The sequence below is a fragment of the Phocoena phocoena genome, chromosome 5 (genome assembly GCF_963924675.1).
Source record: "Phocoena phocoena chromosome 5, mPhoPho1.1, whole genome shotgun sequence".
In the NCBI taxonomy this organism is placed as follows: Eukaryota; Metazoa; Chordata; class Mammalia; order Artiodactyla; family Phocoenidae; genus Phocoena; species Phocoena phocoena.
In genome coordinates, this window is record NC_089223.1 from 87882239 (window position 1) to 88026417 (window position 144179).

A 144179-nucleotide genomic window follows, 5' to 3' on the forward strand; every position below is an offset into this window, starting at 1 on the left:
TTTACATTATTACTGAGAAGAATGGTATTTAAATAGAGCTCAAAACACACTTATTAAGCACCTATTATGGTTTGTTGCATAGTAATAGATAACCAGCATTCTGCTCTTCAGGAACCTCAAGCTTCAGGGCATTGTGAAGCAGCCAGGGCATGGGAATTAGAAGTTCTGGACTCTGGCCACAGCTCTGTCCCTAACAAGCTCTGTGACCTTGGGCACAGTGTTTTATCACTCTGGGCCTCTACTTCTTCTCTTGTATAGTAAGGGGTCCAGCTATCTAAGATTCCTTGTCTTTGTAACACTTTATGGTGCTGTAATCTTTCTTCGATGATATTGACAGTACCTTCACTACCCTTTTGTACAGAGTTCCACCCAAATGTAAAATTAGGCTTAATTTCGTGGAGTCATAGACCTTCAAGGTCATCTGGCCTGATCTGCTCATTGTACAGTTAAGTCACAGAGAGATGAAGATACCCCAGCTCCCAGGGTCACTGCTCCCACCCACCGCTCCCTTTTGAAAGTATTTTTTGTCCAATTAAAACTTTCCTTGACCTTGGAAAGGGGTCACTGCTTCTTCTTTTTCAAATGTTCTGAGACTTGATGAGTAAACTCACCAACTCATGATTTCTGTGTCTTTGTCACCTTTGATCTTGCCCTCTCCCAGCTTACGAAATGGACCTGGTTTTTCTTTTTTGTGTTTTTTATTTTTTCAAGTATTTTTTAAACTTTTTTTATTATGGTAAAATATATATAACATAAAGTTTGCCATTTTAACCATTATAAGCATACCAAATGGACCTGGTTTCATGGTTCATTCCCAGTCCCTGAAGATGCTGACTATATGCCGTATCATAGTTGAAGGGTCCAATTCTGGAATATTTCTCCATGTTCTGCAGTGTTCAGCTGCTTGGGGAACTCAGCTACTAGACTAGGAGTCTCGAGGCTGGAGTGGGTCTTAGCCTCGTTGCCAACCCCACTGACTAGCTCAGCATTTAGGACAAGCTCAAGAAATGTTTGTCGAGTGAATAAACAACCCTGCATGTTAAAGGAGACCCTCCTCAGACTCACTTGTATCACCTTAAGATTACTTTTCCTGTCTCGTGGGAACAAACAGTGTTAATAAACGGCAATCATTGTGTCACATGTGGGCATGTAAGGGGCATATATGTGCCTCTCTCCCCAGAGGTAAACTGCTCAGTGAAACAGCAGGGGCATGATAAGCTCGTAAATGCCCTTGTTGACAGTCTCTCTTTAGACATCATGTTTACTTGCCATGTTGTGTTCCTGTTAGAGAACAAAGAGAAATTTGCCCTTTGGTGACTGAATGAGGTCAAAGCATTATAAACAGTGTCACCAAGGGCTGACAGTTTCTACCCCGTGGATGTAATACAAGTGAGCAGATCACTGCCATCCTTGGAAACATTTGCTCAAATACACCCACAAACCATGGCTGTGGGCTGTAGGCAAACGCCTCTGTCTGCCCCCAGACCAGCTGAGCACGGCAGTTCGGGACCTCACAACTGTTTGGATATTGAAAGGAATCCCTACTTTGGTGGAAAGCGAGAACCAGTGCCAGTAAACTTTATCTCTAACGGGAATGAAGGGGCACTAAAACCATTTGGTCTGGCTTTGTATCTTGGTCTCTTGAATTTCTTGTCTCATTGCAACTGCAAGTTGCAGAGTCTGGCTCAGAGAAGCTATTCCTAAGCTGCGAAAAGTTCTCTTGGCTGTCAGGGTCACGGCCAAGCCAGAGAGGCTGCTACCAACTGGGAGAGGCACATCATTAGACAAATGCCATGACCTGGTATGAGGGGGAAAGATAGAAATCAACATCCAGTGTTCTGAAGGACAGCCTAATGGACAATAAATATTTGACCAGCTCCATCCATTTGTATGGAATGCCACCTTTTCACCCTCTCTAGCAAATTGTTTTCTTTCTTTCTTTTTTTTCTTTTTTTAACCCCAGCCCCCTGATTCTTCCACAGTACAGGAGGAAAAACACTTGTGTCACTTCGCTAGCGAGCTCTGTGCACACAGTAGGTCCTAGATAATGTTAATTCTCTTCTTTGTTTTCCTCTCCTTTCATTGAAATAAGCGTGCTCATCTCTACTGGGTAAAAATTCTTCCCCCCAACCTAAGACAAAAATCAGATAAGAAGACAGTGTAGGTGATACTATTTTAGACAGTCATTAGCCCTTTTTTTTTTTTTTTTTAACTAAGCCTTGCAGAGCGACAGGGTCAGTGCCTCTCTTGGCCTGTAGGAGAGGCCAGTGGACCCCAAGTCAGACGTTTCTATTTTCAGCTCCCCAAGTCCAGAGAGTGGTAACCTCCGCCTGGGTGAAGGCCGAGCTGTTAACCCGCCAGCAGCAGGGCCTGCAGCCGCTCTCTGCATTTCCATTTCCATAAATTTACATCAAATTTGTGCTGAATCATAGCCCCCCATGTAGAAGAAATGAAACACATTATCAATAAGTACAACAAATTTGAATAATCTGAGAGCAGACTCACTTTCCCTGTCTCTTTTCCATTTAACTGCTTCCTTGGGCTACAGCTCACTCCACTCCCCCCATGGGCCAGGGTTGGATTTACCCCCATCCACTGCTGTGTCCAATGCTTTCCACTATTCTCTTGTGGGTTGTTTTTTTTTAATACATATATACATTCTTTTTTATATTCTTTTCCATTATGGCTCATCCCAGGACATTGAATATAGTTCCCTGTGCTATACAGCAGGACCTTGTTGTCTATCCATTCTATATGCAATAGTTTGCATCTACTAACCCCAAACTCCAGTCCATCCCTCCGCCACCCCCCTTGGCAACCACAAATCTGTTCTCTGCATCTGTGAGTCTCTTTCTGCCTGGTAGGTAGGTTCATCTGTGCCATATTTCAGATTCCACATAAAAGTGATATCATATGGTATTTGTCTTTCTCTTTCTGACTGACTTCACTTAGTATGATCATCTCTAATTGATTTCTCTAGTTGATTTCTTGGCCTCTTATCCAGAGCGCAAGCCCTGCATCTACCTCTGTCTCTCCTTTTCTTCCTTTTCTTCTCCAGCTCAGGGCCCTTTCCTCCTGACATCTTCCTCCCCCTTATCGGGACCCTTCCACAGGTAGAGAAAAAAGCTGCCCGTCTGCCTCCGCCGGTCCCCAGCCTCCTGCCCTCAACGCTCCAGTCAATCACGCTTCGCCCCTTCTGGGGATGGCAATTGTGGGTCCACAGGCCATCATCAGCCCCACTCAGTCATTTTGAGCACCTCAGAAGAGATTCAGCGGGGAGTGGAACTTCCTTCCACCTGCTGCTGCCCGGCTGATTGGCAGCTAGCTGGGCTGGGGGGCAGGGTGGAGAGGAGTAGCATGCAACTGATTGTTTGCTGCTGGGCAGGGAGGGCTTGGTGGCAGCACAGAGATGGGCCAGGAGTTCAGGGGGCTAAGAGACAGAGAATGCTCTGAGTCAGGAACCCAGCCAGAATCCCCTGTCTGTCTGGTGTCTGGCTACGGGCCCTGGTAGGGAAATGATGGATGAGGCCCTTTGCAGAGTATCCCCAGGTAGGGGAAAAGAAAGGAAGGGAAGAGGCTTATCTTTTACAGAATTGAGGCCAGTGGCCCAGAGGACCTTGGGTCTCAGGGCTCTGCAGGAGGCCTGACTGCAGTGCACACTGGGACCTGCAGTTCCCTGCCCTGGGTTAAAGTCACGAACAAAGGAAGCCATTTAGCAACCGGGTCATAGGGACTCCTGGCAGGACCTGTCAAAATGGCCCTCCCTTGACAAGAGAAAGAATTGAGGATCTTGGCTCATATAGAGCTAATTAATATATACATTAAACATACACACACACACACACCACTATAAACCACAGTCATTAAGAATCATTTTCTTCCCAGGCTCATCAGACTGGGTTTCCTAATTCAGGCAGGAGAAAAGTGACTGGAGAAATGAATGGCCATAAATATTGCCCCAATTGTACATTTCAGAGAAAAGCTGAGCCAAAAATCTCTACTGGAGATTTGCTCAGTTTCCTTTAATGAGAATGCTGACATTCTGGCTTGGGCGGCCAGAATTTGAACTGAAAATGCCGTCTGGAGAAGTTGTATCAAAAGCTTTAGGGCTTTCCCGTGTGTCTGAGGCTGCTGAAACTTAGCCAAAGTTATCTTGCAAGTCGATAGAGAACCCGTAAGGAGAGGCTACGTTTCTAACAATAACTTCAAGCCATCCTTTCTTTCCCAGTCTCTCCAGAGATATATTTTGTTTTGTTTTCATCAGTATCTGCTAGTTCAATTTCTTAGATTAAGCTGTTTTGGAGTTTCCATATCTAAAACCCTCCCAAACTTTTGAAAGTTTAAAGCATCGCTCAAAAGCACCTAAGCACTTTCTTCTAACTACACGCGCAAATAAATAAATAAATATTGATAGAATTGGCCCTGGGGCTCTGAATATATATATAAGAAAAATTGGGTCCCTAGAGATTTGTCAGAGAGTTGAGGGGATGTGAAAATAGAGGATGAAAACGATGTTTCAACAGTTAGTGCCAGGGTAGCAAATTTAAGACCAGGGCCCCTGGTTTGAAACTGGTCCCATGCAAATGGACTGTGGGATGGAACATTTAATGTACTGCTTTTATCAGAGGTGAGGACAGTTGATGAGCAGTTTTATTTTTTCCTTTGAAAAATGTAAACCACAATAGTATTAGCTTCATTTCTGTCAGCCTGGGCTGCTGTTGATGAGGTGTCTAGAGGCCTTCTGGTATAGGTGCCTGAAAGCTTAAACTGCGTTTAATTATTATTATTACTCAATGTCAGGCTACATAAATGAAAAGAGATCAAAAAGAATCGCTCACAGCTACATTGCCGTGGTTTGTGATTTCATCACATCTCACAAGCTAAGCAGGTTCGACCTGGCACTTGGGGCATGAAACCTCTAAGGGAAACCCAGGCAACTGGAGATGCCGTTTCAACTGAGTTGAAAGTTTCTCCACACGCTGGGAAGTGTAGAGGCTTGCCACTCTTTGATTTTCCTCCCCAGTTTTATTTTTAAACACCTTAATAACTGGCTGACTTACTTCAGAGAAGGAAAGCAAGTAGGTGCAAAAAGTCGCACAGAGAGTTGTCGTAAAGGTACATGATCCCTCTCGTGAAGATCCCTTGGCTCCCAACAGCTTGCTGATTGTCCTGCTGCCTGAAATACCAGTGAAGGCTCCAAAGCCACAGCAGTACTGAAAGCCTCAGCTAAACATAGTAACTAGAAGGGGCGGGCTGCTTTCTCACCTGAATGCCAGCCGAGAGCAAGGCGCAGACCTCGAGGCAGTGGAAGGCAGATGGACCAAGTTATGCCCACTCTTCCTAAAGTCTATCTCATTGACAGGTTGGAATGAAACCAGATGGTTTGCCAGAGGGCAATATATTGGCAGACAGTACCTTTCTTCTTAGCATGAGACATCGATCAGGCTGTTAGGAACAAGTGTTTGGTGCTGAGTTAACCCTAGACATTCAACTCAGGGATGACCTTATTTCCACCCTCTTGGATTACAAAGAATGGATTAGGTGGCCCAGCTGGTCAGAATACCAGAAGCATTAGCTGTATTCTAGCCCCTTCTTTTTCTCTTGTTCCCTAGAGCACTTGTTTGCAAAACTTGAATGGTAAGGCTTGCAAATCCTCTAGGACGGGGACCGTGGTCTGCAATGCTATTGAATGTGTTCAGGATGAGTACAGGATTTGTACACAACAGGCACTGAATAAAAGTGCTACCTACTAGACTGGCTCCTTCCTGTAGCCCCTGGTCTGCCAGAATCTGCTGTAGAATCTTCTTTAGATGAGGACCCAACAGGTCATGATGCCAGGGCTTCCAGAGAGAGTTCAGGCCATCCAGGCTCCTCATTAGTGATGTCACCACTTATATCAGTTATCTATTGTTATATAGTAAACCACCCCAAAACTTAGGGGCTTGAAACGACAACAGTTTATTTAGCACGTGCTCTGTAGGTCAGCAAATTGGGCAAGGCTCAGCTGGGTAGTTCTTCTGCTGACCTCAGCTGGACTAATGCAGGCATCTGTGGCCGCTGGGGGTCAGTGGCCTCACTCACACGTGGCAGTTGGCTGGTTGTTGGCCATGAGTCCTTCATCATCCAGCAAGCTCTTCTGGGCTTGTTTCTATGGTGGTGATCAGAGGTTCCTAAGAGCGTAAGCAAGAATAAGCCCTACTGCACAGGTATTTTACAAGCCTCTTTGTGTAGCACACTTGCAAACATCACGTTAGCCAGAGCAAGTCACGTGGCTGAGCCTAGAGTCAAAGACAGTGGGTGCGACATGGGAATTATGGACACCATTTTGCAAACAGCCAATAAAACAAAGCCAACAATAGAATGCAATATTTCCAACTCCCAGGGGTAATACTTCATTTTCAGGTTTCCAAGAGGCTGGGAAGTGTCTCTGGGAGCTAGGAGTCCTAGTTGAGTCTCTGTTTCTCCACCTTTTCTGATAAATGGAGGTAACCTCCATCCTGCAGGATCGATTCAGGATCAACAGGGACTAAAACAAATAGATGTTGGTTGCAATGTGTCCACAACTAAAATGGGTTCACAACTTCTCAACCTACATGCTCATCTCTACAGGCAGCGCTTCTACAAGTATGGAAAGCTCACTACTGGTAGTGGGTTCAGGACAGGATTTTAGGTGGGTGGGGAAAACCACCTTGAATAATATTGACTCATGGGTGAAGATTCCCCTGTCCTCTGTAATGTAATTCCCTTTTAGCCCTTCCTCTTAGGAGAAAGTCTCAGTTTGATGCTAATATGTCTTCAACACCTCTCTTGACCCATGTTAGCATCACACTCAGAGCTTTCGGTCCTATTTAGAATTCATGATCGTTTTATTTTCAATGTTTTTATTTATGACAGCTGATAATTTAAGAAATAGAAATAAACATCAGTAGCTTAAAAAACCATGTTAAATATGTAAGAACATGTGGTTCATTCATCCATAGGTTCAACAAATATTTGTAGGGCACCTACTGTGTGCCAGGCCCTGTACCCAACATTCATCCGAGAGGGAAGCAACGCTCTGCCCAGGTGGGGCTTACATTCTAATGGTGAGAGCCGTGATAGTGGTCAGGGAATGGCTGGACTTGGGGATTTACTTCTGGTGGGGGATGCCGAGCCGCCTCCCGCCGGGAGAGCAGTAATCCTGCGGTCAGGACCTCGGCCGCCACGAGCGCGGGGTCCGGGGGCTGCGCGGGGCCCGGGGGCTTCGTGGCGCGGTCCTAGGCCGGCTCGGCGGCGGCTGCGGCCCGGCACCGACCGCGGCTCCTCCTCCCCTTCCTCCCGCGGAGGCTGACGTTGAGTCAACAGCGCGGGCAGCCGCAGGAGGCGGCGGCGCGGCGGCTCGGAGGCGCCGGGCCCTCTCGGGGCCGCGCGGGGCCCGGGTGGAGGAGGCGACGGCGGCGGCGCGGCGGGAGGAGGCCGCAGAGGAGGAGGGTGGCGTCCATGAGGCCGGCCCGTGCCTGGAGGAGGAGGCCATGAACGGCGACCGGACCGAGAGCGACTGGCAGGGGCTGGTGAGCGAGGTGAGGCCGAGGCGCCGGCCGGGCGGGATGGGCCGGGCCGAGCGGTCCCCAGCCCCGAGCCCGCGCCCCCCGGGTGGCCGAGCCGGGCGGGGACTCGCGGGGGACGCGCACCCCGCGGCCTCGGGGGGCTGCTTTCACGCGCCTCTCCAGGTGCGCCGTTCCTCCCGCCCTTTGCGGTCTGCCCGGGCGCCACTTTATTCCAGGCCAGCTGGTGCCAGCCTTTGGGGAGGGGCCTTCCCTCCGGGGAGGGGCCTTCCCTCCGGGCAGGGCTGGGCACTGGATTGGCGAGAGGAGCGCGGGGATCCGGGAGTGGGAGCCAAGCCCCACCTGCCTTCTCGGTTGCCGCTGTTTTGGAGCCAAGCGATTGGACGCCCAGTGCTGAAGCGGAAAGGTGGTGCCAGGGGGAAATCCGGGTTCTGGGGCCACGGCCGGGCCAGGTGGAATCACCTGCAGCGGAGCTTTGTGGGGGAGGGGAGTTCCATAGGGTCCTCCGTAGCCTTCGTTCGTTCGGTCATTCAGTTAAGTCAACACGTTTACCGTGGGCCTTCTGTGTGTAAGGTGGCGCGCCGTTTATCAAAGGAGTGAAACACTGGTGCAGAAGTCATTCGATTTGTGGAAGCAGAGAATACCGTGCCTTCCCCCCCACCCCCGCCCCCCGGCCCAGCGATTTTGTCAGAAACACCCCTGGGGTCGGCTTTTGGACTCCTATGCCATTCTCTCTTCAGCCCACCCTAAGAATGGTTTGGCCTGGGAGGGGCTGCCTGACTTCTCCAGGTGAGAGAGAGTGCTGGTGTCTCTCTCTCACAGGTAAATTGTTCGTCCTGACTTACCACCATTTGTGATGGCGTTAGCCACTTACCCAGCTGTGCCAACCACGCCCCGGAAATTCTCCATTCTCTCCCTCCTGAGAACCATCCCCGTCCCCAAGGCCAGCTTGGGCCTCCGTTTTCTTACTTCTATATGCACAATGCAGGGTGTAATGGTTTGCTGGCTTCCTTCCCACGTTGGGTGCTGGAAGGGAAACGTTGTACCGTCTTTCTCCTTTCACCATTTCCTGGGCCTCCAGGTCAGTCTGATAACAGTACTTAATGTCCAGTGTATGCAAAGCGTTGTACTTCTGAAGAGGAATGGACTGTCATAGCTTCTCCCCAAGTTCAGTTTGTTCCCTCTTGATCTGTATGTAATAACTGGACAGTGTTATGATATGTTGTCATGCAGCCTGTCCCCATCTCCTCTGTCAGGCTTTATGTTAAGGGACAGATCCTCTGGGGATCTTTTCTCTTGGCTCGTCAAGAATTATACCCAGCGGTCAAGGAGGCTGGAGGTGGTTCTACATGGAAGTCCAGTGCTGGGCTCTGAAATAGCAGAATGTTCACTACTCCAGCAAATTCTTGTCGAATGCCTATCAGGAGTCAGGTACATTGCTCGGTATTTGGGATACAATGGCCAAGATGACAGATGACCCCTTCTGCCCTCAAAGAACTCCTGAAGCATATGGTATAGTGTGGAAGGAGAGTCACACCATAAACACTAAGAGAATCCTAAAGGGTGGACTGGGAAGGATGGGAAACCAAAGAAGGAAGTTTTTATTGGCATGGCTGTCCCTGGACTGAGGGTGCCTCTGTCTTGCCCTGACCACACAGTATTGCAGTCTGTTGGTCTCCCCACTAGGCTGTGTATTTTATTTGGCTTTGTCCCAGGTGCCTACACCTACACGCTGAGCTTCATACACAGCAGGTGCTCAAAAAATGCTTGTAGAATAAGTCAAGATCCGGATATGGGTCTTTCCGTAGTTGTCCTGCCTATCCCAGCTCTGTGTCTCCAGAGTAACGCTGTCTTGCCTTCAGACATTCATTAAAGCTTAGGACGCAGAGGGCACACAGCTCGGGGCTGTGGGATGTGAAAATGAATGCAAGGCGCTTCCCACCTTCATAAGCGCTAACGGCCATTCCTCAAGTCCATCCTTCATATTTAACATTTACACAGCCTCATACTCACAATGGTATAAGGTAGGAATTATTTCTTATTTTACAGATAAGGAAACTGTGGCCCAAACATGCTAAGGAACTTGCTCAGAGCCTCACATCTGGAGGGGGCAGAACTTGAACCCTGGTGCCTGACTCCAGAGCTTGGGATCATTAGGCCACACTTTGTATCTTAATCACCAGTTCATCTGTGTGTATCTTCCCCTAGACAGTAGATTCTCAAAGGAGGGGTCTATGTCTTATTCATCTTTGAATCCTCAGCAACTGGATCATTGTTGCTCAGAGGACGATTTACAGATCATGAGTCATTTTGGGAGCAAAGAGTAAAAAGAGTCACTTGGCATTTGGGGGAAAAAATACAAGTTTCTGGGTCTCTCCCCAAATCCACAGTAGTGCACTGAATTGTGTTCTTCCCCCCATGGATACATCTAAGTCCTAACGTCCCAGTAGCTATAATAAGCCCTTATTTGGAAACAGGGTCTTTGCAGATATAATCAAGCTAAGGAACTCAAAATGAGATCATCCTGGATTTAGGATGGGCCCTAAATCTAATGATTAGTGTTCTTATGAGAAAGTAGAGATAGATTTGAGACACAGAGATACAAGGGAGAAGCCTATGGGGAAGCAGAGACACACAGAGAGGAAGTCCATGTGAAGAGGCAGAAACTGGAGATGGGCAGCGACAGCCAAGGGATGCCAAGGGCTGCCAGCAGCCACCAGAAGCTGGGAGAGGCTGGGAATAGATTCTCCCTCAGAGCCTCCGGAAGGAACCAATCCTGCTGACACCTTGATTTTGGACTTCTGGCCTCCATGACTGTGAGAGAATACATTTCTGTGTTACAAGCCGCCCAGTTTGTAGTGATTTGCTGTGGCAACCACAGGAAACGAATTCCCTTACTTCATGAAAGTGCCTGGGGGTGTAGCCCCAAATCTGCTTTTGTTGCAAAGGGAGCTCACCAGGGGATTCCGCCGCACACTCAAGTTCAGTTGCCTGGGCTTCCGTGGGCGTGGAGAAATCGTGTTGGCCCTAGGCAAGTAGGATTCAAGGAAGAGAATGGTCCGTGGCTAGTGGCGTTTGAAAGTGACTTTGGAAGCCAGTGGAAGGAACTGGGGAAGGCATCACCACACATGTGACCTGGGTCAAATGGGCTCCAGTCTGTTTCTACAGAAGTCCCCGGTTCTACCTCCCACCCTGGGTCCACACTCCATGGCCCTTCCTGCCCAGAGCCCTGTGCTCTCTTTCAATCAGTTTGCTTCCTCGGCTTGCCTCTAGGAAGCAGTTTTCATTTAAATGATCCTATAGAGATCAGTTTTATTTTCACATTTTTAGCATAACAAGCTGAAATGACAGCCTTCTCTCAGGTCGTGAAGTAAACACGGCCATGCGTGTAAAAGGAGTGTGGCTTCTGTTCTATTCTGGAAATTAAATGTCTGGGAAGGGGGAAGCATTCTTCTCATCACCACCTGAGGTGATCTTTCAAATCAGGGGGAAATCTTGAAATGCAGTCGTGCAGACAATCCATAACTTTATTTCTAAGATAAAAATCCTGGTCATCTCTCAGCCTACTGCCCTGTGATAAACCATGACTAATACAGTTTCACTATTTGAATTTTGGTGAATTAATTAGATAGCAATCAGTCCTGTATTCCGTGAGCATGCTGTATGCAGTGAGTGACTAGGAGGCAGATATAGAAGATGGTTAAGCCTGGGCCTCTGCCCGAAGTAGAGCCGCTGACATTTGGGGAGGGAAGCTGAACAGGCTTGCAGTCTGAGCCTGTGGATAAGGGCGCAGCTTTGGGTCTTGTTTGTTGACTGAGAACTGAGAGTAAGTCTTGGCTGTACTTCTTTCTCGGTGCAAAACCCAACCCAAGCAGGTTCAGCTCAAAGGGAATTTATCAGCTGATATTGTGGGTTGAATTGTGTCCCCGAAAAGATATATTCAAGTCCTAAGGTCCTCCCCCCAATACCTGTGAATATGACCCTATTTGGAAACAGAACCTTGCAGATGTTCTCAAGATGAGGTCATCTGAGTGGGTTCCTAATCCAATGACCAGTGTCCTTATAAGAAGAGGGAAATTTGGCTGCAGAGGTGCACAAAGGGAAGACGATGTGAAGACACAGAGGAAGGAAGGCCGGGTGATGACAGAGGCAGAGATTGGAGTTATGCTACCACAAGCCAAGGAAAGCCAAAGATTGCTGGCAGCCACCAGAAGCTAGGAGGAGGCAAGGAAGGGTCTTCCCCTAGAGTCTTATTAGGGCTCCTGGCCCTATCGACACTTTGATTTTGAGCCTCTGACCTCCAGGACTATCAGAAATTAATTTCTATTGTTTCAAGCCACCCAGTTTATGCAGTTTGTTACAGCAGCCTCCAGCAAACTAACACAGCTGCCGTGACTAATCGTTCCAAGATAGGGGTGGCGTGGGGCACAGCTGGATTCAGTGCTCAAACAGATGCTTTCTCTCCATCTTAGGCTCTGCTTGGGGCCTGACTTCAGTCTCAGCCTCCCACCCTCTCAAGCTCAAGTCCAGAGGGGAAGACAGGAGACCCCATAGAACCCCAGGAATCACTCCCTTTGCATCCACTTAGATCCCTCACCTGCCCTGGAAGAAGTTACTCAGGAGCACAGTGACCTGTCTCAGGCCTGCAGTTGTGCACGGGGCCCTGCCCAGGCCACATGGACTGAGAGTGGGTCAGGGGGGTGAGAACAATTGCCAGGAGAAGGGGAACGGGTGTTGAGAGAATCACCGTGCCACGCAGCTCCTCCGAGCCTCATTTTTCTCATCTTTAAACAGGATCGTAAAGCACCTGCTCGTAGGTGTTCTAATTGTGAGGATCCAGTGAAATCATGCTCGTTCGTGTTTTGCTGTCTTCCTGGCAAGCAGTAAATGTTCAGCAAACATTAGTACAACGAGGGTGGAGCTCAGGGCACAAACTCAGGTGTTCACAAACTGAAAACTTTATTTTGCTATAACACCTTGATTTTGATTACAAACTCCCATTGTAAGGCGGGCGGCGGGGGTGGGGAACGTAATCTGGATTGGAATCACACCTCTGCCTGAACTTGTATTTGAGTTCTAGGGGCGGTAAGTAGTACTCAGCCACTGGCAGGGGTGATGGGGTAGGGGGCGCACAACTGGTCTGGGCTATTTTTGTTTAGCCACCCTCTCCTCGTTTCAGTCTAGCATCTGGTCATTGGTCACTGTCAGTCACTGTTGTGTCTGCCCTCGTTCCCCTCTTCTGGCCCTTTGGTGTCTGTACCAGACCCATGCTACTTTGGGTGAATGAAGAACAAGGTGATCTACTGCTACTTCACTACTCTGGGCATGGGGGGCTTTGCTCCCTTGCCCAAGGTGGGGGAATTCAGCCGTGTTCTGCTGTCTCTGAATCACTCCTGAGCTGAGGGAAACTTTGAGAAACCGTGGTGCAATTTTCCACATAGACACACCACACCACACCAGGCTGGGTCCAGGGAATTGGGGATTAGTTTTTACTTCCTAAGAAAGAAGGGTATATTTTTTAGGGTAAAGTCTAAGCCACTTAACAAAGATACCTACTCCCAAAATATAGTGGTTTCAGTGAGGTAGATATTTAAGTCTCTTTCGTGTCATGGTGTGGTGGTCCAGGCTGGGAGAGCAGCCCTGCTCCATGAGTCATTTAAGAACCCAGGTTTCTCCCATCTTGTTTCTCTACTGTTTCTTAGGGCATGGTCCTCAACTGTATAGTTAAAGCTAGGTTGTTGCAGTGTTTTGTCCCAGCCCATGGAAAGGGGAAAGAGAGAAAGGGGAAGTCCAGGGCAAAAGGCTTTTCTTTAATTAGGGATGACTAGAGAGCTATATGCATCACTTCTCGCATCCCATTTGTCTGAGTGCAGTCACATGGCCACATGTAGCTGCAAGGGAGGCTAGGAAATGTCATCTTAAGCTGGGTATGCCCAACTTAAATTTGGGAGGGTTCTATTAAAAAGTTAGAAAGGTATACAGGACAGGAAAAACACAAACTTATAAAAGGAAAAAAAGGATAAATTGGACTTTATCAAAATAAAAAAATGTCTGCTCTTTGAAAGACTCTGTTAAAAAAAATGAAAAGACAAGCCACAGATGAGAAATTTTGTGCAGAACACATATCTTATATCCAGAACATACAAAGAACTCTCATAACACAATAGTAAGAAAACAATCTAATTTTAAAAATGGGCAAAAGAGTTAAATAGACACTGCACTAAAGAAGAGATTCAGGTGGTAAATAAGCACATGAGCAGATACACAGCATCGTCAGCCATCAGGAAAATGTAAGTTAAAGCCGCAATAAGATGCCACAATGCATCTGTTAGAATGGAAAAACAGACACAGAAAGAAAAAATGGGAAAACCAAGTGCTGATAAGGATGCAGAGTGACTGGAAGTCTCCTACGTTGCTAGAGGAATAAAAAATGGTACAACCACTTTTGAAAACAGTTTTACAAGTTCTCATAAAGTCAAACCTACACTAAACCCAACAGCCCAGCAATCCTACTCATAGGTGTTGACCCAAGAGAAATGAACACACGTGTCCACACAAAATCCTGTATGTGAATGTTTATAGTAGTTTTATTTATAATTGCTGAAAACTGGAAACACAACAGTGTCCACTAACTGGCACGTGGATAAGTTGCTACATCCACATCATAGAATCCTGCTTAGCATTAACATGGAACAGACTACTGATGCATGCAGAAACATGTCAAGTGAAAGAAGGCAGAGACTCAAATGCACCGACTGTAAGATTCCACTTATATGAAATTCTTGAAAAGGCACAACGGAAAGGACAGAAAAACCAATCAGTGGTTGCCAGAGCCTGGAGTGAGTGAACAGATTGACTGCAGGGGAATACGAGGGAGCTTTTTAGAGTGATGGACATAGTCTATGCCTTGATTGAGTTGATGGCTACATGATTGTATAAGTTTGTTAAAATCCATAGATCTGTACACCTCAAAAGGGTGATTTTTTTTCTCTACGTAAATTATACCTCAGTAAACTTAAGTCTTTAAAAAGGGGCGGAATGGATATTGAAGACAGTCATCGCTATAGAGAGCTTTACTCTTTACCTCTCTGATTCCCCAACTCATCAGGTTTCCGTCAAAACTAGACACGGCCCCTACATCTCAGTCCCACTGTCCTTACTCCACTCTCCTGACACCAGGCTGATAAGTGTTCATTCTTAGACATTCAATGATAACCAGGCTCTCTTTCCTTGCACTCTGTCTGCCTTTTCCTCAAATTTGGAGATCTTTTCTAGTCTTTTGGAGAGTCATAGGGGAGGGAGTTATGGGAAGACTCTTCTTTGCTCTGGTATCTTCTGGTGAAGGACAAGGCCTTCAAAACTGAAAAGCCAGTCACTTTGCTACTAGTGTTCTGCTGAGTACTCTCTTCCTTGGAGAAGGCAAAATGTCTGGCTTTTAAAAGGGAGAGAGGGGCTTCCCTGGTGGAGCAGTGGTTAAGAATCCACCCGCCAATGCAGGGGACACAGGTTCGAGCCCTGGTCCGGGAAGATCCCACATGCCATGGAGCAACTAAGCCTGTGTACCACAACTACTGAGCCTGTGCTCTAGAGCCCACGAGCCACAACTGCCGAGTCTGCATGCCACAACTACTGAAGCCCGTGTGCCTAGAGCCTGTGCTCTGCAACAAGAGAAGCCACTGCAATGAGAAGTCTGCACACCGCAATGAAGGGTAGCCCCCGCTCTCTGCAACTAGAGAAAGCCTGCGCGCAGCAACGAAGGCCCAATGCAGCCAAAAATAAAATAAATAAATTTATTTTAAAAATAAATAAATAAAAAATAAAAGGGAGAGGGATATGTGGAGAGTAACAGGGTAGGAGTTATAGGAATTTGAGGCAAGGTAAATAGAGTACCATTTAATATTTCAAAGCATTATTACATTCATAATATTAAATGAAAAAACAGTGCAAAATAATGAACAATATATCTTAGATACATATATAGGCAGTTGGTGAAGCTGAAGAAGTGGGGAAAAGCTTCTTAGAAGAAGTAGAACTGGGTCCCTCCGCTTTGGCTGAAGAGAGCATGGTGGTGGTGACAGGAAGCAGGCCTAAGCACTGGACTGGTGGTTGGCCTTTGAGGAAATGCTCCAGATAAAGCCTGAAACTAGTGGGTTGAGGTATAGCAGAAATGGAGGTTGGATAGCCAGGGTAGACCAGATGGTGAACAACTTCAAAAGCAAGACAGAAGGGTGTACTCTAATGTAGCTGGTAATAGCCTCTGAAAGTTTTTTTAGCTAGAGTGTAAGTTGATGAAAATACTTGGGAAAGATTCATTTCCACTGAACTCAGTAATCACCGAGCCTTTGTCATTCACAAGGCACTGTGCCAGGCAGCGGGAATATAAAGACAAATTTGGTAGCTCTCCCAGGAGTCAGGGAAAGACAAGTGAAGATGAGCTACCAGTAATCTAGTCTCTTCTCTGTCACCATCAATATTCCCAATTGCACCTAGGTCATACCACTTATCGTATGGTTCTTTGATAAACCCTTGACTTGTCTCTCTCTCTACCGGGCCCAAAAGATCTTGAACTCTTTGAGGGTAGGGACCATATGTTATTAATTTGTGACCTTAACACTTCACACCGTACCTTGCCCTTTGTAGGTACTCAGTGAGTGTAGAATATGTGAATGCTTGAATATTTGAATAAATGAAGTGATAAGGAGTTATGGCATCAGTGGAGAGAGAGAAAAAGGGATGGCTGTGAGATAGATTTTAAAGGAAGACCCATACAGGATTTCATAGCCAATTGGATCGGGAAGATGCAATAGCATGAGTCCAAGATGACCCTCAAAGTGTGGCTGGAGAGTGGTGGTGATGGGTCTGACAGAGGGTTGGGGGTGACTGAGTCTGGTGAGAAGAGGACAAGTTCTGATTAGAGCTCCGCATTGTTCAGAGTTTCCTAGGAGTGCTTGAACTCTTGCGAGGCAAGCTTAGTGCTTCCTGGGAACATTTTTGATGAGCAGCTATCCTCATAGTGGCAGGCTAATTTTAGAGTAAGTTTATTAAAATTAGCATGTGGGGGAAAGTGAGCACAACTGCTATTTTTAAGTAATGGGATTCATGTTCTCTCCTGTGCAGGGAAATTCGCATATGTGCTTCTAAAATTGACAATTGCTACTCTTATCATGTTAAAAAAAATTAATTTAGTGACTTTCACATTGAATAAAATACATTGGCTGAAGATAAGAAGAGGACTTTGGCTAGTCCCTGAATGAAAATGACCAGAGTGAGCAACGTTTCTTACCCACTGCCTGGTTTTCCACCAATAAAACCATAGCGGGGCTTTGGGTGCCTCCTGGCAGAGGACTTTGCTTAGTTGAGAGTCTGCATCTCTTTCTGGTCCTTCAGGTAAAAGGGCACTGGTGGTAGGGGACACCTGGTCCCCAAGGAACACAAACCTTTGGCAGATTTTTTATTTTGAAGTCTTCTCATTTTCATTTCACTTCTTCTAGGCTACTCTGTTTCCATTACCTTATGGCATTTTTATTGTAATGAACATCTTACGTTTGTTCAAAATATCATATCTTCTTCAAGCCAATATACCTTCTATACGACTAGCCTATTAAACTACCTTAAAAAAGATACTTCACCAGGACCTCTTACTCAGAAGCCTTCAGTGGCTCCCCATTACTGGGTATTCAAGGCCTGCCCCAAGCTGGCCTATCTTTCTAGCCTTACGCCTCGTTTTCCCTCATAAATTGGTTGTTCCAGCCAAACTGATCTGTTCCGCATTCTGGCTTCTACTTTATTATCCTGACCTCATCTGGGTGGGCCTTCCACTTCTTCCCTGACCACAGCCTTTACCAGTCCTTCAAGATGGAATAGACACCAACATCCTTCATAAAATCATCCATGACCACCCAAGCTTGAAGTGAGCTCTTCATCCTGTTGCCTTATGTAGTGTAGCTTACAAACCACTCATGTAGAATTTACATGCTCCCTGAGGAAGGAAAGGACCTTCTCTGTGTGTGGATCTTAACTCCTACACAAATTAGTGAGCTCCTAAGAGGAGGGACCATGACCACCTGTGTTGGGGTAGGAGACAGGAGTTCTAGAATGATGAGGCTTTGTGCTATGACTCAAGAGGTGCAGGACCTGAGTGAGGATACTGAGAGAACATGCCCCAAATGACCTAGTTCTGGCCCATTTGCAGGGCCTCAACTTTGATTTCACATTCTCATTTATGGGAAGAGAATCTTGGACTTGCCTGCCCACCTATAGTTTAATAGTGACAGACACACAGGTGGGGGGTCGGTGATGTCAGGATGGATCCATGCCTGTGATAGGTTGGTCGGTTGGCATGAAAGAAGAATGAAACACAGCCCGGAGGTATTTCAGTGGGACAGGTGGATAGCAAAGAAGAAGGTCAACTATGTTGTGTTGTGTCGTGTTGCACACAACTATGTTGTGTGCATAGCCTTGTGCTTTGCAAGGAAGTTCATTTGGATTGGGGGATTGAGGAAGGTTCTTGATGACGGTAGCACTTGGGCCAGGAAGGTTAGGCAGGATTTCTGCAAGTGGAAATGTAAAGGAAAGTTCTGGGCAGAAGGAATGGAGATAGCAAAAGTACAGAGATGGCAAAATACAGGGCTTGTTTGGGAAATCCCAGATGTGTTTCTCTGATTGGAGACACACAGTGGGGCATAAGCTGATGACTGTTAGGCTGACCTTGAATGCCCGGTTAGCTGTCTAGACAGTGCTGGGGTCCTGAGTGGCCTTCATTCTAGAGGCAAACTCAAAGGGCATGACTGTACGCTTTGAACAGGGAGAAGTTGCCTGGGGATGAGGGCTGAGCAGGACCCAGGAGGCCCCCTGTACCTGCACCTGTCCCTCTGTGCCCTTGTCCTCATCCACTCTCAACCCACCTGAGCCTGCCTTCCACCCCATGTTTACTCCTGAAAATGCTCTTGCCAAGGCCACCCAAGACCAGCCTCCTACTTGCCACATACAGCGGTCTTTCTTCAGTCCTCTACCTACTTGACACCTGGCTGTGCAGCCTCTCACGCTCCACTGTTCTCCCCCTACACACTGGGCTTTGCATCCCTCCGCAGGGCTACTGGATGTGTCCCCCAGGCACCTCGCACTCGGCATGCCCTGAACTGAATTTACCCTCCCTCTGCCTTCAGCCCTTCCCATCTCTCTTCCCTTCTTCTATCCCATATCGATGAATGACATCACTGTGGAATCTGCCTTGATTCTTCTTCCCAACTTACCCCACACCCATCTAATTATCTACAAAGACCCATATTTTCTGCTTTGGTACAAGTCCTTAATAAGGGCTCTGTGTCACCTTTCCTACTATCCCACCATGGCCTAGGTTCTCATCCACTCTTCCCAGAATATCTGCATAAAGACCCTCTAAGATCTTCTTTATTCCCTGCAGTTACTTGAGTTGTCATTCCAAGCGCTGAAATGATTTACCACTCCTTTGCCTAAAGCCCCCGATGGCTTTCCAGGGCCCGCAGAGTGAAAGCCATTCCTCAGGTGGCCTCCAAGGGCCTGCTCTCTCCTCATCTTCAGTAACTCCTCTGTATCCCTTATGCTACCGCCTCCCTCACGCTCTATAGAATTCCTGTTACCAGATCATTCCATACCCCGAGACATCTCTGAGCCTTTGCTTATGTCCAAAGGTGATCTCCTACTCACACTTTACAGCCCAGCTCAAATGTCATAGCCTCCACTTGGGTTTCCTACCTCTTGTGGGTCTCAAGAGATTGGGAAGTGGATGGTATATTTCAGTTGGGAAGCCAGTGTGGGGCTTTGTGAGCAGGTATGGCAACTGGGGTTCCTGAGGATGAGGGACCTTCAGAGGGCTGGGTGGTCACCAATGTCTAGCACAGTGCCTGGCACATGATCCTTGGCAGGCACTTGTGGAAGAAAGGAAGGGAAGGAGGGGAGGAATGAAGAGAAGGAAACAAGGAAGGAAAAATGGTTCACCTTGTCATTTTCCACATTCTCTTTGAAGCCAGCCCTACTCACCTGCCAGTGTGCCCCACTTCCAACGTCTCCCCGGGCTGACCATGGCTGTGAAGGAGTATGAGTGTCCACACGGCCTGGCAGATGCCTGGTATCCTGGGCAGCTTCCGGGTGTCCCGGGCAGCAGTGGCTTATGTAAGTCATCAAGCTCCACCACAACATAGCTACACGGTCTTGGGCAAATCACCTTACTTGTCCAGACCTCAGTTTCTCTGGACTTTGTACAATGAAGATAACAATACCTGCCTTGTGTCTCTCATCTAAGATGAGGATAAAGTGAGATGATGTACCTGAAAGTGTGTTTTAAAGTCCCCCACCCTCTACAGCCGAGGGGGTGGTCCTGTCCTTGCCTGGGCTTTAGGAAGAGGCTTCCCAGGGCTTCAGGGATGGTTCAGCCGAGGGAGGTGATGTGTCAGCTGCCGCTGTCAACGTGATGCCATTGAAAATTCATATTGATGAAGTGCAGATTGACGTACCTGCTTGCTCTGCCATCTGTAGACCCCACGACCAAGGAGATATTGGAGGTGGCAGCGATGGGACTCCCTTTTATTTAAGCCAGTTCCAATTTGCTTTTTAATTTGCTCCAGACCGGTGAATGCTGTCAGGGTCAATCTGTAACCTTTTCTGCTTTCCCAACGGTCTCCAGCTTTGCCAGACCTTCTAATGTGTTTGCAGACTGCTCGATCAATTCCTGGGCAACTTCCATCCCATGGCCTCTTCTGCGCTCACCTTATTCACCTTGTGACTTTGCACCCTTCTCACTCTCCCTCAGTCCAGTCTCCTGCTGACCACTTTACCTTCCTCCTTTGTTGGGGTTTTGAATAAGCCTCTTATTCAGCCGATTTCGGTGCCTGAGACCCAGCACTTGCTCACAAAGAACCAGCAGTCAGCTCCCCACCCTGGATTCTTGCAGGTGCCTCCTCATCAACCTCCCAGTCTCCTGCATCTCTTTCTGCTTTTCCTTCCAGTCCATCCCTGCCTGGTCAAGGGTCTGGAAGCAGGACCGTGATCCTGACCTTCCTCGCTCAAAGCCCTCCACGGCCCTATTGGCTCTGCCTTTGGCTCGGACTCCACTGTCATTTAAGGCCTTTCTTACTTTCATCCAAACCAAACATTCCAGCCTTATTTTGCGTTTCTCCTTTTCACATGTCCCGTATTCCTGGCAAACAGAACCACTCTGGGGGTCTTTGCTGGAAGCCTGTGTTTCCATGCACCTGGCCTTTGCTCAGGCTGTGCCCTCTGCCAGCAACTCTTGTTCTCTCACTTCTCCCCACTCTTCTTTCAAGGTTTCGTCATGACCACCTTGACCCCCAACGGAAAGGTCTCTCGCCTTCTGCAATCCCAAGCGTCTAGACACACCTCTGTGACCAGCGTCTCCCGGGTTGCCTCACATTGGAATTATTTATGTACGTCTTGCCTCCAGCCTGGAGTTACTCAACGCAGAATGGGTAGATTCATTTTTTTAATTGCCCACTGTGCCCAGAACAATGTGATGCATGTAATGAGCAAACGTAAAAGAGATGACAACCCCACTGGATTCTCAGCTAATACTTGAATTGAAAAGCTGCTGAATTAAAACAAGGACATCTTTTTTATTTTTTTATTTTTTTTTGTCAGAACAATATTCTTATCTCTTTTTCTCCCCCAAGTCCCCTTATCTCCATTTGATCTTACAGGCCTTCTGACTCTCAAAATATAGATTGTGATCTTTTAAAGGTAGTTAAGTCAAATCTCCTTTTAATAAGCTCTAAGGGATTTATGAATTTATTAGAAGTCAACCTCACTCTTGGAATGGAGTGAACTTTGCTTAGTTTCCCACTCTCCCTCCCACCTTCCCTTCTTTTCCTTCCTTTCTTCCAAACTGGAATTTTATTCTATCAGGTATATTGCTTGAAAAGAGTCAGGCAGAAGCTGCAGGTGGGAAATCATTTGGTTATAAAGAGCTACTTTCTGTATTGGACTGACCTGTACTATAGTGTGTCTGAACAGATGCCAGCCTTTAACTCTGTTCTGGACTAGAATTTAAGTTTGCTCCAAGGTTATTTGCCACCCACAGTTGACTCTCATGCAAAGAAATTGTGTGATTATTTTTTTTTTTTTGGTCCCTATGGCCATCTTCTCATCATGAGCCATAACAAATAAAAATAATTCCTTACACTTGCCTTCCCCCCACTGATATTTAAGAGGATTAACTATGTCCCAGGCACTTTGCTAAAAGTTGGGGTACAAAATGCAACACGATGTTGTCACCCTCCTCTGTATTCCTTAATCAGTGTCTTATAACTACTTTACCAGTTAGCATGAGCAGGGGGTAGTGTCTTTATAGATGAAGAGATGGAAATTCAGGGTGTTTATGAAATATTCAGAAATTCAGAGTCCTTTTTTATGGTCACTCAAAAAGAAGCAAGTGTGTGGAGCTAGGCTTTTAAACCTGAAGGTTAGAAGGTTTTCCCTCTGGGAGCCTTGGGTTCAGACCCTCTGTACACTCACGTCAGCTGACCTAGCTCTAAACCTAAAAACCTGAGCTGAAAAAGAGGCTTTTTGGGTCTGGTTCCAGACTCCTGCCATGACTTCAATTTCAGTTGGAAGTTGAGCAAAAGTGGTGTCAGGAGACCTGCAGTCGTAACCACATCCCGAAGGACGGGCAGGACACCACCTCTGTGCTGTGGGTGGAAGGCAGGTGTGCCAGGTGACCCAGCCCTGTCCAAGCACTGGCTCCGTGGAAGTGAGGGACTCCAGCCTTCCACCCCTGCCTGTTCACCCCCATCACAGAGTGTCCTCATCGCAGCAGCGAGTCCCTGCCCTTGATGGCCTGAATCTGTGAACGAGGAAAGGTTGGGGAAGGAAACTGAGTGGCTGAAGGTATTATTGATGCCTAGAGATGATAAAACCTTGAGTCGTGGTGGATGTAACTTTAAATATCCAAGTAATCTGAGTTCACTGCACCCCTCCACGCAAGATTTGGAAAATATAGATATGTGATATGGGGGCTCACCATTTGTCAGGGATCCAGGCACCTTCTGTCTCTCTACTCTATCACTCCATTCCAAGAGTGAGTACTGCCTATATTTTCTTCTAGAAGTGTTGTGGTTTCAGGTCTTATACTTAAGTCTTTAATCCATTTTGAATTTATTTTGCATATGGTGAGAGGAAGTAGTCCAGTTTGATTCTTTTCCATGTAGTTGTCCAGTTTCCCCAACACCATTTATTGAACAGGCTGTCTTTTCTCCATTGTAAATTCTTGCCTCCTTTATTATAGATTAACTGCCCATATAAGTGTGGGTTCATTTCTGGGCTGTCTGTTCTGTTCCATTGACCTATGTGTCTGTTTTTGTGCCAGTACCATATAGTTTTGATGATGTAGCTTTGTACTATAGTTTGAAATCACCTTTGTTCTTTCTCAAGATTGTTTTGGCTATTCAGGGTCTTTTGTGTTTCCATACAAATTTTAGAATTAGCCTAGTTCTGTGAAAAATGCCATTAGTATTTTGGTAGGGCTTACATTGAATCTGTAGATTGCTTTGGGTAGTATAGTCATTTTAACAGTGTTAATTCTTCCAATCCATGAACATAGTCTATCTTTCCATCCATTTGTGTTGTCTTCAATTTCTTTCATCAGTGTCTTACAGGTTTCCAAGTACAGGTTTTTTTACCTCCTTATTTAGATTTATTCCCAGCTATTTTATTAGTTTTGATGAGATTGCAAATGGGATTGTTTTATTAATGTCCTTCTGAAATTTCCTCAATATCAGTTGTTTGGCATATCAGTATATTATTTAGGATTAATTTTAATGTAATAGAAATAACAGTGGTTTAAATAAGATAGAATTATCTGTAGTTCTCACTCACATTGTTGAAGGTCAGAGGGAACAAAAAGTGCCCACTGAATTGAGAAGGCATCTGGAGACCAAAAAAAAAGAAATGAGGCAAACAGCTCCATACAGTCAATGGATCCGTTTATTATAGGGTAATTTACTCACAGGGTGGGATGGGTTAGGGGACAATGATCTGGAAGCATTCACAGTTGCACCTGCACTGCGTAGGGGCCATGGGGACAATTTTATAGTTAAAGGGGTATTGGGTTAGGTGCTGGGAAACAGGACATGCATTTCTAAGTCAAGACTCATGAATGAGTAACTAGTCTCGTGGGCGCAAGGAATACGTCAGTGAAGGTTTTCATCATTGTGTGGGGACTAACAGAGCATAGAGGCCACCTGGTCCTAATGATTATTAAACAATATCTATTAACTATCAATACAAAGCCCTTGATGACAAAGAAGTGACTTACTGCACAGTACAGTCCTGGGTAGGGTCAGCAAAAGGACAGGAGAAACTTTAAGGGCCCAAGATTGCCTCAGTTATGCTAACAGCCATACACACACATGTACAATAAATTTGGAGGTGGACAGTTTGGGCTGATATGGCAGCTCACTGTTTTGTCAGGGATCCAGGCACCTTCCATTTCTCTGCTCTACTGCTCCATTCCAAGAGTGAGGTTTTCTATCTTGTGGACCATATATTTCAGGATGAGGAAGACATGCAAGAGTGTACCTCTCGCCTTAAGGCAGCAGTCCCCAACGTTTTTGGCACCAGGGACTGGTTTCGTGGAAGACAGTTTTTCCACGGACAGGGTTGGGGGGAGGATGGGTAGCAGCAGATGAAGCTTCGCTTGCTCGCCCACCACTCACCTCCTGCTCTGCAGTCCGGTTCCTAACAGGTGCGGACCGGTACAGGGGTTGGGGACCCCTCCCTTAAGGAAACTTCCCAGAAGTCCCAAAGGACACTTCTGCTTCCATCTTACTGACCAGCACTTTATATGTATATGGGGGATCATAGTAGTACCTACCTTGTAGGGTCTCATGGTGAGGACGAATGAGCTAATGTGTGTAAAGTGCCTGGTACACTGTCACTGATAGAGGAGGGTCTGCCCTCTGTGTTTGACTGACGCTTGCATGGTCATATCTGGGTCTCAGGCTCAGGGTCTTCCTCAGCATATCCGCTGTCCTCCATATACTTTTAGGTCTCTCTGCCTCTGAAATGTCGTCGCCTTTTGGAGCGGTCAGCCCGATCATATATTTAGCAATTTGTTGCTGCTGTCTGTGGTGATGCTGTGATTATCACTGAATTTTCTTTAGTGAAAGAGAATGCCCAAACTTGGACATTACCTGCATCAGTGATGTCTGTGCGTCCTTCTCCAAGGAATATTTTGAGTGTCAGGTCTTAATTCTGTACTAGGAGGAGAGTAATCACCTTATTGTCATTTAAATGCTATCCTGAGGAACGGTGATGACAGAGGTAGTGGTGTTGGTGGACCAACTGACTGTCAAGGAAAGCAAGTCCAATTATACCCAATACTGCCTCGTGGTCCGTTGGTGATTTGTAGCTAGTGAGGATTTTGCCATCTTCCCTGAAAGCCAGAATTAGCTCAGGTCGCCCACGGGAGCCCTTCACTAACATAATCAACTCATTTGCACAGTTTTCAGCCAGAGAAACAGACCTGGACAGAGTCCCCGCCTTAAGAAGCATTTACAATGTAGTCTGGTCTCTGAAATCTCTGGTGATTCGAATCACCAGGATTGCACACCCATCCGTGTTCCAGAATGAAGCTCCACCTCACTTTTTGCTGTGGGGCTGAGTTCTGAGCTGACAGTTCTTGTGGAGGAAAATTTCTCACTAATCAGTACTGCCTGGAGTTGGTGGAAAGGAAGTAAGAACGACAAAGATGAAGTTACTTTGAAGGAGCAAGTTAACGGCTTTCAGAAAAATGTGAGCAAGGTGTAGAGAGGGGGAAAAACAGCTCCGAGACACATGCTTCAGCTGGGGACACCTTCATCCTGTAGGCGGAAATTTGGGCCCAAGTGGCCCTTTAGCAATGACCCCGTGGTTCTCATCCAGAAAAAAACTGCTGGGGGAGCTTAATGAACACGACTGGTTGAAATCTTGGCAGATGGTGGTAAGAGCTCTATTTACTTGGATAATTAAAATGGTGATGGATTTGCATGGCTGATTTCAAGATCTCTAGTTTGCAGATGACTGCCTTCTGGGGCAGAAGGGGATGGAACACCTCCTTGCTTTAGAGCATCTGCACCTGACTCAAGTATCAGAGAGAAGGGAGACAGGGAATAGTCCCACAGAATGCACCGTCTTGAGCTGACTCTTCATCTTGAGTACTCTGGCCCTCTTATGGAACTATTCATCCCAGCAGGGAGATAATATTTTTCAGAGAGGCAAGGTCTGCTGACAAACTTAGGAATGGAGATTGTTTTCTTTCTTTGAATAGGGCAGACACAGTTCTCTTGATTCTTTTGATACTGTGATAATAAGATAGATGCCTTTAGACTTTATTGAGTGCTTTTTTTTTTTTTTTAACATGCATTGCCTTATAAAATCCTTAGACTCTTCTGTGAGAGAGGCAGTGCACTGCAACAGAAAGGACATGGGGCAGACTTGTGTTCAAATCCCACCTTTGTCGCTTACAGGCTGCACGCCTTTTTTTTTAACCTCTTAGAGCCTCAGATTCTGTATGTGTAGAAGGGGGTAATGACATCTACCTTTTCGAGTTGTGATAAGGATTAATGATTTATATATGTGAAATGATGAATCATCTTTGGGCACTGAGTAGCTTCCATAAATGATGGTGGTTATTGATATCGTCATTTATAGAAGAGGAAACTGAAGCACAGAGTGGGTGCAGGGCTTCTCATGGCCCGGTGGTAGGTGATGGCAGTGAAACCCACATTTCAGTTCTAAGTCCCACGTGCCACGTTGCTTCTATTAGTGGCTCCTTTGTCTCTGTATCTCCCGAATTCCCTCTTGTTAAAGGATGGTCCAGGAATCAATTCAGGTTCTGCAAATGCCACCACATAGTCCTCTCAGCACCTCATCTATAAAGTGAAGACATGGCCACGGGTCCCTCTGCTCCTGGTGTTTCGGGGCAGAGCTGAGAGATTAAGAGCTGATAGATATACAAGGCGGCGCCTTATTGGGGAATGTTAGGGTATTTTATGATTTCTTTTTTGAGACGAGGGGAAGTAGAGCCACAGCATTTTTACAGCTTTGAAAGGCAGTTTGACCGAAATGTTGTCCATGCCTTGCTGGCTTTTTGCTGCCACCCAGCCCACAGGGGGAGCCCTCTGCAACTGAATCGAATTATTATCATATAATGACGTAACCAGCGAATCTATCATTACATTCCATATGTGACTGTTATATGTTATAATGGGTCATTGCATATGTGGGGGTTGGTGACGTGGGCTGTCACCTTCATGCAGCATATCCCAGGCTCTTGGCAACCTGGATGGAAAAGGGAGAGCCTCAGATGCACAGGTAGTTTTTGTGCTCCATCCTGAACACCCAGTCTCTGAAATGAACCAGAGTCGCACGCTCCACCCTCAGCATCTCTGCCCAAGGCAAGGTCGGATCAGCTTAGCGCAGGGGAGGCGCAGGGGAGAGAGCAAATTCACTCCAGGCAAGGGATGATTTTTAAAAACATATGCTCTCTTCAGCAAATTGGAAGGGGTTTCCTAGCCCACATACGGCCAACTATAAGGAAACCCAATCTTCTTCCCTTGCTTTTTTCTCATCTTTATCAGCCTGAAAAGAATAAGAATACACTCTTTGGAGAGTGAGAAGATGGGCAGAGGGAGGAAAGGAGAAATAACAGGAGTGAAAGGATTGAAATAGATATTCAGGCAAACCTTCTTACTCAAAACTGCAGTTAACCAAGACTGTCAGTGAATTTCACATACCCCCCAGCTACAGTGGTTCACATTATAAACTCTTCCAATTACCTGAAATCTCACTTAACTTAAATTTCAGCACATCCCCTGGGGCATTCAAATAATCAAAGTTTGCCTGTCGAAAGTAATACCAGAGAGGGGAAACTGCCATGGTGACTCCCAGAAAGGTAAATCTTAAAAAAAAAAAAAGTCTTCTTAGAGAAGAGCATTAGAATCATTAGGTTACAGACTTGATGTTGCTGAAATGCCATCTAAACCTCACAGAGCGAATGCAGATTTAGAAGAAGGCTGTGGGACACGCAGGGAGCCGTACAGTTGGAGACAGGAGATAGGCATGGACAGGAAAGACTCACACGAAGGCACCAGCGGGTTAGCGGTGCGTGGCTGGGATCACCGCAGCTGAGGACTTCAGCCAAGTGGACATCAGCGTATGGTGGGCCCCAAATGGCATGGCCCCTGTAGATGCCCAAACTTGGTCCGGTGGAGTTATAAGTATACACACCTGTATCTGCAGGTCACAGCCCTATAGTCTATCTAGAGCAGTGATTCTGCAAGACTTCAAACAATAAAGGTGGTGAATGGAGTATATGCCCAGATGATGTAGGGAAGTGCTCATTTGAAGTGATAAAAATGACGTTAAATACAAACACCATTTTGATAATTCTATAGGAGCTATCCTGTGTATGGAGCTATCTCCATACACCTCGAGTTTATATAAAACTGGACGTTTTTCCCCCAAACGTGGTGCTAAAATGGAATTTAGAGATTTAAGCTTAACAAAAATTGATGGCTATCTTGCTAAAAATATATATTATAAATATCTATAAATAAATTTATAGATAATATGTATATAAATATTTTTCAGCTTCATGGAAACTGAAATTCATTTATTTCTCAGATATTGTGTGGGTATTCACTCTGGGTCAGGAGCTGTGCTTGGCTCTGGAGATGCAAAGGTGAATGAGTTGGACTCTGGCTGCAAAGAGACCTCAGTCTGTGGGGAGGCAGGTGGGTGGGCAGGTGACAGTGATGCAGTGTGATACTCTAATCAAGGTGTACCCAGAATGCCATGTGGCCGCCAGCTCTTACTCTGCCTGGGGATGGCAGAGGGCTTCCCAGTCAGGCACTTGTGAGCTGGGTCCAGGAGCTGACAAGAAAAGAGAGAGGTTAGGGAGAGCGAGTTGGGGGTAGCAGTAAGTGGGCCTTGATAGAAACATAGTGGGCGGGAAAAGTCAGGGAACTGGATTTCAGCCAGACATTGAAGGGCTCTTGTCTGCCACCCTCCTTAATGGAGATATTTTTAAAGAAGAGTGGCAGGACCCAGTTATGGTTTTCAAAGGGACTGGTACCTGGACTAGACAGGTAGGCAGATAAATGATGGTCCCAGCTAGCGATCACTGAGCAGCACAGGGTATGGGTTCCAGGAATGGAGGGAGTAGCTTTTTGAGGTTGGAGAAGGTCTGTTGATTGTTGAATACTGTTTACCTAGAGCTACTTAGTGGATGGGGGAGGAGGTATCCCTGAATGGGGGAGAGAGGGTAGGGTAGGAAGAGGAAAGTAATAGTAGAAAGCAGAGGGGGACCAGGGGAGGAAAGAGTGAGTATGCTGTTGAGAAGTTTCTGAATTATTCCTGAACATGAACCCTTCAGCCACGTGTGTTTATCGTCACGCTAGAAGCCTTTCTGGATTAGCAAGCCATGTTCTCACAGCAGTTAATGAGAGCTAGCCTGATCCCATCAGTAAAAGCCACCAAGGACCATGAGTCATTGTTTGACAGAGAGGGTCACTTGGCGGAGAGGTCCCCTCCCTGACGCCCAGGCTACCTTCATCTCTCTCAGCCGTTATCTGGTTGTAAAGCCATCCAAATAGTAATGTAGTATGTCAGATAGTCCTTTAATTATTATGATCTTCCTTGTAGCGATTATGACTTGCTTTATTGCAGATAACAGTAAATGGGTAGATAAAAGCCACTCAGTGGTGAAAACAGTGGGTTTGGGTTCTTGAGAAGCACGGGGCTACCTTCAGGTGTTTGCACGTGGGCATGAATTAACATCGACAAATGAGCTATAAGCTCTGCTTTAAAAATATCATTGAAATGCAATTCAAAAGAGATCTGGTTTTGAGAGGATAATGAAAACATTTCATGATATCTAGTATACATGCCAAAACCTGGGCATTATTTTACCAAGTTTATTCCATTCATGTTTCACTGATTACCCATTGTACTTGGTGGTGTGTTCTTTTTTTTCCTTTCTCCAATTGGTAGGTTTATATACCCCACTGGAGCCATGTAAACTTCACCACTGTATATGCGTTTCTGTGTATGATGAGTAGAGGCTCAGAGGTTAGTTCAACTAAAACTTGCTTTTAAATGCGCACCAATTTTTTTTTTTTTTTTTTTTTTGCTCGCCACGAGGCCTGTAGGATCTTAGTTCCCTGACCAGGAATTGAACCCGGGCCCTCGGCTGTCAGAATGCCGAGTCCTAACCACTGGGCCACCAGGGACCTCCCTGAATGCCCACCATTTCTTTTCCAGCCTCTATTCATGAAGCACTGGAAGGGGAACCTTAGCAAGCTTGAGAAATAAGCTCAGGAGGATGGATCTACCTAGGTGTATGGTCAGGCCATTCAAGATGGCTGTTCTCTTGCTCTCTGTGCATCCCCTGCCCAACCAGTGCCTGCTTTACCTACACCCACCTCCTAGGACTGACCTTCCTACACACTTGCCCCAGGTCCCAGCCAGTGATTGTTCTTATCAAAGGAGTGGTGAGGGATGTGCTTCTTTGCTGGTTTCCCTGGTAACCGATGAGCCAACCAGACATCAGTTCCCCCTGTAACTGGCAATCTCCCCCTTCCCCCTCGGAGCGAAGCCTGCCGCCAAGTCCTGCCTGCCAGCTGCTGCGCACAGGGTGTCGCTCCAGGACCTTGCTTCAGATGTGTGAGCTCCTGCATCCATTAAACCACTGATGTCTCTGTTGCTGACTCCGGGTTCTTTCTTTGGTCTGATGGGCCTGCGGGGAGCAGCCCAACACTAGGTTATCGTGGTGAACATTTGCTGTTTTCTCACTTCCCAGCATTCATTTGTCTTTCTCAACAGCACCCCAATTTGGATGGTATTACCACCGGGTATAATCTGGAGGGACAGGTTGGAGGGATACAGTCTGGGTGTCCTGTCCCCCAGGCAAAGGATGGCACGTGATCAGCATTAGGCCAGTTGGAGAAACACTTGAGCAGAGAGACAAGGAATCTGAAACATAACGGAGTTCATCTCTACCCCATTCAGTAGCCTCTAACCCAAGCTTTCTTGCACTGAGACCTGGTGGTTCCTGGTCCTGCCTCCAGAGTCACCTCAGTGCCTACCTGTTTCTAGGTCTACTTCTCTGTCTTCCTGCCAATTCTGTGAGTTCCAGTATCCTTCCAACATGTTCCTATGAGAGAGTGTGAGTTACTGTTGCCTACAACCGAAGGATCCTAACAGATATATGCAGAGAACAGTCTGCTCGGCTACTTATTACCTTCATGATGAAGGATAAATTGACCTCTTTGAGAGCTTCAGTGTCCTCAGCTCAAAATGGGGCTAATCAAACAACCTATCTCACAGGGTTAAATAGGATGTTTCTAATAGAGCATTTGGCACAATTTGGAAAATAGTAATGTTCACTAAATAGTGGCTGCCCCACTTACTCTTATAATCGAATAAAGGTCGTCTTCTCATTATTATTACTCCTAACAGTGTCTAGCACATAGAAGACATTCAAAAAGATACTAATTTGCTTTCTCCCTCCCCTCTCCTGAAAACAAACCCTCCTTTTCCGGCGGAGAGAAGAGTGCAAGTATCCCTGGTCTGTACACTACACATGAACTTGACAAGCTGAATTATACCTTAACTGTAGAGCAAAAATGGAGGCCTAAGGAGAACCCAGTGTGTATCCCTCGGTCCCACCCGAGTGACCAAAAAGTGCTGCATTTGCCTGTTCAGCTCAGCCCTTTGGAGTGCGGTTGGCCACCCACTCGCCCACTGATGTGATTCTGATACCAGCGGCTGAGGCTGAGGCCGAGGCTAAACCCATGAGTGCATCTGGTTGCCTGGGTAGCACCCTGCCTATCAATATTGCATTAGACAAGGTGACACAGCAGGCCCCGCATTAAGAAACTGCAAAGCCAGTGCGTTCTTTGTAGGCCTGAGAGTTTGGATCAAAACGCAGGATCCAGAGTTGTGTCTACACAGGGGACCCTGAACCTCAAATCCTTTCCCTCCCCTTGTGAGCTTGGCAACCAATTCTACCCAAGCTGTATAGTCCAAGATAATTTACACCACATGATGTCAGGATGAAACTGTCTTCCTAAAAGGATTCTTAGTGTCACTCCCTTATTCAGAAACCCTCGGGGCTCCTGCTTGCTGACAGAATAAAATCTGTACTGCTCAGCAACACTTCCAGGCCCTTTCTGACCCGGCCACCATCTATCTCTCCTTCTAGCTTTATCTCACACAGCTTTTATTCCCACCCCTCCACCGAAGCCAGCCCAGCGCGTTGCTCGTTGCTTGCTGTTCTGACAATATGTCTTCCTACTTCTCACCTTTGTGCTTTGCTGTGGCTCTTTCCCTGCCAGCGGTATTGTTTTCTCATCACCACTACCTGTCACAACTCCGTCTATCCCCAAACAAAACACGTCCTTCTACCTATTCTTCGGAATCCATTTCAAATGTTCACATCTTGCTCCGACTCTTTGAGTACCTTCTTTGCCAAGCTATGATCACTTGCCTCGTGATAGAAATAGTAGTAATAACAATGAATGCGGATACAGCACTTACTATTTTAAATGTCTCACATATGCAAATTCTTTTAATTCTCACATCTGCCCTGTGAAGATACTATAATTATACCCATTTAATAAATGGGGAAACTGAGGCATGGAGAGGCTAAGTGATTGATGGCTAGTGAGTGGCAAAGCCAAGATTTGAACTCAGGCATTCCATCTCTTTCTGCCATGCTCCCAACCATTACTCTAAACTCCTTTTCTCTGTGTTCTGGGAGCTTTGTTTTCATCTCTTTATAGAACTTAACATGCTACAGTTAGTAAGTATTCATGAGTGATCATTTGGCCACTTACTATCATCTATTATTATCTTTTTTATTGTAATAATTATTATGACTATAAAAAAGTACCAGGTACCATTGTAAGTTTATAGACATTTATTTCTCCCCAGCCAGGAATGTGTACCTCAACTTGGTAATGTGAAAATTGTGCTGAACTTGGAATGAGAAGAATCTTCAGTTTATGTTTAACTCTGGGGCCTACTAGCCAGCCTTGGATAAGTCAGTTCACCGTTCTGAGTCCCAGTTTCCTCATCTGTAGAATGAGGGGCCTGACTTAGATCATTCCTGAGGTCTTCACTAGCTGTGAGTTTGAGCATCTGTAAAATGGGTACCATACCACGTGTGTCACAGGTATGTTGAAGATGTAGTAAGATTGAATTTTCTCATTCACCAGCTATGCACTATGTGCTGTTTTCAGCACTGGGGATCTGGGGTGAGACAGCACAATTCTTGCTGCCATGGAGCGGGACATGTTGAAAGTAAATCAATAATTAGTTATGTAACTCAAGGTCAAGTAATAAGTGCTGTGAAGGAAGGTAACACAGTATAAGGGGATTGAGAGTCTGCGTGGCGGCAGAGCTTCCTGAGAAGGAGACATTACAACAGAGATTCGAACGAATCCAGGGAGGAAGCCACACAATCTAAGCAGAGGGCAGTGCAAAGGTCCTGAGGTTGGAATTGGCTTGATGTGGTCAAAGCTAGCAAGGAGGCTAGTGAGGGTGGAGAGCAGTGAGCAAGGGGGAGTGGAAGGACTTTGGATTTTGCTTTAAAGGTGATGGGAGGCCATGGGGGATTTTGAGCTACCACATGTTGCCATCATTTGAAAAGCATCTTTCTCGTCACTACTTGGAAAATAGACTGTAGGTGGGTAGAAGCAGGAGGTAGAAATAGGAGGCTAAGACCACTGTCCAGTCAGGAGATAATGGTGGCTTGAAGGAGGGTGACAGTGGTAGAAGTGGGTGAGAAGTATTCGAATTCAATATGTCTTATGAAGGTAGTGCCCACAGGATTTGCTGATGAATTAAATGAGGGCTGGCAAAGAAAGAGAAGAGGCAAGGATGCTTCCAAGGTTTTCATGGAAAACCAAATATGGTTTGTACCACTTATTTACCAAGAGGGAAGTTTCGGGGCAGGGCAGGTCCGAGGGAATATCAAGGGTTCAGTTTAAGATGCCTCTGAGATGTTCAGATAGAGTTACACATTGGATAGCAGAGCAAGAGGTACAGATGAGAGGTCTGAGCTGTGATATCAGTTTGGGTGAAATCAGCACAGAGATGAGAGTGAAAGTCATTGGACCGTATGAGATCACCTTGTTGCAGGGCTGGGCAGGGGTAGAATTCGAGTTAGCCGAGAGGGCTAGGGCCTGAGTCACAACTTAGACAATTATGAGTTCAAGTGCTCTTTGAAAAATGAAGTGTCTCATGCCTGTGATGCAGCTGATGAAGACCCCAGTGTGGTGAACTGCCCATCAGCCGACACTCGGCTAGCCAGAGCGCTTGGGACATGGAGTTGGCTGACCACTGAGCAGGACTCTAGGTGGCCTGTATCTCCTCAGCCGCTCCCCATGGAGTATGATTGAAAAGGCCCCAGGAGGGCTGCCTGTCTTCCAAACAGGGTCTCAAAATACTATGAATTAAAATGCATTGCTTTCAGTTACACAATTATCTCCTAGAGTGTCTTGTTAAAAATATAGTTTGACCCAAGAGAGGTAATTTGTGGAATTGCTAATAATTTAATTGGTACCAATATAGAATACTAAAAACAGCCTGGAATTTGTAGTTAAGAGCCCTAGTTTGAGCTGACAGTTGTTAGCTTTTTGACTCTGGGAAAGACAATCTCAGCTATCTTGTCTGTAAAATGGGAAAAGCAGTTTTTGTCACACTTGTCATACAGTGTTGGCTATCGAACGAGAGAGTCTTTGGGAAAATGTTTTGTAAGTTTTAACTGCTGTAAAAATAATGCCTTTAATTTTGAGAACATTTCCAAAGCCAAATTTTAGCATAGTACGTTGAATTTCAAGCTCATGGTAATCTCAGTAAGGTGGACAGAGCAGGTATTAATTAATCAGAATTGTGCTTCAATCCCAAAGAACTGGTTAATTATTTCTATTACATAATAGCTTTTATTCGGGTGCCTTTTATACCTACTCATCTCTCAAAACTCATTTCAAGCATCATCTCCTCTGTGTAGCTTTTCTTTCCTGCCCAATACCTACCCCCCAGCCCCCATCTTGCCTCTCTTAATGCCTTTTACTAACTATTTGTTGAATGAATGAATGAATAAATGTGCAAAGTGGCTTATTATAGAAGAGTCATTTCCAAACTTTTAAAATGGCAGTCCACCATAAATGTGTGAAAACATACATATATGTATGTTTATTCCTATACACGTATGCAAAAAGAAAAGTTTCAGGAAGCAATGCTTACCTTTACTGCATGGGATTCACGCTATTTTCTGTTCTTTATTTTTTAAAGAAAATGAGGGTTGCAACTGAATTGATTTCACTACCCAGACTAATGTATCGTGACCCACAGTTTGGAAGACACTATTATGGAAGATGCTGGCAGCTGGGAACCTTGTTCTTTGCAATTGGGCAAGTCACTTGGGTTATCTGGGAGGTTTTTTTTCCACTCCAGCATTCATGCTAATTCTCAAGAATAAAGGCATTGTGAGGTGATGGGAATAGGCACGTAAGCACTGTGGCAGCTTGAACATTTACTGCATATAGCACACTTTTGGTTTTTCCTGGCCTACATGAGGAAGTCAAAATCTAATAAATTCTTAGGTTTTGGACAATTGCTGCTTGAGAGAGATTTGATTTTAGTCACCAGTATGTCTTTGAGACTATACAGAGATTCGCAAGGGTGACTTTCAAATAATAGGCAGGTTCCATATTTGAAATCCTTGGGCCCCAGATATGTTTTAGAGGCAGGAGTTTTGGTGTCTGAAAAGAAATGTAATAAGTGTACTGTATATCGTGTATCAACCCCAGTAGAGTTCTGGGCAGCAGCTGGAAATCAAACACATTGATTTGTCTTCAGCAAATGTATGAATATTCACAATCAGTGGCATAAAGACAGTAAAAACCCTCACATAGGCTGAGGTCACTAATAGGATGCGAACACATTTTCAGTTTTCAAAACTTTGGGGGTTTCAGAAAAACCCATAAGGAATTGTGGAAGTTATATTTTGTTATCCAAGTATCATGTTTTTCCATTTCAAAATCCCCAGGACATTTATCCCTTTAGGAGACCAAATGCTTGGCTCAGTGCCTAACACATAGAAGGCACCCAGAAAATATTTGTTGAATGAATGATTGAGAGCAACTACAGCTTATAGAAAATTGTTAGGACCAAGCCACTTTTGAGAAAACAGCCTCTAGTTTTATCCCATGTCATTTAAGTGGATGGAAACCTTGTTGCCTCTACTTGGCTCCCTCAGGAGGAGCAGAGGGGAGAGATGCTCGTGGATTCTTTGTTTATTTTTTCCTTCTTTCTTCAGGCCTTGCATCTAGTTTTAGAAGGGGGTGGGTCAAGAGATTCTAGGTATAAAAAGTAGCCAAATTAAAAATTCCCTTTTCTTAGCTTCCCTATGCTGAAAATACCAGCTAGATGTAGTAACCAATTCCATGAATACTCTGGTTGTCTTTTCACTGAGTGCTTGGTTTGTCAGGAATTGGGGTTCCACAGGCTTGGCTGTACAAAAACCTGGGCTCGAATTCTAGCTCTGCCAAACCCTTGGCATATTACGTAAACTCCTTCAGTCTCACTTTCTCATTTAGAAAATGTACATGATAATAACACAGTAACCCCATTATGGTTTTGTGAGGATTAAAGGAGATTATACGTGGAAAGCATTTGCCATACAACTTTCATTTTTGTTATTAATCGTAATAATAATAGTGATAATGTTATTCCTCTTCACCATTGTGGTAACTCAATAGAAGCACAGAGCAGGGGCAGATATGATCTCTTTCAGCCTTCCTACCCTTACACTTTGCTATGGACTGTATTAGTCAGGATGGGCTAAGTTATGCTCTGATAACAAACACCCCCAAAATCTTTGTACCTTAAAAGTACAAAAGTTTATTTCTGGATCACACAAATTTCTCTGTGGACCCAAATGACTCTTCAGGGCAGTTGTCTGCTGTGCCGTTTCCATGATCCAGGTTCTGCAGGTAGTTCATACCTTGACTCTTGGGAGCTTCTACCCTGGAAGTGACTCATGTTCCTTCTAGTCCCTCTCTATTGGATAAAGCAAGATACATGGCTCTGCCTTACTCCAAAGCAATGGGGAAGAATAGTCCTTCCGAGCGCCTGCAAGGAAAGGAGAACTAGAAATACTGGAGAGGGGCACTAATGTCGACCACTCAGACATTTAGCCTTTTCTCACTCTATTGTAAATTGGTATTGCAAATACAGCTTCAGCCCCAGCACCCTTTCCAACCAGGTGGCTGCCCTGAAGCCGCAGTTGTCTGGAGATTCTGGAACTGCCACTGCTGCTGGTGATATGTGGAAATCATTGAGCTGGCTCTGCCCTAGACAAGGCAGAGGAAGCAACTTCTAGGTGCTTGAAGTGAGTCATACCTCCTGGCCTGGAGCCCCTCCCCGCAGTGTTCTCCCCAGCACCCCAGTGATATTGGATGGGATGTTAAAATCATGGGTTCCTCAAGTTGGGGGGCACTCTGGGAACCCCACTCATTTTCCAAGTGTGGAAACTGAGGCCCAGGCAGTGTGACTTTGTTTTGTTCCTTGCGTTCTGTGGCTTTCCCAGGGTCCCAACGGTTCATGATTAGCCCATTGGTAGACTTATATCTGGACAAAGGCCTCCGGACTCTGCCTGATGATTTTCTGCTGTCCACCCCCTCCATCGTCTACACTTACTCATCCTCCTTTAGAAGCGGAAACGTCCCAAGCGCAGTGACTTGGCTTGTCTCACTTTCTGTTCTGCTTCCCGTCCCTTCTAAGGCTGAGGCTGAGTCCATGCATTTGCTGGTTGTCCAGAGCTACCAACGGAAAAGGATCTTCAACACCTTTTTCTCTCTTTCCAGGCTTTTGCTTGTTTGTTTCCAATTGGAGGGATAGAAAATGGGACAATTTAGCAGTTGCCACCACAGGGACTAAACTGTCACCATTTTAGAATAATAACAAGAAATTCTATCCCATTGTCTGGTAACACTCCCACTGCCCCCCCCATACACATCCCAGAGTTTCTATTGATATTTTAATGAGACTCTGCATGTTTAGACTCTTTGGCCAGATGGTAAAATGTAGTCTGTGCTTGTACTTGTTCAGACCCCTCTGTGCTGTAAAAGGTGGCTCTGACAACCCTGGAATGGCTCTGAGACGGAGCCTTGCCCTGAGCTCCTGAGCTGCCGCTGGCCTATCAGTCCCTCCAGACTATTTTAATTGTTTCTAACTTTTGAGACACCATGAAACTGGAGGCCTCCAGGGCTTGGGTTTTCAAAGTATAGATGGAGTAAGAATCACCTGTGCCATGTGCTAACTGCAGATTTCTGAGCCAGCCACCAGAGGTTCATGATTCAGGCAGTATGGGCGTGAGCTGAGGGTGAGTAGTCTGAGCTGGGACCCAGGAATCTGCATTTTCACGAGCATCCCAGGGTGATGTAGAGCAGGGCTCCTTGTGGATGCTGCCACGCGAGGGTGGCAGGACTACAGGGGAGGTGTCCCATCTTCAGCCAGAGCAGCGCCCCTTTGAGCTGTTTATAAATGAGGCTTCAGTCTAAGGTTTGTTCTGCTGATCAAAATAAATGACGTAGAATAACATTTTTGAAATTCACTGTTCTAGACCACACTAAGCAAAAGAAAGAACAGTCGTCCAGCAGTGGCTTTCTAAAGACCGTCCTTTTCTTGTATGGCTTCATCTTCTATACAGAATCAGTTTCTTACCCTTTGATGGAGCTTATAATTGTCCTGTTTTCGTGCCCTAAGGAGACCTGAAGAGCAGTGATGCCACTCCTCAAATCCCAGGTCACTGGGTCTTAGCAGAGGACTCTGTGCTTGTTCATCTGCCAGGTGCCTTAGACCCAGAGGGAATGGAGGCCTATCACTGCCCTTTAAGCAGCTTGCAAGGCCCTGTTTGGACCATGCCTTGAGAGAGAAACGGCTTCTCTATTGGACCGTAAGAGATTGCAGTTCAAGGTCAGGGAACCTGAATTCTACTTTGCCCATAAGTGGTGACCCTTACCTGGTCCCCTTCAGTAGACTGGATGTGACTCTAATCTTGCCTGCTGTACTGTACAATGCCTCCACACTATTGCGATTTTCTTCCCCAAAGTTGGAAGACACGGAATATTTTTGAGGCCTTAGATTTGGATCTGATACATTGAAGGGACAAAGGTGACTGTTTTTGTGCCACCAATGCCAATAGCACTGCCAACTGAGGCCGCTGATCACAGGCAAAGAACTGAAGGCACAAGGGCAGCTCTGTTAAACTGTGTGTAAATGGTATTTTTTCCTGTGAAATCTCAATACCTCCCTTAGGACATTGCAGTTCAGGTTTTTGGGCTACTCTTCTCTGATATTTACTCGTTGGGGATTTTACTCTTGAGAAATCGCTGTGGCAACAGAACCGTTTGCCTCCACGAAGACGATGTCAAAGTGTTAAAATCCAGGATGTTTTAAGGCAGGATTCCAGCCTCATTACTGCCAGGAATAAGATTCATCCAAGGTGGAAGTGTCCTCTCTTAGAACTCAAATCCGTCTCAGAATGGCTTTTCTCTCCCCTTTGTTTTTGAAGCTAAGCAATTACTTTTTTTTTTTCTTTAAGGAAAAAAAATGTGCTAATGCACAAAACTCTCTTTTTCCCCTTTCATTTGTTTGAAATTGAACTTAACGAAGTCAGTTCCAAGCAAGCAGTATATATGAGTAATGCTTTTTGTCCATGAAAGAGCATTGACTCAAATGGTATGGGAGTACTGATCCTGTCTCTGCTTTGTGTGAGCATCCGTAATGACAAAGTGCTCGTGTCAGAGTGTATAATGAAACTATAAATTGTTTTCATGAATGCTCTGAATTTGGTCTTTTACGGGGCAAATTCAAAAGGTATTTAAGTTCCACATTTCCCATATGTGAATAACACCAGATGGTACTATAGATCCAATAAAAGGACAGAATCCCAGTCGGGCTCACACTGGTCCGGGTGGTGGGTGATTGTCAGGTGAGGGTCGGTCACAGTGTGGGGAGTGGGGAAATGGAGGAACGAAGATATCCCACAACTCTGAGGAAGAATTCCAGCAAGATACACCCAACTTTGGGGGGATAATTCAAAGTGTGACTAAAATACTTAGCTCATAAAATTGGTCTCTGGGTGGTGGGTGTCTGCATTGGAATCATAGGAGAAGGTGCACACCTCTGACCGAATTTATTGAACAAAAATTCTCAGGTGAGAAAATGTCTGCTGGGTTGCATGGGCAGGTACAATCTATTGCAGTAATTTATGGTTCAATTAAATTATCTTTCATTACATTTTTGGTACTTTTTTTTTATTATAGAAGCCATATAGGTGTGTTCTATAACATTTAGAAAACACAGAAAAGTATAAAGGATAAAAAAAATGCAAATAATTTTGCTCCCAAGAGATAATTCTTAGTAATATATACAATTTTTATTAAATCTTTCCGTGTTATATCATTTGGTAAAATTTTAATAGAACTTTACATCATCTTACCTGGATATCGAAATCCTTTTTTAAATAAAATTTTGGGTCCAACTATCTATTTATTTAGCTATCTGGGTAATTGTCAAAAAGGATTCTGCTTTTTAACTTATTTATCAATTATTTTTCCGGTCTCAGTTGGCCAAAGTTCACGAATGTCCAAGGTTTTGGTTCTGTCACGAGGGGACTATGTCGGGTGCAGTAGCAGCCTTTAGGCTCACATGTCATTGACTGACAAATGATTCTGGGTATACAATCTCTTAAAACAAAAAAGGCAACAAAACCAACTCTGCAGGGTGTGTGAACCCCAGCGCAGGTGAGAGGAGGGAGGCCTGTTGATGGTTCTGAGCAGTCGCCTGCATGTGTTTGTTCTGCAGTACCTGGTGTGTAAAAGAAAGCTGGAGAGTAAGAAGGAAGCCCTGCTGATCCTTTCCAAGGAGCTGGACACATGCCAGCAGGAAAGGGACCAGTACAAACTCATGGCCAATCAGCTCCGAGAGCGCCACCAGTCCCTAAAGAAGAAGTACCGTGAGCTGATTGTACGTATTACGTCACGAAGAGTTCCAAAGTGGAAAAATTAAGACGTGAAAGTCATCACCCTACTTATTCCACGATCCAGTCCCACTTGCTAGTTGATAAGTACATGCTTCCGGATGCTTGCTCTGGCGCCCATGATCTTCCACGCATATCTGAATGTGTCTGTGTGTGCCTATTTACTTAAAACTGTATGGAGGTGTTTTTTTTTTTAAAGAGGATTTGTGTTATAAATCTGCACTAATACAGAAGCCACTAGCTGCATGTGGTTATTTAAATTTCATTTTGAATTAATTAGAATTAAATAAAATTGAACACGGTCTCACTTATCACATCTCATGCCCTCAATCGCCATGGGGGGCTGGTGGCTACCGTATGGGACTGTGTTGATATAGAACATTTCCATGGTGGCTGCTATATTGGACAGTTAGCTGTAGGACATGTCCCTCATTGCAGAGAGTTCTGTTGGACAGCTTTATATAAATGTTGTTCTAAAACTTGCTCTTTTCACTCAGCACTTTATTTTGGACATCTCTCTAGGCCATATATACAGATTTAACTCACTTTTTAAAACAGTGCATAGTAATATTTCCATAATTTTTAAACCTTTCCCTTTCCTGGGCAATTAGATTTTCTCTAGTTTTCATATGGCAGGATTTTTAAGGATGCAAATGTTACTGAAATGGAGGATACCAACTGCATAGCGCTATTTTGCATTCTCACTTAGTTTTTTCTCACTGATGCCATCTCTTTTTTAAGTGCTGACACTATTGCTTACGTTTAACCGTCTGTGCTGGGGTCATTGAACTGTCCTGGAACACAGAAGTACAGTAGAGAGATTCCTGAGGTTAAAATAATGTTGACTTGTATGTGGACAGCATCAGATAGAGAAGTACTATTTCCTGAGCATTTATCGTTCACCTGACATATTTATGTATTCCCAGATGGCACACGAGGGAGAGAAATTGAATCCTTTTAAGACAAAAAGTCTGATAGGACTAGAAGTTCTCAGTTAATTTTCTTTTATTTTGAGCATATCCTATCCCCACCCCCCAAATTGTTCTGCCCATAGAGAAAACTCAAGTATGTGTGTGCATTGTATGTGTCCATTACTATTCCTCTGGATCTATTTAAAAGAGGAGCTCAACTCAAACCAAATGAAATACTATTTCTGTTTAGGCTCTGCTCAAAAGTAATTTTGATAAATCCAGTTTATTTATTTGGCTCACATAGGTTTAGAAAGTATACAGATTGGTCCTAATTGGAAGTGATTCCTTAGAGGTTTTCCCAAAATGACTCTGGTTCAGTTTATAGTTTAAAATTTTTAAAGTATATTTGAGTTTGGTTCAGCACATTGTTGGTTGCAGGGGGCGGGAGAGGGGAGGGTCTTAATTTAGTTCATAGTTCGGTTCAATTTCTTGAATCTACACGCATCTAATTTTAAAAAAATAAAATGTAACACTGGTTTCTTTGTAGGATGGAGATCCATCACTTCCCCCTGAAAAGAGGAAACAGGTAAGACTTATTCCTGATCTTTGACAACTCTCAGAATGTTCGTATTGATGCCTTTCAACAACTGGGGGATTAGGGAATCCCAAAATGTATAGAGAAATCTTCTAACTTCCCAGAATCATTTTGTATTACTGGGGGGAGTGGGTGCTAGAGAAATACTGCCTACAGAGAGGGCCTACGGACTGGGCGAAGGAAACGCAGTGAAGTCTAACAGGGTGGAAGAGGGCACACCAGTTGACTGTGCTCCCTTTCTTGTTGGGGCTCCTTTTAGAAAACCACAAGTTGAGAGCACACTGCTAGAGGACTTTAGCTTACTGTTCTGTGGATGGATGCCGTTCTCCTATTCAGCTCCTGCCGCTTCAGACTTTTAAAAGCCATCTCACTAAAACTCATAAGCCATTTATGTTCTTTTCTCCTAAATGGTAACCAACATCGTTTATTGAGTATCCATTTTCCCCACAGATTTTGGAGGCCCACTTTTAGCAATGGACAAATCCGTGTGTGTGTGTGTGTGTGTGTGTGTCTGTGTCTGTGTGTCTTTCTGGACTTTCTGTTCTGTTCCACTGAGCTTCCTGTATTGTGCTGTTTGTACCACATTATTCTGTTTTTTGTTTATAATACTTGTAATAATACCTGTTTGGGCTATTCTCCTTCCCTTTGCTCTTTCTTTTCAGATGTTTCTTGTTTCTTTTTTTAGATATAACTGACAAATATTTTATCAAGTCCTCCTCTGATTCCCCCCCCGCCAAACCCATCCCTATTGGTATTTTGACTGGGGTTTTGTTAAATGTATAGATCAATATAGGGACAGTTAATACTTTTATAGCATTATGTCCAGGAATATCGTACATCAAATTTTTTAATCCAGTTGCATGCATATATATAGATATATTGCGTTTTAACACTTTCCTCAACTTTACAATTGTTCTGTACTGACATACCCTGACTTACAGTCTTTTATGGACTTGAGGGGAGCCTGGATGATGGTGATGTTAGTGCTGTGTGTACCATGTTATGGGAAATGCTCTGCATCAGAACAGGACTTCAAAACTGGTGGCTGAAAATAAGGACGCAGGAATTGTTTGCTGTCTTCATAGCTGTAAAGGCTAAGACAACATCCTGTTTTTGTTCATCGATCATATACCTGGCACAGCATATAAACTCCTTGGATTCATTACCTTGTGATTTTTGACGCTGAATAAACAGTAGACGCGCTGCACACATATGCGCGCACACACACACACACACACACACACACACACACACACACACGACGTTCACCCTTAAATAACAACTCAGTCCTATGGCTATCCTTTCAGTCATTCAGTTCTGCTCACCTCCCGCACTCCTTTCCTATTTTATTTGATTATTTTGTAATGCTCCAGGTTTGATTTAAAGTCAAAATTTTCTATGGAGCTAATTGATGTTGTTTTTTTTTTTTTTCCTGAACAAAATGACACGGAAAGTTAGCATAAATGTTTAAAAATTGGGATCCTTAGTGTGGAATTGCTAATGTTTTTGTTTCTGTGTTTTTGGTGGCTACGAGCCGTCATCTTTGCTGCGATTTTAGAGTTTGTTAGTATTCATGAAGGAGTTTTACAGTGTAAGTGGATTCACGTTCCGTGACTTTATAATAAAAAATTTACATTGACTGAAGAGAATCTGATGAATTCCAGTAAGTCTGTCAAGCTGCATTCTTACAGCTCTAAAAAACAAACAAACAAAACAAGTTCGATGTCCTAAGCGCTGGCTTTGTAGCTTTTAATATGGCATTTGGTTTCTGTCCCTTTAGGATTTAGTGTGGTGGTGTACGCTCGCTCTGCATTCTTCCTGCCCGGGATGGATGACATAGGACGGGCTGGGGTGCAAGTGACAGAAATTCTAAACTGCTGAATCAATAAAGGAATTGATGCCCTTGCATAACCACAAGTTGAGAAGCAGTGGAGGTCTCAGATGCTGTACTGTCATCACGTACTCATTCTCTCCTCTCTACCACACTTGGCAAAGAAAAATACAGGATACCCAGGTGAATCTGAATTTCAGATAGACAATGAATACTTTTTTAGTATAAGAGTATGTACCATGCAATATTCGCGACATACTTATGCTAAAACATTATTGATTATTTATCTGAAATTCACATTGAGCTGGGCATCCTATATTTTATCTGACCACTCTACCGTTATGCCGATTTTAACGTCAGCTTCCTCTTGAACTTAACATCAGCTTTCCTCGAAGCAGGAAAGGCAGGAAACCCAGCCATGGAATGTGAGTCCTTCCCTCCAGTTTCATTGGGCCATTGTAGGACGTACTCCCATTCCTGGTCTACTAACATGCACTGGCAGGATACTATACATTAATTGGCTTAGATTAATCACCTGGGATAGAAGGGCTTCGGGAGCCAGCAATGCCACCCGCCAAACTAATTGTGTGGCCTTGGGAAGATTCCTTTGGGTGTCTGAGACTCAGCTTTCACATCTACGAAGTGGGAATAAATATGGTACCCACCACATAGCGTGGCTGTGAGCAACAAATGAGATAACGTACGCAAGCAGAGCCCTTAGCACAGTGCCTGGCACCGGGTGAGCGTCAATAAATATTTACCATCTTCTCTTCCTTATCATCCCTTTCTTTTTTAATCAATCATATATTAATGTGCTGTTGTCAGGACCCTTTTGGCTACCCTTGGCAGCTTGAAATAGCTTGGGCCAAAGAAGAAGTTCCTGGCTCATAGGACCTCAAAAGGGTTGGATAAGCAGAAATGCAGCCAGGCCTCAGGACCAGCTACCACCTGGACTCAGGTGCCCCCAGCTCTCTCCTCTGCCCTCAGCATTCTCTGTGTCAGCTGTCATTTCTTTTTCTGGACCTGCTTTCTCTGTAGAATAGGAAACGTGGCTGCTGGTCACATGAGGGCTACAGACCCCACGTCTTTGACCTGTAGGAAAAAGCTGCTCCCTGAATCGCAGGGGAGAGCTCGCCTAGGCCAGGCTCAGGCCAGGGGTCCATTCGAGTCAGCTGGGCATGGCCAGGCATCCTGTAGATACAAGGCTGCTTCTACTGTTGTCATGTTGACGGGGTGCTGGGTAGACCATGTGTTAACCATCTGCTGTACATGCCTTCTTGAGAGAGTCTTGGAATGATAGATAATAACGATGGCAGCCAGTGTTTCTGAGTGCTCACTCTTGCAGTCTGTCAGACCCTGTGCCCAGCATTGCACTGTGGATGATCCCATTTAATTCCCCCACAACCATGGGAGTCGGCGGTTATTATTATGATTGCCATCAGACAAATGAGGAAATTTAGGCCTATGATGGTCAAGTAAATTACCCAAGGGAAATTACGTAAGTAATTGGTGGAGCCAGAGTTCAAAGTCGTGCGGTCCACTCAGAGCTCATGCTTAGAACTCGCCTTGTAGCTCGGGCAACCAGACCTTCCATTTACTCAGGATCGTTGCCATTTTTACCTCTTGTCCTGGCATAATCTGTATTAGTGCTCCCTGTACTATCCAAAATGTCTTGGTTTGGATGATAAATAATATAGTCACCTTAATTCTAGTAGGGATGCTATGAGCAGACAATCAACAAAATGATTAAGATATATAGGATGTTAAATGGTAAGCAGTGCAATGGAGAGAAAAATATAGCCCAAAGCCAGGGAGGGGATTCTGGCTTAGCAATGGAAGAAGCGTCTCGATTAACAGTGGAGGAAAATAGTTCCAGTATTTGGAAAAATAATCTTACCTGTTTAAAATATATGTTTTCAGATTTTATTTACATATAGTTAGTTTATTTCTGAAAGCATGGGGTTGGTTTTTGGATGAGTGAGGGGGAGTGTTAAGATGTCCTCTTCATTAGCTCAGCGTGGGGAAGAAAATGCACCATTGAATTTGCAGGCACTGGTTACAATGAAACTTTCCATTTAGCCTGAAGCAGACAGCTTTGGCATCCGTGTATCCAGTACCGGAAAGGAGAGGCACAGTTACCTTCTTAACTATTTCATCGGCAGGAACAGGGGTAGAAGCTTGCACCCTGACCTGGTGTCTCCTGTCTTATATCACATGTTTATCCCAAAGGCAAAACAGTAGGTGAAGTATTTACCCCTCCAGCTGCAAAACAGATGTACCTTGTGTAAGCGGAAGGCACTGGAACGAGAACCAGCTGCTGGGGTAACAGATGGGACCTGGGGGTCAAAAGATCCACATATTGGAAAAGGAAAAGGTGCCACATTGAGCATCTTGTTGCCCATCAGCCTTGAAACCGTGGCTTCCTGTTCTTGACCTGAAGGAGGAATTTCTATGGACTCCTCCCCTGTTCATTTCTCAGCTCAGGAGAGATAACAATCATCACTCTGTTATGGACTGAATGTTTACATCCCCCCAAATTCATATGTTGAAACTCTGGTCCTCAATGTGATGGTATTAGGAGGTGGGGCCTCTGGGAGGGAGTTAGGATTAGATGAGGTCATGAGGGTGGAGTCCTCACGAGGGGGTTCAGTGTCCTTATAAGAGTCACAAGAGAACTTGCTTTCTCTGCTCTGCTCTCTGCTGTGTGAGGACAAAACAAGAAATCTGCAGCCTGAAAGAGGGCCCTTCCCAGAACCTAACTGTGCTGGCACCCTGATCTCAGATTTGCAGCCTCTAGAACTATGAGAAATAAATTTCTGTTGTTTATAAGCCACCCAGTCTATGGTGTTTTGTTGTAGCAGCCCAAGCTGACTGTAAATGTATTGAGGGTTCTTCTCAAATATAAGTAGAAACAATACCCCATCCTCAGTCTTGGCAGTGCTTTGTGCTTTTCCGAGACCATGTATGCGTGTGTGTATGCACGTATATATCTATGTATGTGTGTCATCTCCCAGCTGTCTTCTGCGGCCACACTGCAAGTTAGGTCTTGCATAAAATCTCAAGGCAGCGTCATGGATGGCAGTAGATAAAAGCTTGGGTTCTGGCATCCAGTTTTGTGGATTCAAATATAACACTTCCACTTGCTGGCTGGGTGATCCAGGGCAAGCTGTGTTACCTTTCTGAGACTCAATTTCCTCCTCTCCAAAATAAACAAAAGCATGAGATATATTCATAAAGTTTTTATTAAGAATCGGTGTGATAATGCTTGTAATGCCCATTGCCTTCTACTTAGTGAGCGCTCAATGGGTGTTGGCTATTTTTTATTTTTCCTGTGACTTGTCCAAGGTCACACAGCAGGTTAATAGAGCAGGCCTAAAAATCCAAATCTGCTCACTTGTAGTTCAGTGTTTTAGTTCAGGGTTTTGTTCCATATTTAACTCTTAGGCTGTTTGAATGGGGAAGAAGCATAATCAACATTTAATCCACCCATTTTGGAAGTTCAAAGGTGAAGTGCTTTATCCGAAGCCCTCTGCTTAGGAGGGGTTGAGAAGCAGAAACTGAGCTAGGAGTCTTTACCCGTTAGGCCAGTGTTCTTTCCTGTGGCGGCCAATGTCTGGCCATAATGTCTTCCTGCTTTTTTGTCTCCTCCTTACAGGACAGCCAGAACTCTCATAGTTGTAGTTCTAGAAATATGGTTGTCGATCGAGGCTCTCTTTTAGAATTTAGAATCCTTTTTAAAACAACTCAATTTCCAATGGCAAATCATCCGTTGAAGAAGCTGTGAAGATAATCGTGACAACAGTGATTTCACTAATAGCTTCTCGTGGGATGTTGAAATGAAAACTTCTTCTTGATACCCCAGGCAGGACTGTACACGGAGCACCTCTCTGCACTGCAGTGGGAGATCCACCGAAAGATCTCAAACGACCCTTTAAGTATTTTTCTTTTGCAAAACAAGCAGTTCCTCCAAAGGAGATAAAGGGGAATTTAAATTATCCTGGGTGAATCTTCTTATAAGTTGGGATTCTTTGGGGTCACAGCAACACATTTTTCCCCATGCAAACTCCTCCTTGAATAAACAATCAAACACATCTCTGTCTTTCCCTGTTTTGATTTCAAGCCGAGGTACCACGGGAGGTATTCCTCCCGGTCCAGGAGGGAGCCTTGGCTTTCTTCCCTTAAAAAGCGATGGCTTATTTAGACGGTGACATGCACCAGGATGACAACCCTGGAGAAATCAGAGCACAGAGTGGCCCTTTGTGGGATGGGAGGGAGCCTTTTACTTCAATAGAAAAGTCTTCTTGGTCAATCTTATTTTAGTCCCCCGTGACCACAAATCAGAGCGACTTTGTATATGCATCTCAGTTTGATGCTCAGAACCTAAAACTTCCTTCAAAGATCTCAAGTGCTTTGGGATGTTTCTTTTTATACCACTTCGAACAGTACAACTTCACTGTTAACACCAGGGAAGCTGGGAAGAAATCCAGGGTTCAGCCTGCGGGAGTCCTCCCAAATCATAATAACAGTAATTTCATTCTGAGCATTCACACCTCCTGCTCAGAAGCCCTTCGGATCCTTGCAGTGATTTTTGTCAGGAAGGTGAGAGCATCCCCCAACTTAAACATGGAGGAATTTAGGCTCAGTGAGTCTAAAGAACTTGGGAACTATTAAGGGAGCCACTAAGTGGCAGATGTGGAGCCATAATGGCCAAGATTAAGCAAACATTTATTTAAATAGCAACCTTCTAAACCTACCGAAGAGCATTTGCCTGTGGGCCTGGAAATGCCTGCATTGGCAACTGTGTGCTTGGAGACTGTGGGGTGAGAGTAGGCTGCTGAGGGCTCCTTGCACAGCCAAAAACTGTGTGTGGAATGAGTTCTTGGGTGGTTGTTTCTTGTAAATAAGAAAGCCGTCACTGTAGCAGAGGTCATCGCTTGGGCAGTTGCTATGGTGCTTGCTCAGCAAAGCAAGTTTCACTCTATTACTATTAACACAGAAGTCGCCGTAGACCAAAGCAGCGGAGTAGAAATTGCGATTAAATTTGCTATCAATCACACCGCTCAAGTACACTCCACGTTTTATCAAACATTTTTTTTTTCACATATTCTTGCTTAATCGAGTACTTTACCCTATTGAAGGTGTGAGTTTAAAGGATTCAGGGGTCAACGCCATGTCATTGAGGAGCATTTTCTAAATCTGGTCTCTTTTTCTCTCTCACACTCTTCTTTTTTTTTTTTTTTTTCAAAACAAAACAAAACAAAACAAACAAGCAAAAACCTCTCCTTGAGGAAGTGCCTAGGCCAGGGTTTTACCTGTCTCTCTCATTTTTTTCCCCTCCCATTTTTGCATTGAGTTTTAATATGTCAGCAAGTTGAGAAGGAAGTTATAGGATTTTCCGGTATACATCATTTTTACATTATGATGGAGAATGACTTTTCCATGGCTAGATTACTGAAGTGGTGTATATCTAATAAATTACAAAGATTTCAGGGTGACTTGAGGGATAGTAACTGGAATGTTGCCCCTTTCCCCTCCTGGTGTCTGGGCTGAATTATTTAAGGACTTAGGAGAAAACACATGGCCTTCCCGTTTTACTGCCCTTCCCAATGTCTGGCTAGTGCAAGGTTGGAAGGTTAATCTTAAACTTTTCATCACTTTTCTTTCATTTTATTTTTATCTGTTGGAGAGGAAAAGCTTTTCCTCTACCCTCTTAGGTTCGGTGCATGGAGGCCTGCAAATTTAACTGACAAAAGACAGATTAACAGGAGAAAAAAGCAAACAATTTCATGAATATTTTACATGCACAGGAGTTCAGAGAGAAGGAGTGAAATTCAAAGAAGTGTTAAGACTTGGGGGCTTATATAGCATTTTCATAAAAGAGAGGGGGTTTGGGCCTTAAGGGATGATAAATTGTGGGAAAGTGACTAGGAGATATATGGGAAACTGATGGAAGATAGGGTTTTATTTTAGTTAGGTTTGTTTATGCAGACTCATCATGGTACCAACGCTCTGTGTCCAGTGATTAGAGTTGCTATTCTCTTCCTGGTACGGAGGGGATGGGACAACTCACAAAGGGAAATGTACGCCCTTATTTTTCGGCTGAAAAGGGGAGGGAAGAATATTCTCTGTATCTTCTGATTCTCAGTTGCCTTCAGATCAAAATAATCCTCATGGCAAAGGAGCATATTTTGGGGTGGCATATTCTGATCTTATCATACCCAACTTTTCATTTCTTACATCAGGGAGGAAAATGGTATATAGTGGCTCCTTTTCTCCCCATCTAAAAGATTTAGGGCTGTTTCTTACAACTGGTATCCTGAACTCCCCCTTCCTTGTAAACCAGTCTTCGTTACTTGATCATTGAAAACAGAGTTCCTTCACAGAGACTGTCATTGCCAAATGTGATGTACCATTAAAAAAAATCTCCTCCCGCTTCTCATAAGTTTCAAAAATGTATTGCATCTATAGTATAAATTTGGATGTATTTTGTGACATTCGTTCATAAGGGAATTCAAATACAGTGGTAGAGGCGAGATCTAGAGTTTAGGATGCAGCAGGACCTGAAGAAAGGGAGATCCCCTTGTCCCCGTTACTAATCTGCCTCAGTGAGAATTTCCACAAAAAGGCAGAGAGGTTGGGGCAAGATGCACACAGTTGTCTCAACTCCCAGATCTCTGCCTTTGCAACAACTGTCAGGACGTGTAGTCTTCATCTGTGTGCAGAGAGAATTTCCCCGAGCCTCAAAGTCCCCACGCCAGGGGCTGGCCTTGGCGGCATACTTCTGCAGACATCCGTTGTAATTGGGGGTTGACTTGATTCTTGACAAAGGAACGTGTGTTGGAATGGACAGCTGTAATGTCCTTTTGGCCTTGAGCCTCCCAGCTATGTTTTCATCAAATCTGTCTTCTCTCCCTTCCCCATCACAGTTTTAATAGATAAACTCCGAGCTAGAAAGAGTGACTTAAGTATATAGATTCTACAATATACTCCAGGATATTCAACATCCCACTATTATCTGAGAGAAGATGTCAACCTTTTAATGTCAGCCCTGGCTATATCTGAATATTTAAAAGAGGCTTCTTTTGAAACCTTTTCATGTTTTGCTATTTATGCTACCCACCCTGCCCCAGAGATTTAGAGGAAATAATCTCTAGGTTTTGTTTTCCTTCCCTGTGAAATCCTTTCGAGTGTTAGACGGTCTGCCACTTTTTCCCTGACATTTTCTTTACATAGTGCTGCTATTCTAAACTGATGGTCACAGAGTCCTTCTCAATAACACAGAGACAAAACGGTCTACATAGCTGATAAATTATAAGCAGGCGCCGTGTGTTAGCTTGATGGATGGTTATAGTGAATGTGTGTGAGTCATGGGGGTTTTTTTTTGGTCAAAAGAATTATGTGAATTTTTCTCCTCTATTTTGAGTGCTTTGAAATGTACCACTTTTCTTCCTTTTCTTTTCTTTCTTTCTTTCTTTTTTTTTTTTTTTGTTCTTTAAGGTGTATGTCAAGGAACTAGGCACCGTATCAGAATAGTCATTTTCTAGTTTTCAAAGTTATTGTTTGGGAGTTGAGGAGGTGGAAGGACTGAATAGAAAAGAATTGTGTGTTGACAAGTAAGCCAGCCTGTGAAATGTGAAAGAAAATTACAGTCACCTGCTTTAAAAGGGGGGTCTCCCTCCCCCTCCCCTCCCCCAGGGGGTCAATTTGAAATCTGGGGTAGAGTTACAGTGAATCCCCTTGGAGGCGCTGTGATTCTAATTAACCATTGCTTTGCAGCTACTGTAGAAATTCTTGAGTTTATCTGGGTAGATTTCTTTTCGGCCAGGCTGCAGAGTAAATAATGTTTGACAGTCACATCACTGGGTCTCTGACTCGCTGTCTCCTAAAGTAGTGCTGTCCTTTGCTTCATGTGTCACTGGGACCTTTGATATATAACACGTGGGTGCCTGCTTTGCTGTAACATCCAAATACCAGGGAGTATCGCTGGGCTCAGTGCTATTCAGAGTGGGACCTGAGGACCCGTGCCAGGCTGCAAGCTGCCCTTTCTGGTCCCTACGACAAGATGAGTGCAGAAATTGAGAGGAAGGGCTCAGAAACTTTTATAGCAATCTGACAGTATGTATGATTTTACGTCAGGTGAATCTAACAAACACTTAGGGCCTTGATGTCTTCTTAAATTTGTTTTCCTAGGAATTGATTTGTATTGTATTTTGCACAAGTAATGATCTGTGACAGATCGGAGGTCAAGGTCTTTCACCACTGATAGTTTGAGTTGTACGGGTTTAGCTCCTGTGGTTACATTGGTGAGCAAATGTCAGGGTCTTCCCACCCACCTGAGGGGCTCGAGCCATCGTTGATTCAAAAAGGGAAGGTTAGGGACGTTTCAGATTTTTTTGTTGTTGTTGTTGTTAAAGTTTTCACTCTTGCTCTTACAAACATTTCTTTCTGAACATCTCTTCCACCGTTTAAGAAAAGCAGCCTCCTGTGAAGGTGAAGTTTGCTGTGTCTCCTGCAGATGGGGTGCTGAGATGCAATGTGCAGGTGGCAGCAGGCTCGCGGAGGCCACTTTTAGCCGCATGCCAGCACCTGCCCTGGGTGGCTTCTCCCGTCCCACCTCTGAGCCAGTCCCTCCAGCCTGGGGGTTCTGTCCCTCCACCTGGGGGAGGGATTATGCTGGCTGAGCTAATGTCTGGGAAGTGTTCTGGAGTTCCCGGAAGGAAAAGGAGAGGCCACCCACTTGTCATACCTTGCGCTAAGGCAGGAGAGCTGCAGGACAGAGGGGAGGGACCAGGAAAAGAAAATTGGGAATTGAATCACCTCTCCACTTCACTGCTGCCCCTGGGGTCTGCCTGCTCTAGTGGCCTTGAACTGCTTTCCAAAGTGGGCATCTTGTGATGTGAGGGACAGAAGGAGAGAGGGAAGCCGCTTGCCTTTGCACCTACCTGGAACTTTCTCCGGGATATCCACAAGGCTCACGCTCACTCTCTCTCGTTTCTCAAGTCTTGGTTTAAGACTTGAAGTGTGGCCTTCGGTGTGACGCCTTCCGTGGCCTTTCCCCAGCACACACTGTTTCCTTTACCTGCTGTATTTGTTTCCGTAGTACTTATCACCCAGCTCCTCAGTCATTATTCATTTCGTTGTAATGTAATGTAATTAATGTAATATCATCTATTAAAATGTAAGTTTACAAGGGCAAGAGGCTTTGTCTGTATGGCTCACTGCTGTATCTCCAGAATCGAAAACAGTGCCTGACACATAGTAGGCACTCCATAAATATTTGTTGTGTAAATGAACGGATGAATAAGTGAAGGGGCAGGATGACAAGGGAGCCAGCTGTGTCCAAGGAGCCATTCGGCCAGATCCATCCGACTGTCCACTGAGTGATCGAATTGGAGCCACTGCAAGGGCAGAGTCAAGGGGAGGTGACCAGCATTTAACCAGTGCCTGCTGTATACCAAGGAGTGTGGTAGGCATCCTAGGTTCATTATTCAATGTAAGTATCAAATTACTACATGAAGTATGTATGGTTAGCTCCATTTTACAGGTGGGGAAACTCAAGAGGTTAATAATCTTACCCAAGGTCACCCAGCCCAGTAAGTGGCAGAACTGGGATCCAACTTAGTCTATCTGATTCCAAAAAGAAATTTGAACATTTCCAAAAGAAGTCAGTGGATCACAGTGCCTCTTGTCTTTTTGCTTTTCTGTCTGTAGAATGGGGATTAATTTTCCTCATCCTTCACCAGATTTTTATCTGATGAGAATGGAAATCTGGGACAGTTGAAACACAACTACTACAAGATATGACTTGAAGTGTGGCTTTGCAAATATGGGGCTGAGAATTAGATCACATTACTGAGTAATGTTCACAAATAAGTGAGTGGAAATCAGAGCTAGATTAAATCCAGCCAGTGGGGATGAGGGGGGTTTCTATGCAATGCTGCGTGCCAGGCACTGGTTTCAGTAGTTTATTATTCCAGATATTTCCCTAGGCTGAGACCACAGCCTCCAGACTCAGCATATTATCTTTCACTTAGATATATTTATGGAGCATCCACTAGGTGCTTGGGGTAGACCAGTAGAGAGAACAAAGTTCCCTGCCCTTCATGGAACTTCTGTCTTAGTAGGGAGAGAGAGATAGGAAATAAACAGTAAGTAATAAACATATGTAAACATATGGCAATAAACTGTAAAGTAAATTACATGGTATATTAAGAGACGGTAAGTGCTATGGAAATAAAAAGTAGTGTAGGGGAAAGGGCTTGGGCGTTCAGTGGGGAGGTGGCCAGACTGCAGATTAGATCAAGTGGTCCAGGTGGGCCCCGTTGAAACGGTGCCGTTTGAACGAAGACCTGAAAAAGGCAAGGGAGTGAACAAGAGGTACCCTGGAGGGAGAGCAGTCCAGTCCAGAGAAAAGGCAGAGAGAGCAGTGCTGAGATGGGTTCCTGCCTGGTATATGTGGGGAACAACCAGGAGGTGAGCTTCGGGGGAGCTGAATGGGGGGCTACCCTGACGGTGGAGACACTGGATATCCCGATGGATGGAATATGGGAGATAAGACAAAGTGAGGAGTCCAGGATAAGCCAAGGTTTAATCTTTATATTCTTTCACTTTATTCCCTTTTGATTACCTAACATAACTCAGTATTCCCGAAAGTATTAGCATCAAAGTCTTTGGAGATTTAGCCACTATAGTTGTACTCGTCTGCAATGTCTCTGGATTTGGGTTTCTTCAGCTATCACATGGAGGGAATCTAAAAGATAACTTTCAAATCCCTTGTGTGACTGTTTCTGAAAGATTCCTTTTTAGGAGTCATATTCCGATCGCTGGCTAGCTTCCCTCCCTCCTTCCTTCCTCCATTTATTCATCGTGGGTCTTTAAAACATTTGCTGGGACAAGAGCACTTCTTGGAGCAATGTACGTGGAGGCTGAGAAGGGAGAAAACGAGAATCTCTGCCTTTCAATAGCTCATTTCTTCTTGCTGAGGTTAGATAAGAGTGCAATAAGCAAGGTGAGAATCAGAGCAAATTAGCAAAATTCAAATAGTATAGAAGAAGCCGCTGTGGAGGTAAAGTGGAATAGTAAGTTAAAGGCTTGAGTGGAAAAAGCACGTAGATAGTTTGGGAGCATATGCAAGTTCAGGTTCAGGGAACCTGAGAAGGGTGGGAGCATGGTAAAGGGTGCTTGCGTGCTCCCGGGAAAGGGGCCGAGATGTGTCGATGAAGCTGGACTGAGAGGGGGAGGGGGTGTGGTGGAGAACTGCACACGGGGGCCAGAGGGATCTGCTCTGAGCAGGAGGAAATCTGAAGGAAGGGCTGACATCATGAAGATGGACTGGAAGGCACTCACCCTGGCTGTTTGGTACTCTAGGAACTAGAACAGGGGAATAAGGAGGTGAGAAAAACAGCCCAGGAGACTGTTGAATTACCTCTGGATCCTGATGTCTGAAATCGTGATACCTCACTGGTCTCTCCTCTGGCTGACAATTTTGATCAAAATTCTGGGCATTAAGGTGGCAAAGAAAAGTTCATTAAACACGATCTATTTGAAGAAAAAAAAAACTATCCAAACAAGGAAATGAAATTAACCAAACAAGGAAATGAAATTTTTCCTATATTGTGGATCCAAAGTTAGAATTGAACTAAGACTACTTGCAAGAGGTTTTGTGAGGAGCTCTTAAATTAAAAAAAAAAAATACCAACGCCTCCATCACTTGTCTGTGAGCCATTCTGGAAACAAAGAACATCCCCAAATTGAGGTTCACGGCCAACTTTATTTCTCTCCATGCAGTTGTAGTGGTGTGATTTGCACACTTGCTGCCTTCATACATGTGTTTATTCTAATGGTTCAGCTGGACTTGGATGATGGCTGCAGTAAGCCTAAGAAAGCCCCCCATTTCTCCACTCCTCCGTTTCTGATTATATTTCATAAAGCTAATCTTATTTTGGAAATCTACCTTTTATTTTTATTTATTTATTTTTAACATCTTTATTGGAGTATACTTGCTTTACAATGTTGTGTTAGTTTCTGCTGTATAACAGAGTGAATCAGCTATACGTATACATATATCCCCATATACCCTCCCTCTTGCATCTCCCTCCCTCCCACCCTCCCTATCCCACCCCTCTAGGTGGTCACAGAGCACCAAGCTGATCTCCCTGTGCTATGCAGCTGCTTCCCACTAGCTATCTATTTTACATTTGGTAGCACATATATGTCAATGCCACTCTCTCACTTTGTCCCAGCTTACTCTTCCCCCTCCCCGTGTCCTCAAGTCCATTCTCTATGTCTATGTCATTATTCCTGTCCTGCCCCTAGGTTCTTCAGAACCCTTTTGTTTTGTTTTAGATTCCACACATATGTGTTAGCATACGTTTTTCTCTTTCAGACTTACTTTACTCTGTATGACAGACTCTAGGTCCATCCACCTCACTACAAATAACTCAATTCTTTTTATGGCTGAGTAATATTCCATTGTATATATGTGCCACATCTTCTTTATCCATTCATCTGTTGATGGACACTTAGGTTGCTTCCATGTCCTGGCTATTGTAAATAGAGCTGCAATGAACATTGTGGTACATGACTCTTTTTGAATTATGGTTTTCTCAGGGTATATGCCCAGTAGTGGGATTGCTGGGTCATATGGTAGTTCTATTTGTAGTTTTTTAAGGAACCTCCATACTGTTCTCCATAGTGGTTGTATCAATTTAGATTCCCACCAGCAGTGCAAGAGGGTTCCCTTTTCTCCACACCCTCTCCAGCATTTATTGTTTTTTTGTTTTTTTTTTTTTACATCTTTACTGGAGTATAATTGCTTTACAATGGTGTGTTAGTTTCTGCTTTATAACAAAGTGAATCAGCTATACATATACATATGTTCCCATATCTCTTCCCTCTTGCGTCTCCCTCCCTCCCACCCTCCCTATCCCACCCCTGCAGGCGGTCACAAAGCACCGAGCTGATCTCCCTGTGCTATGTGGCTGCTTCCCACTAGCTATCTACCTTACGTTTGGTAGTGTATATATGTCCATGCCACTCTCTTGCTTTGTCACAACTTACCCTTCCCCCCCCCCATATCCTCAAGTCCATCCTCTAGTAGTTCTGTGTCTTTATTCCTGTCTTACCCCAGGTTCTTCATGACATTTTTTTTCTTAAATTCCATATATATGTGTTAGCATACGGTATTTGTCTTTCTCTTTCTGACTTACTTCACTCTGTATGACAGACTCTAGGTCTATCCACCTCATTACAAATAGCTCAATTTCATTTCTTTTTATGGCTGAGTAATATTCCATTGTATATATTGCCACATCTTCTTTATCCATTCATCCGATGATGGACACTTAGATTGTTTCCATCTCCGGGCTATTGTAAATAGAGCTGCAATGAACATTTTGGTACATGACTCTTTTTGAATTATGGTTTTCTCAGGGTATATGCCCCAGTAGTGGGATTGTTGGGTCATATGGTAGTTCTATTTGTAGTTTTTTAAGGAACCTCCATACTGTTCTCCATAGTGGCTGTACCAATTCACATTCCCACCAGCAATGCAAGGGTGTTTCCTTTTCTCCACACCCTCTCCAGCATTTATTGTTTGTAGAGTTTTTGATGATGGCCATTCTGACTGGTGTAGTTTTGATTTACGTTTCTCTAATGATTAGTGATGGTGAGCATCCTTTCATGTGTTTGTTGGCCATCTGTATATCTTCTTTTGAGAAATGTCAATTTAGGTCTTCTGCCCATTTTTGGATTGGGTTTTTTGTTTTATTGATATTGAGCTGCATGAGCTGCTTGTCAATTTTGGAGATTAATCCTTTGTCAGTTTGCAGGCTAATCTTGCACAACTATTGAGAGATTCTCAGGACCGAAATAAACGTCTGGGAGAAGAAATTAAAGAACTTCAGCAAAGGCTTGGAGAAGTCCAGGGCGACAATAAGGTACCGTGAATATTTAAAGGCAAAAACCTCTCCTGAGTAATTTTGTGCCAGAGGTTTATGTATGGTGCATCAGAAGAATGTAATGCATTTGCGGAAAAATTTGTTATAGATTTTTACATTTGCAATGAAAATTCATAGTTTAGCGTTTCTTATCTTTATTACCTTCCCCTCGCGTGTGTGCATGCACACGCGTCTGTGTGTGTTTCTGGGTTGCTCTAAAATATTGTCACAACCCATTGTAGAAGTTTCATTATGTTCAGCTTGGTGCTGAATAACATTGTGGTTGAGGGCAAAATAAAACCCAAATGCTATACTTTCTCCTTTCTATACAAATAATGGATTTGTGGCTCATATGATTTGGAATTATTCACATCCAGTTTTGAATTTTAAGTAGTCATCCTACTAATTATGTTCACATAACCAATTTATTTTATTGCTAAATTTGGCAATTTGTATGGAACATTGCTCAAAATCCACTGCCTGGTATTAATCAAACTCCCCTGTTGGCAACGTTAATTATAAAATATGAACTCATAAACTCCAAACTAAATGTGAGCACTGTCTCTCCCAGCTGAAGCTGTGAACAAAAGTACGATTGAGAAAAGGAAGAAAAACTACCGAAGTTTAATTCCATTGCCCCCAAATAATTGCCCATTTTGCCAATAGATTCAATTTCAGCTTCTTGCCAGAGCCAGCTTTCCCAACAGGGATGGCCTTTGGAGTTTCACTCAAGCAAACTACATGGCGGGGAGGAGGTGCTTTCTTGGGCAATGTCTTTTGAACGGTACCAAATTCCCTGACAAATGATGGGGATGTTTGTTGTTCCTGGGAGTCACTGGTTATTGGAAGGCGCCATTTTGAAAGATGCTCATTCTTTAAAAAAAAAAAAAATGTATGGAAGTGTCTGGATTATCTCGAGAACTCTTCCATGACAAAGAGCAGAGAGGATTGTGTGCTTACTGCTGGCTTAAGGGGCTCAATCTAAGGGCGTACTGGTGGGACTTCCCTGGTGGTCCAGCAGTTGAAACTCCACACTTCCACTGCAGGGGACATGGGTTCAATCCCTGGTGGGGAAACTAGGATCCCGCATGCCACGAGGTGTGGTCAGAAAGTAAAAAAAAATAATAATAAGGGCATACTGGGAAGTCTTCTTTACATAACCTCTTGTCCACTAGTCTGCCTTTAAAAAATTTTTTTTAAACCTCTTGGATTTAACATACTATATTTGAAAAATATTTCATGACTATTCTCTGTCATGAAATAGGGAGTGGGCAAGAATGCTAAGAAGGGTGCTAATTAACCCTGGACAAGCTAATCGGGCCTCTCAAAAGGATTTAAGCTCTGTAACCTAGGTATTGGGTCAATAATTAAAGGCCAGGCCTTCTTAGGTGTTATCAAATGATAGCACCAGGGCAAGGTTTTCTAGAGAGTAAAATCAAGTATGTGCAATCATTTCCTTTAAACCCATAAAAATACTGCAGGAATTTCGGAGAAGTTATAAATCCAGAAAGTACTGAAACATTTTGAGATGTGATTTTTGGAGTCATGATTCTTCTTGACTGATTTTTTTTCTTCTTCTTCTTTTCTTTTCGTTTTTATTTTCTGAGGTACCCGCCCCCCCCCCCCACCTCCAACTGTCCTAGACATACCTCTGCCTCATCTTTTGGTCACTTTTAATTGTATCGCCTTGTAGGCCTGAGATATTTTAGGAATTGACATTTGCAACTGATATTTCAAGGAAAGAAAAGGAGGGTATGTGTGCACGCGTGTGTGTGTGAGCGTAACACTAAGCGCAGGTCTGGGGCTGCTTTTGCATTGGCACCATCTGAGCTTCATGATTTGCTTGCATTCTGGGTCTTTATTCCAGTAGCTGGACACATTTATCAAACTTGGTTTTCTCACTCAAGGTTTAGAATTTAGTGACTCATATTCATGGCCTGTGAAGTAATTTTCCTGCCGGCAGATGCAGGCAAGATGTTAAAACGTTCAGTAGACCCTGTATCTCAGTCTCCAGTCCTCTCCTCCTCAAAAAAGACCAACTGCAGTGAGCCCCAGAGACTCTGTTTATTCTCATTTGCATCTAAAGTTATAGGGCTGGTTTATTTTCATCCCCCTGTGAGTCACGGTCATCCTCCCCCCACCTACCCCCAGTCATCAACATTAAGGCCGGATGACTCATTCAGTAATGACACCAGCCATCCTGAGAAACACAGAGGCCTCTCTTGAAGGGTGGCCGTGACTGTGTGGCGGAGAATGGGTTAACCCTTCCTTTGCTCTTTTATTCATCGCGTCACAGCTCCAACCTTTCCATCGCCTTTGGAATCTAGTCCCGCCTCCTTACCATGGTGTGCTTGGCCCTCCATTATCTGGTCCCTCCTGATTTTTCCAGCCACATCTGTTGCCATTAGTCGCCTCACACTTCATTCCTGCAGGACTAATTTCGGCCCCTCAGCTGAGCCATACTGCAGTTGTGCCTCAGGGCCTTTTGCACCTGCTGCCTGCTCTCTGGAACACTCTTCCCCTTACTTCTGTAAACTCCCGCTCACCTTTCAGGTCCTAGGTCAAATGTAGCCTTCTCCGACTCTCAGGGGCAGGTCCTGCACACACCCACAGTGCCCTGCTCTTTTCCCTCTGCTTGTACTTGTTTGGCACCCGTCCCCCAAAGGTAAACTCTTTGCAGGCCAAATTCCTGTATCCCTAGGAATTTGCATCTTAGTTCGCGATGCACGGACATTATTTAATAGATCTTTATTGAAGGAATGGAATAGGATAAATGAATGAATGAGTGAATGAATAAAGGGAATGCAAAAAGGTCCAATAAAGAGGAAGCGGAAAAGAAAAAGGAAGAGCACAAGAAAATAGCCGACTGACTGCCCCTGTGGTTGTCATCACTAACTCTCCTTGTGGGGTAAGGAGTAGTTTAGAAACCTGGAGAAAGGAGTTAGAAAAGCAAACTATTCCATCCAAGAAAAAGCAGAAGAAAGCCAAACCTAAGGTGTGAGACCTTAGGAAGCCCCTGGAAAGGTCAGGGGGTCTGATGCCGAGCCTTAGTGGATGTGGGGTAAGGGTCCTGCTCCTAGGCTGGCGCAAGCCTGTTAAATTCAATAATAGTTAATAATGGATGTTGTGGGATTCCTGACTCCTCCCATTCCAAGCAGAAGGGCTTGTGGCATCACTTTATGAGCAACTATTGAAGTGGAAGTTTTTTATCTCCAAGTTGTCATTTTAACTGATGACCCTTAGCCATATTTTGGGAAGCCCAGATTCTAGATGTTAAGAACATTTAAGAAACAAGGTGATAGGAAATTACTTGCCTTGGCTATTTTAAGGTAGACTAATTTTTCCATTTGTTCAGCTAGAGCCTTGTAACCCTACGTGCCATAAAGCATTTTCAAACAGCCTCTTGAAAGATTTGTTACCACCCTGTCTTACAAGCAGCTTAGCACTCACACAGGGTTGGAGGTGGAGGGTGGGATTCCATGATCAACAAACCTATTATCTCTCTGGGAAGCACCCCAAGAATTTCTTGAGGCTTCTGGACAGACACAAAGGCCCAGTTCAAACCAGAGGAGGGGTGGGAAAGGGGAAGCCTAGTAGACACCCTCCCCTTCCTTGCTAATAATAGCTCTGAAAGGTTAAGTGGGGAAGGGAGAACTCACACCTCCACAAATCACCCTGGGGAAAGCTTTTCATGAGGGTGGATTGCCCAGGGTTCTTTGTGTGGCAGTCTGTGCGGAATAAGGACCAATTACGTGGAAAACCCAGGCAATGCCAGGGCCCCAAGTGTGGAGAGCAACCCACCCAGAGAATTATAGCTCCCCTTCTTGCTCCAGAGGTATGCCTGCTTCCTCTTCTGGGCATTAAGAAAAGAGTGGATTTAGGGAAAGGGGACCAGGGGGAAAAGGAGGCCTCTGAGAACTTAAGGATCAGTAAGAGGCAATCCACAAAACTAGCAGAGCACACTTGAATCACAGATATCCAGAGGTGAGCTGGTGAACCAGCTCTTCTGAAGAGGAAGCCTGGCTGGTAGCACTTTACCAATTTCCGTGGTGTAAATACTGATGCCATGGCATTTAAACATCAGGCTAGCAAAGTGAAGTTACTGAACTGGGAGTTAGAAAGCTTGGGACTCCAGAAAGAGCTAGCTCCAGCCTCCCACTGCCAAGTGGTATGATCTAGAATAGTCCAAGAGGTCCATCTTTAGAAACTGCTAGACCCAGGTTTATATTCTAACTCTGCCAGTTATTATCCGTGTGGCCTTGAGCAAGTCAGTTGTCTCTCTAGACCCCAGTTTCCTCATCTGTAAAATGGGAGTAATGATACCTCACATAGAATTGCTGTCAGGTTTCATCATTATTCATCAATACATAATTGGGGACTCACTGTGTGCTGGTTAATGTTCTAGGAGCTGTGACTACATCAGGAATAAGAAAGACAAGGTGCCTGTTCTCACAGAGCTTACAGTCTAGTTGGGGAGACAGAGAATAAGAAAATAAAATACTTATGTAAGATCATCAGACAGTGGTTAGTGCTGGGAAGAAAAGAAAGCAGGAGATTAATGGTTGGGAGTGTGTGTGTGCATGCAATATTATGTTTATAAAGGGTGTAGCATAGTAAGCATCCAGTAAGCACTCCGTAAAGGGTAAACATTGCTGGTATCTTTAGCTCAACCTGGGCCCAGATTGGCTTAGTGTCCTCTTGTATCAGAGTTCCACCAGGAATCTCAAGGTCTTCCTTTCTGTTGATCAACTGTTTCCAGTGAACCCCGGGGGTATGTGCCTCCCAACAGAGACAGAGATTGGGGGTAAGAAGCCTGGCATCTGGCATCTGGATCCCCAAAACTCAGCCCTCCTTATCACCACCCGACTTTATTATTTATCACCACCCCAAACATGATTGTTTTGGTGTCACGCTCCCAGAAGCTTCCTTGCATTTTGTGTACCCTTGTGGAATAAGCACCTAATAGAACAGGCCGGGAGCAGCATCTCATGTTCCTGCTGGGTTTCCTTGTCTGCTTGCTTTTATTTTTCCTTCATTTTACAGACTATGGCACTTTAAGTGCAGAAGAACAGTAATGCAATGCGAAGTACTCAAAAGCAAGGAACTTCAGGTGGACAGTGTCAGGCAGTCACATTTCCTGGGCCCCTGCTGGCCAATTTAAATGTAACTGTTTGCAGTGGTGCATAAACATGGGGTTTTGCCCTTAATAATGAGCTTTATGTTACACCAGCTGAAGGTCTTTAAGTACCTCTGTTTTATGTGGTGTTGGCCCCATAAAATGATAGACCCCTTCTGTGAACGTACCTCTATTGATGTGGGACTTCTGGAAGGATTCAGCAAGCAAACCAATTAAGTCAAAGCCACCAGCTAATTCAGGCAGACCAATGAGCATGCAGGTGACTAATTGAAGTATACTCTGTTAAAAAAAAAAGTGTTCAGCTTGGATGTTTGTAACAGTCCAGGATGAGGGATCAGAGAGCTCTTTGTAAACATTTCCTCTTTATGCTTCAGAGGAGCACGGAGGTGTCCTAGCTTGTGGGAAACCCACATGAAGAGGGCACTCTAATGAAAAGCTCTCACCTTGGGGCATTATAGAAATTAATTACAAAGAATTAAAGTGAGTGATAAGGGCCCTTCACCTGCTCCAGCCCCATCATATCTTATTCTAACTGGGATCTTGATGGTGAAACACAGGCAACGCTCAGTTCAGCAAGCAGCCAGACTAGTGCACCATTTCCTCATGTTTTATTGTCAGATGAATTAGACAAATGAATTTGGTCTCAGACACCATATTTGAGCTTGTTCTGGCTTATATGAGCACACAGTCCGGGTAGACCAAGCGACCAAAACTGTGGTTTTGGACATTCGTCCCCTAGACCATGCACTATAATTACACTTTGTAGAGAACTGATTCTGAAAGATATCTCTGCCTAAGACTTATTTTATAGTACACCATACCCAAATTGCACTAAGATGAAAACAAATTGAAGCACCTTTAAACTGCTTGGTGCGGGCTTCCCTGGTGGCACAGTGGTTGAGAGTCCGCCTGCCGATGCAGGGGACACGGGTTCGTGCCCCGGTCCGGGAAGATCCCACACGCCGTGGAGTGGCTGGGCCCGTGAGCCATGGCCGCTGAGCCTGTGCATCCGGAGCCTGTGCTCCGCAACAGGAGAGGCCACAACAGTGAGAGGCCCGCGTACCGCAAAAAAAACAAAAAACAAAAAACAAAAAAAACTGCTCGGTGCAACTCTGTACACTTGATCTTAGCCAAAAGGCCGAGAAGCGATTGGTGCAACTCTCTAAAGATTGTCGCTCTGGGAGCAATGTGTTCTGAACTATCTGAAGGTGATTCAGGGGCTTCCTAGCTGTGTAACCTTGGGCCAGGTGCTTGACTTCTCTGTGTCTTCGGTTCTCATCTGTACAATGGAGATAACTTGCCTATGGAGGGTAGTTCAGTTCAATTCATTTCAATACATCTTTACTGAAGACTCAACTCTATGGTCTGGGAATAGGGTAGTAAACAAAAACCAATGAGTTCCTGCCTTCATGGAGCTTCTATTCTAGTGGGGACAGATGGGCAGTAAGCAAATGAACAAATTAATATATGACATTACACAGATCCTGAGAGGCACAGGCTTTCAATTTGAACATCTCCGATGTGGTTATTGGTATCATGTAGTGATGATTGGTATTGTTCAGTCTTTTTGGTCAGCATAGTGGTGGGTCTTAGAGTTGATAGAGTCTTATATTTGATGAAATACGGTATAATATGTCAGAAGGTGCTAAGTGCTCAACAAGTCACTGCAGGCTGGGGGGCTGTACAGTGCAGCCTGGCTGCCGGGCATAGGGGAGGGGGCCAACTGCTTACACTGGGTGGTCGGAAGGCATTTCTGTTGACACACCCTTTGCTCAGAGGCCTGAAGGAAGTGAGGTGGGAGGTGGTCAGATAACCGGGGCATGAGGTGCAGAGACTCTGAGTGAGCGAGCTTGGGTGACACAGGCACGACATAGGGGGCCAGCGTGCCTCCTGTGAGGATTAAATACAGGAAGTTATACAGAGCACTTAATGCAGAACACCCTCCACGGGGGGAGCGCCAGGCAGTGAGTGCTATCGTCGGTGTGGAGAGAGGCCGCAGAGCATCCACTCCAGAACCCTCGCCTGCCTGGGGTCAGCTCCCGGCCCTGCCATTTCTAAGGTCTGTGACGTGGGCAACTTACTCCAGCTCTCTGTGTCTCTGCTTCTCTTCTGACAACGGGGATTGTAACAGAGTGTCTGTTGGACTTACTGGGGCAACGTGCGTAAGCACCTAGGACAGGGCTTGTGTTAAGGGTGAGGGGACACTGCAGCCTCCTGATCTGAGCATGGGCCCTAGGCAAGGAGCCCTGGTTTCAGAACCCTGCAGCAGCCCCTATGAGCTTCTCCCCTATGAGGAGGACGGGGCAGTGTCTGCCTCCCGGGGTTGGGAAGCAGCACATGAGAGACTTCCTGTATTTAAGATGTATCTAAGGACTCCCTGCGGTTAGCCAGACACTGCTATGGGTGCCGGCTATTTCAGTGCGTATGAACAGCCAGGTTCCTGCAGTGGAGCTGACAGGGGGAGGGACAAGCAGATGAACCAGGTGATTTCTAGCAGTATGATGAAGGCAGTGGGGCCCTTGAAGGTGAACGGCTTCAGGGACAGTGTCCAGGGAAGACCTCTCAGAGGAGGTGACATTTGATCTGTGACCTGAAAGAGACAAAAGAAGTGGGTTCTGGATAGACCTGTGGGCAGGCTGCTCAAGGGCAGAGCAAGTGCAAAGGCCCAGAGGCAGGCAGGAGCAGGTTGTGCTTGAGGCACTGAAGGAGAGCCAGTGTGGCCAGCAAACAAGGGAGGTGGTTGGAGGTTGGGTTGGGAGGTGGGCAGGGGCAGCTCATGCATCAGCAGCTCTCATAAGGGCTTTGCAATTTATTCCAAAGTTATTCCATTGCAGTGAAAAGCCACTGGAGGTATCGTGTGTAAGGAAAGCATATAGCATGTTGTTTGGCCCAAGTTGGGTGCTCGTTAACTGGGAATATTGACACACGTTAATGAGCGTGTGCGTGATAATCTCCAGAGCCTGGGAGGAAGAATATGAAAACTGCTGGGTTTCTTTTTTAAGTGACAAATTCTTTTGTTTAAAGCTAGAACTAGATTTGCCATATAGGTTTAGGAATTTGAACTTTGGTATACACAAGAGAGTTGCCTACTTGGAGCCTTTTAAAGCTCTCCTGTCTAATTTTATCAAGGGTATTTCAAAAGGCCAGGGGGCAGTTGGAGAGGATGTGGAGAAAACCAACAGGAAAAGTAAAGAAAAGATAGGCAGGACCTTGTCTGTTAAGTCGCCCAGCACAACACTGGCAGATGAATGTTTGATAAATGGCTTTTGGTGTTGACCTCTCCCTAGGCGTGCTATTTGCAGCAGTACACAAGGACCGGGGGTGAGGAAGGGCTAACATCCATTCCTATTAATTCTTGCATCTCATCTTCCTAGTAACTCTGACAGATAGAGAGTCACTGTATAAGAATTATAACCATACCAGCTATAACTGGGGATTGTACTTTTAAAGCTCTTCAGAGAGTGATTATTGCATTGTATCTTCACATTGCAAGGATGGAAACCCCGAGAGCTGGAGTTGTGCAGTGCACAGGCTGGGCAGCCGTACATAGCTGTTCTGTCTACAAGATAGCTTTTATTCTTACTGTAGACTGAATGTGCCCCCACCCCAAATTCATATGTTGAAACCTGATCCAAAATGTGATGGTATTAGGAGGTGGGGGCTTTGGGAAGTGATTAGGTCATGACAGCAGAGCTCTCATGAATGGGATTAGTGCCCTCATAAAAGAGACCCCAGTGAGCAATTTTTCCCCCCCCTGCCATGTGAGGACACAGTGAGAAGATAGCTGACTATGAACCGGGAAGTGGGCCCTCACTGGACCACGAACCTACCAGTGTCTTAATCTTGGGCATCCTAGACTCCAACTGTGAGAAGTAAATGTTTGTTGTTTATAAGCTACTCAGTCTATGGTATTCTGTTATAGCAACCTAAACAAACTAAGACAGGAGTTGGTACTAAGACGTGGGGTGCTGCTATAACAAATACCTAAAATGTGGAAGCAGCTTTGGAACTGGGTAGTGGGTAGAGGCTGGAAGAGTTTTGAGGTTCCTGCTTGAAAAATCCTGTTGTCCTTCACAGCATTGCTGTGAATGGACCATTAAGGGCAATTCTGGTGAGGACTCAGAAAAAAAAAAAAAAAGAGAGAGCTGTGGAGAAATACTTAAGTCATCCTGAACAGAATGTTGGTAGAAATATGGACAGTAAAGGCCATTCTGATGAGGCCTCAGATGGAAATGAGGAACACGTTATTGGATGCTGGGGAAAAGGCCATCCTTGTTATAAAGTGGCAACAATCTGGCTGAACTGTGATTGAGTTCTATTGTTTTATGGAAGGTAGAACTTGTGAGCAATGAAACTGGATATTTAGCTGAGGAAATTTCTAAACAATGTGTTGAAGGAGCAGGCTGGTTTCTCCTGACTGCTTATAAAATGTGAGACGAGACAGATGATTTGAAGATGGAATTATTCAGCAAAAAGGAACCAGAATTTAAAGATTTGGAAAATTCTCAGCCTGTCCATATTGCAAAAAATGAGAACGCTAAGGGTGTTGGCCAAACAACCATTTGGTAAAGAGATGAGTATGGATTAGAGGCCGGGCGCTATTTTTCAGGGCAAGAGAAGAATGACCCGGAAGCTAATTTAGAGCCCAGCAAGGCTGCCACTCCCGCCACAGGCCTAGAGTACATGGCTCTGGGGGACAGATTGCCTTCACCTGGGTTAGAATGGAGGGGGCCTCCCGGAGCCCCAGGGCTGAGACCGCAGCCCAGTAGAGCTGCAGGGCACCAGAGCAGAGCCACTGCAGGGCTGTCCTGCCAAGCCTTGGCGGTGATGTTGCCAGTGGGCCTGGAAGGCAGAGCATCGAGCCAGAGGATTAGTCCTAAGCCTTAACATTTAACGTTGTTTGATCTGTTAGGTTTTGGACTTACTTGAGACCTGTCACCCCTTCCTTCTTTCCTGTTTCTGCCTATTTGGAATGGGAATGTCGCTCCTGTGTGTGTGTCCCACCTTTGTATTTTGGAAGCACAGAACTTGCTAGGTTTCACAATTTCACAGGTGGAGAGGAGTTTGCCCCAGGATGCATCTCACCTCGAGTCTCACCCATACCTGATTTAGATGATATTTAGATGAGGTTTTGGACTTTAGACTTAAGAGTTGATGCTGGAACCAGTTAATTCTTTGGGGGTTATTGGGATAGAGTAAATGTATTTCACATGTAAGAAGAACATGAATTTGGGGGCAATCAAGGGTGGAATGCTATGGACTGTGTCACCTCCCAAAAATTCATATGTTGAAACCTCCTCCCCAGTGTGATGGTATTTGGAGGTGGGAGCCTTTGGGAGATGATTAGATCATGAAGGTGGAGCTCTCATGAATGGGATTAGTGCCCTTATAAAAGGGACCCTAGAGAGCTCTCTCACCCCTTCCTCCATGTGGGGACACAGAAAAAAGACAGCCATCTATGAACTAGGAAGCAGGCTCTCACCAGACACCCAACCTGCTAGCACCTTGATCTTAGACTTCCCAGCGTCTAGAACTATGAGAAATAAATGTTTGTTGTTTATAAGCTATGCAGTCGATGGTAGTCTGTTATAGCAGCCTGAATAGACTAAGGCAATCTCCACTTTCGAAAACACTAAAGTCACTTGGGGCTCAGTGAGGCTAGATGACAGCCAAAGACATGTGACTAGGACCCGCAGATACAGGATCTGAACACAGATTACACCTGGAGAATAATAGCTGCTCCTGCTGCCAGCTGTCTTCCTCCCACTGTCTGTTGGAGAAAATGGATTCAGGCAAATGGAAACAAGAGGAGGGAGAGACTGTTGAGGGCTATGAGGGATGAAGCCCAAGAAGAGATCAAGGAAGAAGCGAGTCATTCCGACTGGGGGGCCTTGGCGGGACCACAGTGTGAGCAGGGCTTTGGCAGAGGAGTTGGACTCCATCGGCAGGGTGGGGGGAGAGCGCCCAAGAGCCTTTTGTCACATCGTTTTGCAGCCCTGTCCCTCAGCCACATCCCAGCTGCAGCTGCACCTCATCCATAAGCGGACGATTCACACCCATAATTCATTCATAAATGTTTATTTCCATCTAAATCAGCAAATGGATGCATCTCCTGGTGGCCGTGTGCGTGCCTCTCAGGGCACTGATCCACTTCAAGCATTGGCACAGGGAGGCTAGCCGTGCAGTTTTGATGGCCCCATTGTAGGAAATCAAGCACTCCAAGCAGTTGCTTCATAGAGCTTCCAAGGTGGGAAATCAGCCTCACTGCCTGCAGTCTACAGATAAGGTTGGCTCAGCAGCTCGGCTTCCTCCAGCTTAGAAGAAAGATCGACTTCCCCAGTGGGCATATGTGTGGGGAAACTCACGTGGAGGAGGACACCAATGATCACAGCGATAATCGTAATAGCAGCTGACATCGATCAAGCACTTTGTATGTTCCAGGGGCTGTGCTAAGTATGGTAGAGAAATCTCATCTTCTCTTACTTGGGACTAGGTTCTAAAGTCAGCGGGTAAGAGGCAAAACCTTGTGTCTAGCAGAAATTCACCTTGATGGTCTCTTAAATTGTCCATGAAGTTCAGGGCAGGTGGCCATGTGTCTCCTGAATAGGAGTCTTATGTATAAATATGAACAATATGATTTTGTCTAAATGTATTATCAGTCCCTCTCCCACCTTGCTCTCAGTCTGGGACATTGAAAGCAGGGGTGGGTAGAGCCACCAATTTAAAACATTTTTATTTCTCTCCCATCCCCTCTTCTCCATCTCTCTCTTCCTCCACTTGTTTCTCCCTGTCATCTTTTTGCCAAACACATACATTTGAATTCTCCTAAATTAAATGCTCATTTAATACAACGTCACTCTCTTACTTTGTGTTTAATGTTGGGTAGGGGAAATTGCCCCCTCTACTCCTCTTGATTTCTCTGTTTGTTGGTGTGTTTTTTTTGGAGTCCCACACGACATGCAGGATCTTAGTTCCCCAACCAGGGATTGAACCCTGAAGTGGAAGAGCAGAGTCCTAACCACTGGACCAATAGGGAATCCCCTGCTTCTTGACTTCTTGTGGCTGGACATGAGACAGATGAACAGGAGAAAAAGAAACACATTTTAATTCATGCTGGTCCCATAGACATGGGACCTAAGAAGTGCCCAAAGCAGATAACTTTTATACTTTTTAGACAAAGAAATAATAAATTTGGGAGGAGTTGACAGGACAAAGAAACTTAGGTTCGGGGTGCCCAATTAGTGAAGAATCTAAACCGAGTTTGGGCTTGAGGTAGTAAATTAAAGCAGTAACAGGGTTTGTTTATACTGGTTTCTCACCCAAATCCCCATCTCTGGCGATAAGGGCATCCTTCTACCTCCAGATGCAGGAGGGCACCCTTCACATGAGAGATTTTTTTTTTTTCCTGCTTTCGGGGTGACAGAAAGGAGGGTCAGAGTGTCCCTCGTGTGTTGGGCATTTCTTAAGTAACTTTAATTCAAAATAATAAATATGCCATTGAGGCACATTTGGGGGCAGCCTACTCTGGGCCCCAACAGTTACAGCAGCCTTGGCCAGTAAAAAGCTGTACTGTTACTGTTGTATTCTTACAGTGAAGGATACTAAGACTCAGAGAAGTTCAGGCGTATACCTGAGATTGCACAGCTCTCAAACTTGGCCCCAGAACACCCCCCCGCCCCCTGGCAGATGGACTCCAGAGCCCATCAGCTGTCAGCTGGGAAGGCAAGAGAACTCTCCCTGGGGCTGCCATCCCTATTGCGATGGCCTCCTTGGGCCCCTTCAGCTGATTGAACTTGAGTGTCAGACCCAACCAGTGATCCAGCTTTTACCAACTTGGGCCTCACTTTTAAAAATAAGTGTTTCATCTAGTCCAGCCCTGAGATTTAATAGCCGATATTGTACGCACATTGAACACCAAATGATTGTTAACATGTTTATTGAAGCTTAACAGGCATCCAGTATATAAAAGATGACTCTCTTATATGGCTGTCAGACCTCAATAAACATGTTTAATAATTAATTGGCATTAAGCAAACATAATTGTGTGATTCTAAATTAAGTGTTCGGCGAAGCGTACTGTGAATGGAAAACCTCAGTGGTGTTTTATTACTTAAAGTTCAGGCTGTCAGTCTGGCTTTTCACATACGAGGAAAAGCGCCCCGCTTTCAAAGCCGTGTTGCAGACCTCCTGTTGCCTCATGCCAAAAGTGGCACAGGCCTTCTTGTTCCTAGACCCTTTCATCTGAGAAATGTTTCTTACTTGGTTAGCTGTTTGTCTTTCTGTGTATTCACCTGGGGTTCTGAAAGTCCTGAGCCAAGACTGTGATGTGAAAGATGTTTTCACATATCGGCTTTCAGGTAAATTAACCAGTTCTGACATAAACTCCGTTCCTCTCACAGTACAGCCGATTCTTGACATTTGCTATAGTTACATTCTCTAAAATCACTGCAAACACTGAATTAGGGAATATTGAACCATTGTTCCTAGGGGAAATAGGAGATTAGGTTCCTCTGAGCCTCTGGTCACAATATTTTTGTCACCTGATCAATACAGAACTGTTTTATATGTGTTTCTCTTTAAAGTCACCTTATTTAATTTATACTGTTGATTCTTTAACATTGAACTCACAGCCAACAGCACTGTAACTCGTGCCTGAAGGAAGCTCATCTAACACACGCGTTTTCTCTGTAAGGCGCATCATGGCCTCTCGTGCTCAGGAACACGAGACAATACTCCAGCACCGCACAGGAGGGCCATTCTAAATGGCAAAACACCAACAGAAAGCACAAAAATGTGAAAAAAAGTGGCACGAAAGAAACCATGAAAAGGACACTTGTTTACAGTATGAGCTAAAACAAGAAAGCAGAACATTGCCTTGTTCCACTTTAGCTGGGAACGTTCCTGTGGGATGCTTCCCAGTTTTTGCAACTCTGTGTTTATCTGCACATGTCCCCTCATGATGCAAAAGCACCATGAATGCTGATTTCGAGACTACAAATAAATTTGCATTAGGCAAGTATACAAATTCAGAATCCTTGAGCTCTGGAATGGGGATTCCATTAAGCATGGCCATCTGTGTACCTAAGTGCCGTATGTCCCCTGCTAGGCCTTTGTACAAGCTGTTCCACCTGCTTGGAACATTGTGTGCTCATCCTAATGATGCATTTGCTCATAGTAGATGCACAATAAATCTACGTCCAGTTCATCCAACTAGTTTTCAAATAAGGACCCCAAATATATGTCATTTGCAGGAATAAAGACACAGACCTACTAGAGAATGGACTTGAGGATATGGGGAGGGGGAAGGGAAAGCTGTGACAAAGCGAGAGAGAGGCATGGACATATATACACTACCAAACGAAAAGGTAGATAGCTAGTGGGAAGCAGCCACATAGCACAGGGAGATCAGCTCGGTGCTTTGTGACCGCCTGGAGGGGTGGGATAGGCAGGGTGGGAGGGAGGGAGACACAAGAGGGAAGAGACATGGGAACACATGTATATGTATAACTGATTCACTTTGTTATAAAACAGAAACTAACACACCATTGTAAAGCAATTATACTCCAATAAAGATGTAAAATATATATATATATGTCATTTGAAAATGCTCTTTACTTTTCAGTAGTCATCATTTCCTGCACAGTTCATTGCTGTTATTTATTATTCCTATATAGTTAATATTCTACCTTGGCTTTTAACTTTCTCACCTGCCCCTAAATCCTTAGGGACTTGAAAAATAAAGCCATTCTCTCTATTGGCAACAAATCCCTTAGGATCCACGCAGGAACGAGGGAGAGCATACCCCAGCAGGGATTCCTGGATGGGTTGGATCTGTGTGGCAGCAAAAAACTGTCCCCAGGATTTCATCCATATATGAAGCCCATCTTCACACACCCTACAGGGAGGTGGAGGAATCAGTCTTGCGACCTCTTTTGAAGAAGCATCAGGAAGCAGTGCTGTAAAGTCAAAAAAGCACTTTTTAATGGCCACCTGCTTGGCACTGAAGGGCATGTAGGGGATGCTCTGGGACCACTGGACCTTCCTGGAGTCTCTAACATAGTTTCCATCATGGCCCTACTGGAAAGTTTGGAGCTACACATGGAGCTCAGCCCCAGAGACTGGGAAAGCCAAGGGTTCTGCAGGGATGCTTTGGAAAATTACATTTTAGGACTAGAATTTAGTTCCTAGGGATTTTAAAAAATTTTAAAAGTACGTTATGAAAGTCATGTCTACTTATTTTCAAAGTTAGAAAACGAAGAACAGATAGCATACACAGTCTTGCATCACCTAAACTTACACATTTAAGGGTTTTAGTGTATTTGGTAATTTTTTTCTTTTGTATGTGGGTTCTTAGTATAATTTCAATCATACTGCATATTTTGTTTTCGGCTGTGCCGCACGTCATGTGGGATCTTAGTTCCCTGACCAGTGATCAAACCCATGCCCCCTGCACCCCCTGTATTGGAAACTCGGAGTCTTAACCACTGGACTGCCAGGAAAGTGCCTTAATTTAAACATTTTTTTAAAATATTTATTTATTTATTTTCTGGTCGCACTGTGTGGCTTGTGGGATCTTAGTTCCCTGACCAGGGATTGAACCCAGGCCCCCAGCTGTGGAAGCATGGAGTCTTAACCACTGGACTGGCAGAGAAGTCCCCAAACTGCGTGTTCAAGTTAGTTTTCTGCTTTTTTTCCCACTTAGTGTGGCAGCAGCCGCATGTCCATGGTACTACATAGTTCACATCAACCTCATTTTAAACGGCTGGAAACTTGCTGTTTGATTGATTGATCAAACAATCAATCAGTTGATTGATTGCATTATCATTTGCTAGCCATTCCACTATTGTTGGACATTGTTTCTATTGTTTTTTTACTCTTTCTATAAATAACAGCACAGTCTACTTTTTTCTTTTTTCCTAAAGCTAGTCCATGTCTGGGATTATTCTTAGCCCAGATTATCAGAAGTAGAGTTACTGGATCATTGGATAGAGACTTTTTTTTTTTTTTTTTGCTTTTTAAAACTTTATTTCAACATAACTATGGGTACAGAAGTACACTCATATGGGTTAATAGAATGCAATTTAACTTATACTACACAATTTGGACCAAAAACCTGGTACATGGTTTGCTTCAAAAAAAAAAAATGGGATTTGCAATCTGGTTTATTTTTCATCTATTACAAATGTATATATATATATATATATATATATATATATATATATATATATATATATAAAGATCCTCCATCAAATGCTGCTACAGCAAACAGCAAGAACCTAGAGAAATTAACGTTTGGTTTGTCTCTGAAAAGTAACAGGTATTGCACTATAAAACTACAAAACTGGAGCAACAAAAACATTGTAATGTTTCAGTGCCAGTTCACAGAGTTCAGTAACTAATGGCTGTTGATGAGGGTGAGGAGAGCCTATGTATACATGTGAAAATATAAAAGGTATCCGATCTAGTTAATATTGCATGTAGATCCCGAATCTCCTCAAACCAAGATTCAGATAATTTCTTAAATCTGAATTAACACTATCAGTCCAGTTCATCTGCTGAGGTCAGAAAGGAAACTCTGCACAGTAGCTGTTTTCCTGAGTTGTGCAAAAAAAGAAAATTAAGTTTCTTCCCCAGCGTTTAAGTCCGGAACTACAGCAAAGTATTTCATCCATTGTCAACATTCATGGGGTGAGAGGCGATGAGGTTACTTAGGCTTAAATCTGAATTAGCACTGAGATGCAAGAGTCAGATAGGGACATTTTTAAGGCTCTTGATAGCATAGCCTAATTGTTAAGAATGTGGGAGCATGCCCATCTTAGCAGATACTTTACAACATTGTGTTATCATTTTTTAATCTTTGCTAAATTTAAAAGAGACACAGAGTTTTTTTCCCTCACTATGGCAGGGCTAAACAGGCTATCCCCCTTCAGATGCCCAGGCCTGTGTTCCCGTTAGCCTTATAGGTGTATGTGTGCACACATGTGTCTGTACATACAATATGGATTTAAAAATTTTTTTAAATTAATATTGGCAAGAAATTTCTTTGTCTTGTGCCTTTCTCCAGTATTTCTTGGAAAATCTTAACTTCCAACACTTTCTGCCTAGTATGCTTGGGGTTTCGTTTGGATCTATTCATTTTAACTCTCTCTCCCTCTCTCTCTTCTTTTTCTACCAATGGAAAATGCAGCTCTTGAGAATGACAATTGCCAAACAGAGGCTGGGAGACGAAGAAATCGGCGTGCGGCACTTTGCAGCCCATGAACGTGAAGATTTGGTTCAGCAGCTGGAGAGAGCAAGGGAACAGGTTATCGCCAACATCTGTTATGAGTGGGGGATATGTTTGCACAGCTGAGCGTGACACAGAGAAGAGTAGACTGTGCCCCAGTTTCTCAGAGACTGTGGGGTTCTTGGAACGCGATTAGAGGAGGAAGGAAGATGCAGTTTGAATGCATTTACTGCTAGGTTCCCAAGCAGCCTTTTGCATTTCTGTCTTCCAGCAGGTCTGCTCTCTTACTTTGGGTGCCATTGTTCTGAACACAACAAGAAACCTCCCCCGTAACCAGGATAGACAGGGAGAGAACAAACATGACAGACTGGCCTTAATTTGCAAGTTTCCACTGAAATGCTGAGTGGATGCTTTTTAGGCAAAATCTCAACGGGTATCGAGCCCTAGTTAGGGAACAGCTTAGAGAGCCTAGACTTCGTTTTTCTCCTCTCACTAATTGGTTTTGAAGAGCAGAACATGATTTCTGGGCCTAGAGTGGTTTGAAAAAGTATGTATTTGTAAGACACTGGCTGTTGTTCCCAATATCTCGATTTGCCCTCTCCGAGCCCCTGGCTTTAGGGCAGGCTGCAGTTGGTAAGTGATCAGTTCTGTGTTTCCAAGCTGCTGCAATCCATCTCATCTTGGATATAGTAAGTATCTGGCCAGAAGTTGTTCCTTGCTTTTAGCTTTTATCATATTCCGATGTGTGGCACTTACGGTTTTATAGCAGACACTGGTATTAATAAGCTCTCTAAAAGTCAGTCAGCCAAGTGGAAGGCTCGTCTCTAACCATAAAGCTGATGCCTGCAGAATACCTTGAGTAAGGGCACTTCTTTGGTTTCAGATTGAGTCTCTGGAGCATGACCTGCAGGCCTCTATGGACGAGCTTCAGGATGTTAAAGAAGAGCGGTCTTCCTACCAGGACAAAGTCGAGAGGCTCAACCAGGAGCTAAATCACATCCTGAGCGGCCATGAAAACCGAATCATTGACGTGGATGCCCTGTGTATGGAGAACAGGTAAGTGACCAGTCCCAGGCCCGCACTGGGGTAGGATGCTGGCTCTCCACTTGCCTGCAGGCTGGGAGTTATTTGCAGCCCTATTTACATTTAAGAAAACAGCCTCACAGTGAAAGGAAAGTCTCAACCCTAAAACAATGACATTAATGTCACACGTCAGTTGTGGCAGTAAGAAAAGAAGAACCACGTGCTTACATGCCTACATCCATACCCTCTTTCCCCCTGCCCTCCCCGGTTGGGTGAGAAGGGTAGGGAACCAGTGAAAGCTGCTTATTATTGCTATCAAGAAGACAGAAAAGAATAAAAAAATAAATTGAGAAATTCCCTGAGCTGTCTCTTTTCCCAGAGGCAAATTTCAGTGTGTGTAATGTGACTAACTTAATGCTGTGTCTGGTATTGCCTCTTGCTGCCTTGCTTCCCAGTGGGATCATCTTCATGAGAATTATGTGAAAACTGTGTTGATATCCCTTCGGGGATCTCGGCAGAGGGCTGTCCTAAAATGAGGTTTCAGTGATCTGGGCGTACTTGACCTTGATCACCTCCATTTAAGAAGAGGTCACCAAGGGGCACTTTTTCTGCTTTCGGTGGTGGGAAGGCACTGTACGTAAAAGGTGGCTCTTTGGGTGTGTGGTTTTCTTTTTATCCTCTCCTACTTGAGTGTATGTTTTTTATTTTGCCTCCAAACTCTTCCTAGTTGTATATATTCTTTTTCAGGTACCTTCAAGAGAGATTAAAGCAACTTCATGAAGAGGTCAACCTCTTGAAATCTAACATTGCCAAATACAAGGTAGAAAATCATGATGGTGACGGTGATGATTCACTATTGTACATCTAAGTGTCATTCTATTTTAATTCCCTTTTATGTGCCAAAGATACTCTAGTGCTTGCCTGCCCTCCCAGATAGTTCAATAAGAGCTTTAACTGAGGAACCAGTACGAATTAAACCCCAAACGGCAAACACAACAAAAACAGGTTTTGCAAGAGCTGCTTCTGTTATCTGGACAGGGCACACTGAGACCACCAGAATCTGGATGTGACCACTATACAGCCTCGGTCTATATTAAATTAGGTTTCCTATCCAGCTTTTCTATAAAGTGTTCTGTCATCAGATGTTCTTTGTCTCCTAATCATCCATAAGAAAATGATTTCTGAGCAATGAAGAAACAAAGATTGGGAAATCACAATCTAAACGATAATGTTCACGTCACACTAAAAGGACAGAATGTTTAAATTCTCCCCACTGTTATTTAGTCTAATTCCAGTGCCATTCGTTAGATAATATGTTTCTGCAGATGTTAGTTGTAAGTGTTATAATTAGCAAAATCTCCTGGGTTTCTCTGCTTTGAAAATAGATTGATTTCTCTTCCTGAGGGTGAAGTTTTGCAGCCGTCTCTGTGCTGGGGCAGCCATCTCATATTCCTGGCTTTTGACGTTCACTTTTTTCTCAGAAGTCTCCATGCTGTTCCTCCTTTTACAATCTGGGGCGGGGGGGCCCCACTTGAGTTTACACCCATCTATATATACACACACAGCCAAAGAAGAATACAGCTCTTAAAGTTGTATAATTAATACATAATTTAAAAAATGTGTATATGCATTCACTTAACAACATTTATTCAGTTCTTCTATGTGCCAAGCACTGGCTGTGTAGCACATATCAATTTTAATGTAACGTTCTGTTCTAGGAATGACACATATGCACTTCCTTAACCTTGAGTCCATGGCAGATTTCATTAATCAATCATGGCTTTTTCTTCCAGTCCAGCCACAGAAACCTTCCAGACACCACTAATGATCTTTTGGCATTGCTCCATGAAAGTAAACCTAGTCTCCATCTCATGTCTGTTTGGAAGGGGTTTCCATAACTAGTGACTTCACACATTAGACTGAGATCTTGCTTCAGATTTGATTTAATTTAACGAATATGCATTGAGTACCTTCTATATATAGGAGGATATAATTGCTGTAATTCTGCTGGGCACCAACTTAAAAAGAAAAAAACAAAACTCTTTACCAGGTCCATAAAAATCATAACTCTCTGGCAGGGACTCTGAATTTTAAAAGTTGGGCTAGCATTTGGAGTTTGTAAAGAGTTCTTGTGTGCTGGATGGGAGGATGCATCTACCGGAATTAGGTATTTTTCCATTATTGGCTTTTCTGACAGAGGTTTTTGTTTTCTCCCAATGCTGCTTTAGAATGCTCTTGAGAGACGGAAAAACTCAAAAGGCCAGGGTAAATCCAGCAGCAGTGCTCTGACTGGAGTCCTGTCTGCAAAGCAAGGTAGGGGTCATTTTCTGGGAGGGACCACCTATGATCACAGAATGCTAGCACTGTGGGTCCACATCTCGTTTTTTGAATTGGGAATGGAAGTGATCCTTAGAGCAGTCACCCCCAAACTCCCACCTGCATCAGGATTGCCTGGAGGGCTTATTAACACACAGATTACTGGGTCCCACCTCAAGAGTTTCTGATTTACTAGGTCTAGGGTGAGCCCGGAGAATATGCATTTCTAAAACGTTCCCAGATAATGCTGATGCTGGTTCGGGGACCCTGCTTTGAGAGCCGCTGCCTTAGAGGTCTCTCTAATGACTGGACCCCATTTGCATCTATTCCCCTAACTATGCTCCTCTTTCCAGAATGTTTTCCCTTCTGTAATCACCCGGTTAGCATCTCCAAGTGTCCGTTCCATCCTCATTGAGTTTCTCCTTTTCCTGGCCTCTATGATCAGACTAGAAAAGTCTCACAGCTGCTGAAGTCATTTTACCATGGCACATGTGCCTTTTTCAAAGAAGCTTTTATTTATTTTTATTTTTTATTTTTTTTGCGGTACGCAGGCCTCTCACTGCTGTGGCCTCTCCCGTTGCGGAGCACAGGCTCCAGACGCGCAGGCTCAGCGGCCATGGCTCACGGGCCCAGCCGCTCCGCGGCATGTGGGATCTTCCCAGACCGGGGCACGAACCCGTGTCCCCTGCATCGGCAGGCGGACTCCCAACCACTGCGCCACCAGGGAAGCTCTAAAGAAGCTTTTATTGATTGCAATTTTGTTCCTCCTTCTTGTCGATTCCAATGAAAAATAATGATCTTCCAGGAACAGTCAGGGGAAATAAATAGCAGAGAGCTTGCTTCTGACACTTAATATTTGGGAATTCAGTTCTAACCATGATCCTCAAGTGGACCGTGCTGGACTGGCCTGTTTTGGGCTCGTTGGCAGTGCAGACCAGCAAGGATCACGTGGCAGTCCTCATCAGAGCTACGGGGGATTAAAAGAAAATGGTGAATCTCCAGACTACCTAATAATCAAGGCACTTTTCCGAGCAACTTCTTTTTTTTTTTTTTCACTCAACTAGAAAAGGACACCCTCTATACAAACGTGAAGTAGCCCATCTAAGTATAGCTCTGGATATCCTTGATAGCCTTTGAATGTTGGATGTTTGAATGTTGAGACCCAGTCCTGTCACCGACCTGGGGAATGCTAGCCACACTCAAACACGCTGGCAGAGCCGTCAACCAGGCACAACCTTTCTAGAGAACCATTTGGTTCTCTGTTATAAAAAGCCTTAAACTGGTCCCCTTTGAGCCAACAAGAAATGATTACAGACATATGCGAGCATTTTGCCTCAAGAAAGTTCTTCCTACGTTAGTTATAATAAAAAAACATTGGAAACAACGTAATTGTCCAGGAGTAATTAAATAAATTACTGTAGATCTATGCATGGACTACTAAGCGGCCGTTACATTTTATATTTTAGTAGATATTCATGATGAGACATAAGGTTAAGTGAAAAAAGCAGAGCTTTTTCCCATTTTTGGAGAGAAATGTGTGAATTTGTGTGTCTACATATAGGCATATAGGAAATGGTGTTCAAAGATATATAATGAGAGATTTATATTATTTCTTCTTTTTTCTGTCTCATAGGAATACAAGTGGTTGTGGTCTTTTGGGGTTATCTCTTAGTTTCTAAAAACATGCATATACAAAATATATCTTGTGTTCTAAATAATCTCCTACATTATCTTACCACCCACCAAGGGCACTGTGGGAAGCTGTGATATAAAGCGAGGAGCTCAGGACTAGAGTCATTTGCATTTGCATTGCTGTGTGACCTTCAGCTAATGTTTTTAATCCATCAGCACCTTGCTTTTCTGTCCATGAAATGGGAATAAATAACATTTTCCATGTTCTTTTTAAAATTTGAAGCCTCAAATGAGTTAGTCAGCGTGAGTGTTTCAAAAGCATAAAATACTGGACAAATGCAAAAAATTATTATCCTTTAAATAAAAGGTGTTGCTAAAAGTCCATGAGTACTTCCTCCTTTCTGTTTAACCCTCACACTAAATTTTATTTTTTTTCACTTTTGACACTTGAAGTGGACTCTTCAATTACAACACAGTAGCGTGTGGAAGCCGGGAACTGATCCCAGCTTCATTATCCAGGAAGAACTGACATTGGTTTGCATTCCAACGTTCCAGAAGGATTTAAGACTGAGTTGTAAATTTTATATCCCACCCAGTTCAGGATCTGTTATCTGAGGATCACGGGTGCAGCCTCCCAGCCACTCCACAGTCCATTTCTGATCTGAAATCTCTGGCAACAGCCCTGTTGGAGACAATCCATGAGAAAAACATGGTGATCCAGCACCAGAGGCAGACCAACAAGTAGGTGGCTGGACCCTGGGGTGCAGGGTGGGGTGCAGGAGATATGTGAGACAATGACTCTCAGCAGTGGGTGGCAACCAGGTGGTGGGCCTGCCGGCCTTAAGGGAAGAAGAGCCCTTAAATCTGGAGGGAAACTTATTGAGCTAGAACTGTGCTTCTGCATTATGATAGCATCTTGGCTCTCAGCTGGAACCAACATGGAAATAATACCGGTTCTTGCTTATTGGATGCTTACTCTGAGCCATTCACAGAGTAGTGCATATTACCTGGCTGATTTTGATGGTATGCTTGCCCGGGGGAACTTAATCTACTCTCCTCCACATCTTCTCTAGGGGAGGCACCTCCTCGTGCCATTTTAACCTCACAGCACAGCTTACTTGGGCTCTGAATAGCAGGAACACCCAAACATCAACTCTCAGGCAGCTGGGCCTAGAAGAGTCTCGTGCCACTTTTCCAGATCAGCAAAAAAGATGGTGAAAAGAAACAATAATTAAAACAGAATGTCTTATTTGGTTGCTATAAATATGTTGACTGTGTTGGGCAAAATCAAGCAAGTTAAAGTAGCAGGTCAGGACAACAGAAGCAAAATTGGAAGAGTTCAGAGAACGGTGAATAAACAATAAACTAAAGCAAAACACATTGCAAACAGGGCCAGCTTTGAGGACCAGAGACTCATGCAGTCACACATGGCCCAGTGCCCAGAAGGTCCCTGCACTTGGTCTAATCAATGCTTTGCGTCACCATCTCGAAAATCTTAATCTTTTTTTGAATAAGGGGGCCCTGAGTTTTCATTTTGCTCTGACCTCTGCCAATTACGTAGCTGGTCCTGCTTATAAGACCTACATGTGGAAGCAAAATGTAAGCGTGGAATACAGGAGCAAGTGCCCAAGGCTGGGCTTCCAGCACGAACAGGGAGGGGTCAGGGAATCGGGGGCCTGGCGAGGCGGGGTGCAAGGAGAGAGGCAACTGGAAAATGATGGAGAGTATTGTAAAAACAAAATAACAAAAAGAGAGGCCGGGAGTAAAGGGAAGATTGAGCAGGAGATTAAGATATATATATAAAAGAAGGCAGAGAGCAGTGGAGGGAGTCTGGGCAATCTCAAAGGGATGACAGGGGTAATTTATTGACAGAAGAAGTTCTAAAAATTCCTTTGAAAGAAATCTTAATCAAGGACTGAAACAGCCAGATGCCAAAATGGAGATATGCCTCTGGGGGAGGACGAAGAAACGGGAGTCTCCCCAGAATAGGTACCAGGTCTGTTTTATTCAGGTAGACTCCCCTGCCCCCGGCAGTGTCCCCAGGAGCCTTCTCTGTCCTCACCAGCTCCCTATAAGGCACCCACTGGGGCTCTTTCAAACCTCCTCAGGTCTTCTAAACCCTAGTCTGTTCCCAGCAGGTGACCTCAGCTCCTCTTTTACTGAGAAAACCAAACCTGCCTATCCTGAGCCACAAGGCTTGCTGCTCCCGCCAAAGCAATGTCTTCCATCCTATCCCTCCAGTCTCCGGGAAGCACACCAACACACTGTCCTGTTGGTCCACACCGTCCTCCCTCCTTTGGGTCCCAGCTCTCCTGTGACCTCCTCTTTCAACCTCTTCAACTTCTGCCCCTCGTCCTGCTTCTGCATCTTCACCCAGAAACCTCCCAGGTCTTCCTGAACCCCCCAAAGGGTTCCCGTGAGCTCCACTCACCTCCAATCTTTGTGAACAAGAGGCCACCTCTACTTCTTCAATAGCCACCCCCTCAAAGTGTGTTCTGGGGGGCACCTGTGTTAGAATTACCTGGAGGGGGTGCTTGTTTAGAAATGCAGATTTAGAGGGGTTTCTGGAGGGAATATCAGGATTCTGGATTTTAGCAAAGCCCCCAGTGATGCCACTGGGCAGGAACAAAAGATCACCTCGCTTCAACACCTCCCAAGACCTCTTGTGAATTTCCCATAGCAATCTTCCTTTGGAGATCACCAGTACCCCCAAACCCCACTTTCTCACCCTCATTGAATCACTCAGATTCAACGAGTCTAGAGTCTGGAGCATCCATCCCTTAGTACATTTTAAATACTTTGAAATGCTTGTGCCCTTTGACCCAGAGGGTCCGCTTCTAGGAATTTATCCTAAAGAAAAAAAATCAGAATGGTGCCCTAGATTTATACATAAGGTGGTTCACTGTGGATTCATTTATAAGAGTGAAAAAAACGGAAACAACCCAAGTATTTTTAAATTGGAGAATGGTTAAGATTACCGTAAATCCATAAGGCACAATACCATGCAGCCATTTAAAGCGTGATTTGAAGAATATTTAACGTGCTCTGCTCTGCTCTGCTAATACCTAGGTTTGACCAACTTCCACTTGACTCAGGTTGAAGCTGTCCCAGGGCCAGTATGTTTGTCCACTTTGGTCACTGTTCTCTCCCAGTATGTCGGATAGTGCTGGGCCCACACTAGGTGCTTGTGATTACTTGATGAATGGATGATTGAATGTCCTCTAACCCTTTGTTCCTGTTCCCTTAACACTCACATGCAAACAGGCAGTAATTTTTATGGTTTTCATGCATTCATTCACTTATTCAGTATATATTTCCTGAGTGCTTGCCAAGGTCCTTCAGTGTACATCTCCTACCTGCCCCTTCTTCTTCCTTCCTACCAGACCATTACCTTGTCCTTGGGAAGATCCTCCCATCAACCCTCCATCCTCAGACCCCAGCTCACCTCCTCCACTGCTTGCCCGGCCACACTCAGACCCAACTGCCAGCTACAGTGCCGATCACGACACAAGCCTCCACTGAAAAGCCCAGCTGAGTCCCACCGCCTGCCAAACTCAGTATCCCCAAGCTGCTGGCCTGACACTCCCGCCTCTTGTGACAGATTGATTTCCTTATATGTTCCTCCCATACTCCACTGCAACCACACACATCCCCAGGTGCCATGGGCTCTCGCCCTCTGTTGAGAGAGACAGACATTTTCATTTTGCTGGCTTTATTTTTTTAATGTACCTTTCCATTTTTAACTACTATTTAATAATTTTGAACCATCTGTTGATTTACATTTTAAAAGGTTGAGCAACAATATATCTCCAAACTACTTTTATCTCTCAGCCACCCGATTCCCCTGCCTGGAAGAAACCACCATTCCTCCTTTTTTATGTATCCTCTCCAAGGATGCATATATAAGCAAACGCATAGTACATTTATATAGACACACATAAATGCTCATATATATTTATATAGACATAGATTTTCTTTTTTTTTTTTAGTTTTTTTTTTACAAATGGCAGCTAGTATTCATCAGAAAAAGTTTTTTTCACTGTCTTCCACCTTGCTTTCTTCTCTCATAACAATAGATCTTGAAGATTGCCTCATATCAGTACATAAAGTACCTAATGTGCCATTTTTAATCCTTCGAGGGTCTTAAGTTTCACACTTTCAATAAATGTTTTATTTGGGGGTATGGAAAGAAACGAATTATACAACAGATGGAGTGAGGGCTAAGAATAAAATGTGCATTTGATCTGCTTGCTGTTGTCCCCCGTGATTTAGCCTTTTGTACCTAAGATTTAAAAATAGCTTTGTTTGTCTGGAGCATTAGAAGTAGGAATACAGGTGCTCTGTTCTGTAACATTGTGCTCCCCCTGCTGCTTCTTCACTGCCTGGCACACCCCCCCCTACCCCCCTACCCCCCACCCCCCGACACTGAGAAGGCCCAGTGGGAGCCATCTTGAAGAACTGATGAATAAACCTAGGACTTTATATTTTGAGAGGAAGTTCAATTAATAAGCATTTTGCTTGAGGGACTTCTTGTGAGTTTGCAGTTGTCTAGCTATGGTTAAAGAAGGGGCGGGGTTCACGTGTCTTAGAAACAGGTGGCAAAGCATTAATGAAGAGACAGACGTTAAGAGTTATGTCTCACAGCACACCACCTTTGGTCCTCCAGCCCTTCCCAGCAAGCCATCACTCTGCCAGTGCTGGGGTGTTAGCCGTGGTGGTTAGTACGTGAGGATACGCTGGCCTTTCGCTACCCTCTGTGCTTTGCCTAAAACTCTTCACTGCTCTCCCCACTCCCTGGCCAGTGGTAGTTCAAGGTAGTGGTAGTGGTGGCCAGTGGTAGTTCAAGACCTTGGAAGTTCAAGGTCTCGGAAGCAGCGGGAGCTGTCGGGGATCAGAGCAGAGATTCAAAAGAAGGTCCCGTGGGATGGAGGTGGGGGGCACAGTTCTCTCCAGTCTGTGGCGGGCCACGGCCACCTCTTCCTCTTTGGGATCGGGCTCCCCCCAGGACCCTCACTCAGAGATTCTTGCTTGCTGTGTTGTCCAGAGAGCAAGGACAGCGGCACAGTGGTGGCCGGCTCCTGGGTTCGTTCTGTCTTTGCAGATTTCCTGTGATGTTGCTATCATCAGAAACTACTACTGAAAACCTCTCTAGAAGCCTGGCATCTGGAGGATTTTTCTAGACTACTGGGTAGACATATGCTGAAATCTCTCCTATCCTAAAACAAGCCACCGCTAAATAAAAACTTTATTTTAAAATCTCTCCCGTCCTACCAAAAAAAAAAAAAAAACCTCTCTCAAGCCTGTTTATGCCTCAGGCTACTGCCCTGGCTGTCTCCTTGGATTCCCTGCTGAACTACTTGAAGAGTCATCTATATTCACTGCTTCAACCTTCTCATAGGCAACTTTTCCCACCCCTGTCACTTGGACTCTGGATTTCACCCCTTCCTCTGTCTTGTAACAGCTCTCTCAAGGGTGGGGCATGTCTTCTTAGTGGCCTTTTTCATCCTGTGTGACCACCTTCTAGAATAAGACGATACTGACCATGCTGCCCCACCGGGAACCTTCTCTCCCCTTCCCCACATGCCCCTGGCACTCCTTTCCCCTCTCCACCTGTGCTTCTCTGGTCCTTTCTCACCTTCCGCGGGTGGTGCTCTGGCCCTCCGTTCTTCTGACATCTCACATTCTGCTGGGGAGCAGACCCACCCCCAGCGTACACTCTCATCTTCGCTCTCCCAGATCCTCCTGTCTCCCAGTTGTGCAACTGTCTACCCCGATCTCCCGTAGGCACCTCCAACTTCTCATCTTCCTCCGTATTATTACTCCATCCCTTTGGCTTCCCTGCATCCCCTCTGCCTCCTTTGAGCCATCGTCATCACCGCCCAGTACGACACTCTCCTAACTGGTCTTTCTGCTTCCACTCATCCTCCTTCCAGTTCATTCTCAACCCCACATCAAAACCAGTTTTCTTAAACTTCCTTATGCTGCTTCTCTGCTTACAACCCTTCAATATCTCCTTGTGGCCAATGAATAAAAGTCTCGCCATTCTCCATATGGCAACAAGATCATTCATGATCTCGGTCCCTACAAGCTGCTCTGGATTCATCTTTCATTTAATCTTCACAGTCCTCTCCACAGTTCTGCTGAAGGACTTGTGTATTTCCAGGCTTGGGTTTTGATTCGGGACCCTCCACTTACCAGCTGTGTCACCCAGGGCAAGTTAGTTGGCCTCTAATAAACGTAATAAGAGCTACCTCATCTATTGTCACAAGGGGCTAAGGGAGATAATATTTGTGCAAGGCTTAGAGTAATACCTGGTACAGAACAAGTGATTAAATAACTATCAGCTGTTGTTGAAGCCTTCCACTGGTACTGTACTTGTGTATGTCTGTTTGTGTGCATCTGTCTGTCTCCCACCAGAATTTTAGTCCCTAAATGCAGGGACAGGGTCTGCTTCTCTTCAGTGTCCCCTACAGCCTCAGTAGTTGTTGGATTGGTTGAACTTCATCGAACAGACCCTGTTTGTACTTCTACTTTCTCCATCTATGAATACTGCCAGCTATTGAGACTCAGATAACCCCCTTCTCTCTGTGGGCTGCATCACACCACGTTCCGTGGACCACCTGCCATATCTGTTCAGTGTGAGGCCAGTTAGAAGACTCTCTATCATTTGAAGTATCTTGGGTTATATTTTGCAAGTCCAGCTATGGCTGCATCCATATGTCAGTTATGAACGGTTTTAAAGAGAACTTGCTTTAGGTGTGAGAATGCTGGTTTTCTAGTGCCATTAGGGGGTTATTGGTTAAGAGCATGTACTTGGGAGGCAGACTGAGGTATAGGTTAAAAATCCAGCCTCATCACCAGCTGAGTCCTACATGAGGTTTTGGTTAAGTTAACTAACTCCCCTGCCTCTGTTTTCTAATGGGAGGAGTCGAGTGTGGTGGGTGAGAACACTGGGGGTTGGGAAAAGACACAGCTCCGAGATGAACTGTGTGTCCTTGGACAAGTTGCTTAACCTCTCTGTTTGTTAGAGTTCACACGTGTAAAAGGAGGATAAAAATACAGTCAACGCTGCAGAGTTTTTGCCAGGTCAGATAAAAAAATGCATATTTAGTAGGTGTTTGGCATAGGCTCTGACTCAGACCTGGGACTCAGGAAAGATTAGTTGCTATTTGTGTTAACTGAGTTAGTGTAGTTGTTATTGTTATTGATGGCATTATTGTTACTATTACTACTACCACAACTTCTGCTGGGTCCATTTTATCACCTCCAGCCCTGCATCAGATGCTTATGTCAGGCTAAAGAAGAAAGCAGTCAGCCCTGACAAACTTAGGCAGAGTCCCTGAGAATAGGTTGTTAGGGACCCCAGCAAATTCACCTCAGTGCATTTCTGGGAGACATGGCTGCGTTATCCAGGACCATCAGAAAAAATGCAGCCAAATGTCTCTGCACCACGCCTTTGAACATTGCCCTGACGGCATCCTTCATTGTCCACAGAAGAGTTAAGCCTTTTCTTTTGTTTCCAAGAGGCAGCCACATACAGATGATCTGATCTCGCTACGAAGCAGGCATCAACTTGAACACTGCTGTGATTGCATCTCAAACCCATCAGCTGGTGAAAAGGGAGCTCGGATCAGAGGGTCTGAGCAAAATATTGAAAGTGAGATTACGAAAAGAGGTGTTTATTGAGGGGTCAGAGACATGAAAGCAGAATAGACCCAACACATAGAGTGAAAATTGAAAGTAATTGATAACTATGGAGAATTTAAGACTTAAGGAAAAGAAGAAAAGAAAACTCTAAGTACCTAGATGAACAAAACCACGTAGAGTCATGTCAAAGAGTTTTCTGTGAACTCAAAGGGAATATTAATTAAGACGCCGCAAGTGAATTCAGGTAAAATAAGGATGAATTCAAAGCCACATATATATGTGGAGATATATACATATTCATGTCTCGGTATGTATGTGGGTGTGTGCAGCTATGTCTGGAATATAAAGAGAGGTAGAAGAACAATTCTGGTGTTCTGGTTTCTCCTGCTGAAAGGATTTGAAACTTGGCTATTAAGGTGATTTCTACATCATTTTAGCACAGCAATGCCAAGAAAATCCGCCAAAGATAAAGACTGGTTTTTCAATTTCCGGGCCAATGGAAAATGATTGAAGTTTTAGATGACTATCAAATCATTTCCCAACTATATTTAATTTTGTGTAGAGTGAAGGAGGGAAAATATATGCCCACATTTATGTCTTTCCGTGCATATAGACAAAGTTTGGCTTCCAAGTAAACAGCGTAATCTGTTCAAATACACATTCTAGATCTTATACATCACAGTGAGTCAGAATGGGCACTTTGGAAGGCAGTGTAATTATTCTAGTGATTCTGTAATTTCTGAAAAGTTTTTGATATGCCTATTTTTAAATTCTCTCTGGAGATCATTACAAGCCATGAAAAAAAGGAAAGCATTTATTTAATCAAATATATTTATTGAGCACCTACCATCTACCAGACATTATGCTAGATATCAAGGATATGGACATCTGTAAGCCATAGTTTAGGTCTAAGAAGGCAGATCTTATTATTTTATTACCTCTAAGTAACATTACCAAGCATGTTCTTTCATATTATTTGTTAGACTTGGTTGTTTCTGAAACTCAGATCCACCCTCAAAGAATCAGGGTGTGATACTTGTAAGAGTATTCAAAATTAAGTGTCATCTTTAGCATTGAGCAAATAGAAACGATGTAAGATGTCTGGGCAATGGTCGAATCATTGTTTGGCTGTGCAGCTACCTTTGTGTGAGAAGATTCACTTGAATGGCAACATTTCAGTAATTTTTAAATCATTTTTAATTGTTCACTTTATATTTTCATATGTACTTCCAATAGAGTATGTGTGTGTGTAGCAAACACACACACACACAGTTTTTAGCATATGTCTAAGTCTCAAAACATGTTGTCTCTATTAGGGCACTAGGGGGCTTCCCAAGTATCCTGCTCACAGCCCTGAGAGCTGATGAGATCCATGTTCATTGGTGTCTATTGTCATTCTCTCCCCTTTTCCAGAATCCTAGGGAATCGGGTGGCTGAACTGGAGAAAAAATTAAGAACTCTGGAAGTTTCTGGTTTGTGGAGTCTTCCAGGTAAGTAGAACTTCATGAAAATTTTCTTTTTTTGAAAAAAAAGTTTCTTGTTTTGAAAATTTGCAGAGCAGACTTTACCTTTTTAATGTTCTTTTATTTGATGATCATTGCTGAGAAATCTACAAGTGTTTTAAACTTAGAAGCCATCATTTTGGAGGAATCAGAAAAAAATAATAAATATGCAAGGTGAACTATGAAGTTTTGCTAATCTAAATTCTGAAATTGTCATTGTATATGTCTGTATATATTTTATTTTTAACTTTTATGAGTATGGTAAATTGCTTCATTTTTTTCCCTGTAGGTGTCTTATAGAGATGTATTCAATTTAATCATCACCCCTAAAAATGAATATAGGAACTCACAAAAATTTATTCTAGTTAATCATCAGTTCTAAAAATGAATGTACAAACTTACAAAGACTTGTTCAATTTAATCATCAGTCCTAAAAATGAATATAAGAACCAACAATTGTCTATCCCAAATGCACTTTATAACCTCCTTCTCTCTTCCCCCGCCCCATCCCATTTGTTACATAGATCGAAAATCAAAACTTCCTCTGGAGATTATTTCTTGCAGTTGTACAGGGTGTGAAGTAACTGATGTTTCACTTTAATTAGCTATATTTACCCATTTTTCCTGGTAAAATACCCCCTCCATGAGACCCCTGTCAGCTATTCTTTCTCTTCACATTCTCCAGAAAGTTATATTTATCATTTCCACCACCTCCTCTTTCCCTGGAAACAACTTTGTAGGAATATTTTTAGTTACTTAACCTTTCTGCACAAACCCTTTTCTACCCTTGAATCATATTGGTTGCTTCCTTGTAATGGATGAGAAATTAACATTGCCACGGGGACATGGACAAAACCACATGCTTTCTTAACATAAATCTGAATAGCCACCTTAGGTTGCCTGGAAGTGTGTTTCATAAATTGGAGTTTTTAGTAGAGATTCCTTGAACTTGATGTCAAAAGACCTAACAGACCTAATTAGTGGCAAGTGCCATCCTGGGGATTTGAATGATCCATTTTGCACAAGAACATTTTGATGCAGTTAAAACCTTATCTCCTTTGAAGGCTTTTCTTTTATTGCATTGAATTTCAACACAGTCAGGCAAATTTTTCGTTTATTTGTGCAGTCAGATTGCTATTTCTGTGCATGTACTGGAGTTTGGATTTTTTTTTTTTCTCTCCAAATGACTTAGTGAGATTTCACAATGTTTTATTTCTACAACTTATGTAAAAAGACGGAAGTTGAATAAATGAAAGAATGCTGAGAATTTCCTATCTCTGCTGTTGTTTGGTCTAGGTTAGAATGGCTATTATGCAATAACAGTTGTTTCTTTCTTTTTTTTGCTGCCTGAAGGCCTGAGCTACAATGTTTCCGTAGGATTTGGGAGTATGTTCTATTTGAAATATCTTTGTTTGTGGCTAATAGCAGTGCATTAATATCATCCCTGCATGTAAATAAATAGAAATGCATTCTCTATGTATCCTTGCACTTTTCTGATTAGAACAGCCAATTGAAATAGAGAATTCAATTAGCACAAAGCAAATATTAAATGGTAAAATTAGTTTGGATGGCAGTAACTGAATGGATTTTACGCCCTAGCCATGTTTGTTCTAATCTCTGGCCTCCACATAGATACAAAGTGGGAGGACAGAAATAAAGAGCGGCGATTCCCCCGATCTGACACAGTTTATGTAATGGCGATAGCATTGGCCTGGTGCAGTGATGAAGGGGGCTATAATGAGGTGTCACCTTATGATCATTTTCAAACCATGGTGAGATTGGGGGGTGGGGAGTGGCCTCTTTTAGTGCAAATCAGACCAGTCTCTCCTGTCTGCTCATTGTTCTGTGGTCTCCATTTAACCTTCTGAATAGCGGAGCAAGAGGAAGTATGTTCTTTTTTCCTTCTCTTCTTCCTCTTCCACCTCCTTTTCCTCTTCTTATTCCACTTTGCTCTTCTCTTCTTCCTCTTCCTCTTTCCCCAAGTAAGAGCCAAATCATAGGATTTCAGCCAACTGGAGGGGATTGAGTCCCAGTGGTTTCAGAGAATTGCTAGCTCTCTCTTATTTACCAGCATCTTGAAAGGATCAGTGGCTTCTCTAATAAATCAACCCATAATATACTGATACCTTTTTGAGCATCAGCTTTGTGAATTCAATCCTGTACCAGGCATTCTAGACATGCCCCTCGCCCCCTCCAAGAATCTACAGTCCCACTAGGGAAGTAAGATGAATATGCATCAAACAGTGAAAAGAAAGCACAAAATATTACATAATTAAGTATCAATTAAGTGATAAAGATGTTAGTGTGTGAGCCAAGTCATCGAATGGCTGGACTTAGAAGGACAGATGAGAGCAGAAAGTTCAAGGATGGCAAATGCTTGGTGTATATAACCAACACCATTCTCATGCCAGTGGCAGGCATTGCTAATCAATCACATCACTCCTTGCTGATCTCACATGCGGTCCTAAAAACAGTCTTGCATTTTTGCTTTCCAAGAAGCCACCTCTTGGTCAGAGTAGATATGTGAGAGAGAACATTTTTCTCTTTCCTGATCTAGTCTGATCCCCTCATTTTAGATAAGAAAACAGAAGCTCAGGAAGTTAGGTGATACCTAAGACCACAGAGGCTGAACTCAGGTGTTCAGATCTTCATTTCAGTGTTCCACCTGCACTGGGGAAGTACAATTCAGAGAAGAGGGACACACACAGGGCCTGAGGGTTGTAGAGTGTAGATTAGATCAGCTGGGGATTGGTTCTCAAAGCAAGTTGAATTGGAGAAGAAAAATTCAGAAGCTGGAACCATCTATCCTGAGACTTTAAAGGACCATTGTGAAGGAGCCCATCACTCATTACTATAAGGCAGAATTACTCTTGGACTTGGAGCATGCTATGATTTTCCTTTGACTCTCTTCTCCCTCCCACCTCGCTCTCTCAGCCAACAATATATAGCTCTTGATGGTGTCTGATAAAGTTGGGGCAAATGTGTGATCTTGCTGGGAAGTAGACAAGTCTAACAGATGTCACAGCCCACATGGAAAAATCATCTGGAAAGCAGAGTGTACTCCAGACTGTTTAACGGGTCCCTGAGAAGTGGGAAAGGCACGGGGCTATTTTGAGGAAGTCAGGGGGTGGGCTGGTTGGCCATGCCCTTCAGGGAGGAATGACCCTCCACCTTCCTCAGCCCCTACCTGTCAGCCTCATTCTCCCAGCCTTATGCTAGAGTCTGCAGGTGAGAATCATGCTTGGGGGGAAGGGGGGGACTGGGGAGATTTCCTGGATGTGCTCATGCTCTGGAAAGAAATACTGAAAGCCAGAAAAAAATCTGGCAAGAGCAGAGCCTGGCTCTTTGAGCTTTTTATTTGAATTCTCTGTTCTCCACTCTCAACATCAGCCTGAGGAAGAAATGTGCATTTTGAAAGTAACTGGCACATTTTGGAGCAGGGGACGAGGGACGTTGTATTACAGGGAATGAGGAGGGCTTCCAGAAACTCAAACACCAGTTGAATGGAAGGGCCTGTGTGACCTACATTGGTTGTGGTTCACATCTAGTGCGTGGATCTCCCTCACCCCACTCCCCAGTCCCAAGAACCAAAGTGCAACTAGGAGATAGCAGACCATCAGTTTAGAGCTCAATTTAGTCAACACAGATAGAATCCGGGCTTAGCTGGAAACAGTAGAACTGAGAGCCTTCTAAGGAAGGTCTTTGAATTCTTCAAATATTTTGCAAAAACCAAATCTTGGCATTTTACCATCAGATAAGGAAATGATCTCTGCACGCAGGGATTTAGGGAGGTTTTTAACTTCTCCCCAGCCCCTACTTTGACTGGAAATGGATGAATGGCGGCTTCTATTTCCCTTGTCTGCATGCCTGTTGCTCAGATCCTTGGAGAAGTTCTATGTGCTGGTACCAGTGTTTTTGAGGAGCCATTGCGGAGTGGATAATCCCTGTGGTTGGAAACAGCCACGGAGACATGCTGCCCTGGAGAATTCCTCACAGTACGAAGGGCCGAGGCTCCCCGCACCATCCACCTGGTGCCTTAGTCACTCGGCTACAGCCAGCTCCCAACTCTGCCCATAATTCTGATTCCTTGGCCACAGGGCAGAGGGGACTTGGAAGGTTTGTTGGGACACAGAGTGCAGAGTGTGCCTCTTCCTGAGTCCCCTTACGGTTAGAGAGCTTCCAGCCTACCTTCTAGAGAAAGATGGGTCAGGAATTGCAGTCCCGTCCCTGACTTGAGGACAGTAACTGTTGCCTTGGTGGAGAGAAACAAAAGAAGCCCACCTGCGGCACCTGCTATGGCTTCATAACGACCATTAGTTCCTCATGGTGTTTCTAAATTTTATCTTTGCAGCACAAAAGAGCCCTGACTGGGCTGACTTCATTCTGAGAGCCTCTTAAAATATCCCAAGGTATAGCTCAAATGATTCTCCTTGGGAAACCTCTCCAGACTGTGGTCCTGAAGATTTCAGGACTTTTTCCACTTGAGACAATAGCTGTGCTGGTGGAGAACTTCAGGGTCAGCTCCGATCAGATTTCTCTTCTGGGATGACCCTCATATAGCGGAAACCAGAGACCAATGGCTGCTAGTAACATACTCCATCTGCCTGTGGCAGCTGCAAGCCCCCATGCCCACCAAGACATCAGGATTTCCAAGAATGCATCAGCCACTTTATGCACAGTTATCAGCTGTTTATGAAGCACCTGTCATACGCCAAACTCTCTACTACAGTCTTGGAAATCAAGTTAATAAGACGTGCATGGCCTACAGGGAGGGTAGTATTATAAACAAGTTGAGGGCTCCGAGGTACAGACCAAGGTTCACCTGGCTATCCAAGGGAGTGGACATCTTGACCCAAATACCATTCTGTGCTCTGCCAAACCTGAAACCGAGTAGAGTCATAGAACTTTAGAGCCTCTGATCTGAGCCCCAGAGACGTTCAAGTGACTTGGCTTCAGATAAGGTCTCATCCAAAGTCAGACAGTTGAGGCTGGAGCATGGGCTGGGCCATGGCCCCCAGGGTTTTTGCTGTTGGCATGGTGGTTCCCGCCGAGAGAATCTTCAGGGCTCATGGGCAGGAGTTTGGGATCAAATCCTACCTGCAGGGCTCTCCTCATCACCGGGGCAGCATCACTTTCTGTGTACGTGTCTTGTGTCCATGTGTCTGTGCTCATCAGCTCATGTTTCAAAGCCACGCTTCCCTCATCCTCACCCCCATACCTTGCCATGGCCTCAAAAGTAGAGTTGTAGTGGTTTTCCTTTCCTCCTTCTCTTTGCCTCAGGCTCTCTCTATCCACTCAGGGAGTTCATGTGAATCCATAAAAGGCTTTGGCTGGTGCAGGTCTCTATGTCCTAAGTAGAGTTTAGCTGTGATCATTTAGGGAACCTGATGCTACCTGCCTTATGACATACTTATGATTCGCTCTAAATGACCAAAGCTAATTAAATCAGAGATACGTGTAGGGCAGTTCTGTCTCCACCATAAAGTAATAATTCAATGTGTGAAATTTATTGAGTGCTGACGAAATGCCTAAGTGCTTTACATGAATCAGTTCATTTTATCACTACCACCCCATGAGGTGGGTGCTGTTATTCTTCCTTACTTTACAGATGAGGGCTCTGAGGCTCAGAGAGGTTCAGTGACTTGCCCAAGGCCGCCCAGCTAGCAAGCGATGGGGTCCAGGACACAAGCACTAGAGCATGGCTCCAGAGCCTGCGCTCAAAGCACCCTACTGCTGTCGTTATCATTGTTATTGTCTCACCCAGACCAAAGCCACTCAGTTTTTGGCAGACATAGCAGGCTACCCCTTAACGGTGGCATTTGTGGGCAGCCATGTCCTAAGCAGACTCTAGGACTCAAAGACAGCTGGCCCTGGACGTTCCTGCCGGGTCCTCGCACTGCAGAGAGGGCAATGCTGGCCCTTTCCCTCCCACAGCACTCCCTACAACTGAGGAAGGTGCCTTGTTCACCCAAACAGCCAGTCCTTTGTGTGGGATGAGTGTGACCGTGACTCCAGTGGTGACATAATATGTCCATTTTCCTCTTTTCCATGACAGGAGGCAAAGACACCATACTGTTTGGTGACCCCGCTCTTCCCACCACGCAGAGGTCGAGATCCCCACTGCTCAAGTTTGTCGAGCAGCTCACTGAGAACAAAGCGAGTCCCAAGGATGGTAAGCAGCCCTTGATTTCTTGCTCTTTCTTTGCCTGGCCAAGCCCTCCAGGGGCTTGGAGGACATCAGTCCTTCGCCTTCCGGCAGCTTCTGTGGCACTGTTGGGTCATCCCTTATGTTTCTTCTTGTTGCCTCTGTGGGTTTGTCTTGTTTGGAGCTTCCTGCAGAACAAACATCCCTGTACTCTCAGCGTGGCGGCATAGAGCTTAAGAGCGGGGGCTCAGGCTTTGAGCAACCTGGGTTCATATTCCAGCCCCACGTCACACTGGCTGTGAGAACTTGGACTGGTAACCTCAACCTCAGCTTCCCTACCTATAAGATGGTGAGATATGGTACCAACGTCAGGGAAATCTTGGCACATTGCCTGGCAATGTGGTAAGTGGTCTAGGAATCAGTTGGATGGAGAAAAAAATTTCTTTACCAGGCACACTTTCTGGAGGCAGTGTGTTTTGAAGGAGATCAAGGGCCCATTTAAGGTGCCGGATGAAGCAACAGGGTCGAGAACCAGATCTCTTCCCAGGTGGCAGTCTCATTTCCCTGACTAAACTACCCTTCACATCTTTCTGAGTTTTGTTCATCTGCTCCCTCCGCCCCCAGTGTGGTTACCAGCTTCCAAGATGGCCCCAATTGATCTCCACTTCCTGGCGTTTGTGCCCTGTGTAGTCCTCTCCCACACTGTACCAGCGTTGGTCTGTGTGACTGATGGATTACAGCAGAAGTGATGGTATGTGAGTTCTGAGGCTGAGTTATGAAAGACTTGTGGAATCTGCCTTACTGTCTCTACCTTGGATCATTCACTCTGGAGGAAGCTGGCTGCCATGTCCTGAGGATTCTTGAGCAGCCCTACATGATCTTCACGTGGCCTGGAACTGAGGCTTCCAGCCATCAGCCACGTGAGTGCGCCATCTTGGAAGCAGATTCTCCAGCCGCAGTCAAGCCTTCAGATGACAACAGCCCTGTTTAACATTTTGATGACAACCACGTTGGAGACCATTCGCAAGAACCACCCGGATAAACTGCTCCCAGGCTCCTGAGTCTTAAGCTGCTAAGTTTTGAGACAATTTGTTATACAGCATTAGATAACTAATATACCCAGCACACGGGTGTCACGCTTCTTTCCTGGATTTCTACATTTCCTCTCCATCTTCTCTTGCTCAGAGTCATGCCTGCAACCACACCTCTATGAAAATATTTTTGAAATTTTTTCCCAGTGGGTCCCATCTGCAGAATTACAGTCCCATATTTCCCAAAGCACAAATTTTCCCACCTGCATATTCTATGGACTTCTCGAGTATGACATCACAACTCTTCCTGCTTCCTCTTTTTGTCACTTAGCTATCCAACAGAGTCATCATCAACCAACGTCCACTTTCCTTCTCCATCCATATCTAGTCTGCTGCTACTATTTCTTCAGAGTTTCTTGTATCTCCATTTCTACCACCTCTGGCTTGGCCTAGGCCCTCTTGACCTTCTTGGCAAGGCTTCCATCCTGGTTTTCCTGCCTCCCAGAATCTCCTTACTCCCTTCCCGTCTTCATCCTGCTGCTGTGGGATGAAGCTTCTGGAGCACTGCTTTCCATCATGGTTGTACTCTGCTCAAAAATCTCAAGGGGCTCCCAACTGTCTCTTGTTAGCTGTTGTATAATAAAACACCCCACAACTTAGAACTTCAAGCAACAGCTATGTACTATTTATCCTGAGTCTTTGGATCCGATGGGTGGTTCTGCTAATCTGAGCTGGGTTCAGCAAGGCTCACTCCTGCTTCTGTACAGGTGTGTTTTGAAGAATAACCAGATCACTTGTACTAGTGCATGGAATGGTAAGAAGAGAAGCCTGGACAGGTCTAGGATTTCAACAGAGAGGTTCCCCAAGCACATGCGGGAAGAATTCCTGGAGAGAGCTCCTGACATGTGGGGTTCCCACACTGGCCAGAAGACAAGGCTGGGACTTTCTAGCCAGCAGCGTGTGACTCTTTGCAAGGCTGGCCTGTAACACACCGTAGCCCGCTGTGCAGTCTGGAACATGTCTTGGCTGGTGGTCATCCCATGCCAGCATCCAGTTTCCCCATGGAGATCCGAAGCACTCTGTCTGATGTGGCCTGCTGAGCCCCCCGGCAGGCCCAAGCCTGCTAACCTGACATGGAGTCTGAGCCTGGCTTGATTTTCAGAAGGGTAGCGTAAGTAATGGCCTGATTCAAAATGATAGCTTTCAGAGTTCCTTCATTAGGTCTCATTGTTCCAACCCTGTCCTTCGCCAGCACGGGTGGCAACAAGGAAGCATTTATGTAACTGCTGTCAGTGTCTGGGATGCCCTCATCATGGCTGCATCTCTGATTAATTCCAACTGAAAGCAGCTCACACTCAGGAAGACAAAGCCCATCAGAGACCAGTTAACAAAAGAAGATGAATGTGCCCTTCGGGCCAATGTTAGGGGGGAGGGAACACATTTTTAGAAGACCAGCAATCCTTTCTACAAAGAGCTACTGTTTTTTTCTTTTAGAGAAAATATTTTTTCTCTCTGCACTATTTGTGTCCTAATGCATTTGTATCAGTTGATTGCCTCATCATTATTGATATGTATATTGTTATTAATAAGTATTAATGATACTAATTCTGTTTGCTAAAGCAGCACGGAATAATTACTATTTCGGGGGTAATAATATTTTTCAATTCTGAGCCAATTCAGAAATCTTTCTTTTATGGAAATGGCAAGGCCTTCCCTGGTGGCGCAGTGGTTGAGAGTCCGACTGCCGATGCAGGGGACACGGGTTCGTGCCCTGGTCGGGGAGGATCCCACATGCTGCGGAGCGGCTGGGCCCGTGAGCCATGGCCGCTGAGCCTGCGCATCTGGAGCCTGTGCTCCATGACGGGAGAGGCCACAACAGTAAGAGGCCCACGTACCGCAAAAAAAAAAAAAAAAAAAAAAAAAAAAAAAAGAAATGGCAATGCTATGTGTCTGTTCTCAAAGGAGAAATAAAACTCCCACAGCTTGAGCATCAACATTCCAGAATCACAGAGTTAAAGGAAGATTCTGCTCCCACAGCAAATAACCAGAGGTCCTCCTTATTAGCTCAAGAGTTGTGGTATTTTCAGTAACTTTTCTTTGTCTTCTGATCACTACTTGAGTGTACTTTTTAGATATCTTTTGGATAAACAAAAGCGAGAAGAGGATTGGCAAATCCTGCTGTTGAACCATAAGCCAGTCTCAGAGCCTGGTCTCTATATGTTTATGGTCCTGAGACTCTGAACATCTAGGCTTTCTTGGAAAAAAAAAAAAAATATCCACAATAGGACCAGACAAGAGAATTACAGCCATGTCCATCCCCTTATTGCGACTGTGCCTTGACCTATAATGATGACAGCAGTGTGGCCCCCGTTCCCCTCACCACCCAAAAATTGAAAAGTTCTCCCTGGTAATCTCAGAGGTTTGCCATTTTGAAAACGATTCATACATTTGGATGTGAGCGGAATGTCATCTAAAAAAATGGCACAAGGCAAAGGACCAGCGAACCAAAAGGCCCCAGTGTAATTTAGACCACCCTCCCTTAGATGTAAATTAAGGTAGAGAAGATTAACCTGACCTACAGTAAAAACAGCGCAAATGGTTTAGGGGTTAGGTTGTTATGGATAAGGTTAATTAATTTTTCAGGGGCACCAGAATATACTATTAAGTGTCCTGGAAGAAGTAATTTCATTAGAGTAATTTCCAGAAGGAGTTTATTCATCTCACGTTGGTGAAAAATTTAGCCGCAGAAAGGACCATAATTTACTCCTTTTGACTAAAGCTTCTTGCACTATGCTGGAAACTGGCTCATTTTGACTCCGTGTTTCCCCGTGTCTCCTGTATAACCACTATAACATTTTTTCATTTGTTAGTATGAAAATTATGTGATTGCTTCCCTGAGCTACCACAGATGTAGCTAAATGATTGTGTGAGTTAGAAATCTTTTTTTCTCAAAGTGCCATTTTAGGAACTTTTAGCAACCTGAACCTGGAACAAAGAAATCCAAGGATTGCTTTCATTTATTTATGGATGGTATTGAAATATATGTACTAACATATTCATTTATTCATGCATTCATGTATATGTCTATAGATTCAAACATTTAATAAGCTATTTACTGAGCCCCCCTTTACTGGCAAAGGTAAAAAATTAATCAGGTAAGATTTTATACTTCAGGTGCGTTTTATAAGCTAATTATACATAAGTAACAATTTAAGGGTTAAAAAAGTTAAAAGTATGAAGTTCCCTTGGAGGTTCAGACACAACCTTGTGGGGATTAGGGCAGTGGAAGGATTTAATCAAACAGGCTTCACGGCGGAGGTGGAGGTGGGGCTCACTCTTGAAGCTGGTCATCTTGACGCATCAAGGAATGATGGTCACGGAGGCATCAACCATGTAAGCAAAGACGCAGAGGGCAGGGCTGGGTGCCATGAAGGGTTCGGTCTGGCTGGAGTATAAGGACACGAGGAGAAGAGTTGGCATGGCAGGTAAATGGATGTTGGGTCACTGAAGGTCTTGAATGTCAGGAGAAGCTAGGGCTTTGTTCTCAGGGTGGTGGCGGCCTTTGGAGGTTTGGGAGCTGGGGAAAGGCATAGTCATATTTGTGTTTCAGCTCTAGTGTTTCTCACACTGTCACGTGCAGCCACATCGCCTGCGATCTTACTAAAATGCAGATTCTGAACCAGTAGGTCTGGGATAGGATACTGCATGTCTAACAAACTGCCAGGTGATGCCACTGCTGCTGGTCCACGGACCCCACTTTTAGTAGCAAAGCCTTAGGGAAGGTTCCTCTCCTGATAGTTGCATTACAGCAGGAGGAGCTGGGGAGCACAGGAACCTATTAGGAACTAATGTGCGTTATCCTGGCTGAACAGATCTGAAGAGTTACTTTTTTAAAAATCAAGGCTTGCTTTAGTCACTCATTTATATATTTATGAATTTCATTTAAGCTCAAGTAATGGTCTCATTTTCAGGTACAATACTTACTGAAGTCAATGAGCTATTAGGAGAGTAATACATAGTGGTCCATGACTAAATACAGGCTTTAGAGTATATACAAGATTTGGTCGAATGTCTGTCCCTGGGAAATTTCTATGGTCATTAAAAGGACTTAAGAGAAGGAAAACGGCTTCTTTTGAATGTGAGAAGCAAATCTGTATCAGAACTAGAGGCTTGGAGTGTGGGGACAGCAGTCAAGGTCTGCCTTGACTTCTGAGAACCACAGGGTCTAGTGTTGAACACACATGTCTGGGTGCCAAGAACTAACTCCCCAAGTGCTTCCCAGGCATGCAGAGCCTCTTTTGCTTGTTAGGTCCGGAAGGGCCATCAGAGAGTCCTGCCCCTCATTTTGTATCTGAAAAAAAGAAGGCCATGCTACCAGAAAACTACTAGTGCTAATCAGTGAATTTGGTAGAGTACCAGGATGCAAAATTAATGCACAGAAATCTCTTGCATTCCTATACACTAATGATGAAAAATCTGAAAGAGAAATTAAGGCAACACTCCCATTTGCCACTGCAACAAAAAGAATAAAATACCTAGGAATAAACCTACCTACGGAGACAAAAGACCTGTATGCAGAAACCTATAAGACACTGATGAAAGAAATTAAAGATGACACAAACAGATGGAGAGATATACTATGTTCTTGGATTGGAAGACTCAACATTGTGAAAATGACTCTACTACCCAAAGCAATCTACGTATTCAATGCAATCTCTATCAAACTACCAATGGCATTTTTCACAGAACTAGAACAAAAAATTTCAAAATTTGTACGGAAACACAAAAGACCCCAAATAGCCAAAGCAATCTTGAGAAAGAAAAATGGAGCGGGAGGAATCAGGCTCCCAGACTTCGGACTATACTGCAAAGCTACAGTAATCAAGACAGTATGGTACTGGCACAAAAGCAGAAATACAGATCAATGGAACAGGATAGAAAGCCCAGAGATAAACCCACACACATATGGTTACCTTATCTTTGACAAAGGAGGCAAGAGAATACAATGGAGAAATGACAGCCTCTTCAATAAGTGATGCTGGGAAAACTGGACAGCTACATGTAAAAGAATGAAATTAGAACACTTCCTAACACCATACACAAAAATAAACTCAAAATGGATTAAAGACCTAAATGTAAGGCCAGATACTATAAAACTCTTAGAGGAAAACATAGGCAGAACACTCTATGACATAAATCACAGCAAGATCCTTTTTGACCCACCACCTAGAGAAATGGAAATAAAAACAAAAATAAACAAATGGGACCTAATGAAACTTAAAATCTTTTGCACAGCAAAGGAAACCATAAACAAGATGAAAAGACAACCCTCAGAATGGGAGAAAATATTTGCAAACGAAGCAACTGACAAAGGATTAATCTTCAAGATATACAAGCAGCTCATGCAGCTCAATATCAAAAAAACAAACAACCCAATCCAAAAACGGGCAGAAGACCTGAATAGACATTTCTCCATAGAAGATATACAGATTGCCAATAAACACATGAAAAGATGCTCAACATCACTAATCACTAGAGAATGCAAATCAAAACTACAATGAGTATCATCTCACACCAGTCAGAATGGCCATCATCAAAAAATCTACAAACAATAAATGCTGGAGAGGGTGTGGAGAAAAGGGAACCCTCTTGCACTGTTGGTGGGAATGTAAATTGATACAGCCACTATGGAGAACAGTATGGAGGTTCCTTAAAAGACTACAAATAGAACTACCATACGACCCAGCAATCCCACTACTGGGCACATACCCTGAGAAAACCATAATTCAAAAAGAGTCCTGTACCACAGTGTTCATTGAAGCTCTGTTTACAATAGCCAGAACATGGAAGCAACCTAAGTGTCCATCGACAGATGAATGGATAAAGAAGACGTGGCACATACATACAATGGAATATTACTCAGCCATAAAAAGAGACAAGATTGAGTTATTTGTAGTGAGGTGGATGGACCTAGAGTCTGTCATACAGAGTGAAGTAAGTCAGAAAGAGAAAAACCAATACTGTATGCTAACACATATATATGGAATCTAAAAAAAATCAAAGGGTTCTGATGAACCTAAGGGCAGGACAGGAATAAAGGCACAGACGTAGAGAATGGACTTGAGGACACGGGGAGGGGGAAGGGTAAGCTGGGACAAAGTGAGAGAATGGCACTGACATATATACACTACCAAATGTAAAATCGATAGCTAGTGGGAAGCAGCTGCATAGCACAGGGAGATCAGCTCGGTGCTTTGCGACCACCTAGAGTGGTGGGATAGGGAGGGTGGCAGGGAGACGCAAGAGGGAGGGGATATGGGGATATATGTACACGTATAGCTGATTCACTTTGTTATACAGCAGAAACTAACACAACAATGTAAAACAAGTATACTGCAATAAAGATGTTAAAAAAAAAAAAAAAAGAAGGCCAAACAGGTCATCCTGACCACAAAGCAAGCAAATAGGAAAATGGGGGCTGGATGCTGGCTCTCAGGGCCCCATGCTCTCTCCCATCCCCCTCCAGTTGCAGCTAGAGAATTTCTGTTGTACAGGTTTAGAAAGAACAGTTTAGAGAGGCGGGGTAGGGAGCTTGAAGTTGCTTTTGCATACAGCACTTTATTGAAAGTGAGAAAGCACAAGTGGTCTGCATCAAAGAATGAGGTGCTGATGGAGATGGGGGTGGAGGTGCTCAATCCCTCCCTAACTCTCCTTCTGTTTCCCACACAGAGAGCAGCGAGAACCTCTTTTCATTACTAAAGACCCCCAGATCTTCCCCGAGCTACAGAACCTACAAACCCTTTGTCCTCAGGTTAAATATTTCATGGGCACAAGGAACCACCATCAGAGAGCGAAGCAGGCGATAACCAGGTGCCTGGAAAGGAGGGGTTACCGACATGGCCCACGTGATCCCTTTCCCTCCATTAATGACACAGGAATCAACAGAGTGGCTGTTTTCTTTTTTGTGGGCCCTGTGTTCCCTTCAGCAGGATTTTCTGTGTCGGAGGCCTGGCAGCAGTGGGCCCGAGGTTGGGAGGAGAGGGGAAGTAAGGGCTGACTTCCAGCCAGAGGTTTGATGCTGTCCCTGCTCTGTTTCAGGGGAGGCTCAGAAGCAAGAACGAGATGAAAGTCGTGCCGCTGCCGAGGCGTTGACAGTGCGGGAGGATGCTGGGAGGCCCGCCGTTAGCTCCCCAGCAAATCAGAGCCACAGGAACCAACGCAAGCACTTTCATCCCTCATTACCGCAGCTACCTTCTGAGGAAGAAGAAGTAAACAGGCTTGGAAGGGAAATCGTGAAACTGGCAGAGGAGCAGACAGCTGCCAAACCAGAAGGGGTCACAAGAGAGAGTCCCGTGGAGAGTCGGAGGGACGAGATGGGGCCGTCCCCGCCGGGCCTGGCCGCCAAGGGGTCGTGCCCCAAACCTTGCCCGGACTCTGCTGAGTCCAGCCAGCCTGCAGCAGAAGCTCCCACCCTGGAAGATGGCAGGGAGAGACCCCCGAGAGTGGAGGTAGAAGGAACACCATGAAAACTTGAAGGGGAACGAGGTCAGGCATGACGACACATTGAAGGCACCTGGGTCGGTAAAGGATTAAGCATCAGAACAGCTCACCGAAGTCACTTTCTCCTAAAACACCTCCAAGTCTGCAAGTGAAAAAGGACACACAGCTCCTGGTGCAAACTGTGAATACCCTGACGATGCCAGCACAGTTCGATTTATTAAACGCGGGTCCTCAAGCTTCTCAGTGTCGTCTCTTTCTGCGGAAGCTGCACGCTGTGAACATGGCCAGGCACGGAATCGTGTCAGCCATATGGCTGGTTTTCGACATCCATCTTTCTGTCAGCACTTGTTTTATTAGAGATAAGATGTTTTTCTATTTGCGGTTAAAGTTGTCGATCAGAATTATGGGAAGGGCTTGAAATGGATGGGGTTTTTAATCAGATCCCGGTCTTTGTAATGATTAGGAGGCTGTAGAGTACGGTGTAATTAAGCACAATGGGTCCAGAGGGCCCCCGGCTCCTCTCCATCACGTCAGGGCCCGGTAGGACCTCCCAGCGTGGGTGTTCTTGGCATCCTGCCCGCAGCGCTGTCTGTAGTGGCACCGACTGGCAGGCGGAAAGGGGCTTAAGTGGGCTCAGAAGGTTAGGCTTCCGGTCTGAAATCCACAGCCCCTGTTGAGACCTGTCTGCTGACTACTAGAGCTGAATTTTCCAGCCTGTAATTCTAGAGGATTAATCGACCTGGAGTGACTGGGGAGGGCAGGACAGGGGGGAGTGGGGCGGGCCGTGGATACGCAGGGAGGATGGGGGGGGGGACTCCAGTGGTGTTTTGATGTTTTGTTTCTGAGATGAGATGAGAGCCAGAACCTGGGAATACTGGTTCTCTCCCTTCATCCCAGGCTACATATAGGGTTTTATGGCTTTATGGTCCTGTAGGGTTGGGGCAAGATATAGCTGCTTAGGGGCCAACCCACAATCCCCCCACCACCCGAAACCTCTAGCATCACTCCTCCAACAGAAGGCTGCGGCTGCTTCCCCCTGTGCTGCCGGCTGCTGGGGTTTTAAAGACAGAGCTCGTGGCCCTAGAGTGGAAAGAAAGGGAAAAACAAAGTAACTCATTACAGCCTTTGTGATGATGGGGAGGGGAGGGGGCTAGGGAACCAAGTTCAAGCTCCAAGAGTGGGAAAGCGGAGAGTGGTCACCCCCACCTGCTTCTTTCCTTGGGGATAAAATTAACTTTTCTAGGCGGCATCTGGCGCTGCAGCACTTGAAGCCTCATCAAATGACAGACCTTTCTTTGTGCTGAACGCAGTTCATTTCTCCAGGAAGACCTAAAACTAGATCCCAAAGCTCAGAACGTCCCTGAGAACCAGAATGACTCCTTTGAGAGACTCTCCTGCAGGGAAAAGAGAAGTTCCCAAGGTGGGAGAGGTAGAAAATTCATCAAGTCATCCTAGAAATCAGAGGTTTAGACCAGGCTTGGGATCCCAGGTGTGAATCCTGCATGCACGTGGGTGGCCAGCCGCCCGCCCCCCCTCCCCGCCCCCAAAACTTCCCTGCCACATTTATCTCCTGACATCACTCTGCCAGCTGGGTGGGATCCATCAGACTTTGCATGTCTTGCTCTGAAGGAGGGCAAGGTGCAGACCAGAGGGTCCCATCCTCTGCCAAATGCACCCTGGGTGGACCTCCAGCTGCTTTCTTCCCACTCACCTGAGTTCACCCTCATCACCTAGAGGGATACAGGCACGCCTGAGTCAGAGCACTGTGGCTCCCGGTGAGCAGGACACGACATCTACCCCTGCCCGTCAGGCCCTAATGCCCCATTTATCCCTCTGTGCTCCAGCCTCTCCCCCTTCCCAGACTCATCCCCTTACCTTTCCCTCCACGGAGGTCGCTTCTGCGGCTGCAAAGCTTGCCCAGGCCAGCAGCCACAGAAATCATTTTCCTGCTGCACCAGGCCTAAACTCTCTGCAAATGTTTAACACTACTGCATAGGACGCCAAAGCCACCAAAGGAAAACACAGCCAGATTTAATACAATGATAATAAAAAGAAAAATCTCTCCCCACGGAAGCCTTGGTTTTGACACACAATTGGCCAGGTGCATGTCTTTAGGGCCCATTCATCACCTTCTGGAAAGCAGGGCTTATAATAAACTCCTACACATTCCATCATGGGCAAGAAAACTGCCATGAGTCCCAGAGTATGGGGTTCAGGGCAGGGGGTCATAGGGAGCGATAGCATAAGCTCTGTGTATCCAATCAGCCTGTGTAGGGGGGTGGGTCTTGTGTTATTAGATGGAATTGGAGCCAATGAGATGATCCTGTCATATTTGTCATCTTGACATTGCCCTGTACATACATGTGACACTGTCCCACCTCTGCTATCCCAACTCAACATGGTTCTTCTGTTCCACAGTCATTAAAAAGAGTTTCAGCAATTACTTATGGTTGTCTTTTGTCTTTTTAAGAGTCATTGTGAAAATGTATTGCATTCTGTGCCCTACTCCACCAGATAACCCTGCATCAGTTGCGGTACTCTCAGCTACAGTTCACACTTGAAGAAACTTAAACAATAAGGAAATGAATTATATTTCATAACAAGAACTTAAGAAGTAGGGAATGCCAGGCAGGGCTGGTTCATTCAAGAAAGTTATCAAGGATCTGAGTTTCTGTCTTCCTGCTTTGCCTGCCTCGGTGTCATCTACTCCCTCATGATAACAAGATGGCTGCAACAGCTCCAGCCATCACCTGCTCTCACATCTGTGTCCAAAGGCAGAAGGAAGTTTCTGTGTGTGTGCGTGTGTGTATGTGTGTGTGTGTGTTTTAAGAGCAGGTAACCCAGTTCTTGTCACATTTCATTGGTCAAAATTGTCACATGCCTATATGACCATGTTACATGTCCATGTCTCAAACAGTCCTTAGCAAGGAAGATGAAATTACTCTGATGGGCTTAGGTTCATCAAGATTATCCTCTGAATTGGGGAGGAGCCTTGTCCCTGGACATGTAGACTCTAAAAGGGTGAACACTAAAACAAAATCAGATCTTGGGAAGTGTAGCAGAGCGGGGGATAGATTTGAGTAGGCCACCAATAGCATTGTCTCTGAACCCCACATGTCTGTTCTTGTTTCATTTTTTCTTTTAAAAGCCAGAATATTGCATTACTGATGAGTGTGGCGTTGAGGGAGGGGTGGTTGTTATTTGTTTGTTTGTTAAGAAAAATGCCATCTCATCTCTCCCATTCCCTGACTTCTTTATTACCTGTCCTATTTTGCAGCTGAAACGTTCCCACCTTTGTTTACCTCTTCAAGTGTATCTGTCCTTCCATTATTTTTCCAGTTCAGTTGCCAGCAGAATGCTGAACAGTCTGGATAAATGAAACCGAGCTGACAGGTCTCTTAATGAAAGCTTGTTTGCACACTGCATTTCTTGTGATCGCTCTGTACCTGGGAGCCTTTAGGTGTGGATTTTTACATATGAGTGTTTGTCATTCTTTTAATTAAGGCCTGTGGAAATGGATTGGTTTTTGTAAACCAGACATTTCTCATCCCTAACTCCTCTTTCCATGCCTCCTCTGCACCTTCCTCTCCCCCTCCCCTTTTCTCCTTCTCCTGGAACAGCCTCTGTCGTTAGGAGGCCCCCGATGGCATTCAGCTCAATCCCTGCTGGAACCTGCTCCTAGTTGGCAGTCTTAAGGAAGCGAAATTCATTTTCCCATCATTTTTCCTCTTTCTGTGCCCTCACTCCCAGACACACACCACCATCATGACTTGAAGCTCTAAAAAACGAGTTCTAGTATCAGTCATTCATGTGTTGGAGTGAATTTGGGGATGTGTTATTCCTTCTGGGAGCATTTGCACCCCAGCTCACCATCTGAATTGTTCCAAATGGACGTCCAATCTTCTCTCTAAAGAATTTCGAAGACCAGCTACTTGCTCATTGGGGTTACCTTTCCTGTCTCTTTCAAATCACAGCATGCCTTTGCCACTCTTGGTTTCCTCTAAAACCTGTGGCTCTCTCCTGGCTGGATTGTTTCCTGTAGCCCTGTGACTTGATACCTTATTTCTCTTTGAAGAAGGTCTCTATCTGAGTCCCTTCCATCTCTGCCCCTCTGCTTTCATTTTGGAAGCCTCCATTTGGAGCAATCTTCCTCCTTAATAATACTGAGGGTACCTTCATATGGCTCAGTTAAGATGTCAAAAAGCCAAAGGATTCCCCTCAACTCACTGCATTAATATATTCCTTGTTCTCCAGATGTCTTTCTGAACAGAGAAAAATTTGTACATTCTACAGATGCAATAGAGAACGAGGCAGTGAATCTAATTAGGAATAAGCAGAAAAATAAGAAGGACCCATCTCGCGATATTATAGTCGTTCACAGAAACCAAACCAAACCAAACAAGTTGATACAGCCTGAAGGTAATTGAAAACGATAGATATAGGTGTGTCGCCTTACATTTCATTAACACCTCTTTACCAAATGAGGATTTCTTTTTCGGATTCTTAGGGAAAGTTTGCATAATACTGACAAGTATGATTTTCTGGAATCTGTATGAGCCCCGGAATATATTTTGGGATCTTGGCAAAGGCCAGGGATAGCCTATTAAATTTAAAACAACGGACTTAAAAAAAAAAAAAAAAAAAAAGCAGATCAACTGCTGTTTTGTAATTTGATTTAAACAAAGTAACTTCTGTTCAGTTGTAGACCTTGATTTAGTGGATCTATGATCATGTGTCATGACTGTATCCTTTTTGTTGCCTGAAATTAAAATGTAATTATCCTGATGTCGGTGATTAATCACCGGTAGTATTTACATTGTCCTCCTCCCACCCTCGCCGAAGGCCGAGGCTAGGCTGAGCATAGCTTTTAGCATATTGCAGCAACTTATCAGTTGCAATCCGTCCCTAAAATTTTTAGATCATATGCTAGTCGTGAAAAATATGGAGCATGTAAAGATTTTATGCATTCAGTCAAAAACGCCAGATCTAAAATCAGTTAATTTCCTGCCATCTTTCAAGTTGACCAAAGCACTCACTGATTTGCTCTATTTTCTTACGTTTTTAGTATTTCTGTATATACACGCACTGAAAAGCCCCACTTGGAAGAAAAATTCACTGCAATTCGGAGAAAAAGCTTATCCTAAACATCTAAAGATAGCGTTTCTAATTATTGTCGACATTGTGTTTAAACTGTGCAAACTGGAGCATTATTCTCACTTTACCAGCTGCGTCTAGGTAGAGTCATTACATCAAACGCTTCTAATTTTACAAAAAGAAATCAAAACAAGTGTGTGTTTAAGTCTCAGTGACAAACGCAAACCCTGTGAGTCAAATAGGCAAACTGATTAGCAAGCTGGCTGGGAAGTCAAAACAGCAAATATAAGAAGATTAACAAAATAGATCTGTAAGAGGAGAGGAGTAAAAATAGCCTCCAGGGGCCAAATGGGGTCCTGTGGGCGGGTCTGGTGGCACACATCCGGTTCTGTGCAGGAACCAGATGCCTGCCCTTACGGGCACCAGTCTTTCCTTCATCTTGGCCCCTCCCCCCAAGAGTTGGGATCACAGAATTCATCTCAGCTGGCCTCTTAATGGATGCGGAAATCCTTCTTCCAAACCGAAGAGGTAGCAGCCTTGCCTTTACTTGAATCCTTCTAGTGACACGACACTCACTACCTTTCAAGGTCGTCCAATCCATGACTAGGTAGCTATTTTTGACCTTAGCCATTCATTAGCTCCTTAGGCCTTCACGCTATGCCATACACCTCTCATGAGTAACTCTTGATTTAATCTTCACAACAGTCCAATGCGATAGTCTTCTTTTACAGATGAGAGAGCTCAGGCCCAGAGAGGTGAAGTGACTTGCCCAGGTCACACAGCTTATAAGTGTGGCTGAGCTGAGGTTCCAAACAGGCCTTTCTACCTCAGCCTAAACTTTCAGCCCCTGTGCTATATACATTCCTGGCCCTTACAGTGAACTGTAACTTGCCCCTCTATTATTTCCTCTCTTTGTTTCTTGGCTCTGGAGCCCCATAGAATAGTTTATCAATCCCATTCCCATGAATGGACACGACAGAAATGAAGCAGATCTGCGAGGGTATTTCTTCAGTCTGTGGGGGGTCAAGGGTAGTGAAGAGAGAAACTAAAAACAGAAGCTGCTGTGGTCTGAACGTTTGTGTTCCCCCCAAAATTCATATGTTGAAATCCTAACCCCCAAATATGATGGTATTAGAAGGTGAGACCTTTGGTAGGGGGTCCCAAGGTCATGAAGGGGGACCCCTCATGAATGAGGTTGCTGCCTTAAAAAAGGCTTGAAAGAGATCCCTCACCCCTTCTACCACGTGATAACACTGCAAAGAGGTATGGGCTATGAGTCCCAAAGAGGGCTCTCACTGACGATGCTGGCACCCTGATCTTGGACTCCCAGTCTCCAGAACTGTGAGATAAATTTCTATTGTTTATGAGCTACCCAGTCTCCAGTATTTTGTGACAGCAGCCTTCTGAACAGACCAAGACGGAAGACAAGCAATGAGAAGCACCAGCCCCCTTCTGAAAACGAAATGCAAACTTCCCTTGATGATCCTGAATTAACCTATAATCTGGGCGGCAGAGTCGAAGACGGGGTGTTGGCTTTTTATTCCTGTCCATCGTGTGTTCCTATGTAATTCCTGCCTTGTTTTCACAACTTTTAATTGCGGGGGTAGGCAAATGCCTCTATGTGAAATCAGGATATTTAAAGACTCAGTCTGCTAATTCCCTTTTCAGTGCCGACCCGTACATTTCAAATTAATATTTCAAGCCATTACTGAACCAAACTTGGTACCGCTCGCCTGACATGCGGTAAAGCCAATCTACTGACACTGCCTCGTGGTGAGGGAAAGTACAGTGTTTATTGCAAGGCACCCAACGTGGGACCAAGCAAGGAGAACGGGCTCAGAAGACCCAAAGGCCCTGATAGCTTTCAGGGAAGGGTTAAAGGCAAGGTGAGGGAGAGGGTCACAGGGTGCACGATCAGCTCGTAGACATCCTTCCGGCTGGTTGGTGATGAGGACAGGGTGATGTTTCAGGAATCTCAGTCATCAACCTTGCGGTTCCAACCGGTCTGGGGTCTACGTGCTGGTGGTCAGCGTGCTGTTAACTTCTTCCACCTGGTGGGGGTTTTAGTATCTGCAAAACAGCTCAAGGATATTCTCTACAGCACTTGAGGAGGAACTAAAGGTCCTTGACTTTGTTTTATAACTAGACTATTATTGTCTTGCTTGACTGTTTTCCTTTGTTTCTGCATTTTCTCACTTCTCTGATTAAATTTGCTCTCTGGAACCTGGGGAAGGCCTAGGAGGCTAGAGCTTTTATACAAACTGGTGTGTGTGTGGGGGGGGGGGCGGGGTGGGACACAAGGGGTCTGTCCCTGGGAAGGCCTCGCAGAGTCCTGCTCCGTTTCAAAACCAGTGAGAACCAGTTGGTGGAGCAAATTCACCAGGCAATAGCCTTTCTTCCCACTTGTCGCTTGGGCTCAAGGAAAAGGTTTTAAATAACAAGGTAGTCCTAGTAAGAGGTAAAAATAACCACTGGGGATGGCTTTCTGGCGAAGGTTCAGTTTGACTCACTGCCTTAAGAGTCTGGGAGAAACAGAAGCTGCCCCTGAGGAACGAGGGTGGGAAAGCCAAAGCTAGGAAGTGGGTCTACCCCAGGATGGATACTTCAGTAAATGAAAGTGAATACACAAGACTGATCTAGTCTGTGTATAGATTATAATTTTCACAAAGAGAGGCAGAACCTCCATCAAGCCTTAATTAAGACCAACCTGCCTTTGGACCCCACTGCTTCCAACTGCTTTTGTATCAAGAAGTCAAGAAGGGCATTGTCCTGGTTGTGGAGAAAGCCGACAACTTTAGATACCAACACCAACCTCCCTATAACTTGCCCAGGGACACTGCCTCACTGGCCCTGTCTCCGCCATCTGGGAAATGGACCTCAGGCTTCCCACAGAGGCAGATGTGAGAGGCCACTGGGCCCAGTGAGTTGGTGTACCGCTCATGCCAGGCCAGCGGCTCCAGCATCAGAATCACTGGGAAGCTTGTTGCAAATAGATGTTCTCCTCTCCCTTTGGATTCTACAGCTCTGGCATGTGGCCCAGGAAGCTGTATTTTTTTTTTCCCCCATTTCCCTAAGTGATCCTGGTTTCCTCCCTCTTGCGAGCCACACCCCAAAGGCATGATGACCAGTGACTGAGCCTTGCAGCCAACAGAGCTGGGCAGGGGAGAAGGAGAAGTCCTGAGAGGTTTGGGAAACATCTTTGTCATTCCCCAAAAAATAGTTGAGTGGGGAGAGAAGCCTCAAATAAACCAAAACAGTAACCAAGGCCCCCATGCAGTACTGAATTGCTAAGTTTTTAATGCGCAACACAAAGACTGCCAAACAGCCCACAAAGGAGCAGCTCTCTGGGGTGTGGGGCTGGGGGAATAGCTGGAGACACCGGGCAGGGGCGCCAGGCTGCACTGCACATGCTGGGGAGGGGGAGGGGGAGAGGCAACCTCAGGAGGGGTCTCAGACTGCCTAGGAGGAACCTAAAGTGGGTGGGGGTAGGTAGGTTCTTAGGGCATTGAGGGATCTCAGGGCTCACAGGGTGAGGGCAGGGTTGCCAGGGTGGAAGGGGGGGAGTCTGGAAGACCCTCAGGGTAAATGAGGATATTTCAGTATCTCTGGGGGTCCTCAGAGCTCAGGGTGCCCTCTGGGTGAAAGGGGGTGTCTCAGTATACATGGTTTGAGACCTCAGGGTGGAGGGGATTTTTGGGGAGATCCTAGCCATGGCAAAAGTGGTACCTCAGAGTAGGGAGTGTCTCTGGGAGCAAAAGGAGAAAAATCAAGATGAGAAGGTGGGGACTTGGGTCACACGGAGGGGATCTTGGGCACTTGGAGAGGTGTCAGGGTGTAGAGGTGTCCCAGGGTTCTTGGAGTGGTGTCAAGGCATGGAGGGATCCTGGGATGTGTAGAAGGGGTCCTGGGTCACATGGAGGGCATCTTGGGCACTTGGAGGAGAGTCAGGGTGTAGAGGAGATCCTGGGGCACTTGGAGGGGTGTCAGGGTGTAGAAGGGGTCTCAGGGTGCTTGGAAGAGGTGTCACAGGACAGATCCACGTAGAGGGGGCCCTGGGCCACATGGAGGGAATCTCAGGAGTTTGGAGAGGTGTCAGGCGTAGAGGGGTCTTGGGGTACTCGGAGGGGATCTCAGGCACTTGTAGGGGTGTCAGGGCGTGGAGGGGCTCCCAGGGCACATGGAATGGGTCTGGGGCGTGGAGGGAGCTCTCGGGGCGCCCGGGTGGGGGGCTCAGCTGGCCTTGCACTCGCTCTCTCGCCGCCGCTTCTTGCGCTCCGCGTGCTCCTGTGCCTGGCGCGCCCAGGGCCCCGGCCCGCACAGGCCCACCACGCAGCAGGCGAGCCGGCGGCCCGCGTTGCCGTTCTCCAGGCTGGCCTGGTTGCCACCGCGGCCCAGGTCATCCTCGCCCTCGTGGATCACTACGGCGCGGCCCGCGATTGAGTGCGGGCCGAAGAGCGAGGCGGCCAGGCCGGATTGGTACTTCCAGATTTGGCCGTCACGCACCACGAAGTTGCCGAAGTCGCCCGGGTGCTGCGGGTGCGGCACGGCCAGCGGGTTGTAGTGCGCTCCGGTGGAGTCGCAGCCCTGGCTCAGGTCCCCGAACTGGTGCACGTGGATGGCGCGGCTGGTGCCGTTGGGCTCGGCCGGGAACCCCTCCAGGTGGAAGAAGGCCTCGAGGAAGGCGCCGGGCCGCAGCTGCCGGAAGAGCACGACGCCGCTCACCCGGGGCTGCGCCGCATCCAGCGTGGCCGACGGCAGCACCGGGCAGGTGGCGTGGAGCGCGGCGTCCTGGCCTCCGCCCGCCGCCCACCACTGCGTCAGCTCCCGCCAGATCTCCGTCACTTTGGCGTACATGTCGCGGATCTGCTCCTGAATGCGGGAGCCGGGCTGCTCCAGGTCCGGGTCGGCAGAGACTTCCGAGGCGCGGGATGTCAGGAGCAGGTAGGCACAGAGCAGCGCCAGCATGGCCGGAGTCGGGCACCTGCGGGCACCCCCAGGGGGTGGGGGCAGAGCGAGACTTAGTCATTGGAAACCTGGAATCCCAGGGACCCCGGTGCCCTTGAATCCAAACGCTTCCTGCCAAGGGGCTTCCTTGCCTAGCGTGCTTTTTGTTCTTTCGGCCCCTGTCTCTTCAGGGCCTGCTGCGTTCCAGGAACTGTGTTAGGTGCTGTGGTTGTAAAGATGGATGGGACATAATCTCAAGAAACTCAGGAGGATCTTTCTGAGCCACAAATCTGATCACGGTCCTCCCAAGTCCCATCTCCATAGCGTGGGGAGTCCAGGACAACTGGCCCGGGGTGCGGGGTTGTCTCAGGATACACGAGTGAGGCTCTCATGGCCCTTTCAGATGTCCTCCCTCTCCTGATCTCTGCCCCTCATCTGCTGCTGCTCTCTTTCCGCATCCTCTCTTACACAGGCAGCATAAGGCTCGCTGCCGCGCTTCTTGCACTTGCGGTACCTTCTCTCTGAAGTGCCCTATCCCTTCTTCTCTGCCATGCTCAGTAGACTAACGCTAGAAACTCAGTTTTATTCATCAGTGTTTGTAGCATCTGGGCCTGCACTTGGCAGTAGGACACGTTTAATATGTGAAGGTTGAATGAGGAGTTCACTGACAGACAGATGTGTCATCAGATCATTCCAATGCCATCCTGTAACTGAAGATAGAGCCTTGTTCTGGGGAAGGACAGAGTAAGGACTGCCCATCTCCCTGGGAGACTCCAGGAGGGCTTCCCAGAGGAGGTGACTTCTAAGGGTCCCACAAGACGAGGAGGAGTTTTTCAGCCAAGCCAGGTCAGAAGTCCATTTCAGGCAGGAGGCACAACATGATGTGTTCACAGGCTGTGAAGGGACACAGTTCGTTTGGGGGATGGGGTAATTCAGTGTGGCTGGAACATGGCCTGTGCCACCAGAGAGGAGTCGAGGCTGAAGAGGGAACGCTGAGCCAGGGATGGAAGGGCTGGCTTTTCTGTACTAAGGTGTGTGGTTATTAGCCAGGAGGCTAGTGCTGGTGGAAGTTTTTAAGCAGAAAAGTGAGTGTTGAGATAGTTTTTAGTTCATTAAGTCTGGCAGGAGAAAGGATGTGGGCTGGATTTGGGGAATAGAGAGGACAGGGGAGAAGGACAAGAAGAAATGGAGACACAGCGGAGAAATAGAGGTAGTCAGGGGATGATGTGTTAGGAGGCAGCAGCAGCGATCCAGACCAGAGATGGTGAAGGCTTTTACCAAGGTGGAGGCAGCATGGATACAGGAGACATTTTGGGTACCACTGGCAGTGGGGAAGAGGAGTTGAGGATGACGGAGTTCCCAGCAGGGGAGACTGGGTGATGGATGGTGGTACCAGGCCCCGAGAAGAAGGGAGAGAGGGCAAGTTCAACCCGAGCCTGCTGAGATGCGAGATCCCAGGTGGGATGTTCAGCAGATGGTTGTAAATGGGGCTTCTGGCCTTTGTAAGAGGCAGTGTAACTGGGAGGGGTTCTCAGTGTCGACTGCACATCAGATTCCGGTTCTTAAAGTTCAGACGCCCAGGCACCACCCTAAGGGATTCTGATTCAGTGGGCATGAGTTGCTTTGTTTTGTTTAAAGCTCCATCAAAGATTCTGGGACCCAACCAGGAATTTTATGGTGAGACACGTATACCATATCGCACAACCGCAATACCACGGGGGAAGTTACTGACTCTCTTTTAGCTGTAAAACAAGGCTGGTAAGACCACCAAGGGCCACCAGGAGGTGTAAACGAGATATGAGATGCCAGGCTATTTTCAGTCTGCCCACAGGGATCAATGCTGCCTCCAAAGAGCTGGTTTGAGGGTCAGCTGTACTTTCAAAGGCCTTCTCCAACCCCCAAGCAGGTGCCATTTTAAAATTAAATTCTGGGGTTGAGTGTTTATTCTTTCCATAACCATTACAGGAATGCAGTCTAGTGTGGTGATTAAAAGAATGGATTCCGGAACTCACTGGCCTGACTCTGCCACTTCACTTACTCTTTAAGAGTTAGCATAATTGTTATTTTGGTTACAGAGTAGCAGAGAAAATGCCGGACTGCAAACTCTAACTGGGCTCCCCCTCTTCTCTGAGCCTCAGTTTTCTTATCCGCAAATAGAGATAATAATACTTACCTTGGAGTCTTGCTGTGAGGCTTAAAAGACACAAGTAGAATCAGCATTTACTGAACACACTTGAAGGCACTGTTAAAAGCATTTAGCATATGTTAATTCATTTAAGCCTCACAAAAACCCTCTGGGGTGGGTGCATTGTTATGCCCATTCTAAAGTGCAGGAAACTGAGGCACAGAAAGGCAGGTGGCTTGCCTGTGGTTACGCATACAATAATAGCTGAGGCAGGATTTGAAAAGGTGTGGTCTGCTCCAAGTCCAAGGTTTAGGCACCACACTGAACAGCTCTTATCAACGCACTTAGCCCAGAGCCTGCTACATAGAAAATTCCCAGTAAATGGCAGCTCTTAGCTATCAGAGAGAAACTGCAGATAGGGATTTCAGGACCATCAGCTGAAAGATGCTATTGCAGCCCTGGGAGGAGGAGGTGGCCAGGAAAGGCTCCAAGAAGGAGTGACAAGTAGGAGGAGAAGTCCAGAAAGTGATATCAAGGGAACCCCCTCTGATGTGGCCTGGTTACTACGCTGAAGCCCCAGGGAGTGGGGGTGGGAATGGAGGAGCATCCCTGAGGCCAGACCTTGGCTTCAAGGTCTCCATCATCACCCACCACCCCTCTCCTTCTGAACCGGTCGTGGCCCTCAGGTGGGCTCTGCCGATTGGAAGGTACTTCCTTAAAAACGTACAGCAAAGACAGATTGTTTTGGGTGTGTCCACAAAGCTTTCTTTTCCAAGAATGCTTGGGTCATAATGAACACTTGAAGGAGATGTTTTTCTCTTAAAAAGAGAATTCTTCTTAAATCCCAGGTAAACCCTGACTCCTTGGGTCTTATTAAGCTTTTCACTCTAGCCCTCAAGGCCCGCCTGCATAAGGCTCACCCTTCTGGCTCAGTCTCTCACTCAGTTTGAGCTGTGGATGAGCGAGTGGTTTTTGGAGGGCCCGCTTGGTCCAGAGGGGAGAACATAGTTATCAGAGACAGGGGACAAAGCAAGCCTCGGGGCCGGTGCCTCCTTCCTGGGTCTGGGTCTGGGAAGACTGCGGCCCCCGCGAAGGCTGCGGTGTGTTCTAATGCCTGGGTGCCCTCCAAGAAGGGGTCCCAGCTAGGTGCCTGAGGCAGCCAGGCCCTCCCTTTGTGCCTCCCCTAAGCAGGTGGCTTTTCCTCACCACCCATGCAGGCAACATCCAGAAACATCCGTCTTCCTCACTCCAGATTTCTTTTTTCTCCAACCCGGAGGACGCTGAGGTCCTCTTGGCCTGGCATTAGCAGATCCGAGAACAGTCAGTTTCTCCTCCCGGGTTGCCCTCCTCACCCCTCTCCCCGCCTCCCCACTCCTCTGCTTTACAGCAGCTGGGCTCTGTCAAGAAGCGATTTTAGATAGCCAGTGGGAAGCAGCCACCTAGCACAGGGAGATCAGCTCGGTGCTTTGTGACCACCTGGAGGGGTGGGATAGGGAGAGGGGGAGGGAGACGCAAGAGGGAGGACATATGGGAACATATGTATATGTATAACTGATTCACTTTGTTATAAAGCAGAAACTAACATACCATTGTAAAGCAATTATACTCCAATAAAGATGTTAAAAAAAAAAAAGAAGAAGAAGCTTGTTTCTCTCCCACGAAAATGATCATATCCTTCTCCTGGGAGAGGCTGGATGCCCCGCCCCAGTTTCAAACTCAGTAAGCACACTCCGAGAAGAACGAAATGAACCTCGACTTCGCACTCACCTTTCCAGCTCTTCCAAGAGAGCTTTCCCTCCTGAGACCTGGGGAGCAGTACCCCGCCAGCCGCCAGCCGGTCGCAGGAACTCGGAGCGGGCTCCTGGGCTGTTTGTGGCCGCGCAGGGCAGCCTCGGGGGGCGTGGTCACCGCGAGGAAAGAAAGTCATTGGGCCGGTTTAGGGAGGGAAGGCGGCTAGGCAGTCCTTGTGGAATTGCCTCACCTCCTCCAGCTCTGTCACCTCCCCCGCCCCCCAGCCCCGCGTTCCCTAGCCAAGTATTCCTTTTCGTGACTTCACTGGTTTGTGCAGACGTAGCAAGTGACCTTCAGGGTGTAGCAGCGGAATAAAAAGTAGACCGAAAATAGCCTGTTTGGAGACGTGTACAATGGTCTCTTTCTTGAGAGGCCCTTTGCTCTCCCCTGATTTCCTCAGCTATTGATTTATTTTTGCTGGATGCATCTAAGATGGAAAAGGACGCCCGCAAATATGCGTGATGTTTCCTCCAGAACTGTGCGGCCACACCTGTGAGAGGTGAGACGCAGGCGGGGACTCGGGCTGCAGAGTGTCAGCTGTGTCACTTCCTAAGGATGTGCTCCTGGACCAGCTCCCTGTGCCTCTGTTTCATCATCTGTAAAATGGGGAGGCGAGGCTAACCCGATGCCCCAAACATTATCACATGGGAAAAGGCAGCCTGCCTGTCTGCTTGTCTGCCTGCCAACCTTCCTTCAATAAATGCTTAGTGGGTGCTCGCTCCATTGTGTGCTGGTACCCAAACCAGCACACATTGTGTGCTGGTACCCAAACCAGGGACTACCCAAAGGGAGAGTCCCTGCCCTTTGGGGTTCATACTCTGGGGAGGGAACAGCGGTGTCAACAGATCCATCCAGTACGGAGTGGGGACTGTAGCTGGGGAGGGGTGGACAGGGTCCCTAAAGACCCAAACATTAGTCCTGGCCGCAGGACAGCTTGTTCAAAATCTAGACTTCCAGGCACCATCGCAGGCTGAGTGAATCGATTACCAGCAAGGGCTTTCTGGAATCAACTTTTTGAAAGCTGGTTATTCTGGGGTACAACCATGTTTGGGAACCTCTGCTTGGCAGGAAGAAAAACTAAAGATCTTTGTCCCGGGGCAAACATTTCGCAAGATAAGGTGGAGACTTCTGAGAACTCAGAGCCTCCAGCCCTCTGTCCCTGACATCAGTCCTTCTGGCTCACTGGGAACTCAGGCACCATCCGCTCAATCCATGCCTCTCTGCGTTCTGTTGATGGGCGTAGGTGCCTTTGACTAATGACTTTTCCAAATTCCAGCTGCTGCCCGCCACTCTGCCCCACCCTGAAACATCTGGTTTCTCTTTGTGACTCTTTCATCCAACTAAAAATAATCTGTATTTCATTCAGTTCTTGAAGTAATAATTATATCAGTTTGTAACTACTGTATCCGGTGGCACTTAACCTAATTTTATTTCTTTTAAGGGCCAAGAAAGATTTCCTCCATTACGGTATTCTAGGATTGATATTAAAGTCCATATTCCCTTTCCTTTTTATGGTATTCTAGGGGAAATTTGCTTTTTCTCCCACCCGACCCCACCAACATTCATGGCCCTTTCCTTTGGCAACTGCACGCCACTTTCCTGCTTGGGAACCACTGCGTTTTCAGTCCATGCAAGTGGTGTTGATTAACCCCTTGCTCCAGAGGTGGGCTCCTGACCAGTCATAACATTGCATTGGTTCTGGGATAATCCATTCAGAGCCAGTGAGATTCAATGACATTTTTGCTGGGACTGTTGTAAGAGAGGTATCTTCTCTTTCCCAGTGGACTTGAAACTGGAGGAGAAAGAGTGGAGTTATTTCAGCCCCTAAGGGAGAATCTGTCTGAGGATAGGGCCAAAGGAGGGAAGTGGAATTAAAGTAGAGTGAAATTTGGACCTAATTGCAGTGTTTGAGCCCCTGGATCCAGCTGTACCTGAAACTCTGTTTTCTTTGTGTGAGTCAAATATATTCTCTTTTTGCTTAAGTTGTTTGGGTTGCAATTTCTGCACTTGGAAGTGAACACTTTATTTAATGCTTGCAATAATTTTGTGGGATGGGTGTTAATTTGCCCACTTTGTAGATAAGGAAAGGAGGTTCAGAAAGAATAATTATTCTTTCTGAATAATAGGTCAGTTATATTTCAATTAAGAAAAAAAAAAAGAAGTAATAGGCCCAAAGTTTCAGAGCTATAAAATGGCAAAGTCAAAATTTAAACTCAAGATTCTCCGATTTCTAATCCTGGCCCCTTAATCATTACACTTTATTACCTTCCAGTCTAAAGGGGAGATGAAAGAAAAGTTAGAAACAATAAATGAGTCTACACCTCACAGTTATCTCTGTAACATCAGTGACCGCCTTGCAAACAAGACACCTACACTGACCTCTGTTCTTTCCCCAGTGTTAATGTGTAGCACAACAGAAAATCAAGCAAACGTTGTAAATCAGCCATTATTAGGAGATGCATTCAAAAGCATTTCTATCTGTATAGAAGAGATCTCTGCTAGAGAACTTGGTAGTTCTTTTATGCACGGATATCAATTGTAAATAACTTCCTTTTCATTGTGTTCAAAAAACTGATAGGATTAAATTCTACCAGGAAATAAAGTGGTTACCATGAGGAGAAAGCTTTGAAAGCAACAATTATGGTTGCAGGTTGCATCCCTAGAAGGCCAGTTTCTGTGTGATGACAGTTTATCCAACCAGAGTAATTCAGACATACCTGAGAAAACTTCAAGCGTGTCTTGCCTGCCTGAGGTTCTCTCAGAAGCCCCCCAGAGAGTACGAGTGGGACCAGTGACCTGTGTGGTTCAATCTTGGATCCTGTCATTTTGTCCAAACACGTCAGGGTAATATGGAAAAAAGGAGATGCTATTGGCAAGGTGGGCAGGGAGAAAAGAAACATCATTCTTATTAACAGTCATAAAATCATACCATCTCACATGTATTCAGTGCCTCTTGCATGCTGGGCACTTGTTAAATGATTTTCATGCACGTTTTCGTTGCATTAATAACACTGCTTTTCGGTGAAGAAGAGAGATTGCATTCTGTGTCCATGCCACATTCTGGGAAATTTCCTTTTCACCGTGAATGTGTCACCCTTCTGTTCAAATGTGTGTGAATCACAAGGTAATGGAAACCAGTCAGAACCAGGAACTTCTCAACTAGTTACACTTGGCTGGCCATGTGAGGAGAAGACCAATTGTAGCACACGAAAGCAATGCCTTTCTGATCAGAAGGTGAGTGTGTGCAAAGTATTCTCTCAGGAAAACATCAAAGTGAAATCCCTCCAAGCTAAGCCCTTCATGAACTCTGACCCTGCCTCTAGTTCCACTTCCTGCCCATACCTGTGAGGGAAAACATAGGTCATTCCTGTTTTGCCACATAAAAAAAAAAATAGCAGTATGAATAATTTAAAAGCATACCCAATGAAGCGCTTCTTTCCTCAAAATAATTGCATGGTACATTCCACTTGGGAAAAGAGAAGCATTTTTTCAGCTTACTTTCTAGTCATATTTATTTTAAAATATTTGTTGACCCAATGGCCATATTGACCCCTCTTCTTGCTGCCTCCCACTATAGAAGCTGGAAAACCAGGCACTTGCTTTCCCAGCATCCCTTTCAGCTAGCGGTGGTCATGTCACCCAGATATAGCCAATGAGACATAACTTGATGTGGCTCTGGGGAAGAATCTTACTTCCATTATAAAAGAGACAGAAATGGTTGGTGCTGCTTCTTTCTCCTTCCTCTTGTCTTGAACATGTTTTTGATGCCTAGCAATGTGGCAGCTCCCCTGGGACTATAGTCGGTGAGAATGAGAACAAAAGCCAACATGCACAGGATGGAGGGGAAAAGAAGGAGAGAACCTAGGTCCTCAAAAACTTCACTGAAAAAATAAATTAAAAGCTAAAGGGAGGGAAATTGTCTCACTGAGCACCTTAACCAACACCAGTACAGTTGTAGTTTTCTCGTAATAGGAGAATATAACCTCGATGTGTTCCACTACTAGTGGGTTTCCGTTACTATACTAGCAGCCAAATTCATGCCTAACTGATACAATTATGTGCCAGATTCTGCACTGGGCATCGTGACTGTGAAGATGTAGAAATCATAGCCTTAGTTCAGGTGGCTTATAATCCATTTGAAGAGACATATATATGAAGGACCATAGATCCTCCCCAGTGTCACTCCCATATTTTACAAATAACGACACTGAGACCCACGGTGCTTAATTGACTTGTCCAGTGTCACACCTATTAGGTGCAGAGGAAGAACTTGAGCCCAGTTCACTGAACCTTCAGATTGGTGACGCTCTATCTCACCAGTTCTGAGGCTTCATAGACCATCTCTTCACCTTTGCCCTGCTGACCTCTTCAGACACACACCGTGAAACCTCACCAGGTTCTGGTGAACATATTCAGGAAAGAAGAAAAACTCTCTGCACTCAGATGGCCAGCCTGGCGCTGTTCCTTTTCTCCACACCTTCAGAACAACCAGACTAACAAAAGAAGATGGACAGAAAACCCCCAGGGAGCTTGTACAAAATACACAAACCTGCAACATGTAGAGAATAGAATCTAGGGGCAGAAGTGATATAACATTCTTTACTCCTAGGATTATAGAAAATTGATGCTGGAAGAAACTGTACAGGAGAGGTCCTCTGACTCAGCCTCTACTTTAGAAAAGGAATTAGGAAGTCTAAATGCTGACAGAATTCAAAAAGCCTCAGATTTGAAGCCCAGGGAGGAAAATAGAGAAGCAGCCACGTGTCTCACTTAGAAAATGAATCCAGTAGGGTTCTGGCCCTTCTTAAGTGACGGTCTCAAATGGAGTGGGTAGCAACTCCCATCACAGCCTCCAAACCACCATCACCCACCAAGGCCACCCAGAGATAATCCAGGAGGGCAGCAGCATCTGGAAGATTAGATGGTCCTGCGTTAGGGCCCTAATAGTATACTTTGACTTTCATTTCACGGAATTTTGGAGCAATCTTATAAAGCAGTCAACCTCCTGACAGTTCTTCTGGGCCCAGGCCCAGCTGTGCAGGATCCATCTTGCCCTTCTTGGAGAAAACAGAAGGAGTAGGGTTGGGTCTTAGGACATCCTCCTTATGGTGGTGATGTAATAGGAGCTGTCGGCAGCCCCAGCTGGGGACCAAAGCATGGAACTTTTGAATGTTTCTCCAGCTTTTGTCCATCTTAGCATCAGAAGCTTTTCACACTGGTCTTTCTCCACAAAACTTTTACATCAGAAGCAGGAGTTTATCTCTCGTTGGCCAATTTCCCTCAAAGCCAAAGCAGAAGAGCTGGGATCTAACTATTGCCTCAACTACTCTTTATTTTACTTATGGAGACGTGTTTTAATAATCAGAGCATTGTTCTGGTTGGGTATTATTGATCAGAATAAAGTTATCTGCTTATCTGTGAGCATATATTTATTATATACACACTAGTATAGACTTGACATTGTTTTTTAAATGCATTACTAGGAGAGAATAGCGATTTGTAAAAGAAAATGCCTATGTCTAGGCTGAAACCATCCTCTCTTTTTTGAGTTCTAACGCTCAAAGTTATATCATCTCAAACAGGACTTGAGTATTTACTACAACAGGAATTGAAAACTCCAGCACTTGTGGTAACCAGACAGGCTGCATCATGAACAAAGTGGGCCAGGTACGTGTTGTCTCCTTTTTGTCTTTAAACATACAACCTTCCTATCTACATTTTGTGTTCATATTCTAGTGGAGATATTTGCCTGAAAAAATATTTCTTTTCTATGAGAAAGACAGCAACAGCCCATTAAAACATGGCAACTCAGCCCCAGTGTCTGGGAAACACTAGAGAAGAGTGTTTCTGAATCTATAGGGGGGTAGCAGCTGCCCAACCAGACATTGCCTATGGGAATGCTACCTATTATTGCCAGATCTCAAGAGAGGCCAGAGATTCACATTTCTATGTAATATTTCTTGTTTTTTAAATGATGGCTCAATAGTGTTATTTACTGCCTGTGAGAGATATACATCAAATATCAAGATACAGATAAATTGGCAGTAAAAGGATGAAAAAAGATTTACCATGCAAACAGTAAGCATAAGACGAGCATGATTATATTAATATCAGACAAAGTAGATGGCAAGACAAAGATGATGGCTGTAGATAATCTCAGCAACTGGACATTTCATGATGATAAAAGGCACATTTATTAGGAAGACAATAATGCTAAATGTTTGTATACCCAATAACAAGGCATTAAAATACATTAACAAAAACTTGACTAAAGAGAAAAATAAATAAGTACATAATCATAGTTGGACATTTTTTAACATATTCTCTTATTAATTGATAGAAGAAATAGATAAAGCAGTTGGCATATAGATTATCTGAACAACACTATCAACCAACATGACTAAAGTTATATTTTCCCAACGATTGCAGAATAAATGTTCTTTTCAAGTTTACATGAAATATTCACCAAGATAGATCATATCCTAGTCTATCCTGGTTTCATTATATTTAAAAAGGTTAAAGCTTTATAGACTATGTTATCTGATTACAATGAAAGAAAAATAGAAATCAATAGCGATGAGATATCTAGAAAATCCCCAAATATATGGAAATTAAATAAGGCACACTAAATAATCCATGAGTCAAAGAAGAAACCATAAGGGGAGTTAGAACATATTTCCAAGCGAATCGTAATGAAAACAACAGATCAACATTTGTGGAATGCAGCCAAAGCACTTATTAGAGGAAAATATATAACTATATTAGAAAAATAGAAAGGTTTAAATGTTAAGAAGCTAGAAAAATCACAGCAATGTAAGAAGACGGAAAGAAATAATAAAGAACAGAAATCAATGAAATTGCAAGATAAACTTTACAGCAAGTTTAAAAAGCCAAAAGAAGATAGTTTGGAAAGATTAATGAAATTGATGAAGTTCTAGTAAGACTAACTAAAAAAAGAGAGAGAGAAATCCTAATTACCAATATAAGAAATGAAAGAGGGCATATCACTTCATATCCTATAGCTATCAACAGGGTAAGTAAATATTCTGAACAAATTTATGTTTATAAATTCAATAACTGAGATAAAGTAGAAAAATTCTTGAAAAACACTTCTTACTAAAATTGACACAAGAAAAATAGTTTAAATGGCCCTATACATTTTTAAAATTTTTATTTTGTAATGTAAGAATCCTTTCCACAAAGAAAAGTATAGGCCCACATGGGTTCACTGGTGAATTCTACCAAACAGATATCAAATATTTAAGAAAGAAGTAATACCACACTTACACAATCTCTTTCAGAAAATAGAGAAAATTCTTCTCAATTCATTTTATGAGACTAGCATAAACCAGAAACCAAAATCCTAACAGACCAATGTTCTTCATGAACATAGAGAAAATTTCCTCAACAAAATATTAGCAAAACAAATCCAGAAAATATATAATATGGAAAATATATCATGACTGAGTAGAATTTAGCTCAGAAATGCAAGATTGGTTTAACACTTGAAAATTTGCTTATGTAATTCACCACATTAACAGAATAAAGGAGAAGAATCACATGATTATCTTGATAACGGAAGAAAAAGTATTTGACAAAATCCAACCCCCATTCATGATAAGAACTCTTATCAACTGAGGAATAGAGGGGAACCTCCTCAATTTCACTAAAGACAGCTATGAAAAACCTACAGGTAACAGCATACATAATGGAGACATACTGACTGCTTTCCACTTAAGATTGGGAACAAGGCAAGGATACCTGCTCTTCCTACCTCCATTCAGTAATGTACTGGAAGTCCTTGCCAGAGCAGTAAGACAAGAAAAAATGCATGGATATTGAGGAGAAAGAAAGTAAACATTATACAAACATTGTGATTGTCTACATAGAAAATCCCAAGGACAATTTAAAAAAAGTAAATAGTAAAAGAATTTAACAAGGTCACATAATACAAAGTCAGTAAAAAAAATTAATTGGATTTTTATATACTGGCAATAAACAATTGAAAATGAAATAAATACCATTTATAATAGCATCGAGAATAAAATATTCAGTAATAAATTTAGAAAAGATTTTAATACCTCAACCCTTAAAATGTACAAAAATACAAAATGTTTCTGAGAGATATTAAAGTAGATCTAAATATACAAGTACTTCATATTCATGGGTTATAAAATACAGTATTGTTAAGATGTCAGTTATCTCAGCTATCTCAGATTCAATACAATTCTAGTCATAAGCCCAGCAGACTTTCTTGTAGAAATTGAAGAGGTGATTCTACCTCTTCAAGTTAGAGTTAGAAAACTCTATTAATAAAGTATAGGAGATAAATCTTTGTGACCTTCAAGTAGGTAAAGTTTGCTTAGTAGAACAAAAAAGCATTAATCTTTTAAAAAATGGACGAATAGCATTTCATCACAATTAACAATTTTTGCTCTTCAAATGACACCTTTACAAAACTGAAAAGGCAAACAACAGACCAGGAGAAAATATTATTAATACACATATCTGTCAAAAGACTTGTATCCAGAATATTTAGAGAATGCTTACAATGAAATACTAAGAAGAAAGCTAACCCAGTTTTTAAAATGGGATCAAAGAATTTCACCAGTGCTTCAGTACAAATGACCAATAAGCATCTACATTGGTCATCAGGAAAATGCAAAACAAAACTACAATTGAATGTCACTATACCTCAATATGCTTGGCTATAAAGAAAAAGATTGATATAAATGTTGATGAGGATGCAGAGTAGCTAGAATTCTCCTACGTTATTGGTGAGAGTGTAAAATGGTGAAGCACTTTGGAATAGACTTCAGAAGTTTCTTATAGGGTTAAACATTCACTTAACATGTGATCCAGTAATTTCATTCCTAGATATTTACTCAAGAGAAATGAGGGGCTTCCCTGGTGGCGCAGTGGTTGAGAGTCCTCCTGATGCAGGGGACTCGGGTTCGTGCCCCGGTCCGGGAAGATCCCACATGCCACGGAGCGGCTGGTCCCGTGAGCCATGGCCGCTGAGCCTGCGCGTCCGGAGCCTGTGCTCCGCAACGGGAGAGGCCACAGCAGTGAGAGGCCTGCGTACCACAAAAAAATAAAAAAAGAGAAAAAAAAAAAAGAGAAATGAGAATGTATGTCCACACAAAGACTTATACAAGACTATGCATAAGAACTTTATTCATAATTGTTCCACTGGAAACGTCACAAATGTCCATGAGCAGGTGCATAGATCATCTGTGTTGTATTTCCATAATCGGACGCTATTCAGAAATAAGAAGGAATAAACTGCTAGTACACATAACAACATGGATTGATGTCAGCAATAGTACCCGGAGTGAAAGAAGCCAGACACAAAATAGTACATATTGTATGATTCTATTGAAATGAAGTTCTAGAACAGGTTAACTAATCTATTGTCATAGAAATCAGAACAATGGCTTCCTAGGATGGGAGTTAAGGGGCACTGGGTATGGATGTGTGTCAGAATTAGCTACCAAGAGACGTAAGAAATCTTTCTGGGATGATGGAAGTGGGATGATAGAGATGTTCTATATATTGATATGGGATGCTTACATGAGGGTTTATGTTTGTCAAAGATCATGCATGTTTATTGCTTGTAAATTGTACTTCAATAAATTTGAAAAGCAAAGACATTTGTAAACATTAGCAGAATAACCAGCTGCTGCCTGGATGAGGATGGAATACACTACTGTGTGTGATAGGCCCACCCCTACCAGGAGCTGGGTCAGCACCACCAGAACCACATGGGGAGAACGAGAAAGACATAGTTCCCCAAAGGAAAACACAGATGCCACTCTGTAAAATTCTGCATGTCTGGCAGGTGGCTCCCGGAACTAGGAATTGTTCTCCCCGACGGATGCCACACTGAGTACCACGGTGGATTACGCCCAAGCAGGTTGGTGTTCTGAGGAGAAATGAACTCCTGTGAAGCTGCCCACACATCATGTGATCCTTCACTCAGTTTTCACATCTATTCCCAGTGAGGTGCCAGTTGTTAAAATTCTTAAGAACCTTAGCTCCACACTGAAAAAAAGACTATTTCTAATAAGCATCCATGACTATGTCTTGTTATTAAACAGACTTTGGAATCTCTTTCTTTTCATTTAAACAGAGTTTGGGTTTATTCGATACTACCAGTGAAGGTGGCTTAGTTGGGAGGAAGAGAAGGAAGGAATTGTTTGTGTTTTTTTCAAATATTCCAATTTTACAAGCGGGCTGTTTGATCCCTTGGGATATTTTAATTACTTCCTGTTATGAGACCAGTCAAATGGGATGAATGAATCAGACCATTCAGTTGGAAGCCGTAAATGTTAGCTGAATGGACAAGAAAACAAGCCCTCTTTTTTTTCAAGTGGCAGCAGAAGGATGTATTCAAGCTAATGCTGGCACTAGGCTGGTAGAATCATCATCATTTCGTACTTTGGGACTTTCCACATTTTGCAAAGCATTTATCCAGCATGTGTGTCGTGGACACTTTTGGTTTGCTATGATTATCGATCCCTGCTTTTCCTTTCTAATAGGCATACATTTTGTCCAAGTATCTAACTCTACCCAGCAGGGTTCAGGGGGTCACCAAGGATAGTTCCTGATTAATTTACTTCAACTAGCACATGGGGTTCCCCAAGGATAGTCAGGCAGAGAGATGGAATAATCTGGACTCCTAAGGCTGTGATGGTTCTTCACCTGTGTCTTTTTTACCTCTGGACTTTCTACTCTGTGATTTGTTATATAAGTTAGTGCAAGTCAGGAGTTTCTTTTATATGTAGCCCAAACTAATACAATGTATCATACCCTGTAAGGAATTGCCCTTTATTCAGGCAATGTCCAATTAAGACTGCTTCTTCCCTAACCTACTCTGGGCACTAGAACCCAGACTGTAATTTTCAATCGGATCAACCCAAGAGTAACTGCCAAGAGTGCTTTTGGCTGCAGATATGATAAAAAGTTGCTGAAACATTTAGATGTTTGTCACATGGAACAAAAAGTTCACAGCTGGTAGGGTGGCTTTACATTACCTTCGGGCTCGGGGCGTTCACATCTTTCCTTTCTGTCTTCATCAGCAGTGCGTAGACTTCTGACCTCATGCTTGTAGCCTCATTGCTGCAAGTTGGCTTTTATACCTCCAGATGTGCATCTGATTCAGGAGAAGGGGGGCAGTGACAGCACTGGCAGATTTCCCAGTTGCCTTCAATTTATGTCTCATGGCGAGAAATGTATCACAGGGCATCCCTAGGTTCATGGGAATCTGGCAGAGTAACTGTTCTTAGCCTAACATACTGCTACCCTAACAAAACTGAATTTTCCTTATTAAGAAGGAAGAGAATGTTTATTAGGTAGGCGGCTCACCATGACTGCAACACTAGTTCAGATATTTATCTGTAGTTCTTTAAGAAACTAAGGAGGTTCTTTAATTTGAGATTTTTACAATGACAGCAAGAAGATTAGCTGAGAAGGACCAAGCTCATTCCATGGAATTAACTACTTATAGTTAACTTAAGCATGAATAAAGGGGACCCAGACTAGGAACAGCAACAAAGTCTTGTATACCCCTCCTTACCTGAGGGGAGTGATGTAAACCTTAACCAGGTGCAACTAAAGGAAATGTTTCACCCAGATCTTCCTTCCTCATCATCCTGGTTCTGCACCAATTCACGGACCTTCTCTGGGTCTCACAATGTTATATGGTCGTTTCCCTCTAGAAGAGCTGGTGGGCACATTGCACTCTCTCTGCCCATCATGGGCATCCGGCGATCCATCTATCCGTCCATTTATTTATTCAATATAACTCTTCTAAAAATCAAAGTACAGAGTCTTGTCAATAATACTTCTACAACTGTTAGATTCAATTTAGAGGGATATTCTTTTCTCTGGCTTTGCTGTTTATGTGTTTATGTTGTTTTGTTTGCCATCTGGCTCTACAATAGCGTGTTGGGACGTGAGGAAGTAAAAAAGAAAAAAAAATACGTCTAAAACTTTAGCTTTGCTAGTGATGAGGCTACTGCACAGGTCTGTGTAAATGTTCCTTCAATACGCTCACAAAATTCTTTGTTTTGCTTTCTGTCTATCAGAGCTGTATGGCTGTTTTCTGCCTCCCTGCCACTCTCTGTTTGGAGCAAACTCCAATCTTCACTGAGGGGGTAGGAGCAGGTTTGCTATCTGCCCTGACTTTTGACAGGAACAGAAGAGCTTTCAAGTTGAGAATTACTTGAAAAGTCCCCTTGGAGAGCTATCACTGACTCTAAAACTTAGGGAGACATCCAGGGCCGCATAATTAACCAATGACTCTCACCCCTCTCCACCACCAGCCCTTAAGCCCAGGGTTTTGCTATTTAATCCCACGCGGGTATATTAGTGCTCTGATTTTTACACAGTGGGAAAACAAGACCAAGAGCAGCTTAGTATTTCTCTCTTAGCTGACGACGAAGTCTGCTCTCTCATCTCCAAGAATTCCAGTGACTATGATTATTTTGCCAAGAAACGGAGGGAGAACTGCTTCCGTGAGCACATGTGAACACATGTAGATGATTTTCCCAAATGTGTTAGAAGATACCTTGGAAATGCACAGAGAGGTGCTCAAGAGTGGGTGAGCAGGGACATTGTCAAGGGGAGGGGCAGAGAGGAGGCCTTTGGGTTATTTATTGCCCTGCAGCATGCACCCCAGCAACCCTTTTATCATGTCTCATGGGAGGTTTTGATAGTGGGTTGGCTGGGGATTGGCTGCTGGCAGTTCCTCTACGGGTCTCGTTTGGCATCTCTCTTGTACTGCCGTCAGTGGGCAGCAAGGCTCAGTATCTGAGCCTCAGGTGTTCTTCCATGTGACTGCCCTTCATGTGTTGACTCATCCTCTAAGGCCTCTCCCTGTGGCCTTGTTTTCCGATTGGGGTACTCCAACTTCTTACTTGGGAGCTCAAGGCATGGCAAAAGGTTCAGGCCTTCTTTTTTTTTTTTTTTTTTTACATCTTTATTGGAGTATAATTGCTTTACAATGGTGTGTTAGTTTCTGCTTTATAACAAAGTGAATCAGCTATACATATACATATATCCCCATATCTCCTCCCTCTTGCGTCTCCCTCCCTCCCACCCTCCCTATCCCACTCCTCTAGGTGGTCGCAAAGCACCGAGCTGATCTCCCTGTGCTATGTGGCTGCTTCCCACTAGCTATCTACCTTACGTTTGGTAGTGTATATATGTCCATGCCACTCTCTCGCTTTGTCACAGCTTACCCTTCCCCCTCCGCATATCCTCAAGTCCATTCTCTAGTAGGTCTGTGTCTTTATTCCCGTCTTACCCCTAGGTTCTTCATGACATTTTTTTTTCTTAAATTCCATATATATATGTGTTAGCATACGGTATTTGTCCTTCTCTTTCTGACTTACTTCACTCTGTAATGCCTGGGCTCAGAATCCTGTAACGTCACTGCCCCCAAATTCCATTGGTCAGAGCAGTCATGGGCCAAACCAGATTAGGTGGAGGCAAATGTCTAATGCTTAGGAGTTTTCATGCTTAGACTGTCTCAAGGGAGAGAAGGCCCTGAACAAAACTGGCCTGTGTTTACAGCTTGACTTGTAGCCAGTACCAACGTCCCCCAGCAGATTAGTTTATGAGACAACACTGACTTAACGGAGCTGGCTTGTGAAATAGGGTTATGCAAGATTTTGGAGTCAGGCTCAGAGTCAGAGAAGCTCTTCATAACACACTCATTTCCACTCTAATTCCACATATGTTTTTAATACTCCTTTCCTTGGTATGAAGATAAACCCTGCTTTAAAGCATTTGAAGAACATGCAGAGCCATGGCCCCGTTCTGCTATGGCCAAGGCAGCCTTCACAATCACCTGTAGGAGCACCCTATTTAAGTAAAACGTGTTGATTATTTTTAGCACAACTTAAGCCCCGGGAGACTAATGAGGTGTTAACAGTGTGTGTTAATTATGTGATTTTCGTTGTCCTCATTAAAGTTAAGATGCTCCATCCTATTTGCCACCTGAAATCCCAGAGGAGCCACATTGCTCTTCTGACCCTGGCATCTTTTAGTTTCCCGCAGTTTGCACAATCACATAAACATATTTTGTTTCCCCTGTGGAGAACCAGATGAGCACAGCTCCCACACTCAGAAGACCTTTGTTACCCCCTTCTTAATTATTATCCGTTTTTAATCACCATTATTAGCGATTGGATCTTACAGTAATGTCATGGTGCAGGAAGCTAGCGACATTAGCTCATTTTTCATTGTTTAGAGCTGACTGTCCTTCAACTCAACAGAAAACTGCCAAAGAAGCTGAAAACCAGGAAGAAGGAGAAGCACAAAAATCAGCTTTCGTTGCTTTTTGCAGCGCTTTAATTAACAGAGGAAGTTGTGTTGATTATTTTTAAACTTTTGCAATATGTGCTATACCTCTGTCCCGAGTGACAATACATCCCATCCAGAAAAACCTTTTCTCAGGAAGAGATAATCACCTATCCCAGATTCATTTGAAGCAGCAATCGACATCCCTTTCATGACTTTATCTGCATCGCTGATGTTCTGGGGGGACTTTATTTGGCAATGGTGTTGGGGGACTATTGTAAGTCCAGGAGGTAATGGAGTCAGGATTTCAGCTGAGGATGTCTTAATGATGGCCTCCTCAGGGTGTATGAAGTTGTAATGAAAATAGAAAGTGCATCTGACTGGGAAATAGCACATTGTGAGTCTTCCTAGTAATTAGAATTGCCTAAAAATGGAATGGGCTGTCACATGAGGTGGTGAGCTCCCCGTCAAAGAATCAGGGATGTTGAAGCGAGGGTTCCTTGTCAGGGGAGGTTAGACTTGATACTCTTTGGGGAGTCTTCCAACTTTCATCTAGATTCTGTGATTGTTGTAGGCCACACAGAGCAGTGGCCTTGACTTCGGAAATTTGCAAGTTGGGTCCCATGATGGAGTGTGATAGAGTAGAAGGTCAGGCAATCCTGGGTTCCAACCCCTGCTCTCTTACTAGGGCTGTGTTATTGTGAGCAAGTTACTTAAACTCTCTGTGCTCTCTAAAATGAGGATTGAAATATATTGCTTCTAAGGCTGTTGTAAGAGTTAGAAACAATACATTTAAAATACAAGACCCAAGGTAAGCACTCAATAAATCACAGCTCTAGTTGCTCTTAGGAGTCTAATTCTTAACTTTTTTATTCATTCTCCACTTCAAGGATGCAATCTTGATTTGTAAAAATGGAAGAAATGGAGGGCTCAGAAAGATATCGGAGAAATATCAAGCTTGTAGCTGGACTAGTTGAACAATGAGGGGAGAGCAAATCTTCATGCTGAGTTACCAGGTAGGGTCTCCTGAGCATGCAGAAGAAACCTGCAGCACTGGCCCCTTCCTGGGAAAGGAGATTAGCACTGAGTGCCTGTAGAGTACCAGGAACATCCTCATGTTACCTTAGTACTCTATAACATTGTCATACCATCCCTGAGAGGTAGGTCTGATCATCCCCATTTTACAGAGAGAAAATCAAGTCTCAGAGAGGTCACATGCCTAACCTAAGGACATATGGCCATTCCCCCGAAATGCCTCACCCACTCTACCACCAAGTCTCCCAGGTGTTCTGCTGTATCTTCCGTTCACAGGGCAGAGTCAATCCAGACCCACCGTTGCCCTCTGAAAAGATGTTCCCACCTGATGGGATATGGCGAATTTAGCCCAACCAATGGAAGCCTCTAGAAAGCTAGTATTTGGAGGACTGAGCTAGAATCTGTGTTTATAGACTTTAAATATGATCTGCCACTAACTCGTTCTTTATCTATTTATCTTGGGCTTTGTAGAGGGGACGCATATGTCTGTTAAACCTTTGTATCCCTTTTTGTCCACATGGTTCAAAATTTTGAAGTACAAAAAAGGCATACACGACACAAATGCACATATTTACGAAACAGGCTCCCAGACATATAGAACAGACTTGTGGTTGCCAAGGGGGAAGGGGGTGGGGGAGGGAAGGATGGGGGTTTGGGATTAGTAGATGCAAACTATTCTATATAAGATGCATAAAAAACAAGGTCCTACTATATAGCACAGGGAACTATATTCAATATCCTATGAAAAACCATAATGGAAAAGAACATTAAAGAGAGTATATGTATGTATAACTGAGTCACTTTGCTGTACAGCAGAAATTAACACAACATTATAAATCAACTATATAATTCAATAAAATTATTTTTTAAAAGGCATACAATGAAAAGGCACCCTGGTGCCCTGTCTCCCAGGTATACAGTTCTCCTTCCCAGAGACAACTAGTTTATACAATGCAGTTTCTATGTATAGCTTCCCAGAGTTGTTTTTTTTTTTTTTAACTTGAGGTAAAATTCACATATAGCAATTCTAAAGTGTACAATTCAGTGGCATTTAGTGTAGTTACAATGTGCAACCATCACCTCTCTCTAAAACTTTTTCATCCCCCCAGAAACAACAAAAAGCAAAATTAACCATTATGCTATCACTCCCTGTTTCCCCCTCCCCCTATTCGTAACCACGAATCTGTTTTCCATCTCTATAGATTTGCCTGTTCTGGATCTCTCCTATAAAAGGAATCATACAATATATGACCTTTTCTGTCTAGCTTCTTTCACTTATAATGTATTCAAGGTTCATCCAAGTTGTAGCGTGTATCACTACTTCTTTCCTTTTTATGGCTGAATAACATTCTGTTGTATGTATATACCACAATTTATTTATCCATTTATTTGTTGATGAATGACATTTGGGTTGTTTTCACCTATTTGGTTATTATGAATAATGCTGCTATAGTAATTTGTGCACAAGTTTCCACGTAGACATACGTTTTCACTTCTTTGGGGTATATACTTAGGAGTAAAATTGCTGGGTCATACAGTAATACAATAGAATTTAAATATTGAGGAATAAGAGGTTTTTAAACATGCGATTTCCCCTATTTTCACACTGTTGCTAGCATACTAAGCGTATTGTGTTACACTTTGCTTTATTCATTTGACAATGGGTTTTGGAGATCTTTTCAGTGGTGTGCTAGTAAATGTTTGACAACTAGGTCTCGTGGGGTAGGGAGTTCCTTGATTGGTAACATTTACAGATATCCATGGCATAACTGTCACCATGGTCACTTTCAAGCTTTGTGAGGTCACTGACTGCAGAGTTAGGAAGAGAAGCTAATTATCTGCGCTCATGAATTGGTCCAAGCGACCTCCAGCACACAACTGGATCCTTCCCTATCAGAGCATGAAGAGCTGCCTCATTCCCTTTTATGACTGCATAGCAGGTCATTTTAGGATGTACTATAATTTTTTAACCAGTCCTTCATAGTAGACACTTAGGTTGTTTCCAGTCTTTTACTTCCACAATCCAGACTTTAATGGATAACCTTGTATGCGTGTCATTTGCTCATGTGCAAATATAGCAGAGGACATGGTTCCATGACTTCTTAAGAACCGTTATGGGAAGAAATTCTCAGAAGACAATTTATTCCTTCACTGGACAGTTTGGGCTGTTAGGAAAAATTCTCTGCAAATAAATTGTCTGTTTTATCCCAGTCTATTTGTGAATAAAATAGATGCCAATTAACTAGTCACTTGCCAGGTCAAATAATTAATGTAAAACTTTGAAATGAAAAGCATGTTTTTCTTCTTAAAGATTGGAATTTGTGTAAATACAAAGTAACATGGTTTATACTTGTTGACCTCAAGCACTCTCACAAGAAAGAGAAAAAGAGAAAGAGAAAAAAATCCATTCCTGGGACATTGTGACCCTGCTCTGGAGTCCATAATGGTGAGATTTGCAGCAGAGGGAGCCAATCAGGGGATTAGGAAATAGGATAGTTGTAGAGTTTCAGCCCAGCTCTTCCTTAGATTATTTGATCAAGGAACTGGAAGATGGTGTTTCTCAACCATCTCATTGCACTTTAAAATTTTCTGGGAAGCTTTTAAAATCTTAATGTCCAGGCCACAGCCTAGACAAATCAAATTAGGCTCTGCAGTTGGGGACACAGGCACTTGTGTTTTTTAAAACTCCCTTGGTGAGTCCACTGTTCAGCCAAGATTGAGAAGAGAATATGAGCAGGGAATCAAATTAGGGAAATAGGGAAACACGTTTGTATTAGTCAGGGTTCTCCAGAGAAAAACCAACGGGGTGTGTATGTACATAGAAAGAGATTTATTCTAAGGAATTGACTCGTGTGACTATGGAGATGGAAAGTCCAAAATCTGCAGAATGGGCCCACAGACGAGAGACCGGAGAAGAGAAGATGCTGCAGTTCAAGTCTAAAGGCCATCTGCTGCTAAATTCCCTCTTCCTTGAGGAGGTTGAGTCTTCTGTTCTATTCGGGCCTTCAACTGACTGGATGAGGACCACCCACAATATAAAGAGCTACCTGCTTTGCTCAAGGTCCACTGGTGTAAATGTTAATGTCACCCAAAAACACTGTCACAGAAACATTCAGAAGAATGTTTGATCCCATATCTAGACTCTGTGGCCCAGCCAAGTTGACATATAAAATTAACTATCACAATTTAACAGGTGTTAGGGGATACTCAAAAATTCCATCTTTAGGGTGTAAAGACAAGAGTTCAGTGGTTATTTGAGGGTATATTTCTCTGGTTTGGTTACAAACAGATTCGATTTAAATTCCTTAGCTGCTCCCCCAATTATTGATGCCTTATTAAAATGATTAATTGATGCTTTTGTTAAAAGATTATCAACGTTTTTGCCAGCAGGAGTGAGTGTTAATTGTGGAAGGAGATTCACTAGAGTGGATATAAAAATGTTGATCTTAAGTCAGGAACATATTCCTTTAAGAAAATCTGATTCCTTCTGCTCTCTTGAAAGAACCCCAGTATCAAAACCCAGAATTAAAAAGATCAGTGTTGAGAGTTCTATTGGTCTCAGCAGAAAGGAATATGTGGCTTATTGGGAAAATCTAAAAGGGCTTCAGAGCCTTTCTATGTCACCAGCAATAGAGTTTACTTTCTTCCGTAGTAACTCCCCATGTTTGGAAGTTTAGTTTAGTTCAGAATCCAGTTTTTCTAAGCAGCTGACCATCAGGTTGCCCGAATATCCCAAGGTCTTTGATTTCAAGTAGGCTTTGAATTGAGTGAGGAATCGGAGGCCTTTGGCCCAGTAGCCTCCATCTGGCTTTGTACCACCCACGCTTGTTCACTCTCCCATTTCAGAGTGCAAACTGGAAATATTCAGCCCAGTGAGAAGATCCAGACCGTGAGGACAACACAGGGAGTCTGAGGACCACACCGAGTATCTCCCAGTGGCCATATGCAACACTCTGATTCCCAGAGATGGTGGGTTCTGCCGGGAGCCACTTTTAACCTGTGGAACCAGCTGACTGATAAAGCCGGGACTGCTGTGAGTTAGCAGGAAACTGAGTCAGCCTCATTGATTTGGAGTAGGAGGGTATGGGTTGAGTTTGTGAGGACCTTGAATGGGGTTTGTTTGAGCAGCTGAGTATGGACGCACACCCGTCCTGCCTACACATACCTACACACAGCACAGGTGCTTTCGCCCCGGCGCCATTTCCTCACAGGGTACAGATAGAAGACTGAGGCTCTGGGGCTTCCCTGGTGGCGCAGTGGTTAAGAATCCACCTGCCAAAGCAGGGGACACGGGTTCAAGCCCTGGTCCGAGAAGATCCCACATGCTGCTGGTTGATTCGTAGCTGGCAAAATGAAATTATTTCCATGACCAAATACGGGCTCAAACCAGCATTCATACAGGCCCAGAAGCAGAAGAGCTAAAGTTAAAAATAAGTTAACCCTTTAAATTTAGGCAAGGCAGAGCACAGGCCTAAAATGGGAATCAGGCTATGTGGACCTGCCCGGCTTTAGAGACTCGGCAGGGAAGGAGCATTAGCCCCGGGTCCCTGCCTATGCGGGAGAGTATATGGATGGAGTTGCCTGAGCAGGGAAAGTGGCCTAACCTGAAGCAGAGTTGATCCCCTATCCCTAAAGGGACCCAGAGCCTCAGTCTTTCTTTCTTCTTTCTTTCTTTCTTTTCTTTCTTTCTTTCTTTTTGGCTGTGTTGGATCTTTGTTGCTACACACGGGCTTTCTTTAGTTGCATCGAGCAGGGGCTACTCTTTGTTGCAGTGCATGGGTCTCTCATTGCGGTGGCTTCTCTTGTTGTGGAGCGTCGGCTCTAGGCATTCGGGCTTCAGACGTTGTGCCACGCAGGCTCTAGAGCGCAGGCTCAGCAGTTGTGGCGCACGGGCTTAGTTGCTCCGCGGGATGTGGGATCTTCCCAGACCAGGGCTCGAGCCCGTGTCCCCTGCATTGGCAGGTGGATTCTTAACCTGGGCCACCAGGGAAGCCCCAGAGCCTCAGTCTTCTATCTGTACCCTATCAGGAAATGGCATCAGGGTGAGAGCACCTGTGTTGTGTGTAGGTATGTGTAGGCAGGACTGATGTGCATCCGTACTCAGCTGCTCTGGTTGTTAAAACATTGTAATATTTTCACACTCCTTGATAAAGAGGCACTGACCCAGGCCCCTCTGTTTGCCTCCCTGCTACCAGCTACCCAGCAATACCTCCCAAAGTAGGTTCATACATTCCATTACCATCAAACTCTGTTTCCTCTGTGAGAGAATTAAAAGGAGAAATAGATCAAGTGATGCCACTGAAAAATGGTATAAACCTGTCCACACAGAATGTGCTTACATCAGTCACCCAAGCAATGTGGAGTCAAAAGCCACCCATGTGTTACAACTGTATATACTACACCACACCCATCACTTGGGTCAGTACATTACTTATCTGATTTCCTTGCCAGCACCAAAAACATGCCATGTAGAGTCTAGGCAATCTCTTTGGTTGCCCATGTAGATGCGAATCTATCCCTAGGTTGTAAATTCCTTGAGGACGAGGTTCATGTCTTAAGCATCTCTGGCTTCCCCTCAGTTCCAGGTTCCATGCCTCACTGTAGACACATTGGAGTTGTTCAGAATCGGTTCATATGTTACATGTGTTCCCTCAAAGGGTAGTTTTGAGCCGGTACTTGCCTCATTCCAATGGCATAAGCCCTCCATTTCCCCTTACTACCCACTTCGGGTCCATCCACGGCAGCTCTGCACCATCTTCACTTATCTCTGCTGTGCAGAGATGGTAAGAAGTGAACTGTCTCATCCTCAGACCAGCTCCTCATTTTCTTAAATTTCAGTTAAGTTCATTTTCAACATTTCTCTCATTAGGAAACATTACAAATGTGTGTTTTTCAGAATTCTTTTCTTGGTTCTCTTGAGGGAAATTTCATATGGCAGCAGATGTCCTGGGCTGATTGCTGTCAAGGTAACCTATTCACAAACTTGGAGGATTAAGATGTGGACATCTTTGGTGGGGGGAGGGGGCATTGTTCTGTCTATTACAGGCCGTGAAAGCATTCGATTGTGTCAGAAAGTAAAGAAATGATCAATAAATAATGGGGACATGTCAAAAGGACACCAGGAACCAGCTTGATGGACCTTGTATTAGTCTGCTCTGGTCGCCATAATGAAGTACCCAGACTGGGTGGCTTAAACAACAGAAATTTAGCTTCTCACAGTTCTGGAGGCTAGAAGTCTAAGAGCAAGGTGTTAGCAGGTTGAGTTACGCCTGAGGCCTCTCTTCCTGGCTTGCAGATTGCTGTCTCTTTTCTGTGTCCTCACATGGCCTTTCCTTTGTGTGCGCGCTGAGAGAGAGAGAGAGAGAGAGAGAGAGAGAGAGAGAGAGATCTCTGGCGTCTCTCCCTCTTCTGATAAGGACATTAATCCTATCAGATTAGGTCACCCTGATGACCTCATTTAACCATAATTACCTCTTTAAAGGCCTTATTTCCAAATACAGTCTCATTGGGGGTTAGGGCTTCCACATAGGGATCTTGAGAGTATACAATTCAGTCCGTAAGAGTTCTTCCACTTGTATCATGATCCAGGTTCTAATGTGTGAGCAAAAGCAGATCAAGGAAGCTCTCTGGATGCCACAGTGGGGATGGGATGGGGAGTGGGGAGATGGATGTGGTGTAGTATATACAGCTGTAACACATGGGTGGCTTTTGACTCCACATTGCTTGGGTGACTGAATGTAAGCACATTCTGTTTGGACAGGCGTATACCACTTTTCAGTGGCATCACTTGATCTATTTCTCCTTTTAATTCTTTCACAGAAGAAACAGAATTTGATTGTAATGGAATGTAATAACCTGCTTTGGGAGGTATTGAGCCTGCAACTAAGAAGTTAACACTCGGGCTTCCCTGGTGGCACAGTGGTTGAGAGTCCACCTGCCGATGCAGGGGACATGGGTTTGTGCCCCCGTCCGGGAAGATCCCACATGCCGTGGAGCGGCTGCGCCCATGAGCCATGGACGCTAAGCCTGCGCGTCCAGGGCCTGTGCTCCACAACAGGAGAGGCCACAACAGTGAGAGGCCCACGTACCGCAAAAAAAAAAAGTTAACACTAGGAATTCCCTGGTGGTCCAGTGGTTACAACTCTGTGCTCTCATTGCCGAGGGCCTGGGTTCAATCCCTGGTTAGGGAACTAAAATCCCACAAGCCACGTGGTGCAGCCAAAAAAAGAAAAAAGAAAAAAGAAAAAAAAAGGTAACACCTGTGGGCTTCTGCATGGCCCTAAATTAGATAGTATCATATAAAAACCTGCAGACCACTGCTCAGTCCAGTGCTGCCTCATGTCCAACCAGTCATCTTCTCAATGCTCCATCTCATCCCCAGACCCAGCTTAAAGTGATTCTCACAGCTATACTAATTGTAAACTCTAAGAAAAATGGAACAGAGTTTAAGAAGCAAAAACATGGAATCACTTAGATCTATGTGGTATATGTTGTTTTCTTTCCTTCCACCTTTCCTTCCTATTAAAATAAATGAAGAAAAATCATCCGTAATAACAAAACAGTTACAATAATTTTTGCATTTCTTTCTGATGTTTTCCATATCCTCGTTCCTTGTGTATTGCTACAATGACAGTATACATTCAATTCTAGATTCTGTCTTTTGCACTTAATCCTAGAGACTTTAATATGTTGTCTGACAGTTTTCAAACATATCTGCAAATTATTTGCCACTCCTCTCTTTAAGAGGTAGTTTCTATGTCTCCTCCCCTCTAATCTGTGATGACTTGTGACCTCCTTGTAGCCAATAGAATGCAGTAGAAGTAATGCTGTATAACTTGCAAAACTGGTTCAGAAAAGTCTTTTGCCTGGTTCTTTTGGGATGTTAGCTCTAGGGGAAACTGGCACCACGTAAGAAGGCCAAGTATCCTGAGACTGCCATGCTGGAGATCCCACTTGTAGACACTCTGATCGACAGCCCAGCTGAGCTTGCAGCTGACAGCCAGCATCAACTCTTAACCGTATGAGTGAGCCGTCTTGGAAATCCAGCCCAGTTAAGTCATCAGATGTTTGTAGCCCCAGCTGACATCTTATTGCAACTTCATGAATAACTTCAAGTGAGAACTGCTCAGCTAAGCTCTTTTCAAATTTCTGATGCACAAAATCACGAGCAAAATAAAATTGTTGGTTTAAGCCCCTAAGATTTTTGAGGCAGTTTTCTACACAACAATAGTAACAAAAATGAATTTTGGTACCTGGAAATGAGCGGCTGCTCTAACAAAAACCTAAAATGTGTGGCATTGACTTTGACACTGGGCAAGGTGTAAGGGCTGGAAGGGCCTGAGACATGTCAGTGAGGGCTTAAAGGAATGTGAGGAAAATGTTACAAGAAGCTGAAGGAAAGGAGATGGTTGTAATGTAGTGGTGGAAAGTTTAGCAAAACCATCACCTGCAGTGATGTGGAAAGTAGAAAGTACACTCAATGAACTCTATGCTCCAGCTAAGAAAACTTCTAGGCAGAGTGTTTAAGATGCCACATGGCTTCTTTGAGCTGCCTTTAATAAAATGAGGGCAGAGAGATATAAACAGATAAACTGATAAACCAACTATTCAGTTTTCAAGTGGAATTTGAAGGAAATACAAATAGCCCAAGAGAATATTTTTAGCCAGCAAAGGGTTCTTGAAGTAAAAAAAAGAGCCCCAGGAAAAAGATTTTCAGGAAATTGTAGTCACAGGGTAAAAATGAATCCAGAGAAGGTGACTTAAAAACATTCTTTTAAAGATTTCAGAAAGATCCAAGTGGTATCTCATAAACATCATCAACCATATTAAAAATGTCTAAGGATCTTAAGGCCATGCTTTGTAGACCTTACCTCTTAAATAATAGAGCTTCTAGACTCTTAAGGATATTGCCCTTAGCAGTCTTACTGAGAGTCCAAGATAGAGAAGGGTCTGCCTCAAAGACCCTTTGTGGGTTTTGCCTAAGGAAGGAAACTCTAATAAGATTCATAAAGACCCACAAAATTTTCAAGAGAATTATATTGGCAGAAGCAATACCATCTTGAACTGAAAGACAGAAGTAGCACAAATTGAAAAAAGGCCTTTGGATCTCCAACCTTCTGTGGGAAAGAAGCAGAATGTGAAAGCTATCCAGCTGCAAACAAAGACTATTTATTATAGAAAAAGAAGGACTGTCCAAAGCCACCTATAGATTCAATGCAATCTCTATCAAAATTCCAATGGCATTTTTCACATAAAAAATAAAATCTTAAAATGTGTATGGAACCACAGAAGATTCCAAATAGCCAAAGCAATCCTGAGAAAGAAAAACAAAGCTGGAGGTCTCACACTTCCTGATTTCAACTTATACTAAAAAACTATAATAATCAAAACAGTATGGTACTGGCATAAAAATAGACACACAGACCAATGGAACAAAATAGCAAGCCCAGAAATAACCCCTCACATATATGGTCAACTAACACTTGAAAGGAAGTCAAGAATACTCAGTGGGGAAAGGATAGTCTCTTCAATAAATAATGGTGGGAAAACTGGATAACTACATACAGAAAAAATGAAATTGGACCCCTGTCTTACACCACTCACAAAAATTAACTCAAAATGGATTAAAGACTTAAACATAAGACCTGAAACCATATAATTCCTAGAAGAAAACAGAGAAAAACCTCCTTGACATCAGTCTTGGCAATGGTTTTTTGGACATGACACAAAAAGCAGAAGCAACAAAAGCAAAAAACAAGTGGGATTACATCAAACTAAGAAAAATAAATAAATAAGGAGGAACCCTTGTGCACTGTTGGTGGGAATGTAAATTAGTTCAGCACTTTGGAAAACAGTATGAAGTGTCCTCAAAAAATAGAACTACCATATAATCCAGCAATCCACTTCTGAGTATCTATCCAAAGGAAATGAAAATAAGATATCAAAAAGGTAACTGCATTCTGTGTTTATTGCAGCATTTTATTCACAATAGCCAAGATATGGAAGAACCTAAGTGTTCATCAACAGATGAGTGGAAGAAGAATGGATATATAAAGTGGTATATATCTATATATACACACAATAGAATATTATTCAGCCATGAGAAAGAAGGAAATCCTGCCATTTTTGACAACATGGATGGACCTTGAAAGCGTTACACTAAGTGAGATAAGTCAGCCAGATAAATGCAAATGTTGTATGATCTCACTTATTTGTGGAATCTAAAAAATCCAAACTCCTAGAAACAGAGAAGAGAATGGGGTGGGGGAAATTGGGGAGATGTTGGGCAAAAGGTACAAACTTGCAGTTAGAAGATGAGTTCTAGGGATCTAATCACAGCAGTGTGATTATAGTTAACAATACTGTATTACATAATTGAAAGTTGCTAAGAAAGTAGATCTTAAATGTTCTCACCACAAAAAAGAAATAATAATTATATAACATGATGGATGTGTTAGTTAAGGCTACAGTGGTAATCATATTGCCATATATGTATATCAAATCAACACGTTGTACACCTTAAACTTATACAATGTTATATGTAATTATATTTCAGTAAAAGTTTTTTTAAAATTTTGTAAATCACTACAGCTGCCTCCTATTTTTTCTTCTCAAATACGGGTAATAAAAATAATCACCTTCCTTATTTTCCCTCTTTTGGATTATTTCTTTAGAATAAATTTCCAAAAGAAAAATAACCAAGTGAAAGCATATGAACCTTTTCGTAATGTCTAATCCACACTGCCAAATTACTTTCCTAAAAGATAGGACCAATTTTCCACCAAAAACTTATGGGTATAGCAGTTTTATTGCAACTTCACAGCT

General features: G+C 44.4%; 2 protein-coding genes and 1 non-coding gene across 3 annotated transcripts; 1 reads left to right on the top strand and 2 right to left on the bottom strand.

Annotated features, from left to right (window-relative positions):
* The first annotated feature begins 7343 nt into the window (after nt 1–7343).
* On the top strand, nt 7344–104463 carry CCDC149 (coiled-coil domain containing 149). The gene is made up of 12 exons (XM_065877810.1): nt 7344–7559; nt 40452–40613; nt 42085–42123; nt 57793–57900; nt 75225–75341; nt 76147–76319; nt 77034–77106; nt 78515–78599; nt 80831–80975; nt 89295–89371; nt 95439–95555; nt 103658–104463. The coding sequence occupies exons 1-12, from the start codon at nt 7512–7514 to the stop codon at nt 104083–104085; spliced, it is 1572 nt and encodes a 523-aa protein (XP_065733882.1). The 5' UTR covers nt 7344–7511; the 3' UTR covers nt 104086–104463.
* Nucleotides 29731–29803, bottom strand: TRNAQ-CUG (transfer RNA glutamine (anticodon CUG)). Its single transcript has one exon. It is a non-coding gene; the product is annotated as a tRNA-Gln (tRNA).
* An 8834-nt stretch (nt 104464–113297) lies between the features above and the next one.
* On the bottom strand, nt 113298–118057 carry SOD3 (superoxide dismutase 3). The gene is made up of 2 exons (XM_065877887.1): nt 117990–118057; nt 113298–114134 (listed from the first exon to the last, which is right to left on the bottom strand). Exon 2 carries the CDS (start codon nt 114116–114118, stop codon nt 113384–113386), a length of 735 nt encoding a protein of 244 aa, XP_065733959.1. The 5' UTR covers nt 114119–114134; nt 117990–118057; the 3' UTR covers nt 113298–113383.
* Nucleotides 118058–144179: the final 26122 nt, after the last annotated feature.

Bases quoted from the DNA above. Each gene is read 5' to 3' on its own strand.
- SOD3 (XM_065877887.1), bottom strand. From the start codon at position 114,118: ATGCTGGCGCTGCTCTGTGCCTACCTGCTCCTGACATCCCGCGCCTCG.
- CCDC149 (XM_065877810.1), top strand. From the start codon at position 7,512: ATGAACGGCGACCGGACCGAGAGCGACTGGCAGGGGCTGGTGAGCGAG. The intron at 40,614-42,084 runs GTACGTATTACG...GTTTCTTTGTAG, and splicing joins AGAAGTACCGTGAGCTGATT to GATGGAGATCCATCACTTCC. The intron at 77,107-78,514 runs GTAGAAAATCAT...ATGCTGCTTTAG, and splicing joins CTAACATTGCCAAATACAAG to AATGCTCTTGAGAGACGGAA.